Below are 126,094 nucleotides of genomic sequence, written 5' to 3'. Positions count from 1 at the left end.
GTTATTTAGAAAGCCAAACTAGATGGCACTATCTCATCAATAGAAAGAAAAAAAATGTGGTTCAAGTCAAACTAGATTATTACTGGTTTTGTAAGCCTTTTCCATGTCTGTGCCTTTCTTTTTATTTTATTATCTTTTTAATGTTTGTTTATTTATTTTTTTTTTTAATTTTTTTTTTCAACGTTTATTTATTTTCGGGACAGAGAGAGACAGAGCATGAACGGGGGAGGGGCAGAGAGAGAGGGAGACACAGAATCGGAAACAGGCTCCAGGCTCTGAGCCATCAGCCCAGAGCCTGACGCGGGGCTCGAACTCACGGACCGCGAGATCATGACCTGGCTGAAGTCGGACGCTTAACCGACTGCGCCACCCAGGCGCCCCATGTTTGTTTATTTTTGAGAAAGACAGAGACAGTGTGTGAATGGGGGAGGGGCAGAGAGAAAGGAAGACAGAATCTGGGACAGGCTCCAGGCTCTGAGCTGTTAGCATAGAGCCCGATGCGGGGCTCGAACCCACAAACCGTGAGATCATGACCTGAGCTGAAGTCGGATGCTTAACCCACTGAGCCACCCAGGCGCCCCTTTATTTAATTTAATTTAATTTAATTTAATTTAATTTAATTTAATTTAATTAAAAAAATTTTTTTAACGTTTTATTTAAAAAAAATTTTTTTTTTCAACGTTTATTTATTTTTGGGACAGAGAGAGACAGAGCATGAATGGGCGAGGGGCAGAGAGAGAGGGAGACACAGAATCGGAAACAGGCTCCAGGCTCCGAGCCATCAGCCCAGAGCCCGACGCGGGGCTCGAACTCACGGACCGCGAGATTGTGACCTGGCTGAAGTCGGACGCTTAACCGACTGCGCCACCCAGGCGCCTCTAACATTTTATTTTTGAGACAGAGAGCATGAATGGGGGGAGGGTCAGAGAGAGAGGGAGACACAGAATCAGAAGCAGGCTCCAGGTTCTGAGCTGTCAGCACAGAGCCTGTCGCGGGGCTCGAATTCACGGACCGCAAGATCACGACCTGAGCCGAAGTCAGACGGTTAACCGACGGAGCCACCCAGGCGCCCCATCCCTTTATTTTATTTTTTAATGTTTATTTATTTTGTTTTTAAAAAAAATTTTTTTTTAACGTTTATTTATTTTTGAGACAGAGAGAGACAGAGCATGAACGGGGGAGGGGCAGAGAGAGAGGGAGACACAGAATCAGAAGCAGGCTCCAGGCTCTGAGCCATCAGCCCAGAGCCCGATGCAGGGCTCGAACTCACGGACCGCGAGATCCTGACCTGAGCTGAAGTCGGACGCCCAACCGACTCAGCCACCCAGGTGCCCCTAATGTTTATTTATTTTGGACAGAGACAGAGTGTGAGGCGGGGAGGGGAAGAGAGAGAGAGAGGGAGACACAGAATCTGAAGCAGGCTCCAGGCTCTGATCTGTCAGCACAGAGCCTGATGTGGGGCTTGAACCCATAAGCTGTGAGACCATGGCCTGTGCTGAAGTCAGACACTTAACCAACTGAGCCACCCAGGTGCTTTGTATCTCTGTGCCTTTCAACTTATGTGTCCCAGTGCTCTGAGGGGCCTCTGCCTTCCAGGAGCCTTGGCTGTGCTTCATGGTCTAGCAATGCTCTCCCCCCCAGGAAGTCCTCTGAAATTCCACCACTGGGAAATACGCATTTATCCTCTTTACAAATCTAACTTTCCACCATCATAGCATAGGCCATATACTGTTTTTACAGTAGCCACAGGTGAGCCTCATCCCACAGCCCTTGCAGGTTGGCTATGAGCACCCAGCAGGTATTGACGTGTAATAATGCTGCTTAGGTTTTATAAACAGCAGTTTAGAATGAAACTGACCAATAGCTTGGGTCTCCAGAGTCATCTCTGTGTGTCTGGAGGTAGGGAGGGGGAGGAAGAGAGGAAGAGAGAGAGAGAACACTCATTTAAGACCTTGGCAAGTCTCAGAAAAATCTCTATGAAAATGCCCTCAAATTAAACATTTTTTGCCATACAGGCGCCTGGGTGGCTCAGTCGGTTAAGTGCCCAACTTTGGCTCAGGTCATGATCTCGAGGTTTGTGGGTTCGAGCCCTGTGTAGGGCTGTGGTGACAGCTCAGAGCCTGGAGCCTACTTTGGATTCTATGCCTCCCTCTCTCTGCCCCTCCCCTGCTCCTGCTTTGTCTCTCTCCGTCTCTCAAAAAATACGTTAAAAAAAAATTCTTTGCGGGGCGCCTGGGTGGCACAGTCGGTTAAGCGTCCGACTTCAGCCAGGTCACGATCTCACAGTCCGTGAGTTCGAGCCCCGCGTCAGGCTCTGGGCTGATGGCTCAGAGCCTGGAGCCTGTTTCCGATTCTGTGTCTCCCTCTCTCTCTGCCCCTCCCCCGTTCATGCTCTGTCTCTCTCTGTCCCAAAAAAAATAAACGTTGAAAAAAAAAAAATTAAAAAAAAAATTCTTTGCCATAAAAATAACAGATTTTCAGATGTTTTTCTATTGTAATCATTGAAAAAATTCTTTTAATATTACAGAATCAACAGATAGTTTTTGCTGTGTTTGTGAAAAGAGGCAAGCCCCAGGCTGTGTGCCTCTGATAGTGGATGGACAAAATGCATTCATGGCCTGCTGCTCCCACTCTGGCTGCCTGAAAACTTGGGGTTCCCCTCTAACACCCACTTTTGCCTGGCATGTACTTTCTGCATGGCCTCCAACCCCCTTTCTTCCTAAACCTTACCTATCTTTTTAAAGATTCAACCAGGAAGAAGACTGCCAAGATTCTGACCTTGAAGAAGTTACTTTTTGGAGACAGCAGTCCTCTAAGAAAACACATCAATAGTAGATCATTTCATGTAGTGATACGGGGTATGAAACAGTAAAACCAGGCAATAGGAGAGTAGAGGGCTCTACTTTAACAAGGCTGGTATGACAAGAGCTCTGTGCTTACAGGCCGTTTGAGCTGAGTCTTGAGAACTGAGGGGCGGGGGAAGAGTCCAGAGAGAGTGTACCATGAGAGCAAAGGCCCTGTGGCAGAAAAGAGCTTCGTGTCCTGGGGAAACATAAAGAAGGCCAGTGTGAATGGGCAGCACAAGACAAGCAGGGGATGGTGTCAAGTGAAAATAAAGGAGGCGGACCCATATCCTGCAGGTCAAAGTGAGGAGGGTGCGCGAGGTGGCAGCTAGTGGGGGATGGTGGCCTGGCCGACTTCTCCAGCCGTGGGTGGCTCCTGCCCCTGACGCCGGAGTCTGGGGTGGCGGGTTTGCCTCTGTGCAGTCATCGCCCGTTTGCGTGGCTGCTTCCACTGGGGTGCCCCGGGGTCGCAGGGGCAACAGGGTCACCGCGCCGCGCGGGTTAACTGGAGGCCGCGCCGTCCACTCGGCGCGGCCACGCGGGTTCCGGCCGCGGGAGGCGGGGGCTGGCGCGTGACGCAGGCTGCCCGCACTTGGCCCCGCAGCGTGCTTGTCGGGACAGGTGCGGGGCCGCCACCCACCCCGGCTTGGGCTCCCCGTCCCGCGCTCCTTTGCGCTGGCGGCCTCCAGGGTGGACTGGCGGCCGCGACACGGGACGCTGTCCCCGAAGACCAGCCCGCTGGCCTTGCCACTTGCGAGTTTTTCGTCGAGCTCGGAGGCCCAAATTGCCCGTGAGAGAAATGGGACACTGAAATAAACAGATGGGGGAGCACTCTGCCAAGCTGGACACAAGTTGGGCGTTTCCTTCTCTTTCTCCACGTCCCTCCTCCCCTTTGGAAGCCCAAAGGGCTGGAGCAGGCTGGCTGCCACCCCCGACACCCCAGCGACTCAGAGGCGCGGAGGCCCGACTTACTTTTGCTTCCCCCGAGGCCGGAAAGCGCCTGAAAAGCCCCCGCGGGGCGCGGTCGCTAGGGCGGGTCACGTGACCCCGACTCGACGCCCCGCGGGGTGGTTGTGCCCAGCGGCGAGCAAGCGAGTGCGCATGCGTACCTTTTATCTCCCTCCCCCCCCCCCCCCCCCCGGTTGGCTTGGACGCAACCACTGTCAGCTCCTCCCCCTCCTCCTCCATCCTTCCCGACATATACTCCCTTTCCCCCGCCCATTGGTTACGTCAGGCAGACAGACCGGAGAACCAATCACGGAGCTGTATTCAGAGACCGGCACGCGGAACCGGTCGGATCGGGCCAATGGGGGTCCTCGAAGCGGGCGCGCCCCAACCGGGCCGGAGAGCTGAAGCCGAGTGGGCGGTGCTTCCCCAGTCAGCATGTGGGCGGGGGAGGGCGGAGACCAGCAGCCGCAGAGGCGTCGACGGCGGCGGCGACGACGACGTTCCTCAGTCTTCGGGGTGGGCTCGGCGGCATAGGCCGGGCTGTGCGGCGGGCTAGGCGGTCAGCGGCGGCGGCCTTAGGAGGGCCGCGGCGCCATGGGCGGGCGGTAGACGGGTTCGGGCCGGCGACGCGAGGTGCGGCGGCAGTCTTCCGGGCCGCGGCGACCTTCCGCGAAGCCCGGGGGTGGGGAGGTCCGGGGCGGGGGTCGTCCCGGGCTGCGTGGGGCCTTGGGGCGGGGCTCGCAGGCCGTCGGGGTGCAGGAGGTCTGGGCCGCCGCGAGGAGCCGCCGCCGGTCGCTGGGCCCCGTCGCCGGGCCGCTCGACGACGACGCTCCCGCGGGGGCCCCGCCTGAGGAGGACGCGGCGGCGGCGGCGAGGCCGCGGGAGGCCGCGGAGGATGGAGGAGCGGAAGGAGGAGGGCGAGGCCGAGATCCAGGAGCACGGGCCCGAGCACTGGTTCTCCAAGTGGGAGCGGCAGTGCCTGGCCGAGGCCGAGCAGGACGAGCAGCTGCCCCCTGAGCTGCAGGAGGAGGCGGCGGCCGCCGCGCAGCCCGAGCACAAGCAGCAGAAGCTGTGGCACCTCTTCCAGAACTCGGCCACCGCCGTGGCCCAGCTCTACAAAGGTGAGGCCCGCCGCCGCCATCTTGCCGCCGCCGCCCCGCCGCCGGCGCCGCAGCCGCCTCGGGGCCGGCCGGTCGGCGGAAAGCCCCGAGGGCGGCCGCTCTGGCCCTGCCGCCGCGCCACCGCCCCGCCGCCCCCTCCTCACAAGATGGCGGCGCGGGGGGCGGGCCCGGCGGGCGGGCCGCGGCTGAGCAGGGGCCGGCGCTGGGGGCGCCCCCGTTTGGGGCCGCCGGGGGCCCGCCCGCGCCTCGGGCCCGGCTGCCGGCGCCCCTCGGGCCGGGAGGGCCGGGGAGGGGCTCCCACTCACAAAATGGCGAAGGCAGGCGGCGGGGCCGGCCATTGTGCCCGGAGCCGGCCTCGGGGCGGGGACTGAGAGGGGGCGCCTCCGGCGGGCGCGGCTCGGCCCCGGGGGGCTGCACCTCTGAGCCCCGCGGCTCGGCCTCGTCCCCGCCGCGACCCCCTGCCTGCCGTCCTCGCAGCGAGTGTGGGATCCCGAAACCCTGGAACAAAATGGCGAAACCTAATATGGCCGTTCGGAGTGATTGACGCCCAAATAACATCTCTTTCTCTGTGTCTCTCCCTCTCTCTCTGTGTCTTTTGTGTTTCTTTTTTCTCCCCTGCACCCCTCACCCACTTTTTCAGACCGTGTGTGTCAGCAGCCAGGACTTTCTCTCTGGGTCCCCTTCCAAAACGCAGCCACCGCCGTCACCAACCTCTACAAAGGTAAAGATAACCTTGCTGCATTGCCGCCTGAGGGGAAGGGCAGCCTGCGTCAGGGCTTGAGTCCTGCGTTGCTAGGGAGGTAGACACCCCGGCCCGGACTGCCCGAGCCTTTTCTGCTGCCGAACCCGGCCGCCGAGTGCCTGGAGTATTTGGTGGGTAGAGAGCTCCGGGGGTGGCCTGGCCAGAGCACGGATTCTCAGCTGGGCGTTTGACCCCCTCTTCGCCTGCCTCGGGTACATTTGACGCTGGGGGGCAGTTTTGAACGTCATCGCCGAGAGGGGGCTGCTGGATATCCTGCCCTGCAGGAGACCGTGCTCCCCCTCCCCGAGTGTCAGTAGTGCTGAGGTTGAGAAGCCGAGAGGGGTGCAGCTTCTCATCGCAGAAGTCGCCCAGGGAAGAAAAGGGTTTATGGTTTGGTGCCACAGACCGACGTGAGCAGCTCCTGGAAAGGATTCTTGAGAGTTAGGCAACTTAGACCAAGGTACTTTGGTAGCATTTAAGTGCGTTGAAAATCAGCTGATGGGAATAATCTGTGCGCACGTTAACGTACTGTTCTTCCCTAGCAACCTCGAATAATTGCTTTCAGAGCTGCCATCTACCTGATTATTGGCAGGAAACGTGTTACCAGAGTTTGTGTCGGTAGATTTGTGCTTTATGATAGTGTTTTTTTGGGGCTAATCTCCCGCCCCCCAGTGACCGGAAGATCTGTAAGTAAAGGTTCTTGCTCTTTGTGCGTTCTCAGTAACAATGGCATTAGATTTTGTGTCTTACGATTTTGAAGATTTGGAAATTTGGATTTGATGTCTTTTGGGGTTAAGGTTCCTGTGGAGAAAGGATTTGAATTTGTTAATCTTAGGAAAAATGTAATTAAATCAAACGTTTTCAAACTTGTAGAAGCTGCTGGTAACAGTAATGGACTTTGTGCACTTCAGAATTGTCAAAACGAGTTGAAGCACAGGCTGTGGAGTGCCTTTTCAGGTTCTCATTTTTGTGTAAGAATGTGCAAATGGTGGCAGCATTCTATAGGAAAAATGTCCCTTCTTGTGAGATTTCCTGGGTGGAATTTGCAGTTTTGGGGGACAGTAATTTGAGAACAAACTGGTGAATGGAATGTTAATTCTAGGGAAGGAGGAACTCAGTCTAGGCTTGCCAGAAAAAGGAAACGATTAAATGTTGTCTCAGTGGTCAACTTTGATTCTATGTAGGTGAGTTCCTTAAATTTTGACTTTTGAGATAACATTTATCAGTGCTTGAGGGTGTTAAGCATTGTCTGGAATGGCTCTTGTTTTCATCCAGAGAATTTTGAAATATTTAATACCTGTTTTAAAAACTCCTTTCTTGGAGTATAATTTGGATATTGTGTAGTCAGTCTTCTTAAATTTTTTTTTTTCAACGTTTATTTATTTTTGGTGTAGTCAGTCTTCTTAAGAATCGTAGCTCAAATTTGATAAACCTACATTAAGAGAAAGCATCTACCTCCAACCCAAGCCCGCGGCACCACTGATCTGATTGCCGTGTGTAGTATATAGTTTCTCACTTCCATTAGGTCATGAGTAGAGCTTTATGGTATGCGGTCTTTTGTGCCTGGCTTCATCCACTTCCCATGTTTCTGAGATTGATCCCTTGAGTTCATACTGAAGGTGTGAATTCTGCCCCTCCTTTTTTATTTTTTACTTATTTTTTGCTGAGTAGCGATTTGTTGTGTGAGAGGTACTACAGTTCATTTGTTTGTTGCAGTTGCTTTTTGTTTGAAGCTGGGGGATGGCACCATTTTTGGTGCTTCTGTATGCCAAGCTCTTTGCCTAGGTCGTGCAAAAATACGAATGTCCCCTAGATTTTCTGTTCAGTTTTTGGTGCTGTTGTGTGTTTTTATGATGTATCCGTTTAGAATTAAAGCTGGCAGTTTTGTATATTGCCTTAGGTAAGAAGATGCGTTCAAAAGCTGAACTCTGAAATTATCCCTAATTTGATTACTGGATTTGAAATTACTTTTTGTAATATATTGTTTCTGTTCAGAAGATTTAATGAGAGCGCTTCAGTTTTTTTAAAAAAAAAATCACGTGATGTTCTTGGGTTATTGTGAGTATTAGATTGTTAGAACTTGTTGTATTTTGTGTTGTGTTACTGTAAAGGTAAATCTATCTTTCTTTACCTGTTAGGAAAGGTAAGTTGTGGTTTGTGGTATTTGGTAGTGTGGCAACATAGTCTTAACTGATTGACAGAGAAAGGATCATGCTCTGCAGAGCCTCACGTTCCTCTTTTTCAGGGTGAAGTGCTTGGGGACCAGGAATGCAGCTGTAGGAATAATTAGGTGCCTTAAATAGAACTGGTACAATTAGCAAGGTAGTGTCACCAGTGCATGCAGCCTGGAGTAGTGGTAAATCTAAATCATCCTTCATAGCTCTGATTAAACGTTTACATGTAATTTACAAGGGGAAAGATTTGGAGGGTCTCTTTAAGTGGACACTGCTTCAGTATTTTATATGATGAAACACTAAAGCTAAAAATGGCTCCTTTTCCACGCTGGGGACAGAGAGGTTGGCACTTGTACCAGGTTCTTGATAACCCCTAAAGGGAGCACATTGGAAGCTCAGAATGGTTGGTAAAAGCTTAACTGAGGATCTTTTGATTGCTTGTGGGCTTTTTGAAAAATCAAGTGTTAGTGTGGTTTGGCTCTGTTCGAAGGATTTAGAGGAGAGTGAGTTGTCCCTCATCGTGGACAGGATTCAGCAAAATGGAGTGTGTGGTTCCTTCTACTCCACTGAGTAGGGCCAGACTTTGGTATCCTCTTTTGGAAAGGGGAAGAAAAAATCTTGATGGTCGGTTCTCATCTCTACCTTGTTTTGGTAAATATAAAGAGGACGATGTTTGTTTACTTTTCAGTCAGGTTCTGTTCTTGGCCTGGTACAGTTTCTGATGTCTGCAACTGAAGAGGGGAGTGAAAAGTTACTTAAGTTATTTCAATCTAGCCCAAGTTCATGCTTAACCTGGGAAATACTGGACCACACCTAGTGGTTTGCTTCTGAAAGTCCTCCCCTCACCCCCCTGCATTTTCCTGGGTGCCAGTCGCAATCTGTCTCCTGATTCCTCAGTAGGAAAGTACTGGTCTCCTTATGTAATGCTAACTTCTTCCTGTTTTGGGGAGGGGGGGAGGTCCTTGCCCAGAAGAGAGGTTGGACTGGTGGTTGTCCTGGGATAAGGCTAATCCCATGGGCCTCAGTGGTGAGTCTAAAGTGGCTGCAAGGTACCTTAGCTCTTCAGCAGAGCTCTTGAGCCAATGCTTGCTCTCACCCTCCAGGGCCACTTCTCAGCATTTCCCTAGCTGACTTTTCTTCTTTAACGTTTTTGAGAGAGAGTGAGTGGAGGAGGGGCAGAGAGAGAAAAAGAATCCGAAGCAGGCTCAATTCTGTCCCCACAAAGCTTAATGTGGGGCTTGAACCGATGAACTGCGAGATCATGACTTGAGCTGAAGTTAGAGCCTTAACCTATGGAATCACCCAGATGCCCCTCCCGTTTATCTTTAAAATGGTTTTGTTTTTTTTTTTTTTTAATTTTAAAATTTTTAGTGTTTATTTTTGAGAGTGTGAGCAGGAGAGGGCCAGAGAGGGAGACAGAATCTGAAGCAGGCTCCAGGTGCTGAGCTGTCAGCACAGAGCCCAATGTGGAGCTCGAATCCACTAACCGTGAGATCATGACCTGAACTGAAGTGGGATGCGTAACTGCCTGAGCCACCCAGGTGCCCCTTAAAATAGTTTTTAATTTTAATTTTTTAAAGTTAGCTCTACACCCAGTGTAGGGCTTGAACTCATGACCCTGAGGTCGAGAGTCACATGTTTCACCGACTAAACCAGCTAGGTGCCCTTGTGTTGACTTTTAAAAACTGCATCAGAAACTTGAGTTGCATAGTGAGTTCTATCATCTGTGTTGGGAGGTTTCTCTTGATGCTCTTCGGGGGTTAAAGATGTTTCTGGTTCTCCCCTTGAGCACTGTTTGCCCAGGGGGCATGTCTACTCTAGCAGTGCTTAAAGAAAGCCAGCACTGCAAGAATGGCAGCTGCTGCTATTGTCGGAGTTTGGATTTTGGGCTGTCAGTACTTAGCTGTATGGTTCTGAAGACAGGTAATGGAGGGAGATGCTTCACCATTTGTGCTCCTTCATTTTTTCCCCTGTAACTGGGGATACATTACCCATACCTTAGAGGACAAGATCTGAGTTTAGTGCTGGGGTATCTGGGGCAAGGTGAGTGTTGACCTTGTTGGTATTAAAGTTCTGTTTTTCAGCTTTTTCTGGCTCTGGGAAGTCCTTAAGATAAAGGGAAGAAATTCTAGGTTATTTTTTGCCTTTGCATTTTTTCTTTTTTTTTTTTTTTTAATTTTTAAAAATTTAAAAATTTTTTCGCCTTTGTTTTTGAGAGACCACATGAATGGGGGAGGGGTGGAGAGAGAGGAAGACAGAATCCGAAGCAGGGTCCAGGCTTTGAGCCAGCAGCACAGAGCCTGACGTGGGGCTTGAGCTCACGAACCGTGAGATCATGACCTGGACCTAAGTCAGACGCTTAACTGACTGAACCACCCAGTTGCCCCACGTCTTTGCATTTTTTTCTTGTGTTGAAAAAAGCTTAGTGGGAAGTACTTTCCTTTTTTATCTTTCCCTAAAAGGACTAAATGTAAATTGGATTGGCAGGTGAGAAAAATAGCACGATGCCCTTTAAGTCCTTATTTTTGAGATATCTTGATGCCAAATCCTTTTTATAATATGCTGTCTCACTTCCGTGTAGCCATCTTAGACCATATGTGGAGTGAGGGTGAGCAGGATGTACTGAGAATTTGGGCCCAGTGGTGAGCATTTGGTGTCTAAATCAGTGGTCAGAGAAAGCATGTTCTACTTGGAGATAAATAGAATTTCATCTCCTTAAAATTTGACTTAGTGGACTTGGTTTGTGACTCACCTGTAAAAAACCCATTATTGACCTTTGAAGCTTTGTTCAGAAACGCCTTAATATGGATTATTGTTCTCTAAGTCTTAAGTTTTATTTTTAATATAAGGAGTAGTGGCCTCAATCGCTAATATCCCTTGTGGATTCTGTCAGTTTTTGTAGAAGACAGTCTTTCTTTCCCTTGAGTTTATTTATTTTGAGAGAGCGCGAGCAGGGGAGGGTCACAGAAAGAGAATCCCAAGCAGGCTCCACACTGCCAGCCCAGAGCCAGATGCAGGTATTGGCCGTACAAACCGCAAGATCAGGACCTGAGCTGAAACCGAGTCGGACCCTTAACTGACTGAGCCACCCAGGCACCCCGACAATCTTTTTCTTATATACAACTTTTCTGTAAAAGGATGTTTTGGTTGCAAATAAAGCAGAAATTACAAGGCAGACAGGCTTCAGTGGTGTGGGCATGGTTTGGCCCCTCTCTGGCTGGAAGGCTGAGGATAGGATGGATTTAATTCAGTCTGCCCTGCTCTCAGCTCTCTACACTGTGTGTGTGCACGTGTATGTGCAAAGCACGAGCTTTGTTTTGGGGCTAGTTTCAGTTCGTTGGCAGCTTGCGTCTTCGGGTCACTCGCTGACGCTGACGAGCCCTGGCGCTTCTTTTCCGGGAGCTGCCAGCAGATGACTTCTTTCTACCGGCTCTTGGCCAGAGTTGGGTCACATGCTTAATCTGAACCAGTATCATAGGTACTGTTTGGGGCTGTGCAGATGAGATGAGCACTAAACCACGTGTTCCACCTCTTGAGTGAATGTGAAGAAAGCTCGCCCTAGAGCTCTCCAAACAGAAACTTTGGAATCCCTTTCGGAGAGGCAGGGTGAGGACTGGATGCCAGGCAGATGAGGCCACTGCATTTCTTCCCTGGCTCCTTTCCATTGTTGTGTGTGCCGGGTGAAAATTGAGTATCTAAGTAGCTACAAGGGAGTGCTTCTTTTTGGATACACTGCTTTGTTAGGGAATATAGGAGTCCTTTTCTCAAAACTGTTGGAAAGGCTTTTATTTTGCCTGTAGCTCAGATCTTTGTATGTAATGAAACCTTTTTTATACTTATTTGCCCTGTGGCAGACTGGTTGGTTAGTGCCGACGCGTTTCTAAGTTCAGATATTTAGTCATTAGTATTCCTTGCAAATGTTACTTTGGTCTAGCAGTATGTTCTCACAGTGTGTAGACCCTCTAAGGAGAGTGGGAGACAGTTTCTCTTTGGTTGGGGAAGAACTGTGTCCCTTCACCTGACTCCCAGGCACGGCCCTCTGAGCCTCAGCTCCAGTTCCTTGTCTCTGAAATGGGGAGGTCTGCTCTGGCTAACTCCCATAAGGTTTGTGAGTGTCAAAAAGCTATAAACAGTGAGATTGGGTTAATCTTGTCGGTGTCGCAAGTAACAAAATTGTGCATTTGGTCTTCATCTCGGTAATCAGATGATTCTGTGCCTCTTGTCCCCTGCCAGTGGGGACAGGATTAGACCTGTAAAAATCTGGAATTCCGTTTCAGCTGCTTATATAAAACCCTTTTTTTTTTTTTAAAGTATGAAACATGGGACATCTACCATGACTTGTCCGAGTCCATTTGTGTTTTGAATAAGGAAATGAATGTGTTGTGCTTAAAGGTTGGGTTGACATTTTGATGCCCTTGGGGTTTGCCTAACCTTCAAGCTTCTGGCCCTGCTGCACAGAGGCTTTTTGGCTTCAGTAAAATAGCTTTGCACATAAGACTGTCCCCACAGTTTCTGTGCTCTGCATTTCTAGAATTTGGATGTCTGTTTGTCAAGGTTCAGATGTAGTCACAGCAGTCTTGGGCTGAGAGCCTTCAGAAAGCCATCCTTGCGCATGTTTACGGTGCTGCTGTTCACTAAATCAACCTGTGATGACGTTAAAATCTAGCCTAGTCAGGCCTAAGATTCTCCAGTAAGTATTCATTTGTCTCCTGTTTAGTGCAAGGTATGATGGGAGGATTTTATTTTCAACCAAGCAACAGTTTAAAGTCCTAAACATAAGGACTGTATTTGAAATGCTTTAGGGTCAATCAATGTGACGTTTTCTGTTTAGGGAAGTAACTGAGATTGGGTTAATCTGGGTGGTGAGGTGATTGGATTCGCCTTTCAGGATATGCTGTTAATGGTACAAAACCAAATTGGGCCCGGCAGTGCAAAAGGGTGTACCTGAAGACCTTAAATGTCATTTTTTGCTTTTCTCTTCCTGTACCTTCTAACCTGTAAAAAAAAAGTCCATGTTTTAGAAAATGCCTCATATTTAGTGTGTTCTTGGTTGGTTCTGTTGTTTCAGACTCAATTTCTGAGGTGAAATAATTGGTCAATTAGGAAGACATTTTTTTTAGTTGTGTAAATTTTAAAAGAGCTTCACAACTTACATAACTGTCTTTCATCTAAACCAGTGAATAATTGGATTTTCCAACTTTGTTCAAATCTGTGATTGAAGCATCAGGCCCTCCTTTGGTGGGCCTGGCTGGCTCAGTTCGTAGAGCATACAGCTCTTGATCTCAAGGTTGTGAGTTCAGGCCCCATGTTGGGTGTGGAGCCTACTTCAAAAAAGAAAAAAAAAAATCAGTCCCTTGCAGATCTGATTTTTGGGATTTCCTTGTGTTCTCAATCAGAACAAACCAAAATTTAGCTTTCTTCCCTGAATTGTCTTTTTTTTTTAAATAACCGCTTCTGGTGGCCCCCTCCCTTTGGCCCTTGAGTTTTGTATCCAGTTTATGGAGAATTTTTTGGTGTCTCGTTTGCCAGGTGTACATTTACACGACTACTTCATCTTGGTTTGCGCTGTGCAGTCCTATTTGCACTTGTTTTTTGTACTCCTTTTGCACTTCCAACTTTTCCCCCCTCTGTACTTCCAATTCTGGGCCTGCTTCCATTTGGTTCTTGAAAAATAAAATTTCCTCACTCTGTTTGGAAACCCCCTTCTCCAGTTATGAGCTTGAGTATAATCATTCTTTTAGGTAGGGTGGGTTTGTAGAAACCTGGTTGCTTCTAGGTACACATGTATGTTTGGTGCTGTGGCATGGGATCAGTTTTTGCTCAAAGACGTGATTTCTCTGAAAATGCTTCCGGTGCTTTCAGAATCTCTTCTTTTTAGATCCGGCTTTCCCAAGGTCATTTTAGAGTTTACCTAGTCCTGATATTAGCTTCAGTGGAGTCTTTAAGAGATGGAAAGTGCTGGGGCGCCTGGGTGACGCAGTTGGTTGGGCGTCCGACTTCAGCCAGGTCACGATCTCGCGGTCCGTGAGTTCGAGCCCCGCGTCAGGCTCTGGGCTGATGGCTCAGAGCCTGGAGCCTGTTTCGGATTCTGTGTCTCCCTCTCTCTCTGCCCCTCCCCCGTTCATGCTCTGTCTCTCTCTGTCCCAAAAATAAATAAAAACGTTGAAAAAAAAATTTAAAGAGATGGAAAGTGCTATAGTATCCTTCTAAATGCTGTTTATCTTTAAAATGAATTTCATGCTTGCTTTGTTTCTGATGAAAGGAGAAATCAGAAGCTGTTCGTTCACATTGTAACTTGGTGTTCTAGTATGAGATACTAGAGAAATTACTTTGTTCCCAAGCTGCTTTCTCTATCTTTAAAATAAGAATAATCTTCTTCTCAAAGTTGTGATGGAGTTTACTTTTTTTAAAAAAATTTTTAAATGTTTTTATTTATTTTTGAGACAGAGACAGAGTCCAAGCAGGGGAGGGGCAGAGAGAGAGAGAGAGACACACACACAATACGAAGCAGGCTCCAGGCTCTGAGCTGTCACCACAGAGCCTGATGCGGGGCTCAAACTCAAGGACTGTGAGATCAGGACCTGAGCTGAAGTCAGACCCTTAACTGACTGAGCCACCAAGGCGCCCTTGGAGTTTACTATTTTTAAAGCGTGCTCCCATGGACAAATTCTTCCATTAAAAAAACTTTTTTTTTTTTTTTTTTATAACAACAGGGATTTGTCATCTAAAGAACAGGCCTTGTTATAAAGTTCTGCTTGTGCTGCCCTCTTGCCATCTTGTTTAATAATGCAAATTCATGGCAGTTTGGGATTCTCTGTGATGTCTGGATTATTGTGTTTCTTTCTGGAACACAGCTCTTTTTTCTTTTTCTTCCTTTCTTCCCTCCCTCCCCCTTCCTTCCTTCCTTCCTTCCTTCTCTTTTCTCTTTTTCTTTCTCTTCTCTTCTCTTCTCTTCTCTTCTCTTCTCTTCTCTTCTCTTCTCTTTCTTGAGAGAGAAGGAGAGAGCAGAGGAGGGGCAGAGAGAATCCCAAGCAGGCTCTTCCCACTCCATCAGCGTGGAGTCCGTTGCAGGGATCAAACTCCCAAACTGAGATCATGACCTGAGCTGAAATCAAGAGTTGGACACTTAACTGACTGATCCACCCAGGTGCCTTGGAACCATCTTATTTTCTTTAAACTTTTTATTTATGTATTTATTTTTGAGAGAGAGACAGAGCACAAGCAGGGGAGGGACAGAGAGATGGAGACAAAACCTGAAGCAGGCTCCAGACTCTGAGCTGTCAGCACAGAGCCTGACTCAGGGCTCGAACTCATGAGCTATGAGATCATGACCTGAGCTGAAGTTGGATGCTTAACCAACTGAGCCACGCAGGCACCCCGAAACCATTTTCTTTAATGTCAATAGAAGTATACTCATGATTTTCTGCTAGCAGAGCAGTCCAACTAAAAATAAATTGCAGTGGCTTAAATTTCCCAGTTCTTTTTCCAACTGTGTAAAATCATGGGAAGAGCAGAGATTGTTTTTTTGAAAACTTGGGCTTACTGTATACAGGGAGGGGTAGTACTTACAGGGAGACTGGGAGGCCAGTCGGAGATTTTAGATGCAAGGTCTTTTGGGAATGATTATGAATGATGGGAAACTTTTGGGGGACTGGAAGCAGAATCCAAGTGTATACTAGGGAAAGGAAGCCTTTTCTGTTTCCACTGTGGTGTTGGTGTTGACTGGTCAATCAGAATTAATTTTTCCTCACTTCTAAATTGTTTGCTGCTGCCTTCAGTGTGTTCCCAGTTCTTGGTGCTGACTGAACTGATCTGTAAGAGTGTATCCCCAAAATGACATGGTAAATGTAGGTGGCCTGAGTGCTTTGTAATATTTAGTTCTCTGTTGAATGATGTGATGCTCCTATTTAGAATTGTGAGAATTCACTCCTTCCTTTTATTCTTTTTTAAAGTTAATTTTGAGAGAGAGAGCACGACCAGGGGAGGGACAAAGGTAGAGAGATTCCCAGGCAGTCTCCACCCTGTCATTGCAGAGCTCAACATGGGGATCGATCTCACTGAGCCAAAACCAAGAGTCAGACGTTTAGCTGACTGAGCCACCCAGGCACCCCAGGAATTCACTCTTTTCTGAGTGTAGAGCTTAGTGGTTAAGAATCATGGACTCTGGAGCAAAATTCCAGCTCTCGTATGTATTCTTACACTTTGGTAGAGTTACTCGGTGTAATTCACTTCCTTGTTTCCTCATTTGCACCAGGGGGACCGTAGTACCATTTTCAAGGTCGTCTTGGTATTTTTTTTTCTAAAGTGAAGCTGAGTATAGTACTGATACACGTTTAATAACGTATCCATCAGAGCACCTGGGTGGCTCACTTAAGCGTCTGACTTCAGCTTAGGTCATGATCTCTGAGTTTGTGAGTTCCAGTGCCTTCCAGTGCCGTGTTGGGCTCTGTGCTGACAGCTCAGAGCCTGGAGCCTGCTTCGGAGTCTGTGTCTCTGTCTCTCTTTGCCACTTCCCCACCCATGCTCTGTCTCGAAAATAAACATTAAAATAATTTTTTTAAAGTAATGAATAAAACTATTATTTTTTTAAGGAACAAGGCAGAAGCTCTAGGACTGTGTGATGTTAGCTCTGAATTTAGACCGTGAAGATTTAATGCCACGTATAACACTTGAAACATGGATGAAATACCATTCAGTTGACTAAATTACTGATAGATCTCCAGAACCCCAATCTTCATGATGCTCATTTTGGTTAGCTCCTGAAATGGTTTTCTCTTAGGAGAGAATGCTGCATGGCTCTGCTGATCATGATGTATCTTTTTTCTTGTTCTTTTTTCCTAACAGAAAGCGTGGATACTCATCAGCGAAGTTTTGATATTGGAATTCAGATTGGCTATCAACGACGCAATAAGGATGTGTTGGCTTGGGTTAAAAAGCGCAGAAGAACTATTCGTAGAGAAGATTTGATCAGCTTCCTGTGTGGGAAAGTTCCTCCACCACGAAACTCTAGAGCTCCCCCAAGACTGACTGTAGTGTCCCCTAACCGAGCTACTTCAACGGAAACTAGCTCATCTGTAGAGACTGATTTGCAACCCTTCCGGGAAGCCATAGCTCTGCATGGTAAAGCCGTTTAAACATATTTCTTTGGAAAAGTGGTTAAGAGTGTGCCTGTGGACCCCTTTACACATTTAGGTTTAGGTCCAGATATATTGTCTTGTGTTTTGTCTCTTATTAGTAACTAAATGCTCCAGAAATGTTTACGCAGAATGTAAGCTAAGAACTTACCTGGGCCATTTTTGAATGTTAGCTAGCCTATCCTAAAAAATGTTTTTAGAAAGTTAGTTTGAGCTTATCAGTGTCACAGTAACAGAATCTTGCAACGTTGATTAGAATTTATTGCTTTATACTTCTTATTGTACATGTTTTCCTATTCTGAGTCAAACAGGAAGTTCTTGTGTCTTCAGAATTCTGTTATATTTCCAATTGCCTGGAGAACCTGGTTAGCAGCAGGCAAGTGAGGCAGGAAATTGTTGGGCTGTTCTCCTGGGGACTCCCTTTGGCCCTGTAAGTTACTGAGTGTGCTTGTCAAAGGTGAGAGTTGATGACCCAGGTGGGAATGGACAAATGTAAGAATGATTGATTTTCCTTATGTCTCTTGTCCCTTAGGTCCTTGATTTGATAGGACTGTCAGGACAGTCCATCTCTATCTCCCCAGGCCAGACCTGCCAGAAGGCGGCATTCTTGGCCAAGGGGTTTAAGTATTACTGGAGAAGCCTGGGATGTGCAGTCAACAAGTCTGTTGTTTGTTCCTCTCTAATACAGATTTCCAGATAGAACTGGGAGAGGTACTTACAGGACATTTAATACTGCTGTGAAAATAAAAGAACAACAAAGTAATGAGACTTAGTAGATACAGAAAAGAAAACTTGAATGGTGCAGGTGATTGAGCAGAGAGAAGCAATTAGTGAATTAGGTCAGGAGTCCTGTTAGAAGTCAACATTTCTGGGCCACAGTATAGGCCATCTAAAAAACCAAGTAACCTTGTAGTAAAAAGGGTGGGATATATATGCAGAGGACATCTATATCCTTGAAGCTTTAATGCTTATGTTCTTGTTCTCTTCGGCGGACCTTGATTCTTTACCTACAACCCTCATCAGAACCTGGGGTTGGAAACAGTGTTTTTCCCTTTTGATAGTTTGATAAGTTAAAAATACATCTGTTGCAAGAGAAAGTCCCTGATGTATGGATATAGTACTTAGGACTGCCACTGTCTCATGTAGTGGAATAGTCATGCATCAGAACCTCTGAAACTCAGGCAAAAAAGAGGTCCATCTGGTCTTTGTTACAGAGTTCACATCTTTTACCGTTAAGTTTGGAACAAATGATTGGAAGCGTGTGTAGTGTCAGGTGACTGTCCTGTCTGCGCATGGTAGGGCCGTATGCGGTTGTCTCTCTAAGCATTCTGATTTTCTTTATTGTCAAGTGCAATTTAAGATTCATTCCATACCTGTCTCATTAAGATTTCCTTTTTCTCTATTCTACTATACTTAAGAAGATAGTTTTAAGACACACAGATGCCACTCTTGTTACGAAATGTTAGTGCAATTGTATACCTTGTTAAAAGGGCCAGCTTCCCCCTAACCCCTCTTTAGACTGTTCAACTTGTGGTTTATTATTTTCCTGAACTTCTGTTGGAGTTTTAGTAACAATGTAGTTTTAAGAAGAGATTATTTATAATTTTGACTTAAGTTTAAATTGTGAGGTTTGAGAAAGTTCATAATTATAAAGCTATGTAGAAAAATAATCTTTCCCTTCAATAAAGTTACCCATTAGCACAAGTCCAGAATATAGTGGAGACTCAGTGCACTCTTTACTCTTACTCCTAAGGTTCATACCCTGAATTTGTGTCTTAAAACAGTCTAGTAATATGGCCTCTTGAAAGAGTGTACAGAAACATAAATTGCATCGTGTTTTGTCCTATAGTGGTTTGTAGAGGACATCGATGTGTTGAGAATGCTAGTCTGGTTTGAGTGTTTACAATGACTGGAATGATTTCTAGAAATAGGGCATTGTAAACTAAGTTGTAAGGCAGATTAATGACCAACTTTGTAACCAGCTGTGCTAGTGATCTGATTTATTGGATAGTCTATAAATTGAAGTGAAAGCTGTTTAGATGATGTTTTAAAACATATTTGGAGACATCTCAATTAGGGCACATACTTGTCAGAATTTAGTTTTGCATATAATTTGCTTAACCAGATCTGTGAAATGTAATTGAAGTCAAATTGAAGTTCTTAGGAATCTGCATTGGAAGGAGAGTCTAAATTTATGAAGTTTTAGGGTATGGGGTGGTGGGGGAGGGGTGCATAGGAGAAGCACTGTGTATTGAAGCAAACTTCTTAAGTTTATAAACCGCAAACATGAGTGTAGGGGGTTCACACCATTCTATCCCTTTTTATAAGACAGGACGGTTCCCCCCCCCCCCACACACCATAGTTTTTCTTTATCAGTTCCTAAACACCTGTCCCAAGCACCCTAAATCTATCTAAAATACACATTTTTATTTGAAGAAAAATGGCAAAGATGTAAGGTACTTACAGTACATTTATTTCTTACACTGTGTGTGATAGTAAGATCCTCTGATTAGTACCTCATCTGCCTCAGACCGAACCCAATTTCAGTCATACATCCATCAGATGGTTAGCAAGCAGTTTCAGTCAGATCTGCTGGTTACTGAAGCTTACAGAACATAATCAGTCCTGTGCTTTGTTCTGGCTCTTGTCTGCAGCATAGGTCGCTTTTTTTCTGAGTGCCATGGCATCTAGTCATCTGGATCTTAAACTCACCAAGAAGTCCGGGAAACACAGGCATGTGCTACACGTGCAGCTAGGACCTGCCGCCTCATTTTTAACGTAACAGAAGATTTCAGATGGACCTAAAATCCTGGACCATTTTGGTGGTTCTCAGTCTCCCTTTCTGATGATGTGGCTTAGGCATGCCTTCTCATCTGGAGTTTTCCTTTTCTTTGGTCTTTTTTTTGTCTGCTCCTTCAGCCTCTGACGTTTCCTCAGGTTCTTGACTGACTTAGATTTCACTCCCGCGGTTTCGAGCCCTCGCCACCTTCTGCAGGCCCCTTGCTTGCAGTTTTGCCCACTTCCGGCCTGCCGGGCGCGCGTGTTCTCTCCTGTCCACCACGCCACCCCTGCAGGCAGGGCTCTCACACAGGGCTTCACGCGGACTCCCCTTCCCGCCCCGTCAGCAAATACCTGGCTTTTCCTCATGGAGCCATCCAGATGCGTACATGGCAGATTCTCTGCTGTCTCTGGGAATATGTAAATGAAGAGTGCTTCCTTTTTTACTGAGGCCAACACATACTTGGAAAATTTAATGTCCTGAGCATGGTTTGTGTATGATGTTCTAAGGGCAGAAAGGGACATTTTACAGTGCAGACTGGCTGTACGTTAAGGGAAGGCTCTTTGGAGAAGATAAACCCTGGGCTCTTGGAATAATCTTCCTGCTCTTGCTTCCTGGCCCTGAGATGACCCAGTTGCCAGTCCATGTTTCCTGAGGCCACTGGAGCAGTCCTTTCCGTCTCGTCACTTGACTGAAAAATGACTTGTTGATGGAGAAATACGTTGAAGTCAGAACCCAGCACTGAAAGGCCCTTCTGATTGGATCTTCACCGTGGGTCAGATAACTTAGCTATACTGTCTCATGTGTGAAATAGCTCCGTGCTCTTTTCCAGTTCTTTCCCTCCGCCTGCTCATACTTTAAGACTGATCAAACGCTTCTTCCCTAACGAAGCTTTCGTTCTCCCTTCTGAAGCCTTCCTTGAGCTGTTAATCTGCTCTTTTTAGATTTGCTTCTTTGGCTGTCCTTTCCAACATGGGGCTACCTTAGGGCAGGGCCTGGTCTTAAAGTTTCTGCCTTTACTAGAACTTGGCAAAGAACCTGGTGTTAGATGTATTCTAAGTTGAACAGAGAGTTCAGAGGTCTGTTATGTGAAAATATATAGTACAGTGGGTGCAGAGAACCTTTAGAAAGAGTTGAGGATCACAGATCCCCAGATGACTATAATAAGGGTAGAAGTAATGGTGTACCTTAGGAGAGCTACAAAGTAAACTCCTTAAATTAGAACAACCAAAACTTGAATGGGTTTTGAGGATGATGTGCCATTACACCTATTTTAGTGTTTACTTAGTGCAAGCAACTCAGCTTAGGAGGTTCTCATTTAACCTTACACTTGCCCGTAGTTACTACCATTTTGTTGATGAAGAAAGGGCATATCTGGCTGTGATGGAACAGATGAGTAAGTGGTAGAATAGATATTCCGGATCTGCCTGTATACACACTCTTAACCACTGTGCCTCCATATTTGTGCATTTATGGTCCTTCCCCCATGGGGTTAGGGGTGGAGTGGGGTGGGAAAGATCCCTAGGCTTATTTTTCTTCTCTAAAGACATCAGAAAATACATGAATTTTGTATCTTGGGGTTTTCGCCATGGGTGAACCTTGAGAAGTAGGCTTGAAGGTGAATGGTTCGGGGCCTGTATTTCTGGTTTATTTAGTAGGAAGAATATTTATTTAGGCTTTTGTGTGTAGGCTACATTCCCGGTATGACCTTGGGCAAGATGGTTTACTTTTCCAAGGCAGTTGTCTTTGTAAGGTGTTAGATTAAATGAGAAGCAAGGTACTTACCCTTTCATAATACCTTTTTACCTTGGGAGAAGCGGGATTTTCGGTTAGTTCTGAGTCCTGTGCAAAGAGTGCTCTCTTTGCCTCTGGGTGGCATTTTATTGGCAAAAGTAGACCTGGAGATCAGGTAGCCTTTGAGGGTACTTTTTCCCTCCTCTTTTCAGTAAGGATGCCCTTTTAAATTGCATATATTACTCCAGAGGGGAAGGATAATTTAAAACTTACTGTTTATAACTTATGTTGCTTGCTAGGATCTTGCACTTTTTTTATCTTGATATAAATCTGTGGAGTTAGTGAGGTTCTCTTTCTACTGGATGGACAGATTTTGACTTGACTTGCCCAAGCTAGTGTTATATCTGGAAAGCCTTAGATGAAATCTGGTCTCCTCATTCTGAGTTCTGTTCATTATCACGCGGGTTAGGAAAGGGTCGAGAGTAAGATTGGGGCATACGTTCCTGGAAGGGGGGAGAGAGCTGATTGGGAGAAGGAGCTGGATACCAAGTCAGACTTCGCTCGCTCTTTTGATACCGACATTAAAGCCTCCTCACATCATCTTGTGGATGGTCTTTGTAGGTTCTGGCCCTGGTTCAGACTGTTCTGTAAAAAACAGAAACACTTGGTTTGTGTTCCAGAAGTCATTTTGATGGCATTCTTGACTGAAGTATTAGGAATCAACATCACTGGGCCTGGGTCGTCCTGTAGAATTCATCAGTTCAAACTCAGGCCCCTAGCATGCAGGGTGTCGTGTCATAATAGGCACTGCCGTTGCTGACATTGGCATTTGGCTTTAGGATCTCCCATTGTCCAGTTTTAAGTTCCTTTGGTGTTTAAGATAGGAAGTTTTAAAAAGGCAGTGGGATGCTACATTCACCAGTGTAAGTACTGAAAGAGGCTTAGGCAACCCAGCATTTACATGACCCTGGAGAATTTCAAACAAAGGAAAGTTTGTTTTTTCAAAGAAAGCATTTTGTGAGTTAAGCCAGCAGCTCTTTAAGTATTGAAGTCTGAAGTCTGAATCCTTTTTAGTTTGAAATCCTGCCTTTTTTTTTTTTTTTTTTTTTTTTTTTTTTTTTTGTGGCTGTGGTCTTATGAGTTCTGATTTCTGCAGTTCATGTCCTTCCGTGGAAGGGGTGGTCATTTAAAGATAAAGGATATATTGTCATTATGCAGCCTTTTCTATTGCCCAGCATTTTACTGAAAGTAAATACCATGCAGTCTATTAGAGACTAGTGGTAGGGGCCTGTGTGATACAAAGAGGAGTTAGGTAATGTCTTTGAGGAATTTCTAGCCTGATAGATTTCTATGAGAGCATTTGAAGTGTTCAAACCTAGGCAGTCAGATTGACGCACGGTACATTGCCTTCAGAGTTCATAGACTCCATTTATGGCTACTTGCTTTTTTTGCCTTTAGTCTTCTCTGGGCTACGTACATGGTGATTCTTGTTCTCTTAAATCATTAAGTTGCTTGACAGATTCTTGGACATGGAGAAAACTGGGTGTAGGGCTTTTCAGAAAATTGTGTAAGGTGAGGTAGGAATTTAACTTAGGAAAATTTAGGGCCTATTCCTAGTTTGTCATACTCAGGGTATAAAACTGATACCACCTTCTCCTAGGGTTTATGGAAAGCTGTGATTCCAGGCAGCTTGAACCAGTAGGGTTTTCGTACTCCTCTGAGCACAGGTTTTTGTAGCTTTGGTTAATTTGGTCAGCACATTGTTTGGCCTGTGTGCTCTAGAGTGGTACAGAAGAGAAGTTAGGAAATTCCAGTGAGAGCAAAGGTTCTTGATACAATTTCACCTGAGATACAGTACATTTAAGAAGAAATTAAGTAATTGTGCTTGGTTCTGTCTCTTCCTTAATGATTCTTGTCCCCTTCCATCCTAGAGCTAAATGTTTAGAAATACTCTGACCGCACCGGTGCTTAGGTTAAGCGATTTTACACTGGTGGAGTAGTGTAAAGGAGACTCTTGTAACACTGCAGAGGACTAACTGGAAATCCATGCACCTGTCAAGGTGCTCCCTTCTCTTGCCCACACTCCCTGTGCAGCGTGTGGGACAGTGCTAGAGACTTACTGTGTGCGTGTCTGCATCTTCCTGAAATAACAGAACTGTCAGTAGTTATTTTAACAGCAAAATATTTTTTTAAAAACTTATTTGGAAATAAAGATGTAAGAGATTTAATGCACCAAAACAATCGCCTCTCTTAAATGCTTAAAAAAATGATTATTTCAAAGAAGCTTCTTTAATTAAAATTCATCTCTGAAGGCTGGGATCTCTAAATTACGGCCTTTGTTCAAACCAGCTTTTGGGAATGAGGAAAACGAAGGCAATTAACAGCATTAAAATTTTTGATGAAAACTTGGCATTTCTTTATGTTAAGATTAGATATTAGCTGCTGAAGTTTCTGGGGTAGGACTTCACTAAAGCTACCATCAATGATACAAAATTGTTTGGAAGTTGCAGTAAAATTTTCTTGGACAGTTTTTCATTGATGTGAAAAAGGAGTCCATGCAGCCATGCCTCAAAGCCAGTTCGTGCACCTAGTACTTAATGTCCTCTGGTAGTTTACGAAGCACTTGAACATTTGAGTTTAAATTTTCCACTAGTCTTCTGATTTACAAATAACATTCTCTTGGAAAGTTTGAAAATTTCCGAAAAGTAAAAAATTCAGTATCTTGTTATCTGACTATACAGAGATAACCACAGTTAAATGTTTGGTGCATTTTCTTTCAGTCTTTTTTTTTCAATGTATAAATATTAAAATTATTTCATAGTTGAGATCATACTGCATATATGGTACTGTATCTTTTTTTCATTTTAACGTCGTGAGCATTTTTCCCATGGCATTAAAATTGTCTTTGAAAAACTGAAAGCATTGGGCTGTCGCCATAACTGAAAATGTTTTCTTGGTGTGACACATGTATCTTTGTAATTGGTTTGATTTAGTGTGCTTTACTTCAATAAAAATTCAGTATTACAATTTACATATTGGGGTGGGGAGTGGTATCTACTTCAAATTACTAAAATCTTAGTAGAATTCTTTTTTCAGTGATTTAAACTCCTTCCTTGGTGCATTTCAAACACGACATTTACACACAAGTGCTTGCTTGCTTCAAAACCTCAGAACACCACTTTGTGCACAGGGAGCTCTGTCCATTTGAATAGTGCAATTCATTTGAAATGCAAGAATGCCAGTTTCCTAGGGTTCCAGTCAGGAAGTTCTCACTTGGTTCAAATTGTGGGGATTTCAAATCCCCTCTCATGCTGCAGATGAAAAAAACTGGTGGAGCGTATCTGCCGAGCGTTCTGAGCCTGTGCTGAGTGGATCGACAATGACAGTCCTCCGCCTTTTCTCCTCTGGGGCTGGCCCTCTGCTCTCAGTCTTAGGGAGTTGGGGAGCAGGTAGAGAGTGTAGAGGCGGCCTCCAGGCCACCGGCTGCTGGACGGAGGAAGGGGGGGTGCATCGGTCTGCATTTGCTCTTTCTGTGCCTATATGTGATCTAACTATGTGCTGGTAAACTGGAATTACATGTAATTAATTCTGAAAACAGGATTATCTTATTATCTGAAGCATGAACTTGGTATGAAAATAATAGTTATGTGCTGCTCTTAACATTTGACCATGTAACCTAGATACCTATAACCTGGACTGTAACTGTTTTAGCTCCAGTGGGAGCTTTCTTTTTAAAGTATGATTAAATCATCCTAATCTTTTTTTTTTTCCCCTCCCTCCTGCACTAATCATTTAAAACGAATGCAGAAACTTTAAAACTGCTAAGTTTATCTTGTATTAAGCAATGGAGACTTTTCTGTCTAATCATACTACTTGTTCTGCTTTTTGTCAACTGATACTCCCATAGCCCTTTTGAAAAAGTGTGTTTTGGTAGAAATTAAGTTGTATGCCCTCGGGCTGTACAACTTAGTTTTTAGTTCTGAAGCATGTTCAGACTCTCTGTACTTGTATAGGCCTGATTGTTCATGTGGCTTAGCTAAGGTTTCCTGAAGCATCTTCCAGTAGCTGTCATTGGTTTGTAAAATAAAATTTGGGCTGTTTAAAATATATATTTTTTGGTTGTTAATCTTAATTTTTTTTTTTTTTTGACACGAAAGTGTTTTTGGGGAAGATTTTCAGCTAGTTAAATGTTGAAAAGAATTTTCACTGCTGAGAGTAGGTAGGAGGAAGCTCATGTTGCACATTGTGGTTGCACTTGAGCTGCCCAACTAAAGCCCCCAGTCATACACTCAACAGAAGAAAGATGGCAGTTGCCCAGCAGTTACTGGGGAATTTTCAAATTGACCAAATTGATATTTAATGTCTCTTCTTTTTCACGGAGAATAGCAGTGGAAACAATAGAAGTGTTTGCTTGATGTGCCTGTTCACTTCTGGTGGAGTATTCTGCGAGCCTTGGGTATTTGTCCTTAGGTGTTAATAAACATGTTGCTATGTTAACAAGAGGGGTTCAGGGTGGGGGGGGGTTGTTAGTTCTTTTGATGGTTTCAAATGATAAAGGGGATTAATTACTGAAGTTAGCCCAGTTTCGTGCCGAAGGCCTAAATTTTGCAGTCTAATTATCTTAGGACTTCCTGTGTTAGGAACCAGCTATGAAAAGGTTCTTGTTTTAATTTCACGGACACCTTTTAGTAGTTTGTTTCAGGCCGCTAGGTTGGAAAAAAGAAAGCACAGCACACAGAACTTGGGGGAAAAAAAACATGCCAGCAATTTGGGAATAACTTGAGTTTTTAAAAACTTGATGGCAGAGATTTAAGAGACAAGAGCCACCTGGGTTTATTTCCTGGCTTTGGAGAGGGGATGAATGCCAGCAGGTTTGGGTTTCAGTGCATTTCAAAATGGATAGACTTTGAAGCACTCCCCTGTTTGCAGAATTGAGCGAATGCTGTGTGCCAGGCACCATGTACGTTAGGTGGAGATGAAGCTACACGATTGTACCGCGTTGCATGAAATGAGCCCAAGATGTTTCTTTCCCTTTTATTTATTTTTTAATAAACCTGCATGGCCTGAGGAAGAAGCAGCGTGTAGCACCTTTTTGATGTTAAATGGGAGAGGTCCAGCAGGCAGTTAGAACTGTGGATGGGCCCATGTGCGCAGGAGAGATCCCCTGTGCTGTGGAAAACGATGCCCGTAGGTAAGCTAAGGGGTAGAGGACACCACCTTGCGTGGCACCCAACTTGTCCAGTGGAAGTGAACCCCGCAGAGGCCACTGAGGAAGGAGCTGGCGGGCTGTGGACAGGAAGGAGTGGAGAGTTTCAAGCAGGAGGGAAGCGGAGCCAGCCAGAGACTAAATAGGAGAGAGGTGGCAGAGTCAGGAAAGGAGCCTCAGGGCGGAATAGGTGCCGGAGGAGCTGGGGGCCAGGCGTCAGCAGGTGCACACGGTGGAAGAGAGGCGCTGGCCAACCTACCAGAGCTACTTGGCCATGCGCATCCGCTCTCCTGGTGGTGTGGGAGCACGAGGCCTGAGAGAGGCCAGGCTCAAGACCCTGTAGCCGCTTCATGCTAAAATGTTGACTTGAAGAGTGTAACAGTCAAGGGGAACATGAGATTGTGCTTACGTTTTGAGTCGCAGCTCTTGCTTACTAGCTGTGTGACCTTGGGTCGTTAATTAACCTTTTAACCTCCATTTCCCATCCGCAAACAGACTATACGGATGTCGTAGGATCACTGTGAGGATGAAAATTAAAAGTACTTAACGTAGCACCTGCCTCACACAGGAAGTACTCCCAAGATTAGTGCCTCTATTATATTTTTTTAAATAGGTACCAGCCTTGCAATGGCTTAGAGCTAAGGAGTGACGTGCCCACCCTTCCTCTCGCCACCAGTGGGAGGGAGGACGCATCTTCCACAGGCAGAGCAAGGAGGGGGCTGATGGCTACCAGGTAGGGAGTTTGAGAGCAGGAAGAGGTGTGGGCTGCAGAACACAGTCAGCATAAGGGAGGCTGTTGAGGCCTACAGCCTGAGAATGTTCACAGAGTATTTGTAGAGTCAGAATAATGTCAAAGTTGATGTGGTAGAAAGAATTTTTTCTCAGCATTCAAATTTAAATCACATTAACAGTATAAACTAGAATGGGCCCCTACCAGACCAACCTCTAAGCTCATTTTAAAATCTGAGAAGTTCTGTTCTTTGGGAACATGGAGTATCCTAGGTCATAGTCTGTGAATTTAGTCAAGCAATAACAAAAACCCTGTGTGAGGCTAGAATAACGTAAGGGGAAGTTCGTAAGGGAAATCCACCGTTCGTGATGTTAGGTTTTCAAAATCAACGCTGTGGTTAATGTTTCCTGGCGTCTCTTGGGCCTTTCACAGGTTCATCCTGAACATTTCAGAGTGGAACATATGTTTGCCTCCTTAACTGTTCAGGAATCTGAGGGATGAGTGTCCAGCGTTGGGTGCTGGGTCTATTCTGGATTTAATTCAACCTTGAAGGCAGCAGGATTTTTTTATACCGCCATAGGCACTACCTCCTTCTCAGAGGGATCATCCACGATGATAAGTGAGGTTGTCCCGAGGAGACCAATCAAGTCCAGACCTTGGGCGGTCGTATAGCTTGTTTCATCCAAGGGCAGACTCACTTTGTGCTTGAGGTCCCTGTGTACTTTTTCAGTAGTGACCCCCTTTTTGGGCTGCAGCGTGCACGGTTTTGGATGATCATTTGGGGGAAGTTGGAATGAGCCCACTCAGACCTAGAAATCATCGCTCCCCTTCGTGCACATACACACACTATAGGGGGATCTATGGGGGTCGTGACTCTGGATAACCAAAATGTCCTATTTAAAGCATGCGCTTGCTGTCCTCAGCCATAAATTATAAGCAGTATATACCCAGTAGAGTAGACGGGAGGGTTTTGTGATCTGTGTGTCCACCTTACACGGTGCTTGCGACAGAATATGCTTCCCATAGTTGGTAATTACCAATATTGTAAATAGTGGTAGTCTTCCCAATGAAACATCTACGCCAAAAGCCCGGCGATTCGTTTTTCCAGAAGAAAACATAACTGCCCCCTGGTGACTCCTTAAGAAAACAGGCAGACCTCCTTTGACACTATGAAACATTGAAAGTAAAGTGGGTTGCTTTCAAGAGGGTTAAATAATTGAGCAACTCTAAAACCTTTTTTCTTCTTCCTAGGTCTTAGTGGTGCAATGGCTAGTATAAGCGTGCGTTCGAGTACCCCAGGCTCTCCTACACATGTAAGCAGTGGATCGAATGCTAGTCGAAGGAGAAATGGACTCCATGATGTCGATTTGAACACTTTCATATCAGAAGAAATGGCACTCCACTTGGACAATGGTGGAACTAGAAAGCGTACCTCAGCCCAGTGTGGCGATGTCATTACAGACTCACCAACCCATAAACGCAACAGAATGATCTAAACTACAGACATTTTCACACCCACCATGCTGCTTGAAAGCCACTCGATCCTCCACATATACTCTTATTGCAAAGGAAACATGAGGCCATCTTCCCTTGTTCACTGTTTAAGACAAGTGAATTCTATAGTGGTTGCCATAAAAAGGAAGCTCTAGGTATTTACAGTAGATGCCTCTTGTAACCATGGCTTTCTTAAAACTATAATCCTAGCAGAGGACATCAGACATCGTGTAGTCATTAGCAAGATCATCATAGGCAAACATATTATCCGTTCCAAGGCTAAAAGTGACCTTAACTGTATTTATTCTCAAAGGGAAAGGAACTATCAGATGTTATTTGGTTATATAGAATGCTTCCCCCACCCCCTCCCACCCCAACCCCCCTTCTTCTTCTTTTTGGTCCATTTCCTGCTGCGTTGAGTATTTTGCTTCAACAGTATTGCCAGGTTCCTAAAATGATCTCAGACCCACGATTTGGCTTCCTCGTCAAATCTGCAGGCTTCCAGTTTTTGCAGCGGCCCTGTACCGTGCACCTGGTCTCTCTGTAGTCCACAGTGTGCCACTTCTAATGATGGGACTGTGCCCTGGTTTTAGTTTTCCAAGCAGTTTCTAATTCTGGTGATTGTGTGATGTAAAGAGGTGCTATGATGGTCATGCAATTAATACTTAATATTGAATCAATACACAGAACTTTATTGGATTCACTTTGTGTGTGTTAGCGCTCTAAAAGTAGCAATATGATTATTAAAGTGCCCCCCCAGATTGACCCCGTAGGCTTAAAATACTCCTGTTTTAAGACAAGTACTACTTCCCACGCAGGGTACTGTTCCTTATGGTAAATGTAAACTTGTAGACTGCATTCAAGGGGGACCTACAGTAGTGAGGTCATGAACTTGGAGGATGGGCTTCCTTTTTGGCTCTGCATTAGCGAGAGGGAGATGGATGGTGGGGGAGGGTAGGTATTCCAGTCTTTCGTGTCCTTTTCTATCTACATTTTTCATGAATGCCCTACTTTGTGCAGTTTTCCATTGGAGTTGGTGGAAGATAAAGGTCTTCGATCTGCCAATAATGTGATCGCAACTTAAGTAGCAACCCCCCCACTCTCCAGTCCCCCCTCCCCTAAAGAGTGCAGTTTGGAATCTCATTCTGGAAAAGATGGAATCGCATGGAGGCTTCTCTAGATGTTAGTTAGACCTAAATAAAGGTTCTGAGTAGATTCCTCTTTTGGTCCCTTATAAGACCTCTTGTAGCCACAATGTTTTAGAGCATGCTTCACCTTCATTTTTAATATCTTGAACTGAATGATAGTCTTTTTTAGATGAAGAACTGATGTCAGCCTGCCAGGTACTGTAATTTATTCTATCATATTATTATGTTATATATCAAGTAGGACAGTGAAAATGTTTCCTTGCAAACTTGTAGTCCAGTATCAGTTAACTTCCTGTTTTTATCCTTAAAAGACCACTGCAAATCAGTGGAAGGGTTTTTCCAGTAATTACTCACAGCACTTTGTTAAAGTTTGCAATTCCTTCAGCCATTTAATAATATCTTTCTGTGAAGAAACTTTGCTAAGTTAACCATAATATTCATGGACTGGGTGGGAGGTGAATGGAATGTTAGAAATGTTCTGTATTCGTATAGATATAGCCCTATTTAAAACAAAAAAAAAAACCCCAACAGAACAAAAGTCAATTCCATAGTAAAACTTAGGACTGAAAGTGAGGTATTTGAAAATTTTTGCAAAAAGTGGATCATTCTTTTTTGTTTGAATATAATAGCAGGAAGAATTATACCTGAAACAGACGAGCCTATGTATTAGGAATACTTTTAAGCTTCCCTTTGGAATATGCCCAGAAATGCATTTGGAGTTACCATTGTTTTTTTTTTTTTTTTTTTCCATCGTTGTAAATTTAGATTCTGGAATTGGCGTTTGGTGTGGTGTGAAGCGTAGCTCACAAGTGGCCAGACCCCCTGTTCCTGAAGGATTTTGAGATTGAGGAACGCCTGTATAACCCTCCCTTTATGCCTTGGTTCTCTAGTTCCTCCTTCCGAAGAATAACAGGTTTTTTAAAATTTTTTATTTTTGGTTGTTTTTTGTTTTAGTTGGTGCTCTGACGCTGAATCTCAGTACCCTTTACTCTCGATTGTCAAATTTTGATAAAACATGTGCCATTTTCTTTGGTTAGAGAAAGCAGGTCTTAATGTCTGCCAGAACACAATTTATATGCCTTATTGGCTCCATTAAACTTTTTAAAAACTTTAGCATTCGTTACTTTTTTCCACTGCATTGAATCTCAAATGCGATTTGTCAACCTCCTCGTAACTCCCCCCACCCCCGCTCTGTGTCCCCTGCTCTCTCCCGTGCCCCCTGAGCACAGAATAACTCTTCACATTTAGGAGTAGAAAGGGAAACGATTTCTCTCTCATAGGAAAACTTAGTTCTGACTGCTAGAATTTTGAAGCCTTTGATTGTGCCATTTTAGATGCAGACAAATCATGGAAGATTGCATATTGTGTGGTACTTTTTAAATGACATTGATTTTCTTTTTTTCAGTCTCTTGAGAACAGTGTAGGCTGAATTTTAAAACTGAACGGTTTACTCTGTGGGAACAGAACCTCCCTTCATCTTAAGCTAGATCCTCGGATTCTTTCAGACCTCATGGCTCATGAGACCTGTTGCTGTCGCCCTCACTTGGCATGAGTGGGTTGAGCTCATCCTTACTTACCCTGCAGTGTTCCGAGCATGGCTGAAGCATTCAAAACTTAATTACAATGTTTAGTATTTTATAGAGCAAAATTAATGGAAAGCATTTGGCTGAACTAAAGACCCACAGTCAAATTCTTCAATGTGGTTTACCCAACTGGAGTCATGGTACACACCTTAAATCATTCAATGAATAAATAATTTAAAAATCCAAAAAACTATGGGGCTTGTCTGCGGTTTTGTTTTGGTCACCACATCCGAGTTAACTTTTTTGATGGAGTCAAGTTCAGTCTTTTAGAAAAGAACCAGCCTTCCTGCCATTTCCCCCCCACCCTGAGGGCTTTTGAGACCGATTAAACTCACACAGCTGTGTCTTTGGGCCAGAAGGGCTCCCTGCAGCAGTGAGAGCTGGGCTGGCTGGCTCCCCCTGTAGGTCGGGTGTGGGGAGTTGGGTGGCCAGGGCCTGACGGGGGCGGGGGTGTGGGGGGGGGTTGAGCCAGCCTCAGTGCAGTGAGGACACAAGAGACCGAGGGATGATCTGGAAATGGAGAGAGTGGGGACCTAGTTGGGAACACGGGCCACATAGTTAATTTTAGAAAATTACCATGAATGAATCACTAAATTTTTGTCATGATTTTTTTTGAGGGGTATTGTGACTATGTCAGTATATTTATCTCATTGCATCAGATTTCGTATTGTTTGTTAGAGCTTGCCACTTCATTAGATGCATGACTCAGGTGTCCATTTGCAGGGTGGTGGGGAATCTTCACAGATGTATTCCGGACTCTAAGGGTCGCGGGGTGACTCGAAAGCTTCTGCCAGAAGAAGAAGTTTTACTTTACGGTTCAAAAGAAACTGAAGATTCATCCCTTTAATTGAGTTACAGGAGGTTGATGTGGTCAGATGCTCATGGTATCTGCTCCCCCTGCCGTGAAAGCTGTTACGTTTCTGGTCAGTTCAGGTGACCTAACCTCATGCTGGCCAGCTTGCAAACGCCATACTTCAGGGTTTCCGAGCTGTGTGATGGTCGAGAGGGGACCGTATTTTGAGAGAGGAGCAGGCCTTCATGCCCAGGCTGGCCGTCACATCACTCCATGTGTTGTACTGACGCATTGGACTTCTTCCTACAAGACGTGCACCATCTTCGCGGAGTTCAGCAGACGGCAGCCTTCGACACGCACAGGTTTGGAGGGTCCGACGCACATCCTGTGACCCTTGGTAAAGCCGGGAAGTCTCACTGATGCTGTTGCGAGTTTCCAGTGGCCTCTCATTTCAGTTGTATTGCATTAATGCTTTAAAAAAAGTTAAAACTCCCCCAAATCCAGCCACACAGCCACTGAACCGTGTATACACATCTTTCTGTGCCAGAGTACGTATGCTGATAGTTGAGCAAATAGTAGTAGCTTCTCAAAATTGGTGCTGTGCAGTAGTGAATATTCTAGTTTCGTTAAGTTTCTGTAGGATACGTTTCTGCAGGTAAAATGGTTCAAAGGAATTCATATTTAAAATATTAATGGGTCCTACCAAAGGACCTTCTGCAAAGTGCTGGTTAAGGCTCACGCCAACACGGTTCTCCCAGCACTTGAACCAGCATTGGGTATCTGGACTATTTGCAGCCAGGGGTGATCTTACCATTTTCATTTGCTTTTTTGCCCCCTTGCATGAAGGAAGAATCTTTGCTTGAAATCCTGTGGATTTGAATGCTGGCTCCACCACTTACTAGGTGTGGGAACCTGGGTAAGTTTGCCTCCCTGGGCTGGTTTCATCATCTGTGAAATGGGGTGTATTAGGGGAAAAAAAATGTGAAGCTCAGTGACTTGAATTTCTTGGGTACTTTACATCTACATCTATAATCTGCCTCTCATCAGTGGTACCTTGAGCACTCTGGAATGTGGCTGATAATATTTGCAATGGCATGTTAAGAAAAACGTAACACATGGTTTTTTTTTTGTTTGTTTTTGTTTTTGAAATGGCACACAAGTCGGGGAAGGGGAGGGAGGGGCTGGAGGATCCAAGGATCTGAAGCGGGCTCCTCACTGACATCACTGAGCCCTGTGTGGGGCTCAAACTCAACGAACCATGAGATCATGACTTGAGCTAAAGTCGGACGCTCAACCAAATGAGCCACCTGGGTGCTCCAACACGTGCATTTTTGTAAGGAAAATTAAAATGTCAGAGAGACCTTAGTAGAGAGGCCGTTTTAATCTCTCCTCCCCAAAGGTAAAAGCTGAATGGTTTTGGAGAGTAACCTTCCTAATATTTGTGTTTTATGTATGTAGCCATTAAAAATACGCACGCTGATCGATAGGTGTTTAGGAGTCAGTGTCGGGTAACCCACCTTGGGGACATCAGTCGTGGGAAATGAACTTGGGATTTCCAGTCTTGGAAGTGGACTGATTTCACCGTGTTCTGGTGCAGTTTGAAACCTGACAGCTTCAGGAGTCTTAGGTTTTATCCAGCTTCAGCAGTGAGGAGCCTCAGCAGCCTGAATACCATGAGAAAGGTGGCCCTGGGGGGACTCAGGGCAGTCTGCCACCACCAGCGTTCCCGGCCGCTTTCAGCACCTGAGCCGGCGGACAGATGCTCGATCCAGATGTCCTCTACACATCCACCAAGGTATGTGTCACTGTGACTTTGGGATTCGAGGAAGATTCTCAGACCATCGGTTCTCTTTAGGGGTGGGGTGGTGGTGCCAGGGCTCAGATACCTCGGGGGACGGGGAAACACCTACCAAACTGTCCTTGAGTGCCGTGGGCAGAGGTTGGTGGCTTCCCCCATCTCTTCTCTCAAGGCGAAGCTCCTAATCACAGTGGTGAGGTTGGTTTCAGGGTGTATCTAGAAATCAACTACCAGGAAGTCCTGATTTGGTGTTTGAGGCCTAGGTTGACATAAACCTATGGACTCGTATTTGCTTACACTTTTTATTTGGTATCTTAAGGCTTTTCTCTTGTCCATCTTCAGTGTTTCTCTGATGTTTTGGGCTGCGATCCACAGTATGAAATACCCGTGGCATCGAGACCTAGTGTGGAGACATACACCTAACACACAGTAACCAAAAGAAGTTAGAGTGCTCCTCTCTTTCCGTCCGGTGCACAGCACTTCACAGTTTCTCACTGGTTCACGAAACAGATTGCTGTGTGTGATCCTACTACATTGACTTCACAGCAGCTTGAAAACCCAGGCTCTCTGGACATCAGTGGCTGGCACAGAGTAGGTTCCTGGACGTTTCTTGAATGAGTGAGCAGATACAAGGTGCCTTGAGATTTTCTAGGTTTTCGCGAAGAGTCCCTATTTTTCCTTCTGGGCTTTCACAGCGTCTCTGGAACCAGGGTGTGGTGGTTAAGAGCTGAACTTTGGGGTCAGTGGGGGGGAGACAGGCCCTGCCATGGGTCTGGGGAGATTAAAGCGCCTGGGATGACCCCTGGCTCGTAGTAATAATCACACACACGTTAACCATTAAGTATGGTCACCATCATCCATCTGGTTGGATAAAATTCCCTTTTCAGAGTCTGAGAGGGATCTCTCCTGACTTCTGTGCTTCCCTGCAGCCTTGGTCCCCCCCCCCCCCAAAATTTCCTCTCTTCCTCAGATTTCATGGTTCTCAATCTGTGCGCACACCAGAACCAGCTGTGCTCAGGCTGTACCCGAGACAAACTAGATGGCACTCCTTGGGGTTGGCCACAGGTACCAGCATTTTCCAGGCCCCTCCAGTAGAGAAACACTGTCTGAGGGCCTCAATGTGTTCTGCAGAAGGGAGTGTTGCTCTGGCCCTTTTCCAGATTGTTTACTGGGCAGGTGTCCAGTGACATTGGACTCTGCCCGCCCTCCCTCAGCGGGCTGCCTGCCCGTCCACCTTCAGTCCCTCAGGCTTTGAGGAAGTCTGGACTTGACCAGTGCATTCCTCTGGGGCAGGGTGTTTTCCTGGGCTTGCTTGGCAGGAGGAAGTTTGCACCCACAAGGCTTCGGGGCGTGGCACATCCTGGCTCACCAGGAGTGACCCAGCAAGTATGCCGTCCCCAAGACAGGCTCTCCACCTGGTTGGGAATGTGTCCCCTTGGGAGAGGTTTCAGATAGATTCCTGGACTCCTCCCACACACACACACTGAACGCAAAGGGTCTGAGTTGGGGACAGGGTATCCCTAAAACGGATCCTAAGTCCTGCCACCTCTGTTGACATTTAAAAAATTACATTGCTAGTATGTGCACCGGGGGGGAGATTGTACAGAAAGGTCCTGGGTGAAGAGTTGTCCTCTCCGGAGCCGTCTCCCTGGCACTAACCTGTGCACGTGTGGCCTGGAGCTGAGTGGGGCCCGGGGCCGAGGTTGACAGGACAGGGAAGAGCCTGGGCCTCCAGTGTGTGGGCTATTGTGTCATCTAAACCTGTAACCCTGTCACAGACACGTATCATGAGGACCAATCCCAGGATATCAGGGCGGATCTGTCACCACCACCCCCCTCCCCCAAGTCTCCCTATCTCGTCTAGAGGTGCTGGGTGTACCTTATAAAACATTGCTGTGTATGTGCACACATACAGGCATACAGAAGGGGGTCAAAGCCACTCCAGTCTGCACTTGTGTTTTCCCGAAGTAGCCCTTCCCAGCCTACTGTGCCCTTCGGGAAGGGCTGGAGACACCTGGGTGCTCGCCCACACATCCACTCTTCTGTCCATTTACCAGGCGAGAAGCTGAGACTTCGGTGACTGGCTTTGTGGCCACCGCCCTTGTGCTGTTGGCCACTGCTGGGGGAGCCTACGGCCTCGTGGTCATGGTGTCACCTGTCTTGGCAAGTTCTTTAGCCACCCTGCTTCAGTTTCCCCATCTATAAGGGGGGTTGTGAAGATGAAATGAGGTAATGCCTAAACCTAGAGGGTCCCTGGCATGTGGTGAGCCCAGAGGTCTTAATCCTGACAATATGTCTTGGCTGTGAGACCGTATGTGCTCCGTTTCTCCACGGGGGAGCTGATGAGGTCCTGAGGCTGGTAAGTGGTGGGTTGGAAGTTGCCCTCAGTGAGAGGAGAGCGCTCTGGGGGGAGGACCGGAGTGCGTTGAGGTCAGTGGACTGTTTAGGTGCCGAGTGTCACCAGGAAGGGTTTAGGTGACACTCCCGGGTTCGGCATGGACCTGCCTCAAAAGGCAGGAACTGTTCCCAGCAGTGCCCTCAACCGGCCCACAACATGAGCAGGTGGGTTCCCTCGGAGCTGCCTGGGACCCAGCAGCCCAGAGATCAAGGTCAAGTTGACTCGGCTTCCTGGACCGGGCGGCTTCTGTCTACTGCGTGGGCTTCCCTCCAGCTGTGGAAGCCAGAGCGCCAACAGATGTCCCCAGCATGGGTAACTGGCCGGGGGGGTCGGTGGCCCCAGTACTTGTGTGCAGTCCTCCCGGCCCAGCCAGCGGGGAGGCCCCATGAAGGCAGGATGGGGGAGTGGGGGTCAGTTTGCAGTCCCCCAGCGTGGAACTTGCCCTGTCTGAGGCCGGGGGGACCAAGCTTGGGGCACAGGTGCTGTCACCCTTGCTGGCATTCTCAGTGGGCGCCATCAGTGAGGATTTTCCATTTTCCTTCCCTGGGTAGGATCTGGCAGTGTCCGGGGTCCACCCCACTGGAACCTTCTCCTGTAGAGGTGTCTCCCTCCTCCTAACGTTTGCTCCTGCTGCAAGGTTTATGAAGACTGGAAGTCTTTGGAATTTTCTCCGTGTGCCCCTGGGATGTCTTTCTTCTGCCCCCTTTATGAAAAGGCTGTCCCCTTATTTTCTGGTTCATCTTCCTTATCCTCTTGCAAGAGAGCCCGTCTGACCCTCTCTGGCTCTTGCATTGTTCTCTGCTCTCTCATTTATTCCTGGAAGGTTTATTTACTGGTCTGCTTTTGTTTGGGGTCTGCCTTTCCTGAAGGCTGAGTGTGTTCCTTCTAGCTCATCTCCGCTCCTGTCTCCAAGTAGACCACCAGTAAGTAGTGGCTGAAGGGATGAGGGCATCTCCACTGAGACGAAGGGAGTGGCCAAACCAGGTCAAACCACATCCCAACCCCGGGTCTGCCTGGCTTCCAACCTATCTAGAAGGCACTTGCACACATTTCTTGTTGAACTGGCACTCAGGTTCCAATTCACAAGGATTAGGGGCACCTGGGTGGCTCAGTCAGTCGAGCGCCTGACTTCAACATGAGATCATGGTCTCGAGGCTTGTGGGTTCGAGCCCTGCTTCGGGCCCTGTGCTGACAGCCTGGAGCCTACTTCGGATTCTGTGTCTCCCTGTCTCTCTGCCCCTTCCCAGCTCGCGCTCTATGTCTCTGTCTCTATCAAAGATAAACAAACATTAAAAAAAAAATTCAAATTCTCGAGGACTGGGGAGTGTGGGGTGGTGTAGGACTTGGGCAGGTGATCTTCACCCGAGCCTCAGTTTGCTCTTCTGGAAAGTAGGGATGACGCAGGTGACGACCTTACAGTGTGCGAGCCCATGTAAATGATTGAGCTCTGTCTTAGTATGTGTGCAACAACCCCTGCTGTGGGGGTCCGGCCAGCAACCAAAAAGAGATGCCTGAGTGATCTGCCTGACCCTGGTCAACTCCAATGAACTTGGGTGGAGTGTGAGATCTTGTGTCAGCTGCACCCCAGCCAGCCAAGCAGTATGAGCAGATGCTGAAATCTCGTCACACTTCCTGCTGAGCCAAGCACCCCAACGATGCCTGACCCCAACAGGGGGACCTCTGAGGTCGCCCTTGAGCGGCAGCTCCCTATGGCTGGGAGCCCTGCATTTTCCTGCGGTGACTCATTTCCTGTTTGGGCCTGGAATTCGGAAGACTGTGAAACAGCTCAGCGAGCTCCATGGAAACCGGTGGGCCCGCCCACCAGAGCCTTAAAGGGGCAGTCCTCCCAGGGCAGGACTGGGTGGAGGTGAGGGTGGGTGCGGGCCCTGGTGGTGAGCGGGGTGTCGATGAAGTTAGGATTTGAACCCACGGGGTCTGCGGCCAGATCCCACAGCCCTCCCCTTTCCCCCTAAGGAGCCCCCCCGCTCCCAACCCCCCTTCTCTGCTGCCCAGTCCAGTTGCTGATCCGGTTTGGAAGGACCCTCACTGCCAAGACCTCACTGAATAATTTGGTCAACCTGGCTGCCTGTCTTGCCCTGTATCCTCTCCTCTCAAGTTGAGTGACAGTATCCCAGGCTGCAGGTGAAAATCCCAGGAGATCCTGTTTGTTGGGGGTGGCACACACTCAGGACGTTGATGGGGACAGGTGAGTGAATCTGGCAGCCCTGAGACCCCAGTGAACTGCAGAGTGCACTTCCCACCAAGGACACTCAGTTCATGTGTTTAAAGACCGACCCTGCCTTTCCATCCGAGCCCCTGTGGATGAGGCTATCCTTGGGGCAGGACCCGAGGGAAGCAAACGGGTGGATGCTTTTCTAGGCTCCTTCAGAAACAGCTGCCCAGTTCTCTGGGCCTCCGCTTGTCCGCCTGTACATGGCCCCTCTCACCAGCCCTGGATTTGGGGTCCAGCGTGCTGAGCAATCTGAACTGTTACTTGCAGAAGCTTGTTCTCAGGCTTTAGACCCTGCTTCCGGTACCTCTAACTCCCTCGCGTTCCCAGGCTGTGCCACATGGAGTGCTGGTGGTGCCCTTGGCCTGGCCTTCAGGGCTCTGCCTCAAGAGTCCCTTCCTGGGACTCCGTGATGGCTGTAGTTCTTCCCTTAGCCTTTGGCAGAAGGCGAACCCCGGCTGTGGACAAAGCAGGCTCTGGCTTCTCAGTGTGGAACAAGCTGGGGACCAGACAGATAGAATCAAGTCTGCGAGTCCTGGAGGAATTGATGTGATGGCACATGAGAGGGGCCAGGCGTCCTGATAAGCGCATATCTCAACTTCCTCTTGGGTGCTTTATGTGCAAATCCCTTGGTGTGATGATGGCATGTGTGTGTGCCTGTCCTGCCAGTGGAGAAGCTGGGCTCAGAGAGGTTGTGTGACTTGTGTGGGAGAGGCCCAGTGGTGACTCCACTCTGGGATTGTGTTTCTCTGAAGTCTGGACTCTCCTCTCCTGTGTGACTTTCCCTTACCCGAAAAAGGCACAATCCTTACTTCCCTGGAACTTGTGATCCAGCAGGCAGCGTGACATTGGCATCATTTCACGCGTTTAACTTTGCTTTTTATTCGCGCCAGTTAAACGGTATTTAGTGGTCTCGGCGTAGAGAGAGAACATCGCCTCTTCTCCCATGCAATCATGCTCTTTATTACAAGAATGGGATTCTTTATTAAAGCGGCTGGTTTAGAATATTAAAGCCCATTATTTAAGGAAATGGAACACCATAGAAGGACTAAAAATAAGTAATGCCGATGTACGGTCTCTGGACGTAGGCTGTCTGGATTTGAATCCACTGGTGAGCTGTGTGACCTTGAGGAAACCTGCTTGACTTTTCTGTGCCTCCGTTTCCTCATCTGTAAGTGGTGGGGAATGATAGCTTTTATTTAAGTTGCTATGAGGCTTACATGAGTTTAATGACTTAATATTTATACACTCTTTAGAATGGCACTTGCCATCTAGTTAGTACAGACCTTGACCCAGAGCAGAGCTAATGGCCTCCTTTGTCCCCCCGAGTCCCAATCCTGGTTCTTTTGCAGAGGCAACCTCTGATACAATTTTGGTAGTTTTTTTTCTAGGCCAGGAGTCCGCAAACTACAGCCTGAGGGCCATGTCCAGCCCACTGCCTGGTTTTGCCAAGTTTTATTTACACCTGTTCACATTGTCGTCTTCTTAGGTGACAGATACCTTTATGGTTCACAGAGACAACAGTATTGACGATCTAGTCCTTTACAGAGAGTGTTTGCTGCCCTCTCTTCTGGAGCATTTCTTATGATTTAAAACATAGATGGACTGGGGCGCCTGGGTGGTTCAGTCGGTTGAGCATCCGACTCTTGACTTTGGCTCAGGTCATGATCTCATGATTCATGAGATGGAGCCCCATGTCGGGCTTTGTGCTGACAGCACAGGGCCTGCTTGGGATTCTCTCCCTTTCTCTCTGCCCCTCTCCTGTGCGCTCTCTCTCTCTCAAATAAACAGGGGGTACCTGGGCGGCTCAGTAGGTTAAGTGTCCAACTTCAGCTCAGGTCATGATCTCGCCGTTCCCAAGACAGCTGGAGGAGCCTGCTTCGAATTCTGTGTCTCCCTCTCTCCCTTCCCCTCCCCCACTCCTGCTCTGTCTCAAAAATAAACAAACATCAAAAAAAAAAAAAGCGCCTAACAAAAAATAGATGGACTCCTACCGTAAGCATTTGTTTAGCGTGTCTGCTTGTCTTAATGTTACATCGACAACCTCCTTCCTTCTCTGTACATGGTGCCCTGCCTGCCCGCTGCTGGTCTTTCAGATTTGGCCACACCATAGCTTATTACCCACGTCCATGATGTCATCTAGTTTATTTCTAGTCTGTTGCAAAAAGTGCTACAGTGAACACCTTTCGTGCCCATGTGTGAGACTTCTAGATCCCAAGAAGTGGACATTCTGGGTCAAAGCATACATCCATCTAAGAGTTTATGATTGAGGGGCGCCTGGCTGGCTCAGTCGGAGGAAGGTGTAACTCTTGGTCTTGGGGTCGTGAATTTGAGCCCCACTTGGGGTGTAGAGATTCCTTAAATAAGAACTTAAAAACAAAATAAAAGTTTATGATTGAGACTATACAGTTATCTTCCCCGAAGGCCGGTTTTTACTTAATCTCTGGCTCTGTCCTCAAGTACCCACTTCCCCGTCTTCGCCCTGGAGTGCTGATTCTTTTCAAATTAACTTACAGTTGGATTTATGGTTCTAATAAAAGTCCAAAGGGATTTTTGGAAACGGGTCAGCAGTATTTAAGTTCAGCTGAGTGAATTCACAGCTGAGAATAGCTAAGGCAATTTTGAGAAACAAAAGAAATTAAAACAAATAGTAATAATTAAAAGTTAGGTATCGGGGCACCTGGGTGGCTCAGCCAGTTAAGTGTCCGACTCTTGATTTTGGCTCAAGTCATGATCTCGCAATTCATGAGTTCAAGCCCCGTGCTGGGTTCTCTGGACAGCATGGAACCTGCTTGGGATTCTCTTTCTCTGCCCCTCCCCTGCTTATACGCACACCCTCTATCTCAAAAATACACAGTAAAAAAAAAAAAGGTTAGGTATTAGCAGCAGGATAAAGACAGGATGGAACACTCCAGGAAATAGTCTGGTTTATGTAAGAACTTGGTGGTCCGTGAGGAGACAGTGCAAAATGACAGGGGATGGACTGGTCACAACAGGTGGCATCAGAAAAATTGACTATATGGAGAAATATTTTTGTTAGAGCATCACTTCATGCTCCCTGACATATTGACAGAGTTAAATGTAAAACCTAAACCATGAAAAACTGGAGGAAAATATATGTGAGTATTTAACTTTATAAGCATCAAGTTATTGGGGACAATATTTTTTAAAATAAAAGCTTGACTGTAAGAATAAATTTAAACTTCGATATAAACAAAATGGAAAGGAAAATCAAACTAACTGTGGCAAGGATTACAGATTTAATCTCTATATCTATATATATATATATATATATCTATATTTATATACACCTCCATGCACATACTTGAATAAGAAGGTAGTATGCCAAAAAGGAAAAATAAAAAAAATATATGAATAGGGAGTTTTCAGAAACAGAAATAAGAATGACTGACCAACCCGTATATGAATAGAAATTTCAGCCTTTGTGAAACCCAGATTTGAGAAGGAGATACTGTGTTTTGAATACAGTTTTTTTTCTATTTATTAATTGAATTGAATTGAATTGAATACAGCGAGAGAGCAAAGAGTGCGCAAAGTGCAGAGAGAGGGAGAGAGAATCCCAAATGGGCTGTGTGCTCACAGCAGGACTCGAACTCACAATCCGGGAGACCACCTGAGCTGAAGTCGGACCCCTAACTGACTGAGCCACCCAGGTGCCCCTCCCCTCGAGTAGTTTTGGAAAGATGAGTGGCTGGTACTCAGCCCTGGGAAGTCTGAGATGATGTTCCCTGGCGGAGTTAAAGAATGAGAATATATATATAATATATATGTGTATATATTATATATATAGTCCCAGTTTCCTATCCTATATTTCCATTTCTAAGTATTAATCCCAACAGGGGAATAATCAGACTTGCGGGAGATGGTTGTTACACAACAATATGAAGTGTAGTATTTGGAGAACAAGGCAACACACACACCACATGACATGGGACTGATTAAACATACCAGTTTCACTAGCTGGGAAAACCTGAAGCCTGTATAAAGCATGTTCTTGAGGAGTATGGTAAGAGACGGGAGGGGCCCCTGGGTGGCTCAGTTACGCATCTGACTTGGGCTCAGGTCATGATCTCACGGTACGTGAGTTCGAGCCCTGCATTAGGCTCACTGTCCGCGCAGAGCCCCTTTCAGATCCTCTGTCTCCCTCTCTTTCTGCCCCTCCTCTGCTCGTGCCGTCTCTCTCTCTCTCCCCACTCTGTGTCTCAAAAATAAATAAAAAATTATTTAAAACATGGGAGAATGCCCATAACATGTACAGTGTGATATACGATCTTAGTTTGACTGGAACAGTGCCAGGCAGCAAGTTTTCAATAAATGTTAGCTACAATCATTATTGAGAACTTCACCCCCTCAAGTGATCTTTCGCTCGTGTGTTCATTCATTCCTCAGTTGACAGGCATCTGAGTATCCCACCAAGTATCTGAGCTGCCTTCTGCCTCCTTGCAGTTCGGCCTTTCTGGAAACAGGCTCTGTTTCTGGCGAGGCACTGCCACCTAGAGGCTCCTGGCCTACAGGGCGGCTGTCCCTTGCAGCCCCTCACTTTGACCCTAGGCCCAGCTGATGAAGGCCCTCACTCACTGCACATGCTCTCCCTGGGAGAGCTGCTTGTTCTCTGGAAGCCTCTGAGAGTGTCAACGCTAGAAGGGCCCTTCCAGCTCCCTTATGGCAAAATCTTTATATGGATCGAGGGAGCCTTTGGGGCAGTGTTTCTTAAAATGTGGTCCTTGAACCTGCATTAGTGTCGGCAGGTGGGGAACTTTTCTTTTTAATATATATATATTTTAATGTTTTTATTATTTTTTTAAAAAAAATTTTTTTTTTCAACGTTTATTTATTTTTGGGACAGAGAGAGACAGAGCATGAACGGGGGAGGGGCAGAGAGAGAGGGAGACACAGAATCGGAAACAGGCTCCAGGCTCTGAGCCATCAGCCCAGAGCCCGACACGGGGCTCGAACTCACGGACTGCGAGATCGTGACCTGGCTGAAGTCGGACGCTTAACCGACTGCGCCACCCAGGCGCCCCAGTGTTTTTATTTTTGAGAGAGAAAGAGTGTGCAAGCAGGGGAGGGGCAGAGAGAGAGGGAGACACAGAATCTGAAGGCAGCTCCAGGCTGTCAGCACAGAGCCCGATGCAGGACTTGAACCCATGAACTGTGAGATCATGACCTGAGCCGAAGTTGGACGCTGAACTGACTGAGCCACCCAGGCACCCCTGGGCAACTTTAATAGTAAAGATCTAGGACCCATACCAGTGCCCCTGAATCAGACCTCGCTGGAGGGAGGCAGGGGTCCTGAATATCTAGGCTTTTTTTTTTTTTTTTAAGTTTGTTTATTTTGAGAGAGCCTGAGAGCAGGGGCAGAGGGAGAGGGAGAGAGAGAATCCCAAGCAGGCTCCACACTGTCAATGAGAGCCTGACTCGGCTTGAACTCACACACCTAGAGATCATGAATTGAGCCAAAATCAAGAGTTGGACTCAACCTACTGATCCACCCAGGTGCCCCTGTATAGAATTTTGCCACACTCCCCAGGTTATTCTGATGCTGGCTGGAATTTTAGAGCCAGCCACCCAGACCAGTGGTATTTTATAATTTAAAAGGGGGCTGGAGCTGGGCACAGAGCCTTTGACTTTCTCCTTCAAAACATACACAGATACATTTCAAGAGGTTCCTTGACTCTTTTAAGATTAAGAAAAAATTAGTTTCAAACAGAGAGGGAGGCCAATCATAAAAGAGTCTTAAATACTGAGAACAAACTGAGGGCTGATGGGGGTAGGGGAGAGGGGAAAATAGGCGATGTGCATTGAGAGGGACACTTGTTGGGGTGAGCACTGGGTGTTGTGTGTAAGTGACGAATCATCAGAATCAAACCAAATCTTGACCAAAGTCAAGAGCACACTGTATACACTGTATGTTAGCTAACGACAATAAATTATATATATTTAAAAAAAAATTTTTTTAGAGCAGTTTTAGGTTTACAGCAAAGTTGAGAGAGGGGGTACACAGATTTCCCACATAATCTCCTTCCCCCCAACACCTGTACAGCCTTACCCACTATCAACATCCCTACCAGAGTGGGACATTTGTTACAACTGGTGTCAAAAAAGCTTATAGTTTATAGAGGAGTTCATCTGGTGGTGTAAGTTCCATGGATTTGGACACATATCTAATGACATGTATCCATCATATGGCATCATACAGACTAGTTTCACTGCCCTGAGAATCCCTTGTACTTCACCTATTCATGAGCCTCGGGCAACCACTGATCTTTTTACTGCCTCCATCCTGTTACCTTTTCCAGAATGTTCTACAGTTGGAGACATACAGTATGTAGCCTTTTCAGGCTGGTTTCTTTCACTTAGGAATGTGCATTTAACTTTCCTCCATTTCTTTTCATGGCTGGAAAGCTCATTTCTTCTTCGTGCCAAATAAGATTTCATTGTCTGGGTGTACCACAGGTTGGGAATAGAGATGCTGTAAACATCCTGTGCAGGATTTGGTGTAGACATAAGGGTTCACCTCCTTTGGTAAATACCAAGGAGTGTAATTCCTGGATCATATGGTGGGGGTATGTTTTGTGTTGTAAGTAACTGCCAGACTGTGTTCCACAGTGGCCCTGCCATTTTTGTCCTCTCATGAAGGAATAAGGGTTCCAGATGCTCCATATCCTTGCTAGTATTGGATGGTTTTGGTGTTCAGATTTTGGCTATTTTCACAGGTACTTGATGGTATCTTACTGTTGTTATCATTTGCATTTCCTGATGATATGTGATAAGGAGCATGTTTTCATATGTTCACTGGCAATCTGTATTTTCTTTGCTGAGGTGTCTATTAAGGTCTTTGGCCCATTTTTTATTCAGGTTGTTTCTTTCCTTATTGTTGAATTTTTTTAAGATTTATTTTTTTAGGTGCACCTGGGTGGCTCAGTTGGTTGAGCGTCTGACTTCGGCTCAGGTCAGAATCTCACAGTTTTTTTAAGCTTTTTTTTTAATGTTTATTTTTTAGAGAGAGACAGATAGAGACAGAGTGCAAGTAGGAGAGGGGAAGAGAGAGAGGGAGACACAGAATCTGAAACAGACTCCAGGCTCTGAGCTGTCAGCACAGAGCCTGATGCAGGGCTCGAACTCACAAACCGTGAGGTCATGATCTGAGCCAAAGTCAGACGCTTAACGCCTGAGCCACCCAGGTGCCCCTAAGATTTTTTTTTTTTTAATTTTTAATGTGTATTTATTTTTAAGAGAAAGAGTGTGAGTCGGGGAGGAACAGAGAGAGGGAGACACAGAATCCGAAGCAGGCTCCAGGTTCCAAGCTGTCGGCACAGAGCCCAACGGGGGGCTTGAACTCATGAACGGTGAGATCATGACCTGAGCCAAAGTCGGACGCTTAACTGACTGAGCCACCCATGTGCTCCTTCAAGATTTTATTTTTAAATAATCTCTACACTCAATGTGGGGCTCAAGCTCAACCCCGAGATCAAGAGTCAAATGCTGCACTGACTGAGCCAGCCAGGTGCCCCCTTATTGTTGAATTTTAAGAGTTCTTTGTATATTTTAGATAATGGTCTTTTATCAGATAGGTTCCTTGCAAGTATTTTCTCTTGGTCTGTGGCTTGTTTCCTAATTCTTTTGGTGGTGTTTGTTTATTATTTTGAAATGTTTCTTTATTATTTTGAGAGGGAGAGGCAGCCTCCCTGGCAACTACAGCTGTGTGGCCATGTGACCAAGCTCTGGCCTAGGGGGCGTAGGTAAAAGTAGAAGGAAAACTCCTAGGGAGTGTTGCCCTTCTTGTCTTTCCTCCTGCCCCTGAAAAGGATTATAGGTGTAATGGCTGGAGCTGGAGCAGCTCTCTGGAACACGAGGACCTTTTAGGAGTCGAGAATGGAAGGTGTGCATATTAGTTCTCCAAGATAGAAGAAAGTCACTTCCCTAACACCATGGAGCTGTCACACCAGCCTTGGACCCTTTTATCTCAGATTTTTATGTCACAGAGAAGTAAACATACCTTATTTAGGTCACTGTCATTTTGGGTCTCTGTTACTTGTAAACTGATCTTCGTCTTAATAAATGCATGACCTCACAGATTTCTTGGGGAGACTCAATGAGATATTGTGTGCAACGCACCTGTCATAATACCAGGCACATTGTAAACACTCTGGAAAACTAGTAGGTTCTGTAGCGCTCAGTTATAATAACTGTCCCTCATCTCCAGTGAGAGCTCCACAGAGGAGTTCTTCTGGAAAGAAAAATGGTCAAGATTGTGTTGTTACCTTCCTTTTGCTTCCAAACAGTTACAAAAAGGAAAACAGGATCATCGTAAACAACTAATTCAGCTAGAAATGACTTCACTTTGAGCTCCTCTGTTCTCCTGTTTACTCATTCTAGCTGACAAAGGCGGGCCTCACAAATTTGTATGGTATTTTCATTGGGAGCTAAGTCACACGTTCTTTTATTTATTTATTTATTTATTTATTTATTATTATTTTTTTTTTCCAACGTTTATTTATTTTTGGGACAGAGAGAGACAGAGCATGAACGGGGGAGGGGCAGAGAGAGAGGGAGACACAGAATCGGAAGCAGGCTCCAGGCTCTGAGCCATCAGCCCAGAGCCTGACGCGGGGCTCGAACTCACGGACCGCGAGATCGTGACCTGGCTGAAGTCGGACGCTTAACCGACTGCGCCACCCAGGCGCCCACACGTTCTTTTAAATAGCTGTATTTACAAACACGCAGCTCAGTTGTTCCACATTTGAAACCCAGCCTTTTAAAAACAATTTGGTTTCATTCTTCTTGGTTTTCTCTCTTTCAAAACACAAGTCGGAACATTTTCCGGGAGTCGGTGGCCCCCAGTTCAACTTTATGCTCTAAGATGGTCCCCTTTATCGACTGTTTAATGATTTCTCCTGTGTCTAATTAATGTCTGTTTTTTTATTTTTATTTTTTTAATGTTTATTTTTATTTATTTTTTTTAATTTTTTTTTTCAATGTTTATTTATTTTTGGGACAGAGAGAGACAGCATGAACAGGGGAGGGTCAGGGAGAGAGGGAGACACAGAATCGGAAACAGGCTCCAGGCTCTGAGCCATCAGCCCAGAGCCCGACGCGGGGCTCGAACTCCCGGACCGCGAGATCGTGACCTGGCTGAAGTCGGACGCTTAACCGACTGCGCCACCCAGGCGCCCCTTAATGTTTATTTTTGAGAGAGAGGGAGAGAGAGAGAATGAGAATGAGCAGGGGAGGGGCAGAGAGAGAGGGAGACACAGAATCCGAAGCAGGCTCCAGGCTCTGAGCTGTCAGCACAAAGCTCGATGCACGGCTTGAACTCACAGACTGCAAGATCATGACCTGAGCCGAAGTCAGATGCTCAACCGACTGAACCACCCAGGTGCCCTTAAGTTAATGCCTGTTGACTCCATCATTCTAAGGTCCTGTTTAACTGTCAGGTTCTCTGATTCGGCAAAATGTTGCCAGTCTTCAGGACACAAACCTTGATTCCTAAGGAATCCCGAGGGTAAAAAAGCAAGGACAGTCAAGCTGAAGAAAATCGTCACAAGGTTTATTATCAATGGTTGAAAGAAAAGACAAGAGGAAGATCAAGATGGTTACTCTTTTTTTTTTTTTTTTTAAGTTTTTTTTAATTTAAGTAATCTCGACATCCCACTGGGGGCTTGAACTTCTAGCCCCAATATCAAGAGTTGCACACTCTACTGACTGAGTCAGCCTGGTGCCCCGGGACGGTTACTGTTTAATGTTTAAAAAAATACAAAAATTGGGGCGCTTGGGTGGCTCAGTCATTTGAGCGTCCGACTTCGGCTCAGGTCACGATCTCGTGGTCTGTGGGTTCAAGCCCCGTGTCGGGCTCTGTGCACACAGCTCAGAGCCTGGAACCTGCTTCGGATTCTGTCTCCCTCTCTCTTTGCCCCTCCCCTGCTCATGCTCTGTCTCTCTCTCTGTCAAAAATAAATAAGTATTAAAAAATTTTTTTTTCAAATACAAAAATTTAACAATATTAAATATAACGTGTGGGAGGAAGATGATGACCATACTACTTTACATTGATATAATTTTTAAAAATGATATAATTTATAATAACTTCATTATATTGTTAATATTAAATAATATAAAATACTATAATATATTAGTAAATACAAAAATAACGTATACTATTTTATTATTGCATAAACAGCATTTTATATGTTAACTCCATTTTATTTTATTTTATTATTTTTTTAACTTTATTTTGCAAGAGAGACAGCATGAGTGGGGAAGGGGCAGAAAGAGTGAGGGAGAGAGATAATCCAAAGCAGGCTCTGTGCTGTCTGCACAGAGCCCGATGTGGAGCTCGAACTCACGAAACTGTGAGATCATGACCTGAGCCGAAATCAAGATTTGGATGCTTGACCGACTACATGTACCACTCCGTTTTACAGTACAGGGAAAACACTTCATGCAGGACTGTAGAACTTCATGGGCTGTGTTTGGGGTGCCTGGCTGGCTCAGTTGGTAGAGCATGTGACTCAATCTCAGGGTGCTGAGTTTAAGCCCCACGTCGGGCATAGAGCTGATTTAAAAAAAAAAAAAGAAAAAGAAAAAGGCTTGGGGCACCTGGGTGGCTCACTCGGTTGGACATCTGACTTCGGCTCAGGTCATGATCTCACCGTGAGTTCGAGCCCCATGTGGGGCTCTGTGCTGACAGCTCAGATCCTGGAGCTTGCCTCAGGTTCTGTGTCTCCCTGTCTCTCTGCCCCTCCCCTGCTCATACTCTGTCCCTCTCTGTCTCTCAAAAATAAATACACATAAGAGGCTCCTGGGTGTCTCAGTCAGTTAAGCATCCACTTCTTGATTTCAGCTCAGATCATGATCTCACAGTTGTGGGATCGAGCCCTGAATCGGGGTCCATGCTGACAGAACAGAGTCTCTCTCTCTCTTCCCATCTCTCTGCCCCTCCCCTGCTTGCACTTTCTCTCTCTCTCAAAGTAAATAACATTAAAAAAAAAAAAAAAAAGAACTGAAGTTCACATACAGGCAGGACCTCGTGTCAAAGACCAAGAGTGGAGCTGGCAGGCGGCATTGAAATGATTTTAGTGTGTATGCAGTGAGTGCTCTCGGTGACCTTGTCCTTCGTCCTGCACTCTCCACAGAACCCCACATTTCTTTGCGCTGTCTATATTGGTCTGCTAAGGCTCCCGCTGCTGCAAAGCACCATGAATACGTTGAAACAAACTTTTCTCTTCTCACAGTTCTGGAGGTTACATGGCCAGAAACAAGGTGCTGACCCGGCTGGTCCCTTCTGAGGGAAGTGAGAGAGAATCTGTCCCAGGCCGCCCTCCTCCAAGCACTCCCTGGCTCGTAGGTGATATCTTCTCTCTGTGCACGTCTTTGTGTGCAAATTTCCTCTTTCTATAAGGACATCACTCGTACTCAGGGCCCACCCTCACGCCCTTATCTGAACCCGGTTACCTGTGTGGGTCACATAGCTTCACACATGGTCACGTTCCAAAGTCTCAACAGCTTTTTTTTTGGAGCAGGGCCCAGTGCAACCCATAACATCCACCCCCTTCAAAGGGAGATCCCACAGGTGCGTGGCCGGCCAGGGCTGCCCCCTGCACTCTCTGGCTTTCCATATTTGCACATTGTGTCTCTCTAAACGTTTGAGCTCCGTATTTATCCATGCAGGGCCGTGGGGGGGTGGGGAGGGCAGTGTTATGCAATGTTTAGTGCAGGAATCAGTGAGGGATCTTTGACCCAGTCCAGATGGCCCCCATTCTGGGTGAAAAGGTGGAGGACAAGGAAACTGTCCAAGGTTCCCTGGACCCAGGGACCCAGGGACAGAACAAGATTCTCAGGAAAGTCTTTGGGAGGCTGCACAGCCACGTGGTGGAGAAGGAGGGCCTCGGGGACACCTGCAGCTCTGGGACTCGTAGCTAAGTGACCTTGAGCAAGTCACGTGACCTCTGTGTGTCTCCATTTCCTCACGTGTAAGATGATGGTACTTGTGAGGGTTAGGAGACGGGATACGTTCAGGGTGCCTGGTGTCTCAGTTGAGCATCCGACTTCAGCTCAAGTCATGATCTCTTGGTTTGTGGGTCGAACCCTGCATCTGGGTCTGTGCTGACAGCTCAGAGCCTGGAGCCTGCTTCCAATTTTGTGTCTCCCTCTCTCTGCCCCTCTCCTGCCCATGGTCTCTCTCTCTCTCTGTCTCTCAAAAATAAATAAAACATTAAACAATTTTGTAAAAAGAGGTCACATGTGGGGTGCCTTGTGCCACACCTGCACACACATCTGCACACACACAGTGCCCACTAAGGGTTAGCTCGGTGTTGTCACTTTCAGGGTCATTCATTCCTCCTGTGTTGAGCCTGTCCTGCAGTCCTGCCCAGCCTGATTGTGGGACCTCGGGTCGGGGTGGGGGGATTGGGCTTGCAGTCAGGTGTGCTGAGGCAGAATGCTGGCCTCTCCCCTTCTTGGATGTGCAACCTTCAGGTCCCTGAGGCTCAGTTTCCCCATCTTTAAATGGGGCCGATGGTATTACTAATCCTAGAGAGTCATTGTGAAGCGTAAAGACCATTCCTTCTTTCAACACATACTTCCTGTGGTCCTTTTCTATACACCCTAGGGTCTGTCTAGATATTGAATACATTCACAAGGGAATTATTTAGCAAGTTGGGAGGATATAAGTGCTATCGGGAAAAACAAAGCAGAGAATGGGGAAGAGAGAAAGTGGCAATTTTGTGAAGGGACCTTTGGACAAAGACCTGAAGGGGAAGAGGGAGTGAGTCATGAGGAAACAGGAAGTGTAAAGGCCCTGGGGCAGGAGTGTGCCTGGTGGGTTTGAAGGAAGGCATAGAAGCCGGTGTGGCTGGAACAGAACGGGAGTGGAAAGGAGGAGGTGAATGCAGAAAAGGACAGAGGCTGCTGGAAGGACCTTGGTCCTACAAAGAGGTCAAGTGCAGTCATTGGAAACACTGCACATGTTTTGGGAGCATTGCTTTGCCCCAGGGATTATGCTGGGTGTTGGGGCCTCGAAGAGTTCAGCCCTGCCCTTGGAACCACTGGGGGTTTGCAAAGCAGCTTTCTGGGGAGTCCTTGGGTCTCCATCTGGGTCTGCTTATTTTGCGACCAGAAATGGGTGTTCTGGAAGTGGAGCAAATACACCCTTTCAACATCTCGTGGCTTATTTATTAGAAATCACTTAATTGGGGCCCCTGGGTGGTTCAGGTGGTTAAGCGTCTGACTTCGGCTCAGGTCATGATCTCGCGGTTTGTGGGTTCGAGACCCGCGTTGGGCTCTGTGCTGACAGCTCAGAGCCTGGAGCCCGCTTCGGATTCTGTGTCTCCCTCTCTCTCTGCCCCTCCCCTGCTCATGCTCTGTCTCCCTCTGTCACAAAAATAAATATGACATTAAAAAGAAAAAAAAAAGAAATTACTTTATTTTTTTCCCTAGGGGTGGCTGAAGCCCCCTGCTTGCCTGGCTTTCTTTTTCTTCTGCCCCCGATGATGGCTGAGCTTGGTTCGTCTGCTTTTCCTGTAGCCCTCCAGGAAAACGCTGCCAGCCTTCGGGACCGACACGGATAATATATTCTTATGAAGTGCATTTTTATTATTCAAATCTTTAAGATGTCAGTCCATTGAATTTGGAACTGGAATCAGATGGGGCCACTGGACTCAGCTGTTCTCCGCCCCCTCCCCCTTCCCCCCCCAGCCCCTTCCTGGTTTTGTTCACTCCAGATGATGCCAGTTCCTGTGTCTTTATCTCTGTGTCCTTCCCTGTTTCTTCGCTGCCTCCTTATCTGTGTTGACTCCAGCAATATCAACACTGGGACTGGGTGCTGCTGTGTTAATGGCGTCCCTGGTCCCCACGCACTAGATGCCAGTAGCACCTCCTCCCCAGTTGTGACAATATGACACATCACCAGAGACAGTCACCTGTCCCCTGGGGGACACAGTTGCCTCGAGAACCGCTGGTCTGTCCCCTTTTCATCTGTGTGTGTCTCTGATTAACTTTCTCTCTCTCTGTCTCTGGCCAACACGAGCCGGTAGTTAGGGTGGAACTGTCCCCAGGCCTGGGAAGCCAGGCTGTGCCCTGTCTCTTGGCTGTGCTCTGCCTCGTCCTCAGTTTCCATGCGGTGGGGCCGTGAGCCGATGGAGGAGTAGGAGTGAGGCCAGAGGCCCGCGGGAACTTTGGGAGTCTCTCCTTGCATGAACCTGGGAATCTGGAGGATCCCAGGCTTCTCTCCAGCCTCTGGTGGTCCGTTCGAGACCCACCGTATTGGGCTTGGATAGACACATGATAGTGGCCTGTGGCCTGTGTCCAGGATTCCAAAAGATGCCCGAGCAGTCGAGTAACTACGGCACTGGAGCTGTCCTGTCTCCTGCTGGAACCCGAATCTGAACAAATCAAGTGCCCAGTGTCTCCTGAGTCCCCCATGGTGTGGGCGCTGGCCTGGCCCTGGTCAGCCGCTGGTAAATTCTGGGCTGTCACGTGAGCCATGCTGGCCCAGAAACCCAAGCGTGTGCCTGCTCCGTGCCCTGGGCGGGCACATGCTCCCTGCCAAGGGCATTCCCAGAGCACCGTCACCTCCTGCTCCCTTACTTGCCATATCTGGCCCTGACTTCCATCCCAGGAGAGCTGGGAAGTGGCTGGTCTGAGGGTCTTGGTTGTGAGCACCCTCGGGTCCCTGAACCACAGAGGGAGGGGCCAAGGCAGTGCTGAAGACTGCACAATGGCAGAGCAGACAGGGGACTCACAGACCCCGCTTGGAATCCAGATTCTGCAGCTCACCAGCTGTGTGACCTTAAGCAGATCACTTCACCTCTCTGAGCTTCTGTTTCCTCTTCTTTTTTTTTTTTTTTTTTAAGTTTATGTATTTTGAAGAGGCAGAGACTGCGTGAGTGGGGGAGGGGCAGAGAGAGAGAGAGTGGGGGGGAGAGAGAGAGAGGATCCCAAGCAGGCTCCGTGCTGTCAGTGCAGAGCCCTGTGTGGGACTCAAGCTCATAAAACCTTGAGATGGTGACCTGAACCGAAACCAAGAGTCGGGTGCTTAATCGACTGAACCACCCAGCTGCCCCTGTTTCCTCTTCCACAGTATAGCAATAATACCACCCAGTGGTGTATGTGGCTTATGTACACCCAGAGTGGATTGTTTAACACCTTTTACTTTCTTTTTTGGGGCAGCTTTATTCAGCTACAATTCACATGCCATATACTTCACCCACTAAACGTATAATTTGATGGTTTTGAGCATATTACATTATTGATTTAAATATTTGTGGTAAAATATGTATCACATAAAATTTACCACGCTGACCATTTAAAAAAAATTTTTTTTAATGTTTATTTTTGAGACAGAGCATGAATGGGGGAGGGTCAGAGGGCGAGAGGGAAACACAGAATCCGAAGCAGGCTCCAGGCTCCAAGCTGTCAGCACAGACCCAGATGCGGGGCTTGAACTCACGGACCGTGAGATCATGACCTGAGCCGAAGCTGGACGTTCAACCAACTGAGCCACTCAGGCACCCCTAAAAAGTTTTTTTAAATGTTTATTTATTTTTGAGGGAGGGAGAGAGAATGCAAGCAGGGGAAGGGGCAGAGAGAGAGGGAGACACAGAATCTGAAGCAGGCTCCAGCCTCTGAACCGTCAGCACAGAGCCCACCGTGGGACCTGAACCCACAAACTACGAGATCATGACCTGAACCGAAGTAGGCACTCAACCAACTAAGCCACCCAGGTGCCCTCCCACACTGACCATTTCAAAGTGTGCAAATCAGTGGCATTAGTTACATTAGGGACAAAATGATCTGTGATAGTAGCAATCACAGACACTTGATTTGCCCTTCATATCACGAAACACTTAAAAAATTAAATTTTTAATTGAAGTACAGTTGACATAATAGTATATTAGTTTCAGGTGGACAGCACAGAGATTTGACACTTACCTACATTACGAAATGCTTAGCATGAAAAGTGTAGTCACCACCTGTCACCATAGAATGTTAGTATAACATTATTGGCTGCATTCTGTCTCTTGTACTTTTCATCCCGGTGACTCATCTGTTTTATAACCAGAAGCTTGTACCTCTTCATCCCTGACCCCTATTTCACCCATCCCTGCCACTCCCCTGCTTCTTTTGAAACAAAGGATTAATAGGGCGCCTGGATGGCTCAGCGGGCTGAGCGTCTGACTTCAGCTCAGGTCATGATCCTGTGGTCTGTGAGTTCCAGCCCTGCGTCAGGCTCTGTGCTGATGGTGCAGAGGCTACTTGAGATTCTCTCTTTCCCTCTCTCTCTGCTTCTGTCCCACTCGTGCTCGCTCGCTCTCTTTAAAACAAAACAAAACAAAACACCAAAGGATTAACAGCTAAAAGAGAAGCGTCCAGTTCAGTTTTAAACATGTTACTCGAATTCACTAAATTGTTCTGTATGTGAATTGGAACTCGCACTTGCCGAGCAAAAAGAGCTCACCGCGCAGGTCCCACCATTTCGAGGTCCTAAGCTGTAAACACAGAGTGACAGAATGGGAGTAAGTCCAGCTCTGTCTCCCTGTCACTGTGCCCTCCTTGAGCGTGTTGACTCTGCTGCTCGCACCCAGGGACACTGAGCGCCACGCGGGTGTTGGAGATGTGCATTGCCCCCTGACGGAACGCCGAGGGCCCCCAGAGACCAGGAATTTTCTCTCCAAACAAACACAGAGCCGGGTCTGTTTGGCTGTGTAGCTGGGCGTTCTCCGAATTCACTTCTGGAGAATGCGATGTTTATTAAAAGGTGAGTAATAAATATGTGCTGATTTGAAGTTTAGGTATATATTATTAAAACTCAGCGGAGCCCCGAGTAATGTATAGAATGGGGAGTCACTATGTTGTTCGCCTGAAACTAATACAACACTGTATGTCAACTGTACTTTAGTAATACATTGAAATCCCCCTCTGTCTCCAACAGAAACTCAATGCTACCTGCAAAGACGAGGTAGCCCCCTTATTGTCTGCCCCGGGAGGCCACCCCACGTCCCACCAGGCTGTGGATTGAGGGTCAGCGTTCACTCGCAGGAAGGACCCAGCGCGCTCACTGTGTGTCGTGGGCATTTGATGGATGACGCCTCTGTCATGGTCAGTATGGGCTAATGGCCTTTCCATTGACAGGGTTTCCACGGCCTGTTTAGGAATTTCTGCATTTACTCATCTTCGGTGTGGTCCTCATGCAAGTGTAGGTCATTGTGTTCCCGTCTGAAACCCTTCTCCAACAGGACAGGTGTATGGAATGTTCAAGAATCGAACTTCATGCTGTTTTTCTGTGTAATTTGCTGGGGAAGAAAGAGTAACCTGCATTGCTCTGAGCCTTTCTACTTTGGGGATATCGGTTGGAGCTCACGGAAGATCCCCTTTTTATTAAAGTCCTCAAAGTAAATTCCGGGGACCAAGCGTCCACATGTCACAGACAGGAACAGAACAGCCAGGCATTTAAGGCTAGGCCGGGGCAGTGACGTGGGAAAAGGCTCTGTCCCAGAGTAACCCTGGATCAAATCCTGACCCTGCCCTCCCAGCCTACCCCTGCCCCCCTCCCCTCCCCTGTCCCAGAGCCTCCCCTCCGCACCTGACACGGCCCAGGCTCACACCCCACTTCAGGGATGAAGAGACGCTGATGTTAAGTGAACGGCGTCTGGATGCCCAGTGCAAATCTCCCAGCTCCCGAGTCCTGGGGCGCCCCACATTTGGACACCTGGATTCCCTGGAATTGTATGTCTGTGTGTGTGCCTGTGGGGCTCCCTGGTAGCTCTTGGTCCCAGGCAGGCCAGTTGCTCTGGGCCAGCTGCCTACCTACCCCGTGGCTCCTAGAAGTCTGAGGCTGGCTTTGTTGGAGATCCATTTGGGTGTCCTTTTTGCCCTGCATCCGTTTCCTGGGGTGTCCTGAACAAAAGACCAGGCATTGGGTGGCTTAAACCTCCGGAAGTTATTCTCTACCGGTCTGGGGGCCAGAGTGTCTCCACAGGGCGTCCTCCCTCCCAGGACTCTGGCTCCAACCCGCCAGCTCCTGGTTCGTGCCCCCAGCCCCTGGTGTCTTGGCTTGTAACTACCCCACCCCAGCTCTCCCCATGACTCTGTTCGACCCCCCGTCTTATACAGACACCCGTCATTGGATTTAGGCCTCTCTCCTCAATTTAGGTCTCATCTCAACTCTTGCACCTGTGAAGATGCTATTTCCAAATCAGGTCACATTCTAAGGTTCCAGGTGGACCTGAATTTTGGTGGGGGACCCTCTTCGACCCATACCAGTCCCCACCTCGTCCTGATCCCCATCCCGAATCTTCTCCGTGACCCATCAGGGCAAAGGTCTCTGATGAGGTGTCTTCTCTGAGGGGTCATTTGGACCCAGCAGCACAAGGATCCAGGCCTGGGAGCCGGATGACCGTGAAATGGTAGCTTGGTGGGGGGAGGGGATGAGAAGGGAGAGGCCGGGTGGGGTCGGGGTCCAGGTCCAAGTCCAGGGCTAGGATGGGAAGCCAGCAGGGCAGCTGGAGACACTTTTTCATGTGGCTCCTGCTTGTGATGAGAGAGTGACAGAGAGACAGGATCTGAAGCTGGAATATTCTCTGGGCGGGGATAGTTCTCTGCTGGGATCTGGAGCTGGGTCATGGAGGAGTGCTGTCTGTGCAGTGGTTCTCAGCCCCACACTCAGATCCTTGCAACCAGAATTGCCGGGGAGGGGAGTGGGGGTAGGGCAGGCCGTCCTGGTGGCTGCATCTTGCAGGGGAGGCTGAGCATGGCTAAGCTGGAGGTCCAGTCCCTGCAAGGCTTGCACAGCCTCCCCCAACCCCAACCCCCCCGGGGGGGGGCCAGGGTGGATTGCTCACATAGGTGACCTTGAAAAGCCCCTCATATGGAAACATACTCGCCTCTGCAGGGCCCAGAGTGGGGGCTGAGGGTCCCCGGGTGATAACTCATGCAGCATCGGGCGCTTGGGCAGGGGGGGCATGGCTGAAATACTGTTCTTGGGCTCTGCCCCTGACAGCCTGCTTCTTTCCAATTACCCTGGTGACTGCAGTGATAAATCCTGTCCGCCCAAGTCTGGATGCTGGGCACGCTGGGCCCTACCTCCTCCCTTCTGAGTGGACCCTGGGCCTTCTTCCTTGCAGACCCTCCTGCCCCTGACTCTGTAGGACAGAGGAGCCAGGTGCCCTAATGCTTTGTTCTGGGCTAAATTGTGCCCCCCTCCCCCACCCCATTCATAGGCAGAAGTCCTAGCTCCTAGCACCTCCCAGTGTGGCTGTCTGTGGAGGTGGGGTTTTCAGAGACGTGATTAAGTAACAAGAGATCACTAGGGTGGGCCCTCATTCAGTATGATTGTTGTCCTTGCGGGAAGAGGAAATGTGGGGACACCTGGGTGGCTCAGTCGGTTGAGCATTGCGCCTCAGGTCCTGATCTTGCGGGTTCATGAGTTCGAGACCCACGTCCGGGGGCTGTGCTGACAGCTCAGATCCTGGAGCTTGCTTCAGATTCTCTGTCTCCCTCTCTCTCTGCTTCTTGCCCGCTCATACTCTCTCTTTCTCTCTCTCTCTGTCTCAAAAATAAACAGAAACAAAAAAAAGAAGAGGAAATTTGGACATAGACACGTGTAGAAGGAGAATGTCATGGAAACACGCATTTGGCTGTCTGCCCACCACAGAGAGAGGCCACAGAAGAAACCAGCCTGCCTGACACCTTGCTCCTGGACTCCCAACCTCCAGGACTGTGACGGGACAGGAGAAATCCCTGTTGTTCAAGCTGCCAGGTCAGGGGCGGCCCGGGCCCGTTAAGTGGCACGTGCTCCCACCTGGCCCTGGGACCTTGGGGCCAGCCCACGATGACGTAGCACTTGTTTGCAAGCTTTATTTCCTTGACCGCACGGTTGATTTTTCCACATGAAACCCTATGTCGCTCCTCAAATGTATGACAGAAAAGCTGGAGTGTTCTGGCTGTGCTGTTCAGCATCCTTATTCTCAACGCCCCTGCAGCCCCGGGCGCTTTCCTTAGAGGACCCTGTAAACACCCCTGCACAGAAGAGTGCTACTCATTTTGCAGAAGAGTAACTTCTGCAGAAAAATGTGAAATGTGTTACTTCTTTTCCTCTCGGTGCTGCTACATGCCTCACGGCTCCAGAGAATCAGTGCAGTCCAGAGTCAGGAGATGCGGTGTAGAGTAGAACGCTAGGTTTGCAGGCCCATGCCAGGGCTCAAGTCCCTCCTCTCCACTCCCTGGCCAAGTGCCATTTGAACAGGTCACCTGAGCTCTATGAGCCACGTTTTCTCCTCTGTAAAGCGGCACAAGGTGCTGAGATTGTGCATGAGGGTCCAGAAGCCGCCTTGTAGAAGAAACGTGAGTTTCGGAGTCAGTTCTGCGTGTGAACCCGGCTCTGCCGCCTCGTAGCTGTGTGGCCTTGGGTAAGTCGAGTGACCTCTCTGAGCTTCTTTCATGTGTCACAAAATATTCTTTAGATTTTTTTTAATTACGTTTTTAATTTTGATTCCAGTATAGTTGACATACAGTGTTACATTAGTTTCAAGTGTACAATGTAGTGATTCAACAATTCTATATATTTCTCAGTGCTCATCATAATAGATAAGGGTACTCTTTGGATTTTTAAAACAATCGAGAAATGTAAAAACCATACTTACAGGTGGTTGCACAAAAACACAGCGGGCTAGATTTGGCCGGTGGGCTGTAGTTTGCTGACCCGCAGGTTAGACTGTGAAAGCCTCCAAAGCGTGAGCAATTTCCTTTATATTCTCAGCGGACTCCCTGTAGATTCAGCAAATGGCTGGTGAATGAGAACGTCTTGCTACGTCTTAGAGATAGTAATGTGGCTACTGGCTGGAGATATGAATGTGAACATGGCATGTTGCCGGTACAGAAGGTTGTTCTGGAAAGACAGGAGCCCCTTCCGGGGGGAATTTGCATCTTAGGAGAGAAGGCAGGGAGAGCTAACAACCTTGGAAGTTGCTGCAATTCTGGAGAAGCTGCCCTGGCTCCTCAGCCACTCCCCACTCAGCCAGCAGGGGGCGCTAGAGGACCGCTTTCCTTTGCGTGTCCGGGCAGCCGGGAAGCCTTGTCTGCGGCGCCCTGCCAGGAGGTGGGAGATGCTGGGGATGGCCCAGACGACCTCCGAGTGTCTTTTCTGCCCATTGAAGCTTGGCTTTTTTTTTTTTTTTTGCCGAGGAATCCACAGGGATGAACTTCCCGGAGCTGGCTGGCAGCTGTGAGTTCTGCAGGAGCAGCCCCCTGGCCCCAGAAATGCAATAAAATGAGAACATGCCTCATGTTGCAGGGGGCTGTCTGTCATCCTGGAGTTTCAATGTTTCAGAATCGCAGCGACCACAGCTTTTGGTGTGTATGTATGTGTTGATGGAGGGATTAGTGGGGCGGGGTGGGGGGAATGGGGGGAAGCCAGGACTTTCTTCAGATTACAGGCAGGCCCAGGAGACACATGGCAAACACCAGGCAGGAAGGAAACGGTCAGATTGGGCTGTTTTGGGTGCTGAGGACCCACGAATGACACTCTCTTAGTCTTGAAAACCTCAGAGAAAGCCGAGAGGTGAGACCATCTGAAAACCTCTAATGGCCGCCTGTGCTGGCTGGGCCCGTGCTGCGTATGGTCTGCTCTGTGATTCTTTGTGTCCCTATTTTACAACAGAGAGAAAAGATCACAGGTCCATGGCGTTCAGCATGGTTTTCTCAGCAAGGATCCCGACCAGTAGGAGCTGCTCAGAAGTGTATGTCCTGCCCACCCCACCCCTTCCAGGGCCCCCTGCATTAGACACTGCAGTTAGGGGCCAGCAGCTGACCCCTGACAAGCCCTCCAGGTGAGTGGGATGCATGCACCATGGGCGAGAATCACGGGTGACCTGTAGCTGTTTTCAGCCTTGGCTGCACTTTGCAACCTCTTGGCTTTCAAGCCACAAGGGGACCACGCCTCAGACCTATTGCATCAGGCCCTCTAGGCTTGGGACCGGCACCTGTGGTTGATTCGAAGCCAGCCAAGGTCAAGCCCGGTGGTGCACTGGAAGGTGGTTTTGGGGTCAGCCAGACTCAAGTTCAAATCCCAGCTTTCTCACTTGCTGGCTGTTTGACCCTGGGCAAGGCACACCCCTTTCCTGGCCCCCAGGAAGTTTCCTGTGCTGGACAATTGAAATCCTCGTTCCTGCCTGGCAGAATTTGTTTGAGGACTGAGCAAAGCGTCCTGCGTATGGAAGCACCTAGAACAAAACCTGGTGCCCCGCGGGAGTTCAGTACATGATGGCTCTTCTCTGCTCCCTTCTGTTGGACTCTGGGATTTTTCCAGAGCAGGGACCACATCCTAGTTTTCTTTGCATCCCCAGGGAATAATTCATCGCGTGTGCCCTGCACGGCTGGGAGAGAGCTGGGGAAGTGGCCATGTGAGAGGCTCAGCTACCGGTTTTCTTCCCTTACAGCCCGGCTGCCATGGGCTAGGATCACCTTTCTCTGCATCGTCTTAACTAAGGTCAGCCCTGGTGTCTGTTCAAACGACAAATGCTCGGTCCCCTTGACCTTCAGGAATCTATCCTGGTACACCGAAATGGCCAGAATGTTAGGATATGTGTGCAAAGATATTTATTGGTGTGTCGTCTGCCCTGGCAATAATTGGAAACATTACTTTGCCAATCGGTGAATAATAGAATCAATTCTGGCACATTCAGTATTATGGAACGTCATGGGTCATTACGAAGAATTAGGTAGATCTCCCTGTATTGATCTGGGAGGCACACTATCTCTTGTTCAGCAATAAAGCAACTTGCTGATTCATGCCTATGACATCATTCCTTTTTTTTTTTTCTTTTGAGGAAAAAGAGCCTCCATGTTATATGTGCATTTGTGTGTGTGGTGCAGGGTTCGGAGGAGGGGGCAATAAAGATAAGCAGAGCATGGAAGAGTATGGAGAATGTTACCTTGTAGGATTGCAGGCAGGGCTGAAACCCATTCACTCATTCGTTTCGTTCATGGTTTTGTTCAATTCATAGTTATTTATTTAAAAAAAAAATGTTTAATGTTTATTTATTTAGAGAGAGACAGAGCGCCAGCAGGGGAGGGGCAGAGAGAGAAGGAGACACAGAACCCAAAGCAGGCTCCAGGCTCTGAGCTGTCAGCACAGAGCCTGAGGTGGGGCTCTAACTCACCGACTGCGAGATCATGCCCTGAGCCGAAGTTGGATGCTTAACCCACCGAGCCACCCAGGCGCCCCTCACTTAATATTTTAGGGGCACTGCAGCTCTGGGGAAACGGCTGTGAACAAAACAGACCAAGTCCTTGCTTTCAGGCGGTTGGAGTGTCCCGGGACACTCCATTTGAGCCCCGCGAGGAGTGTCCTTAGGTCCTGGACACCCTAGGGTGGGGAGGGTCCCCCACGGAACTTGCACGTCAGCACAGGGAAGACGGGAGAACAGGTGTTAGGGGATGCAGATGTTTTGGTGGGAAACCAGCGGTTCTGGAACTCTCTTGATTTGCTTACAGTGAGAATGCCCCCCGCCCCCCACTGCGGCCGCCCCTAAGTTCCAACAGGCTGTCAGAGATTGAGGAGAGCGAGGGCTGAGCAATCCAAATGTCCCAAGAGTCAGCGGCCCAGTCTCGCTTTTGCTGAGTCGGCAGCAGGACCTAATTTGTTAATTAAGAGGCATTGAGAGCTGTCCTCGTGTTTTGATTAACCTGATGGCCTTCCCAGCACCACTTGGGTTCAGCTGTAGACGTCGCCGCAGCTTTTAATGAAATGATCTGGAGGGCCATTTGGAGGCACTTGCCATTATTAGGCAGCTCATCGAAACCGATAACTGAGCTGGCAGCCGAGCCGGCCGGAGCCGTGCCCAACGAGCACTCGGTTCCTGGTTTTCAGGCCCCACGCTGCATCTTTTAGTCATGCTTGAGGGATCGCTGCCGGCCTTTTCGGCTTTCACCCGATTTGCTCTGCACTGGAAGTGCAGCCCGGAGACGGCTCATGAGCTCAGAGGCTGTGGCAGACGTGTTGGTGTCCTGCCCACGTCCCCCTGGCCCCGGGGTCTGCCATCTGTGAGTACCTGTGACACCCTAGACTCTGTGCAGGGTTTCCCTCGCTGGCCTGGGCGCGGCTGGAAGTGTGGGGGGTCATGTGGAGTTGACTTGTGTCCCCCACAAAGATGTTGAAGTCCTAACCCCCAGGAAATAGACGCTTTGCAGATATCAAGCTAAGGTGAGGTCACTGGGGCAGGCCCTAACCCCGTATGACCGTGTCCTTATAAAAGGGGGAAGTCTGGGGTCGCCTGGGTGGCTCAGTTGGTCAAGCGCCCAACTTCGGCTCAGGTCATGATCTCACGGTTCAAGGGTTCGAGCCCCGCGTCGGGCTCTGTGCTGGCAGCTCAGAGCCTGGATCCTGCTTCCGATTCTGGGTCTCCCTCTCTCTGCCTCTCCCCCGCTTGTGCTCAAAAATAAATAAACATTAAAAAAAGGAGGGGGGGCAGTTATCTGGACACAGAGGCGGACAGGAAAAATGCTGTTTGAACCAGGAGGCAGAGATCAGGGTGATGCCCCCACCGGCCAAGGGACGCAAAAGATGCCAGCAAGCCCGCGAGGCTGGGACAGACACCCAGAGCAGATCCCCCTCCCGGCCTCAGAAGGACCCAGCCCTGTCCTCACCTTGAGCTCACACTTCCAGCATCCAGATTGGAAGACAGTAGATGTCTGTGGTTGAAGTCCCCGGTTTGTGGTGCTTCCTTGCCGTGGCCACAGGAGACCAGTAGGGGAGTTCCACACACTCCTGCCCCCACGGAACCTCCTTCCAGGAGGGGCGGACAGGAATTGGTGGACAAGTACCCTGGAGGGATGCTCTGCTTCCCCAAGAGCCCCCTGCTGTGGTGTGGGCTGAAGCCCACTTGCCCAGAGCAAGACCTGTTGACAGGCGTGTCCTGTATTGACCTCTGTCCTTCTTTCCCCGTCTCCTCCCTGTGTTTTCCTGGGATCATGTCCCAGATGAGCAACCTGCACCAGAATTTTCTTCTCAGGGTCTGCTTCTGAGACAGGCCTTGATAGTAGTACGCTCATGTGCACGCGTGTGTGTGCGTGTGCATGTGTGTTCACACTGTGTGGTGGAAAGACGCTGTTCACAACCTCCCGTGTGCGGGAAAGGTAGCTCTGTGTTCCGATCCCTGCACGGCTGTGATCAGTGTCTTCCTGGAGGAGACAGAGCGGCAGGGCACGGGGCTGCTGGGCAGCATGAGATCCCTCCACCCTATGCTCCCCTGTCCCCAGTCCTCTCTCTCTGGGATGCTTGCCAGGACTGACGTTCTTGGTGCAATTGTGGCTGAGAGACGCTGGGGCACAGGCTTATTTGAATTTTTAAACCTATGTTACTGTTATCCAAGTATATGAAAACAACAAAGTGGAAACATTTGGAGTCAAGATGCGCCTGGGTGGCCCAGTCGGTTGAGCGTCCGACTCTTGGTTCCAGCTCAGGTCATGATCTTGCAGTTTGTGGGTTTGAGCCCCACGTTGGGCTGCGTGCTGACAGAGCAGAGCCTGCTTAGGATTCTCTCTCTCTGCTGCCCCTCCCCGCTTATGTGCATGTGTGCGCACAGGCTCTCTCTCTCTCTCAAAATAAATAAATAAACTTAAAAAAAGGTGGAGGTGCCCTTCACCTTGTCTGTTGCTATTTCCTTTCTTGACTATTAACTGATTTGGATATAGATACCGTCACAGACAGATACAGGTACAGACAGATGCACCTGTAGATAAGATATACACATAGAGACATACGTTATGTGTGTGGATACAGGTTTGGATAAACACGTAGATATATCTGTAGGTATACATAGACATAGGTAGTGTATTTAAAAATACTTTTTTAATTTGAAAGCGATAGGGAGGGAGTGAGCACAAGCAGGGGAGGGGCAGAGAAAGGGGGACAGAGAGAGAACCTGAAGCAGGCTTGGTGCTGACAGCAGAGAGCCTGGTGCTTGGCTCAAGCTCACCAACTGCGAGATCACGACCTGAGCCAAAGTCAGATGCTCAGCCTACTGAGCCTAAGTGCCCTGGGAGAGAGAGTCTTAAGCAGGTTCCATGCTCAGCGCAGAGCCTGATGTGGGGCTTGGTCCCACGGCCCTGGGATCATCGTGATCTGAGCCAAAATCAGGAGTCTGACGCTCAACTGACTGAGCCACCCCGGCACCCCTAGGTAGTGTATTTTTAGATTTACATATCGTTGTGTTGTCTGCGTGGTCTGGCGACCTTGCGTTATCGTTAGACAGTTGTCTTGGACGGTTTCTGAAACGCGAACATCTGTCCCCGCCTTGTACTTTTCATCCAGTCCTCTGTTAATTGTCAGTTAAGTTGCTTCTATTTCTTCTGTGGCTCTTCCCTACAGTGCCGCAACCATACACATTTTAACAAACACGGAGATATTTTTGTATTTGTGCAAGGATTTCTGTAGAACAGATTCCTGGAAGTAGGATCCCCAAGTTCAAAGGGAAGCACACTTAAAATTTGGGGAGGCATTATCCAGTTGCCCTCCAAAAAGGTTGAACCAACTTTTGCTCCCAGAGTAATTTAATTTGAATATTAAAAAGGACTGTGACCTCATTTTTGTACTTTAAGCTGGTGAAGTGGGGCAGATCCGTGACACGTAAATAGGTTATTACGGATCCAGCAGGCCTGAACCAGCTCCCACTCGGCAGTGCCTTGCTGTTTATTTCCACTGCGTGCACTTGAAAGAGAAAATAACCCGCACTCCTTTAATATGTCTTATAATCTAAAATTCCTCTGAGAGATGGCAAGTCTTTCCGGCATGGCTGTGAAAAACACGCCCTGGGTAACTGCACGTGTGGAAGTCACGTGGAACAGAGTCACTTCGGGCCCTTGTAGTCCTGCGGCTGGAAGCAGATCTGCTCCAGCTGGTGCCGTGTGCCTCTAGGGATGCTTGTTCGGCAGCAGTAGCTGGCTGATACAGAGCTTTTTTCCTGTGCTCTCCTCCACCTTCTATGTTTTACCCCACGATCTCTGTTACTAAGAGACATTATAACGATCTGCTTACTTCTCTAAGATCATCACCAGACTGTTTCACCAGAAGGTTGGTGGTAGCCTGACTCTACATCACACGCCAACGTCATTCCCCTCATTTCATCTCGTCACGTACCCATCGTATCCTCTCACATCATCACAGGAAGAAGCGTGAGGGCGGATCAGTCGGGTATTTTGAGAGAGACCACATTCACATAACTTAGCACAGTATATTGCTATAACTGTTCTATTTCAGTATTAGGTATCTGTTGTTCATTTCTGTGCCTGATTTATGAATTTAACTTTATCGAAGGTATGTGTGTATAGGGAAAAAAACATAGTATGTATAGGGTTCAGTGCTGTCTGCGGTTTGGGGTGTTCACCGGGGGTCCTGCCACGTATGCCCCGAGGATGGGCGGGATGGAGAGATAAATGAACGACGGAAAGAATCAGTGAGCTTAAGGTGCTCCCATTCCTTGGCCGTCCTGGATCTTCCCAAATACATTTCTTTTTGAAGAATCGCTCTAATTTTGGCCAATTTTTATTATCTGCCAGAACTGAACATGCAGAAAACCCAAACCTTAGCTAACGCATACGTGCTCAGCGCTTGGTTTACGAAGCACTCCTTCCCCACTTTTGCTTTGCTTCGTGTTTGCAACGCTCTGGTGTGAGGTATTGTTCCTCCCCCTTCCCTGGGAGGGCCCTGAGGGTCAGACGGGCCGGGGCTTGCCCTCCGCTCCCTGGCTGGCAGGTGGCCTGGAGGAGGCTTGCACTTGGATCTGTTGCTGTCTCCAGGGTCTTCCCCCGGTGGGTCCCACCCGTCACCGAATTGACCCGGGGGTCCTTCTCCGAGAATGTGTGTGTGGTGTTTGAGTCTGCTCTTCTCTCCAAGAATGTGTCTCTTGTCCCCTGGGGTCCAGGAGAACAGAGGGTTACTTTTTTATGGCCAGGAAAATATTAATGAAAAATGAACCATCGGTGAAATTAATTTCAAAGATTTATGCATTCCCCGTGACTAACAAGCCTGCACCTGTTCATTTGACACCTTTTAACAGCTCCCCGCTCACCCCCCCTTCCCAGCCTCTTAAAATTCTCCTCTTTCCCTGAAGGCACCTGGTTGGTGTGTTGAGCAGTGAAATAAATGTACAGTGGGATAGAGACACGACTTGTTAATTAAAAAGGCTGCTCTGCTGGTTCACAGTCAGGAAGAGATGAGCCGGACCGACTAGCAGGGGATCCCGGTGGGGAGACGGCGGAGGGGTTGTTCTGGGCCGTGTAAACGGCCCCGGTGCGGTGGGACCAGAACAGACATTGACGAGCTTTCCCTCTGAGCCCCCTCCGCCTGCCCACACTGGGTCACCCTTCCTCTGCGTGGTCATGACGGACGCTTGTTGAATAAACGTGCAGCAGGGGGTCACCCGTCCCCATCGCCCCGCCCCCATCCATCGCGGGTGGGGGGGGGCAGCATTTTTCTCTCCCTGCCCCTGCGCCTAGATCCTGTCGTGTTTCCTTGTGCGCTTTGATGGATGGACGCCTCCATGGATGCCTCCGAGAGACTGACTCGATGGGTCCTTTCTGGCTGGCGGCTCTCAGAGGTTGGAAGCTTGCATTTTGGACTTTGTCAAAAGCTACTCTGAAATCTAAAATTTGGGGAGCCCCCGGGTGGCTCAGTGGGTTAAGCGTCTGACTCTTGATTTCAGCTCAGGTCGTGATCTCATGGTTCGTGAGTTCAAGCCCTGCGTCAGGCTCTGCACTGCCACTGTGGAGCCTGTTTGGGATTCTCTCTCTCTCTGTTTTTCTCTCTCTCTCCCTCTGTCTTCTCACCCTGCTCTCCTTCTCTCTTTCTCTTTCTCTCTCTCTCTTTCTTTCTCTCTCTCTCTCCCTCTGTCTTCTCCCCCACTCTCTCTCTCTCCCTCTGTCTTCTCCCCCCTCTCTCTCTTTCTCTCTCTCCCTGTCTTCCCCTCCCCCCACTCTCTCTCTCTCTCTTTCTCTTTCTCTCCCTCTGTCTTCTCCTCCCCCCGCTCTATCTCTCTCCCTCTGTCTTCTCCCCCCGCTCTCTCTCTTTCTCTCTTTTTCTCTCTCTCTTCTTCTCTCTTCTCCTCCCCCTGCTCTCTCTTTTTCTCACTCTCCCTCTGTCTTCTCCTCCCCCACTCTCTCTCTCTCTCTTTCTCTCTCTCCCTGTCTTCCCCTCCCCCCACTCTATCTCTCTCTCTTTCTCACTCTCCCTCTGTCTTCTCCTCCCCCTGCTCTCTCTCTCTCAAAATTAAAAAAAAGAAAAGAAAAGAAATCCAAATTTTCTATCTGTGACAACTGGGCTTTCTTTGGATGTGGCCCCATCTGTGACCAGTCGAATGTCTGCTTCATTCTCAGTCTCCTTCTCTCAGCAACATGAAAGTATTTCTAGAAATTTCTCATTTTCTAGCCTTTCAATGATCTTTTGCCTGAGGTTGATTACCCATCTCCTTCCTTAACAGAAGGGCGCCTGGGTGGCTCAGCCGGTTAAGCATCCAACTTCGGCTCAGGTCATGATCTCGTGGTTCCTGGGTTTGAGCCCCATGTTGGGCTCTGTGCTGACAGCTTGGAGCCTGGAACCGGCTTTGGGTTTTGTGTCTCCCGCCCTTGGTGCCCCTCCCCCACTTGTGCCCTGTCTCTTTCTCTCCCCAAAATAAATAGACATTAAACATTTTTTAAAAAGAGCTTAAGAGAGATCGAGGGATAACACATGTAGCGTGCATGCCTCGTAGTATGTGGCTCAAATGCATGCCTCCTAGTATGTAGCTGGGTGAATGTTTACAGATGTATACACCTGTGCAAGCACAGCCCAGATCAGGATGGCATATGGGATACTTCCACCTTCCTCAGAAAGTTCCCTCAAGTGCGTAATTGAACGTGATAGAAGTCAGAAGAGCGGTTCTTTCTGGGGAAGAAGGTACTAATGCAAGTTTCTGAGGCTTTTCGAGGTGCTAAATCAGTAAGTCCCAAAAACCTTAGTGAGAGGTCATTGTCAGGGGCTGGGATTTCTCCAATGCACATGGGTCATAGACCCTTCCCCTGGCAGGTACGATCTCCCGTATGACCCAGGAACAACCCAGATGAGACAAGAGACAGAGCTGGGTTGGAATGTTATCTCTGTGAATAGGAGCCAAGTGAACTTCAAGTTTGCCTAAAGGGGCACCTTTTGGCTTAGGTCTCTCTGTATCCCACAGTCTCCTCTCAAATTTAAAGACTCTGAAGACCATGTTCTCAGGAGTCAGATTCTTGATGACACTGTGGTCGGCATCTGGACTCCTGATGCTTCCTTCTCTCTCAGAGAGAAGGATTTCATGTTTGCAATCTTAATCTCTTCATGCCAGAGGGGATTCTAGGTCTTTATCTTGGTGAATAAAGGCTATATATCTAGAAGGGAAGAGGAGTTAGCCGCCATGTCCTAAGACCAATGGAACAGACCAAAGGGATGTCTGAATGGCCCATGTCTGGTCATTCAGTCGAGTCTGCTAAATCCCTAGCAGGGAATGGAGGGTAGTTGAGAATTTTAAATATTGTTGCTGACTGGTGGGATTAATTTAGAAAGTCTTAGACTATTAGGTTTCTATAGTTTTGTTTTTTTTTAATTTTTACTGTTTATTTTAGAGAGAGAGAGAGAGGACAGACAGAGTGTGAGTGGGGGAAGGCACAGAATCTGAAGCAGGCTCCAGGCTCTGAGCTGTCAGCACAGAGCCCAACATGGGGCTCGAACTCACGAACTGTGAGATCATGACCTGAGCAGAAGCTGGACGCTTAACTGACTGAGCCACCCAGGTGCTCTGGTTTCTGTAGGTTTAATACAGGTTGCAGCCCTTAGATGTGGGGCAGGGGATCTGAAAAGAAAACGTGGAGGTGAGCAGGCAGGAAGGTGGGAAAGACCCTGGGATGGTCCCTTTTCTCTCTTCCCTGTGCATTCTGGAAATGTGCTCACATGGCGTTCTGTAACCAGCGAAGGACTGAGGGTTTGCTGCTGGATGGCTTCCCTCTGCAAATACCCTCCTGCCTGGAGTCCCGTCGACCTCCTCCTCCCCAGTGCATGTTTGCTCATGGCTGTTGCTCTTGGGTGTGGAGGCAGAACCAAGGATGTTGGTGACCTCCAGAGACCCCCAGGAGTTGGGGGACATCGTCTCTGGTGTTGGGGGCCCTTCCTGGAGGAGCTACAGCCTGTTCCCACGGTGGGAAGGAGCACAGGCTTGCACAAGTTGGGATCCCAGCCCCGCCACGGACGAGCTGTGCCACCAGGAAGGTGCTCAGCCTCTCTGTGCCTTATGTCCTTCATCCACGACATGGGATGGTGATGACAGCTGGACCTGTCTCACGGTGTTGTTGCATGGCTGAAAGAAGTTAATGTGTTGTCTGAGACCCAGTGAAGACTACGTTTCTGCTACTGTTATTTAGTTTAGGAATAACACAGACTCAGTTTCGATCTCCCATCCAGTATTCCTCAGCTGTATGACCTTGGGCAAGTCCCAGAGAGCTTTGGTTTCTTCTGCTGAGAAGAGGGAGCTGTCCTATAATCTCATAGGACTGCGGGAACAGTAAAAACATGACCACCACCATTAAGGACTGCACAGTGGGTACTCAAGAAATACTACTCCTCACCAAACACGTGATTGGCTGAGGTCTAAAATTGTGTTCAGAGGCCGTGTTTTGAACTAGAAATGCTTTTCCAATAGACACCAGGCTCCAGGGGCTCTTGGGTGGCTCAGTCCATTGAGCATCCAACTTCGGGCTCAGGTCATGATCTCACAGTTTGTGAGTTTGAGCCCTGCATGAGGCTGTCTGCTGTCAGTGTGGAGCCTGATTGGGATTCTCTGTCTCCCTCTGTCTTTTCCCTTTCCCTGCTCATGCTCTCTCTCTGTCTCTCAGAAAGAAATAAAACATTAAAAAAAAAAAAAAAGAAATCACTCTCCAATGAACTGGTAGTGTCCCAAGATGGCCCGCTACATTCTGTTTCTAAGGTTGAGAACATTTGCGTTATGAAATATTTCAAATCTTCAGAAAAGTACAGGAAATAATATGACACGCGTGTACCCACCCTCTGGAGTGAACAGATGTCAACATTTTGTCATATTTGCTTCAGATCCCTCCTTTACAAGAAGAAGAAAAAAATATTCTAGTTCCAGCTGAGACGAGCTATTTAATCGAGAATGTAGCTGAATATTGGTTCTGATGTGTGGTCTTTTATGGGTACCGGGGTCGCCGGTATGAATACGTGAGTTCCCCGGCCTCTGTGAGCTCACACATCAGTGAACAGTGAAGGTAACTTGAGAACAGAGAATTGTCCCACCCTGGGGACGTGTGATGCAGTGATGGAAAGCCCAAGCACCATGGTGGTGATGGGAGCACAGGTGGTCAGAAAAAGTTTCTTGAACAAAGCTCCATCCAAGTTGTGCTTTGGACAATGAAGTCGAATTTTGTTGGGTGCGTTAAGGGAGAAGTAGGCTTTCCAGGTGGAGGGAACAGCACTTGCAAAGTCACGGAGGCCAGACGTCCTGACTCTTTACACTGTGAGATGTATTGGTTTCCTGTGGCTTCTATAACAGATCAGCACAAGGCTAGTAGCTTAACAAAACGGAAATGTGTTGTCTCACTGTTTTGGAGGCAGGAAGTCCTAAATCGGGGTCAGCCAGGCCGTCTTCTTTCTGAAGGCTCTGGGAGAGCCCGTGTTTGCGTCTGGTGGTTCCTGGGAATCCCTGGGGCTCCCTGAGTTGCTTTATCTGCCTCACTCTGGTCTCTGCTTCCCCCACCACATGGCCACCTCCTCCCTGCCAGTCTGGTTCTCTCCTCTGCTCGTCTTAGGGGACACCACTCCAGCCCCCTCCACTATGACCTCATCTTAATTCGACTAATGACATCTGCAACAACTCTGGGGCTCAAGGATTTTTACCCCAGGATGTCTCTCTCCATACGGCGAGCGTGCGTGCATGTTTGTATATACACATGTACACACGCATGTGTGTGGGGATGGAAACACGTATCTTGTAAGTTTTCCTTCTGCTCTGCTCTAAATGTCACTGCTGTAGTTTGTAGGCAGAAGGAGGCATTTGTGGCCTGGCTAAGGGTCAAAAGCATGCATTCTTGCATTGATTTTTTTTTAATGTTTGTTTATTTTTGAGAGACAGAGCGTGAGCACCTGGGTGGGGCAGGGGCAGAGAGAGAGAGAGAGAGACCCAGAATCCAAAGCAGGCTCCAGGCTCAGCGCAGAGCCCGACGCGGGGCTCGAACTCACGAACTGTGAGATCATGACCTGAGCCGAAGCTGGATGCTCAACCGACTGAGCCACCCAGGCGCCCCTGTATTGATTTTTGTTTCCTTTTGTTGGCAATGGTTTTTTTTTTTTTTTAAACAAAGAAAATTTTCCTCTGGATTTTGCCAAGCCAGGGAATCAAATGGATTATGGAACGTGTCTGGGGCTCGGTCCAGTTAATCCGATATTTCCAGGCATCTGGTAGGTGCCACATGATTAGGCTGTGGCTGGTTCCTTTGTGCCATTTTTAGGTGGCTGGTTGTTGAATATGGCAGGTGCCAGGAAGACCTAATTCATAAAAACGGGCTGGCGGTATGGTCTGAAAGTAAATGAATGCCAAGTGTGGGCAGATGGTTTCTGGAGCATTTATGGGTCTGAGACAGTGCACAGAAAAGGCAGTTGAATTTTGGGGTGTTGAACGGAGCGTCTGGAACTGTCAGAACCTGAGGACCGGCTGGGGACGGCAGAATGCTCCAGGACGAGGTGCCAGCATACCCCTCATCGGCGTGGCGCCCTGGGGTTGACCGAGACGTTGATTTTGCACCCGTGACCCCTGGGCCCTGCAGCGTCTCTGTGACGTAAGCAGTTGCAGATTTTATGGTTCACTCCAGGGCTGAGAAAACCGAGACCCGGAGAGGTGATGTTGTGTAACGTCAGGGCTTCTCTAGATGAGTACGTCGGGGGGCGCTTGCCCCCCACCCCCCTTTCCCACATCCTAATGGTGGCCTGGGCCTCTTTCTTCCAGTCTAGGAGGAGGTGTTGTTGTCTCAGGAAGGACTCACAGGGAGGACCCCTCTTGGTCACAGGTTGGGGCGTTCTGGGGCTCCCCAGGCATCACATCTCATGCCTCTTTCCTGCCAGTCATCACACCCTGCTCATGAGGCACTTCTTTATTCCCTCCACACCTCCTCACACCCCGTACCGCCTCCTTTCCTTAGTGGGGACCTGGAGGACTGTTCACTCCCACCCCCCACCTGCCAGGTGTGGTGCAGAGCACTTTACATCCCTTTTTACTTTTTTGTTTTATTTTTTTTAATGTTCATTTATTTATTTTGAGAGAGAGAGAGAGACAGAGAGAGACAGAGAGAGAGAGAGAGAGAACATGCATGTGCCCAAGAAGGGGAGGGGCAGAGAGAGGGGGGAGAGAGAATCCCAGGCAGGCTCCACACCGTCAGTACAGAGCCCAATGCGGGACTCAAACTCACGAACCTTGAGATCATGACCTGAGCTGAAATCAAGAGTTGGATGCTCAGCTGACTGAGCCACCCGGGCGCCCCAGTATCCATTTTAAACCACATCACCAGCAGGAGGGGACTGTTGCTTGTATTTGTAGATGGAGAGATTCGGGCAATGGGAGAAGTTGATTGTCCAAAGTCATTTAACTGGATTAGTGCGGCAGGGTAAGTAGGCTTAGTGTTGGCTGGAATAATTTCAGTGGCATAATTTCATTGGGCTCTGTAGAGTGATTCGGGCAAGGGGTGGTGGTCTGGAGGGAATGTGTGAGTCTGATGAGGGGGGTGGTTGGGGGATGGGCTCGGGACTGGCTGGTTTGCTCGCAGAATGTGTGTTCCAAGGTGAGTTGTTGGCTACCTTTAGGAATCAACTAACCCTGGGAAGGCCAGCCCCTTCTGAATCAGCAAGGCTCGAAGATGTCAAAACATCAAGAATATAGACTAAAAAAAAAGGCATGATTAATACCGAGCCCAATTCTTTTGAGCACAAAACCACTTCCTTTCTCCTGCACCCATCCATCCTTGTCAGAGACCAGGAGAGACTTCCTTGAGACTGAGAAGAAAGCAGCATCCTTTTTTTTTTTTTTCCTGCCTCTGAAGGATTATTTCCACGGTCCAGAGTTCGTGTGCTCTTTCTCTGCATCTTTCACCTCTTGAAACCACTTCCTGTATCACGTCCACCGTGGCGTGGGACTGTGGCTGGGCCCAGACTGGGTGGCTGTCAGGTCTCTGGGTAAAAAGCATTAACACACTGGCCAAAGGCACCATGACGATAATGGTGAACAGACACAGGATATTCAAACCTTGGACAGTTTGCCGCGTCTCTTTCCTAGGGCTGGAGCCCAGGCTGGGGATACTGCACTGTTAACTCCTACAGGTCGGCAGGGAGCAGGGCTCTGGGGATCAGAGACTTTTCTCCGCCCAGTGCTTGGAGGTGAACTCCAGGGGCTCTGTCTGCCCTGCTGTGGTTCCCCGGGAACTTGGCCACGGAAGTTTCGGCTGAGCTGCGGAGAAAGGGCAGAGAGGTCTGTATCTGAGATGAGAGCCTGTGTTGGGAGCCTGTGTTCACATAAATCCTTGGTCTCTGTCTGGGAGTCGCGTAGTAATAACGAGAATAGTAGCTCACACTTAGGGGGCTCTTGTGGAGCTAAGCACTCTCCATGCATCATCTCCTGAATTCTTACAGTGACTCTGTGTGGTGGGCATGAGTATTGTCTCCGCCGTACAGAGGAGGAGACCATGGAAGTAGCAATTAATTGGTGGAGGCATGGTTCAGAATCAAGCAGGCCACGTGGGGGACCCACGCTCCGAATGCCATTTAACAGATGAAGAGTCAAGACTAAAAGGTTAAGTGACTTATTATCTGTCCCGCCAAAGCAGACACAGTGAGTGACTTATTAGTTCCTGAAGGTTCTCGACCTTCAGAATCACCAGGGGTGATTTTGCGCTCGTTCTTCCCGGCCCCCGGGACATTTGGCAATGTCAGGAGAAACTTTGGGGGGCAGGCAGGATGAGCGATACTAGCGGGTGGAGGCCAGGGGTCCTGAAAAGCATCTTCCAGCACATAGGACGCTCCCACCACAAAGAATGACCCAGCCACAAACAGCAATACTCTGCCTTCAGGTCACGTGCTTAGAGCCAAGCCAGGACCTGAGTTCTGGACTCCAGAGCCTTGGCACAGTGCCTGTCACGTGATTCCAAGCAAAGGTGGTCAGTTGGTACCCTGTGCTTGTGCCAGTACTGGTTATTGGCTCTCCACTCAAGGGAGAGCCTGCAACTCTCCCAGGGAGGCTCTCCTTCACCCCCTGCGCTCAGTTCCTCACTGGGGGTCTCTGTCCCAGTGCTCGTCTGTTCGCTGTTTATTCTAGGAGCTTCTCCACTGGACAGTGGACCTTTGAAGGGGAGGCTGGCATGAAGATGGTGATGGTGGTGATGTTGTGATGATTCTTCCTGGAAGGCGAGAGGGGAGCCTCTGGGCTGAGGATTCAGAGTGCAGGGGGCTCTATCAAGAGGAAGCATAGCCCTCTTGGCTGTGGCTCGGGAGCTTTCCCCGTGTGTGACCTCCCTGTTGTCTTCCTTGCCCATCCTCAGACAGGTCAGACCTCGCCTTTTCCCCTAACTCAGGCCTTGGTAGTCTGTCTGAAGCCAGTGGCACCTGGTGGTGAAAGAGTGCTTGGCACAGCCCGGGGCTCATAGCCTGGAAAGCAACGTGCGTGAGCCTGGCTTAATTTTCCACCACGTTAATATTAACAGGAGACAGTTGGCTGGGGGTGCGGTTGTTGCAGGGGGGGTGGGGGTGGGGAGCACCCACGGAACACAGCGCTCGCGGTTCAGAAAGGTGGGAGGGCAAGGCTCTTGGCCAGGCCTCTGCTTCCTCACTGTAGCCTCCAGTTTAACGCTCTGTAACATGGGGGCACCGGCTTGGAATATACCTCCCTCTCCCTTGTCCGTTCTACTCTGACATTTTATACCGGTCTTGCCCTCCACCGTCTAATGTGTGGGTGTCCGGGGATGAGTCGGTGGCAGGACGTAGGTCGGCCCCCTCTCGTGCCAGGGAACTCACCACCTTCTCGAGCAGCCCCTTCTTTGTGGGTGATGGTAATAATAAGAGCACCATTTTTGGGCTGCTGGGTCCTCCGTGGCATGATTCCTCTCGGCTTCACGGCGATGCCCTGAGGGAGGTGTGACGAGGCGGACAAACGTCAAGAAGTTTGCCCACGACTGCACGACGAAGAAATGGCAGCACCGGGACTTTAACTCCAGCTTGTTTGACTTTATTTAAAAAAAAAATTTTTTTTTAAACGTTTATTTATTTTTGAGACAGAGAGACACAGAGCATGAGCAGGGGAGGGGCAGAGAGAGAGGGAGACACAGAATCTGAAGCAGGCTCCAGGCTCCGAGCTGTCAGCACAGACCCCGATGCGGGTCTCGAACTCACAGACTGTGAGATCATGACCTGAGCTGAAGTCGGACGCTTAACCGACTGAGCCACCCAGGCGCCCCCAGCTTGTTTGACTTTAAAGCCCTCGGTGTTTATTTAAGGGAATTAGCTGCGGGACACAGGTGCCCAGACGGGTACCAGATGGAGGGGAGGTGAGTCCCGGCCTCCTTGGAGAATGACGTTGTCCCTGGCGGGTGGGTGACAGCAGAAGGGTGGAGAAGGCAGACCCTTGGTGTGACAGTACTGAGTAACCCTGATTGAGCACCTGCCATGTGCCGGGTACTGTGCTAAGCACTCTGTGGCCGCTATGCCGTTTAATTTCTCCCACACCACCAGGAGGCAGGTACCGTTATTTCTGCCTTTGGTCTTAGCTTTCTGTGGCGACAGAAATCACACGCTCGGCGGCCTGGACAACACAGTTATTATGATACGGTTCTGGAGGTCAGAAGTCCGAAATGTGTCCCTGGACTAAAACCAGGGTGTCAGCAGTGCTGTGCTCCTTCCGGGGGACCCCCCGGGAGAGTCTGTTTCTTCCCCTTTCCCAGCTTCTCCACCCGCACTCCTTGGCTTGTGGCCACTTCCTCCATCTTCAAAGCCAGCAGCATTGTACCCTCACAGTTCTTTCTTCTCTGACTCTGACCCTCCTGCCTCCTCTCAAGGACCCTTGCGATTTCCCTGGCCATCGGGTAATCTGAGGTCATCTCCGCATCCTAGAACCCTTCACTTAAACACATCAACACGTTCTCTTTTGCCACCAAGGTAACATATTCGTAGATTCTGGGGATTAGGATATGGACCCCTTGGGGGCTGTTAGTTTGTCTCCCACATCCATTTTATAGGCCCAGAGAGGTTATGTGACTTGCTTAGAGCTGCACAGCCTGTAGGCGGGGACTGTGGGAGCCGGGGTTCTGATGCAGACGGTCTCATAACCACCCGTTGTGTCCCCTACCTGGCATGTCGCCACCGCTCCTGGGAAAGCCACGTTCACAGAGCGACACGTGGACGTAACCTGCCTGTTGGGTGGGAACAAGTGGCTATGTCTGCAGGGATGCTCTCATACTTGGGCGTAATGGTGGGACCTCAGGACTAGTCATTTGGTGCATTGCGGAAATATTTGCCGAGACTCCTGCTACATAGTAAACAGAGATCCCTATTGCCGTGGAGTTTATAGTCTGGAGAGAGGACACTAGACCGTAGATCGGGAGCCAAATAAATAAGCCAGTCATCTAGGAGGCAGAGGTGATGGCTTGTGAGTACCTGGGCAATGGGTCGAGCCCTTCTGACCAGTGGGCTCTGTTAGGGGCTGGGCTGGGCTGTGCCTTCAGGAGCACCCCCCGCTGTCTCGCACGGAACTGGGGGGCCATTGCCACGTTTTGACTCTCGCAAGCCAGGAGACTGATGCTCCCGTGTGTTTTGCAAAGAGCTGGAAACTGCTGTGGTTTATAACTGTCAGCGACTGCCACTGCACAGAGCAGCGTTGCTGAGCCCGCTTTTTCTGGGAAAAGGAGAAAGATGATGACATTTCCCATAGCCGCCTCCCCCTCTTCACGGAGGCCGGTGTTCTATACCCAGAAGCTGCCTTGAAGAGCTGGCATGTAGTTATGTTTGAGTTTGCAGATGATGAGAAAGAGAGGTTCAAAGTGGGTCTGACCTCGTGCCAAAACGTCTTCCATTTCTAACAGGACGCTTTGGGAAAGGTTTGGGCTTTGGGGTCACAGACACCTGAGCTTGGATCCTGGCTCTGCCGTGGGCACTGAACGACTTCCTTGCCTTTCTGAGGCTCAGTTTTCGCATCGATGGTATGGGGGGAGACTGCTTACCTCACGTGGTGTGGGGAACGTTCAGTGAATCTGTGTGTGAGGTGGGCAGTGTTGTTGTAGTGGGGGAGTCCGGGGGGAGACAGAGTCCCATAGCAAGTAGCTTTTGGTCTAATGCAGGAAACAGACAAAAACAATCAATAAGCACAGAAAAACAATGTCTTAATAAGTGCTCTTTGGGGTAACATGCCCTGTGTTAGAGTCAAGGGGGGTGGGAAACTGCTCTTGCAGGAGTGATCGGAAGAAGTCTCTTTTATGAAGGGAGACTTATGTGAAGCCTAGAGGGTGAGATGTAGTCAGTCATGGGAGTGTTGGGGAAAGGGAGACGGCATGTGCAAAGGCCCTGGGGCTGGGCACACAAGAGCTTATTCTAGCAATGGATAAAAAGTAGCGAGTGAGGAAGACAGGACATCGTAAGATGAAGCAGAACAAGGAGGCAGGGAACAGTCATACAGTGGCTTGTGGGAGTTTAGATTTTATTCTAAGTAGGATGGACGAGTACATTGAAGGATTTTAAGCAGGTGGAGTGGCTTGACCAGAATTATGCTTTTATTTTTTAATTTTTGTGTTTTAAAAGATTATTTTTTTGATAGACGGAGAGAAACAGCACCAGCTGGGGAGGGACAGAGACAGGAAGAGGGAAAGAATCCCAAGCAGGCTCTGCACTGTCAGCACAGAACGCACTGTGGGGCTCCATCCCATGAACCGTGGGATCATGACCTGAGATGAGATCAAGAGTGGACGCTTAACCGACTGAGCCACCCAGGTGCCCCCAGAATCATGGAGGCAGCAGGTGTCCTACAGGTGTGGGGTGATGGTGGCCGGCGGTGGTAGAGCGGGAGAGCCAATGTCTAACTTCAAGATGCAGGTGTGTTTTATTTATTTATTGAAAAAAATTATTTTTACTGTTTGTTTATTTTTGAGAGAGAGAGAGAGAGCATGAGTGAGGGAGGGGCAGAGAGAGAGGGAGACACAGAATCCGAGGCAGGCTCCAGGCTCTGAGCCATCAGCACAGAGCCTGACTCGGGGCTCGAACTCACGGACCGCGAGATCGTGACCTGAGCTGAAGTCGGACGCCTAACCGACTGAGCCCCCCGGGCGCCCCAAGGTGCAGGTGTGTTTTAGAGCAGAATCAGTAGGAGTCGATGTCTGGTTGTGTACAGATTCTTTTCAATAACAGGCTGGTATTTTTTAAAAGACAGTCTTAAAAATGTATGCGTCACCACTAACAAAAATGCCAGTCTTCAGACCATGTCTTACCAGCACTTTCTTTTTGACACACATTGTGGTTTCTCAGTCTTGTGCCCTCGTCGCTTGGGGCTGGGTCACTCTCTGTTGCGGGGGGTGGGGGGGGGGGTCCTGCGCACTTGTAGGCGGGTTAGCGGCATCCCTGGCCTCTACTCACTGTTTGCCTCTTTCCGTAGTGGTGACAACCAAATGACCAAATTGCCAACAGTCCCTGGGGCGCAATACTGCCCCCCGCTGAGAACCAATGACCCACACACATTGTTGAAATCAAAGACCATGTCCTTGCTCTTGGCCCTGGGATCACGTGAACAGCTTTGTGTTGGGGTCGGAATGACAATGACGGTGATGGTGTTGTGACCATTAGAGTCAGTGCTGATTCTGGATACTGTATCAGACACTGTTCGAAGCCCTGAACAGGATTACCTGCTTTAATCTTGTCAGTAGCCTTCAATGTCGGTTTCATCGTTACCCCCATTTTACAGACCAGGAAGTGGAGGCAACAGAGAGGTGAAGAAGGTCGCCCAGGTCCATGCAGGGGTTAAGTTGTGGGGTGGAGATCCGAAGGGTTTGTGATTGTCCTAAAGGCACTGGGTGGCCCCTGGAGGGTGTTAAGGATGCGACAGGCCGGATTTGCACATAAGAAACATGACCCCGGAGGCCGCAGGGGTGGAGGATGGATCCCCAGTGGGCGAGCAAGGCTGCGGGCAGGGAGGCCAGCCTGGAAACCGATGCCAAAGCCCAGGCGTGGAGGAAGAAGCTACCACAGTCCCCGACGGAGAAGCAACTTACCTGGGAGAGTGAGGCCACCCATTCATTCGTTCATCCGTTCATCCGCTCACTCGTTCATTTCATCGCTCTCGACGGAGGATTTCTGTGCGCCTGGTGCTGTCCTAAGGCACCAGGATATGCTCTTTATAATCTAGTGGGACGAGATAGACACAAAATAAATATAGCAAAGCAGCAAACCAACCACCCCAGCAATGCCGAGGTGTGCTGGCATTTTCTGTGAGGGAAATGAGACACCGAGGCAGATGGGCGTGAAGGGGACCCTCCTCCAGGTGGGGTGGCCGTGGAGGGGTGCTCTCTGAGGTGGTGGCTTTTAAGCCAAGCCTGTAGAAGGAGAAGGGGATGTTCAGGTGAAGCCTGGGGAGGGGGGACTTGACAGTGACAGATCTCTCTGGCAAGAATGACTTGGGCTGTTCTAGAAGGAGCGGGGAGGCCGGAGCTGGGGAGTGGAGGTGGGTGGGGAGTTGTGTGCGAAGGCCGGGAGGCTGGCCTTTAGTCTAAGAGCAAGGAGGAGCCGTTTGGAGAGTTTGAAGCAGAGGGGTGCTGTTGCCCGGTTTAGGACGACGAGGTCTCTCTGTGGCAGTGCTGGGGGAGAACGGACCATCCCCAGCAGCTCCTACGGCCGATGCCTGCGGGGACCTGGGGAGATGCGATCTGAGCCCGGAGGGAGGGCAGGAGCCACGAGGAACGAGGGCATCGCCCTCAGACCCCAGAGCTGCCCCGGGGGGAGGGCAAACCCTCCCACCTCCAGGAGGTCGAAAGCTGGGACTCAGACCCGGTGGGAGCACCTGGAGACACGAAGTCACGCGGCCTCATCTGCCGCCAGCACATCTGCCTGCTGGAACCTTCCTCACCGAGTCTATTTCTGCTCCCCTTGGCAGCTCTGTGGAAATTAAAAGGCTATTTGCAGTGACTAATGTTGCTAATTCTGATCAAACAATTTAAAATTCATCCTTCGCCATATCGGAGACCCGCTAGGGAACAGAATTAACACATCATTCGTGGCAATTTTCAATGACGGTTGGTGGAAAACAAAAAAAGGCATAAACACTGGCCTAATTCAAACCACTGCTCATTAAACAGCCTCTTCTATAATATTCCATCTTGATCCATATGATTGCTCCCTGTCTGCTCCCAGCTTTGTAACAGAGAGCGGGGACCCTGACAAGCGGACTGCTGGCTCCAAGGCGCTAGAAACTTCCCCGGAGCCTGGCAGGGATGCAGCTCCACCTGGTCCTGCCCACCCCCGCCCCCTCTTTCCACCCAAAGCCAGCTGCTTTTTTTTTTTTTTTTTTTACTTTTTAAAAATTTTTTACTTTTGAGAGAGAGGCAGAGACCAAGCAGGAGAGGAAGAGAGAGAGGGACACACAGAATCCGAAGCAGGCTCCAGGCTCTGGGCTTTCGGCACAGAGCTCGATGCGGGGCTTGAACTCACGAACCCTGGGATCGTGACCTGAGCCAAAGTTTAACGCCTAACAGACTGAGCCACCCAGGCTCCCCCTAAGCCAGCTGCCTTTGAGTCATCCTGTCCTGAGACAGGACGTGGCCCCTGTCGCCAGAAGTTAAAATTCAACAAGCCAAGTGTTAGAGAAAGAATCAAGCTTCCCCGTGTTCCTCAAACTTGAGTCCTTCTTGCATCACTGTGCTGTTGTGACCATGTCCATGTTCTATTATTTCCTTAATTAAAGCCAACCCATTTAAAATGTGATGAATACAAAAAATAAAAAAATAAAAAAAATGTGATGAACATATGCATTTGATGTATACAAGAATTTTTGTAACAGATCATATATATTAGTTAATATATTCATTGCATTTTAAACAGATAGCTTGAGAGCATTATTATAAATGGAAAGCCAACATCACAAACGATAGATAAACAGTAGGTGCAAAATAGATACAATGTTTTTGTTTTTTTTTAATTTTTTTTTTCAACGTTTTTATTTATTTTTGGGACAGACAGAGACAGAGCATGAACGGGGGAGGGGCAGAGAGAGAGGGAGACACAGAATCGGAAACAGGCTCCAGGCTCCGAGCCATCAGCCCAGAGCCTGACGCGGGGCTCGAACTCACGGACCGCGAGATCGTGACCTGGCTGAAGTCGGACGCTTAACCGACTGCGCCACCCAGGCGCCCCAATAGATACAATGTTTTAAAAACATTTGACAGTTGACTTTATACCCCTTGGGTTTTGTTTCCTGTAGGTTTCTGTCCTGTCGGTGCATGTGTGTTTGTGTGTGTGTGTGTGTGTGTGTGTGTGTGTGTGTGTGTGTGGTAAAATACACGTAAAAAATGGGCAGTTCAAATGCAATTAAGTACAGATTTGCAAGCCTTTGGACCATTAGATAAATAAGAAAAAAGTAAAAAAATGAATTGACAGTTGCAAACTAAAAGCTTATGTGTGAACAACAAGAACAAAAATAAACAAGGTCTTAGACTCCAGCTGGATATATCTGCCACTGAAATCTACTCCGGGAAGCCAGGAGGCAGAACACAGACTCCTCTGGAGCATCACGGAAGACCTCCCGGAGGAAGTGACCTACGGTCCCAATGGCTGTGTTTCTTGGGGGTTCTGTGAGAGGCTTTTTAGTCAGTAGAATCTTAAAAGATTTAATTGATTTTTTTTTTTATCCTAAATACTGAGTGCTGGCAATTGTCTCTGGCAGGTGTGTGTGTAAACCAACCTAGATATTCTAAGCTCCAATATTATGATAATGTCTAGTCTTCTTCGTAATTCTGCCCTTCCCATCACCATGGCAACCCACAAAACAAAAAAGGCAGGAGGACTGGCGTTTGATCTTATCTTGCCTGGGCCTTTGTCACATCCTTTGATATTCCCTGAGACCCAGCACCTTTGGGAGTGCAGCATTGTGTGTTGAATACCCTGGGTTACCTGGAATGGTACCACGATTCCTATCAAAGAGATGTGGGGAAGTAACTAGAAATTGTGAAGCAATTAACTGGAAATCACAGGAAAGCCATTATGCAAACTGTGGCAGGTTTTATTTTCCAAAGATGGCATCCCCTGGCCCATGGACTCTGCTAGAACCTTGCCAGCCCCATGACCCTGGATGGGCATGGGTGGCTGTCTTGACCAACGGAGGATGGCGGAAATGGTGGTATATGACTTGAGGTCATAAAAATGCTTGGCACATCCACCTGTTTTCGTTCTTGGAAATGAGCCACCAGGCTGGAAGGATGCCCGGGCGTCGTATGGAGAGGCCCAGGTGAGGCGGAACGGACGTCCCCAGCCCCCAGCCCTGGCTGGCGTCCCAGCAGGGAGATAGCCCACACTCGTCTGTCATGAAAGCCCTTGGTCTGCCTGCCCCAGTGGGTGCTGCATGTAATGGAGCAGAGTCGTCCACACTGAACCCCCCCAAATTATATATTTGTGAGGAAAATAAATAAATCTCGTCTGAAGCCACTGAGTTTTGGAATGGTTTGTGACTTGGAAATGGAAACTCCAAACAGGGACACGTCTCGCCAGTGTTGTTGGCTTTGTGGATGGAGAAGAGGGTTTTGTACCTGTTGCCTGCACTTCGGTTCTGTTTTATTTTGTTTTCTTTTATTTTTTTTAATGTTTATTTATTTTTGAGAGAGAGAGACAGAGCGCAAGCAGGGGAGGGGCAGAGAGAGAGGGAGACACAGAATCCGAAGCAGGCTCCAGGCTCTGAGCTGTCAGCACAGAGCCTGACGTGGGGCTCGAAATCACAGACCGCAAGATCATGACCTGAGCCGAAGTCGGATGCTTAACCGACTGAGCCACCCAGGCACCCCTTCCAGTTCTGTTTTAAAATTTTTTTTTTTTTTTTTTTCAACGTTTATTTATTTTTGGGACAGAGAGAGACAGAGCATGAATGGGGGAGGGGCAGAGAGAGAGGGAGACACAGAATCGGAAACAGGCTCCAGGCTCCGAGCCATCAGCCCAGAGCCTGACGCGGGGCTCGAACTCACGCACCGCGAGATCGTGACCTGGCTGAAGTCGGACGCTCAACCGACTGCGCCACCCAGGCGCCCCCCAGTTCTGTTTTAAAATCAGACCTCCCTGGGGCGCCTGGGTGGCTCAGTTGGTTAAGCGTCCGACTTCAGCCAGGTCACGATCTCGCGGTCTGTGAGTTCGAGCCCCGCGTCAGGCTCTGGGCTGATGGCTCAGAGCCTGGAGCCTGTTTCCGACTCTGTGTCTCCCTCTCTCTCTGACCCGCCCCCGTTCATGCTCTGTCTCTCTCTGTCTCAAAAATAAATAAACGTTAAAAAAAAAAAATCAGACCACCTTGGGGCGCCTGGGTGGCTCAGTCAGTTGAGCGTGTGACTTCGGCTCATGACTTTGGCTCAGGTCATGACCTCCCCGTCCGTGAGTTCGAGCCACGTGTCGGGCTCTGTGCTGACAGCTGGGAGCCTGGAACCAGCTTTGGATTCTGTGTCTCCCTCTCTCTCTGTTTCTCTCCTGCTCACCCTCTGTCTCTCTCTCAAAAATAAATAAACATTAAAAAAATAAAATAAAGTCAGACCTCCTTATGATGCTCCACCACAGTTGTCCACAATGATACCCAAGCAGTGGTTTGAAAAATGAGCTCAGATAAAGCCTGGGGAGTGGCATTGCGGGTGACAGGCACTGCTGGGAGGGAGGCACCAGGCACCAGCAATGAAGAAGGCACAGTGTTTCCGCAGTGTGACGGAGGGAGTAGAGGAAGGGGGAGGAGGATGGATGGGTCAGTAGGGCCACAGCCTGGACAGCCTGCTGGGGATGCTGACAACCAGAGAAACCGGTGACCTGCCCCCAGTCCTACAGTAAAGTTGTGTGGGTCTGGATCCCAATTCTGGGTCCCCTGGCCCCCAGCACAGAGCAGTGTCATAACCAGGACCTTGAACTTCAAGTTCAAACGCCAGCCTCCTGCCCCGTGTCAGCATTCTCCTTTCAAAATAAGACGGGTGGGGCAGTGATCATGGCGGGTACCCCACGGGACTGTTTTACAGATTCAGTGAATGAGTTAACATAAAACATTTAGCACACAGTAGGTGCTCAATAAATGCAGCTCTTACAACTTTGAGGGTAGGAGACGGTGGGTAGGGTGAGCACACTCAAGCTGATAAATTCAAACCTGTGCGTTTTCTGATCTCGCCAAGATGTCTCTTCAGATTTTCCAGGCGTTTCGGAGTTGAGAGGAGGTGAGCAGTGGACTTTGAAGTAGGAAATGCAACCTCACGCTCACAAGAATCCGCCTGCCCTGCAGGAAGGAGGCTGTGCTTGATTATTTAATTGAGGTCAGGCAGGCTACACCGGGCTGAGACTCCCCTCCAGACTCCTGGGGAAATCTGTGCTTTTAAGCCCCTCTCTCAAAGGCTCCTTAACGGACTTGCATTGTCTCCGGACTGGAATGAGGATTTTTCCTGCATAAAATGGAGATGTGACTTGGAGGGCATACCCTGTGCCCAAGGGGAATGCTCCTTCAGTGACAGGAATCCCCTCGGGAATGGCAGGAGGGGTGAGGCGGTGCAGGGATGATTGAGTGACAAGATGAGGACTCGAATGGGTCAGTTAGTGAGTGAGTCAGCAATGCTGGTGAACTCCTGCTTTGCTGGACTTTTGCTCCAAACCCAGTTCCCCCACCATGACCTGACTAGCTTTGAACATCCCCAAAAGTGGAACCTGACTTGCAGGGGCTTGGGCACAGAGCAGGACGAGGTCTTGTTGCTGGTGAGGTGCTGTGCGCCCCGGGCTCGCCTTGCTGGGATTCTGGAGGAACCACAGAACACAGAGTGACACCTCCCTGTACACCCGAGGAAGGATGTGGGATGTGGCTGGCGCCCCTCACCGCCTGGGCCCCTCAGGTGGGCCCGGAGAGCGCGGTGTAAGGCTGTCTGAGCCCCTGTGTTAGCATTTGTGCTCTTTCCCTCTTATCTCTGTTCCGGGTCACTGGGCTCCCTCTCAACTCAGCAGCTTGATTGTGGGATCATTCGGTCGTGGAAATTCCCACCCCGCTCCCTGGCTTGAAACAGTTCAACGGACTCCCTTTTCTCTGGGGATAAAGACAAAATGTCTTCAAAGGACTTCATGGCCCTTTGTGATCTGGCCCCTGCCTACCTCTCAGCCTCAGACTATGCCCAGCTTCCTCTTTGCTCCCTCAGCTCCAACTGTACTGGCCTTTTTCCAAATTCTTGCCCTCGCCAATACACACATCCTGCCTCAGGACCTTTGCACACGTGTCTCCCTTTGTGCCAAATGCTCTTTGGGTCAGTTAACTCCACTGTACCCTAGAGGTCTCAGTTCAAGCGTCGTTTCCTCGAGGAAACCCCAAACGGGGTCTCTTTGCCTTGGTACCTGCTCTGATGGTTCCCGTACTTCTCCGTTCTGAGCCTGGTGATGGTTGGTATTTTACATTCATTCGTGTCCTCCTTTGATCAACCGGTGTCGCCCACTGAGCCATGAGCTCCACAAAGGCAGGGAGGGCGTTTATTTCTGCTTATTCCTGTCTCTCCAGTACATGTCCTGTGCCTGGCATACAGTAGGCAGTCAATATCTGTTGATATATGCACTGTACTTCTTAGTCCTCCAGCTTTTGGCCTGTTCGCCTGCAGGGCTCAGATTTGGCTGTGCTGGTCTTCCTTAGGAGCAGCCTTTTTTTTTTTAATTAATTTTTTTTTTTATGGAGAGAGCATGTGTGTGCATGGTGGGTGGGGAGGGGCACAGGCTGGGGAGAGAGAGAATCCCAGGCAGGCTCCATGCTCTGTGCAGAGCCCGACGTGGGGCTCGATCCCAGAACCCTGGGATCAAGAGTCAGACGCTCAAGTGACCGAGCCACCCAGGCGCCCCGACAACACGTGCTATTCTTAAGCTCTCCTAAGAGTCTGCGTGCTGGGGCTTGCCATCACTCGGTGGCTGTGTGACATTGGGCAGGGGACCAGCCCCTTCCCACGTGGGTTCCCTCATCTGTAAGACAGGTGGGACTCCACTCTAAGGCTGTTTATATCGGAGCAGCTGGAACATCGCCTGCACCTCCTCTCTGCTGCCACTTCCTGCCCCTTGCTTCGTCTGGTTCCCAGGACCTCAGCCGGAGAGAGGAGCGCAGGGGGTTGGGAGAGCTGGGGGAGCATGCTGGAGGATCTCGGGGGGCTGCCTTTTCACCCCTTCTCCTTGGCTGTCGATTGCTGTAACAGCTGCACTTTTGGCTTCTTAAAAAAATAAAAGTCAGTACTCCATGAGGTAACACCTTTCGTAGGCTGCCTGACGCAGGCCACAGGGGATGGGGGTGGGGGACGGATCCCTGGGGCTGCAGGGCCAGGACCTAGCCCCCCCCGCTCCTACAGCAGCAGCCGTCTCTGGGGCATGAGTTGCTGATGGCTGCCTGGGACACCTCATTCCAGCTGCCCTTGGCCAGGAGCTCTTGCCAGCAATAAAGTAGCTTGGAAGGAATTCATCCATTCAACAAACAGTGATTGAGTTCCTGCTCTGAAGGGAGCGGATTGGGTGTGAAACAGGTGCAGGCTTGGCTCCCGGATCGTCTCTGCTGTCCTGAGCGCCTGTGGTGCTCCTGGTGTGTGCCTGGAATACATCCGGCACCCGATGAGTGGGTGTTGAATGATGGACTGCGTTTGGCTTTGATCGGTGAAGCCTGTTACTTCTCTGAACCTCAGTCCTTCGTCTCTGAAATGGGCGTAGGAATAGCCTGTCCCCAGGGCTGTTGTGCAGAGCTGGGACCCCACGGGTCCTCTCTAGGTGGTGGCTTTGATGCGGATTTGAAATCCCTAGCAGAAAAGTACTTTTGTCTGGAATCGCACTATACCTTCACCTCCTCACTTCTGCGGCCAGGAATCCACATGGTTTCTTCTCTTCCCTAATTAAATCTATTTGCTGCTCTCTTTCTTTTGTTACGTAATCTGAGATATTAGACTCTGGCTGTGACGGTTGAATTCTCTTCTAGTTATAAAAAAAGGGCTCGCTCTTTTTTCCATTAGCTCTGACGGAAATCAGCTGCCTACCTCTCCTAGCTCCGGGGGTAACGCCTAGGCATCTAGTGCCAATTGGAAGGGAGTGGGCAAATGTCCCCCAGCTGGTGGAGACCAAGAATTGGGTCGTCCTGAGACTGAATCTGGTAATGAGCTGTGTGGTCCGGGGCAGGCCACCTCACCATTCTGGTGTCAGTGCCCTCATCTGTAAAATGGGCCTCAGGATCCCCACTCTGTGGCGTTAGGGTGTGGTTCTGGGCTGTGCTAAGATTATGGACGTTGAGGATGGATGCTGTCGATAGGACACCTTCTTCCCTCCCGCCTGTCACCGGCTGCGTCCCGTAACGTCACACACCTGGGGGAAACACGGCCCCCTCTCCGGGCCTTTCCGATGTGCCCCATGGGGTCTGCGGTCAGAATTGCCGGAAGACCAAAGGAGCACACGACACTGTTTTCTTAGATTCCCTTTCCCTGTGGTGTTTGCATGGATAGATCTGGGTGGTGGTTTCTGGATCTGACTTAGACCCGCAGGCTTTATTCCTTTCCCTTTGCCACGACGTCTCCCCAGCGGGATGGGAGTGATGGGTTAGTCCAGCCTTAGTGATGGTCCCAGAAGAGGAGCCAGACACATCTGGCTTCGAGGGCACATCTGAGAGATGGCTACACAACAGGGCTCCCACCAGGACAGAAGGGAGACAGGGTGTGGCTGTGAGGCTGAGTGGTGGGAGAGAGAGGTCTGACAATCCCGCCCCCCGCATGTTAACCGCGAGGCCACAGGGATGTGGCTCCCTTTCTCCCCTCATCACGTCTTCATCCACACTGCTATGGGGGATTCCGTGGCCCCACGCTCCAGATCTTGAAAGAGAGGCAGGGCCGGAAGGGGATCTCAGGAGACACCAGGTGGAGCCCAGGGGAGTTTTGACGTCTCAGCTCCGCGGCCCCTCACCTCCAACGCCATGTCCTGTGGTCTGTGCAGAAGGAAGCTGACGGCTGGCTGTTGTGAGATCCCTGCATGGCCTCCTGAGTGAGTGCAGCCTACAAGCCCCCTCCGTCGGCCCAGTCCCCAGAGTAGCCGGAGGGCAGAGGTGGGCAGGAATGGGCAGTGGGGACTGGGCAGAGGAGGAAACCTATCTTTCCAAAGTCTTTCCTCTGCCACTTGACAGGGCTGCGTGTTGGGGAGAGGCCGATGTCTTTAGAGAGGCTGTTGGTAGCCTCCCCTGGGCTCGAGCCCGAAGGAGCCTGCTTGCTCGAGGTCTCCGCTCTGTCTGCGGCTTACCTGGTGGGGGCTGGTGCCTTCTCTCGGGTTCAGAAGATGGGGTGTGCGCGTGTGCATGCATGTGAGTGTGCACCCACGTGTGAGTGTGCGTGTGTGTGTGTGTGTGTGTGTGTGCACATGTAAAGGAGGGAGAGAATGGTCCACAGAGAGGGAGTACACAGCATTAAGAGGGAAGGAAAGGAGGAGGAGAAAGACAGCAGAGAAGGGAGTTGAAGGAAAGGGAGAGCGCAAACGGAGAAAGAACATCCCTATCTTGGCTCCGTTCTTTCCCTGCATCTTGCAGGGGGAGGGGGACCACACAGCGGGGTGGGGGCGGCTGGCTCTGGACCGTCCGTGGGCCACATGTCTGCTCTTTCACCTCCTGCTGGAGGGGGTGCTGATGGGGGACCTGGTCACTGCTATTCTGTTCAGGAAGCAGGACGCTGCTGGCTCACATGGAAAGAAACTTCCAGCCCACTGGGCCCAAACCCCCGGCTGGGCAGCCCACCAGCCCTGGTGATGACGCTGACCAAGGAAGGGGAGCAGCCCCCTGCGTTGGTTCTCGGGGTGCAGAGCCAGGGGGAAGGGAGGCAGGGCTGAGTGGTAGGTTCGATTCTCATTAGCTGCTCTGTCCCTGCCCAGCCAGCCTTTCCTGCGTCCACTCGGGAGAGGAAATGAGAATCTAATGATGTCGGAGTCTTGGTGGGGGAGGTGAACTTCCCGCAGCCTGTGCACGGGCTTGCAGGAGGCTGTGCAGCCGCAGGCGTGGCCGTTAACCAGCCCGGCAGCACCCAGGCCAGCTGCCGCAGAAGTAATGCAGCTACATTTGTTTCTAGCAGGGGTCGAGGGGCAGGAGGCAGCCCGGGGCTGCGGGAAGAGCTGCGGTCAGGCCGAGCTGGAGTCGCATCCCAGCCGTACCGCTTTGCAGCTTTGCGCGCCCCACGACTGCCCTGAGTCCCGGCTGCCTCATTTGTAACGTGGAGCTGATCATACTCAAAGTGCATTTGCTGACGTTTATGGGGTACTTACTATTTCAGATGCGTTAGGGCATTAATTCTAATTTATCTTCCTAACAAGACTGTCTGGGTTTCTATTTCTGCAGAGCTTCGTGGCAGGATCATTGTCTCTCCCACTTCTGGGGGCCGGCTGGGCTCAGCCGGGCGCTTCTGCCCTGGGGTCTGCCGTGCAGGTGTGGGTCAGGTGCAGCTGCCGGAATCAGTTCTGTCCCCCGTGGGGCGGGCTCAGCTGGGCTGGATGTCCCCGGTGAGTCTTCGCACACAGGCACCCTAGTGCTCCTGGTCTCTCTCTCCATGGGCTCCCAGCCTCCAGGACCTTTTCCTGTGACCCTGTCACAGCTCGGGAATGTGTAGTTGCTCCTATGACAAATTACCACACATTTGGCATCTTGGATAAGACCCATTTATAAGGCTGCAGGGGTGCCTGAGTGGCTCAGTCGGTTAGGTGTCTGACTTTGGTTCAAGTTGGAGCCCTGCATGGGGCTCTGTGCTGACAGCTCAGAGCCTGGAGCCTGCTTTGGATTCTGTCTCCCTCTCTTTCTCTCTGCCCTTCCCCGGCTCATGCTCTGTCTCTCTCTCCTTAAAAATAAATAGACATTAAAAAAAATGATAAGGGAGCAGCTTTGGAGGCCAGCAGTCCAGATAAGGGTGGCTGCATGGGTCCTTTTTGTTTGGAGTCTCACAAGGCCAAAATCAAGGTGTAGACGGGTCGTTCCTTTTAGAGCCTTTGAGAGTGAATCCACTTCAAGCGCATTCAGGTTGTTGGCTGAATTCAGTAACGTGTCCTTGTAGGACGGGGTTCTCGTTTCCGGCCGGGGGCTGGTCTTGGCTCCCATAGGCTGCCCGTGTTCCTCTCCATGCGGTCCCTCCAGCAAAGGCGGGCCAAGTGCCTTATGTGCTCCAAATCTCCCTGACTTCTGCGTGTCTCTGCTTCTAGCCAGAGGAAGTTTCCTGCTTTCAGGGCTCATACGATAGACTGGGCCAGCCCGGGTGATCAGGACAGTCTCCTGAACTTGAGGTCCATAACCTTAACACACCTGTGTTCACAGGTTCTGGGGATTCTTCTCTGGACAACTTTGGGGACCGTTCTGTCCCCCAGAAAGAGGGGGATAGGTGTGTGACCCAAAGCGAGGCGGATATAGCTGTTCCTTCAGAGAGGGACAGTCTGAGGGATAAGACAGCCCACTGAGGGGCACCTGGGTGGCTCGGTCGGTTGAGCGTCCGACTTTGTCTCAGGTCATGATCTCACGGTTTATGGCTTTGAGCCCTGCGTCGGGCTGTGTGCTGACAGCTCAGAGCTGTCTGGACTGTAAGCTTTTCTGGACTGTAAGCTTCAGGAGCATGGCCTGTGTCCTCTTTGGTCCCCTCTGTATCCTCAGGATATGCTGAGCCTGGATCAGAGCCGTCTCCCTCCTCTGGCCCTTGTGAGCCCCCTTCAGGGAAGCAGTCTCCCCAAGACTGAGGGGGTGCCCACAGTACTGGCATTGCTTTGGATTCAAGTCCACCATCTGGGCGTTCACGGCAGCCCCACTGGAGGAGGCATCCTGATTGGGTCCAAGCTGGTGACCTGTCCCTCCCTCTGGTCCTGGGAGACTGGCATAGTTGTTGGAGGCTCAGGAGATTCCTTGATGCTCCTGAGACTGACGTACCAGGGACTGTGTCTGCTTAGTGGCTGACCACAATGACACCAGCTGGAACCAAATGCATATTACCCCATTGATAGATTGCATTTGCAAGATCCGCTTCTCCTGCGGTCTGTTTGGTAGCGTGGCACTTCGGGGGCTTAAGGCACTGTTAGCTAAGTTTTGCAGACTGGCCTTGGCCAAATCACAACAAAACAGAGTTACTTTGGAAGCGGAGAATCGGGTTCAAATGTTGGCTCTTTCGTTTCCCAGCTCTGTGGCCTTGGACGGGTGACTTCACGGCTCTGAGCCTCACCTTGCTCATCTGTAAAATGGGACCAATAACAGGAGGAGGAACGGGGAGTGAGGTCAAGATAGTTATTCTCTGTGTTTCCCCCTTGCAGGGTCAATCAGGGTCCATCGCATCTCTGGACTGAGGGTCACAGCCCCCGTCCAGACAGCCCTCTGCTTTCTTCTCTTTCCCTATCCCTCTCTCTAGATTCTGGTAAAGGCTTCCTCCTCCTCGCCCCAGGATTATCTTCCAACAGACCAATTTCTTCTTTCTCATCTTTCTCATCCTTGTACCCTCCGTGCTGCTTAAGCTCCGGTTCCCTCCTACCTCCCTGACCCTCCTGGGGCTTCTCAGCATCTTTCTCTGCAGGGCCTGTGTTCTTGCCACTATGAGATAACCCTTCCTCTCAACCTACTTACTGAGGAATCAACTGATAACAGATTCAAGCAGGGGTTCTCTCTCTGGGGTCCAAGCATCATGTAGGATTTGCATCTGTCCACATTTTTCTAACAAGAGGGTCCCTAGCCTCCTCCACCTCACCCCCCCATCCTCAAATCATAAAAAGGTGAGGAAGCACTGGATATTAGGTATCTGTCACTTCTCCCAAGGTCCTTTGATTTTACAGATGGCTTTTGAATAGCCAAAAGAATGAATCTCTAATGGTGGAATTATGCATTCTTTAGTGGTTGGGAGCACACAGATAGCAAGGCGTGGGGTGGCCGGTAGCCTCCTCAGGTGGTCCTACCCAGACCAGGCTTGCCCAACAGTCGCACTAATGCAGTTTAATGTACAGCTGCCAACTTTATTATCCCAAAGTGGGAAAGCAAAGTCTGAGAGATTCCTGTGGGATTCTAAAGAGACCAGGTTTGCTGTTCTCTAAAACTTTTCCAGGGGCGCCTGGGTGGCTCAGTCGGTTAGGTGTCTGACTTTGGTTCAAGTTGGAGCCCTGCATGGGGCTCTGTGCTGACAGCTCAGAGCCTGGAGCCTGCTTTGGAGTCCGTGTCTCCCTCGCTCTCTGCCCCTCCCCCGCTCATGCTCTGTCTCTCTCTGTCTCAAAAATAAATAAACATTAAAAAAATTGTCTTTTAATAAAAAAATTTAAAAAACTTTAAAAATAAAACTGCTCCAGAGCGAAGGAGAGAGACAATACTCATAAAAACCAACACGCTAAATAAATTAAATGGACCAGACAACAGAGAACAAAATAAATCTCGCAACCAGGGAGTTTGGCTGGCTGATATGGGCTGGTGAATATTTAAGTGGGGGAGAAAGGGAGAGAAGAAAGGAAAAGGGAAGTTGCTCCCTCTTTTGCTGGGGCGATTGGATGGCTATCCTTAAGGATTGGGAAGCAGAGTTCACACACCCTGGTTTCTTAGCGACATGAGGCGGCATCAGGTGGTCTGGCATGAGTAAGAGGGTAGGTCTTTTGGGGATGGAATCCTTCCTTCTTTTCCTCCCCCCCCCTTTTTTTGTTCCCCTCCTCCCGCACTCTCTGCCTGTTTCTGTTTTTGTCTGTTGCAGCAAGCCCTGACAAAATGCTAGGTGTGGAAGGAGGCACTTTTACCAACATTGTCTCAGATTTGCACCTTGCCAGCTACCCGACCTTGGGCAGGTGACATAACCTCCTTGAGATTTAGTTTCTTTTGTTGGTGGAGGGGCTGTGGGGCTTGCATAAAATGATACATCTTTAAAAAAAATTTTTTTTTAACATTTATTATTGAGAGACAGAGAGAGACAGACCACTAGCAGGGGAGGGGCAAAGAAAGAGGGAGACACAGAATCTGAGGCAGGCTCCAGGCTCTGAGCTATCAGCACAGAGCCCGACACAGGGCTCGAACCCACAAACCGAGAGATCATGACCTGAGCCAAAGTCGGATGGACTTGGCTTAATAGACTGAGCCACCCAGGCGCCCCATAAAATGATACATCTAAAGCCATGAGATACTGTCTTTTCACCACAGTCCATTAATAAATGTTAGCTCTCCTCCTTTCTCCTCCTAACAAAATTAGCCAGCCCCTAATGCATCTAATTAATAAATGTGCGTTTGAAAGATAGTGACACAATGAGCAATGAACTGTATGTGTCTCTTGTTAAAAGGAGGGTACCTGGACACAAAGGGGTTGAAGTTGCCTGTTTATAAACGTTGTGTGGGGAGGTGGTGATTCTGGTTTTAAGGTGTGGAGTAGAGGGCAGTTTTTGAAATGCAAATGTGCCTTGTGTTGCCATGACAAAGATGCTGGAGGAAACAGAAAATCACAGAACTCCAGAGGCAGAACAGGTTTTCAAACAAAATACCTCTATTTTCTTAGCCCAGATTGGGACAGAGGGTCAGAAGGGTGCAGGTGTTTTCATGGGGACAGCAGGACAGAACCATATTGTCTAGAGTTTGAGATGCTTTCCGCTAAGCCTTTTAAGAGGTCTGAACCCAAAATGCCTTTTGTGTGTCTTTAATGTTGATTTTAAGTCCAGAAAAGCTGTTATATACCTACTGTGCATCTTACAGGCAATGGTATCTTAAAAATCAAGCAAATATGAGTTTGAAATCAAAGCTGCCTGAATCAAAGATTGGTGCAGAGTTCTCTTTTGTGCTAGAAAGAAGTAGACCAGTTGTGTGCTAAGAGTCCTCCTGGCACTGGATGGCTGCTTTTGTGCTAGAAAGAGGTAGACCAGTTGCCTGCTAAGAGTCCTCCTGGCGCTGGATGGCCGAAGGTGTTGGCGCTCTCCTAGCCCTTAGCACCTATTTCTACCTGCTCCCCTCTTCCTGGTTGGTATCCTGAGGGCCCTCTGGGCTAACAGCTTGATCTGCCTGTGCCTGGGGAAGGCTGCCAGTGTTCACACTCCTGGCTGCTTCCTTCTGCCCATGAGGGCCGGGAGAGGGGGAGAAATACTGCAGGTGCCTTGCTCCTTTGATGGGAAACTGAGGTACGTTCTGCACTCTCTTGCTCTGGGCTCTATTTTGCATACAGGGCATCTTTCTGGGTAATGCGTGCTTGGTTGTCTGCCTCTCTTTCCCTGTCTCGCGTTCCTGTTGATGTGCCTGCAATCCCTCCCAAAGAAACTGCTTTCACTAGTGTGAGAAATAAGTCCACCGACCCAATCAAAGGAGGGATGTGGAGACTCAGAGCACAGTGAAGTGAGGCTTTAATCAAGTTCTTGCAAGAGCAGGTGTCTGATGGCCACTCACACTTGGGGCAGTTACAGCAGACAATTTATCTCCTAGCTTTCAGGTCCCTCCCCTGGTTCCTCATTGGCTGAGCACTACAGAGGTAAGTCCCTCCCCTGGTTCGTCATTGGCTGAGCACTACAGAGGTGAGTCCCTCCCCTGGTTCGTCATTGGCTGAGCACTACAGAGGTGAGTCCCTCCCCCGGTTCGTCATTGGCTGAGCACTACAGAGGTAAGTCCCTCCCCTGGTTCGTCATTGGCTGAGCACTACAGAGGTGAGTCCCTCCCCTGGTTCCTCATTGGCTGAGCACTACAGAAGTCACAGCCTTACCCAGAAGTCCCCTGTGCCCATGTAAGGCAAAACGTAGTCTCATTGGCATAAACGTACATTCCTTGAAGTGATAGAGACTACAGTTCTTTGCCTCATGCTCATTGCAAAGCCCGCGAAAATAAGCTCTCGACAAGGAAAGGGGAGGAACCAGGAAATGGAGTGTCTAAGGGTTTGGGATTCCATTTTGGGGATGGAGAGGTTTGTACATTTTCCAATAGGTTGTAAATCTATCGTTAACTAGACAGCACAGCTTGTATTTGATATTTCTGAAAATATCCCTTCTCACAACTAGATCACGTGTTAGTTAGTTGGTTAGTTGTATGTGAAAGGACCTTGTACATTGAAGAAGTCCCTGCAGCATGAGTCTCGTAATTGAGAGGCACCGTGACTTGGGGGAAGGACACAGACTTTAGGGTCAAACACAGCTTTATTCTGTCTCTCATTGGCTGTATCTCATCTGCATTCCCTTGGTCAAGTAACTTAACCACTTTGAGATCCATTTCCTCATCTGCTGCATAGACATGCTCATCAGGGTACTAAGGATGTATTAGTTAGCATATGAAGCTGTAACAAAGAAGCCCCCAAATGCAGCAATTTTAAGTAGATAGAAGTCTGTTTTCTCTCTCACACAAGGGTCAAGGTGCATGCTTCAAGGCTGACATCTCCATGAAGTCTTTCAGGGATCCAGGTTCCTTTTACTTTGTTGTTCTGCTAATAGTGGCATGGCCACGTGGAAGGGGGACTAGCAACTCCTTTTAAGGAGGTGACGTGGAAACTCATCACCTCTGTTTATTTCCCACTGGCGAGAGTTAGTCACATGGTCTCACCCAGTTGCCAGGGAGGTTGGGAGATCTCATTTCTATCTGAGCTCCAAAGCTATGTGTCTTGCCAAAATTTGGAGAAGAAGGAGGGATCACAGGAAGCAGGTAGCAGTTTCTGCAGTAGGGGTGATTTCTACCTCATTGGGTTGTTGTGAGCTTCAGCGAGATCTTGTCTCCAAGAGCTGTCACGTGATAGAGCCTTGATGATTTAGTTATTATTTATCTTTATTGTTACAGTGGCAGACAGGAGGTTCTGGATCCTGAGGATGAGCCGAGAAGGGGGCATCTGTGCTAAAGCTGGGATCCTTTCAGGGACCCCTTGGTGAAGCCAGATGTTTTCACTTCCCTGTGCTGCTCCTGTGAGTTCTGTGAGCATCCCAGCCCTGGTCCCCGGGAGCCCACCTTCGTGAGTGAATCTATCCACAATTGGGCAGGGTGGTGGAGTAAGCTGGCGGAATTCAGCGTTGGCTGGGATGACCATGCCAAAGACATTAAATCCCGGCTCACCTGTCTAGCCCACCACGTCAGTGAGATCCCACTGAGGGGTGTTCGTCCATGGGCTGGCTAAGTGAGGGAGAGAAGATGGGGATATGGTGAATAAACAAGGAGACTGGGTATGAACTCTGACTCCTACTGTCTTTGATTTGAACCTGCTGGGTGGCGTTAAGCAAACCTTTGTGTCTCTCTCGCCCTCACTTTCCACGTCTGACTCTGGTCTTTTAGGAGTCTAAGGCAGACCAACCATTGAGTGGTTATTCACTTCCCCTGGCCTGGCTTTCTCCAGGTTTATTTGGGAGGAAAAAATTCATATTTGGGGTCGGTTTAGCTTGGGACTTAGGAACGAGGTCTGCGTAGTCATCCATTCTAGTGGTGTTTATTTAGCACCTACTGTGTACCAGACTGTGCCCTTGGAGGCTCACAGTTTGAGGGATGTGGAGAAACAGACAGGCTTCCCATAGAGGCCCACTGATGTGGTTTTGGGGTGATGGGGTCCGGAGCGAGGGCCAAGAGACGTCTTTGGTGCCAAAAGGTGATTTTATTAAAGCAAGGGGATCCCCGGGCAGAAGAGCTTCCATATCCTATGGAGTTGGGGGAGGTAAAGGCAAATGAGAGGCCTCCAGAAGGGCTTGGATTTGCTAAAGAGGACTCCTAAGACACCCGAGGCCTTGCTGTTGTCAAGCTTAGGTTGTTTTCCCTCTAGTAAGGCCTGAACATGGGACGGTAGGGGTTTCTGGAGAAATGTTATACTCTGTATTGCCTCAAGTATTTGTCAATGGGCTGCAGGTTATAAAGAAATTTAATTTTACCTGCCATTTCCTTCTTGACTTTGTTCCCCACATCACTATGCAGGGGAAGGAGATATTGGGGGCTCCAGGAAACTGAGTCTATAGGTTTCTGGAGATTAGGCTATTAGTAAGATTGCTTTTTTCTTGTAATTTACTAAGACATTTGTAAACTGATGGTGACTCCTGTCCTGCGTGGCTGTGATTGTTATCAGTTAACTGTTTGTTTTCTTATCTTTCCTTTGTTCCTGGGCAGCCTGGAGTGCCTGAGGAATGTCACACAGATCCCACCTAGTCCGGAGAGAGGGAGGGGTGGGTGTTGCCTTCAGCTCCCTTATCACCCTGAGTGTGGGAGGGTGGACTGCGGGTGTCAGGGCTGACCATGCCCAAAGACTTCAGGAGAAGCAGCAGTGGTTTGCATTAGTGACAGGAGTGGCTGATGTTTGCTGAGCCTTTACCAGGTGCCTCTGTGTGTAGGGAATTATAGGCAGTAACTCACAGGTCTTTCCGTGAGCCCTGAGAGGAAGGTTGTATTATTCACACCAGTGTGCAGACGAGAAGGCCACGGATCAGAGAAGTTAAGTAACTTGCATCAAATCACACAGCTAGTAAGAGGCACAATTGCGGGTGGCAGGGTGGCACCTGGGTGACAGTTCAGAGCCTGGAGCCTGTTTCGGGTTCTGTGTCCCCCTCTCTCTCTGCTGCTCCCTGCTTGTACTCTCTCACTCTCAAAAATAAACATTAAAGGGGCGCCTGGGTGGCGCAGTCGGTTAAGCATCTGACTTCAGCCAGGTCACGATCTCGCGGTCCGTGAGTTCGAGCCCCGCGTCAGGCTCTGGGCTGATGGCTCAGAGTCTGGAGCCTGTTTCTGATTCTGTGTCTCCCTCTCTCTCTGCCCCTCCCCTGTTCATGCTCTGTCTCTCTCTGTCCCCCCCCCCCCCAAAAAAATAAATAAATAAACGTTGAAAAAAAAACATTAAAAAGAAATTTTAATAATAAGAAAAGGAGTCACAAATTGGGATTTGAAGCCAGGCCTCTGGTCAGCAAACTGCAGTCCCATAAGGCAAATCCTGGCCCATGGTTTGTTTTTGTAAATAAAGTTTTATTGAAACATAAATCTACATTCATTCATTTACATATTTTCACTTGTTCATTTACATGTTTTACATTCATTTACATATTTTCTGTGGCAGAGTTGGTCCTGCACAGAGAGGTTTGCTGAGCCCTGCCTTATTACATTGTCATTGAATTTCTGGTTATTCAGAAACAGTCTGGTTATTGCCCCTTCTTACACCAGGTAGGGAAACCAAGGCACAGAGAGGCAACGTTGCTTATCCAGGGTCACACAGCAGAGCTCTGGCCACAGTCTGGTCTGGAAGTTTTGCTGTAACAGTCCTCCCAGCAAGGGCTGCTCCTTCTGTTTAATTTTCACGTTTCACATAGCATGGGGAAGAGAAAAGGTACTTGTTACAGCTGCCTATGAGCAGATGTCAAAATATTTTCGGTAGCACCAGAAATGTGCATCGGGAAGGAAAACCTCAAGGACCGGAACTTTCAATATTTTTCCTTGTGGTGGCCACATATCGGGAGCTTTGGCAGCTTGCCCAAAGTGGTCCGTCCGCGGGAGGCTGTGGGGACGGGCTGGAAAAAGCTGGGAATGACAGCGCCGGGCTCATGGGTGGCTGTAAGGGTTAACCAAGGAGATACATGCAAAGGGCCCAGACTGTGTCTGACAGCTAGTGGGGGTCCTCAAGGAATATTCTTAGTTCACAGCAGTATCCGATTCCTGTGGGCTGCTCTCCCTGGCTGAGTTCTGTCACATGCAAGCTGGCTGTCCCTGCTTGTGTAGCCTCAGATCAGTAGTCAGGGTCTCCACCAGGTAAGGCTGCAGGTGGCCCCTCTGTCACACCTCGAGGTCCCCATTCATTATAATTGTTCCTCAACTTGCCTGCCTCGTGCCCTCAGGGCTGTAAGCTGCCCCCCCCCCCTCAACCAGTGCTCAGGCTGTGGGTCACTTAGCCCCAGGCAGCACAAGGTGATGTTAAGAGCCATTCAGAGCCTGAGGAGGATATGGGATGGAGGGGCCCACATGCCTTTCTTGTTGCTGTTAATATTTTGTTACAATTACTTCTTTTTTTTTTTTTAATTAATTTCACTTCATTTTATTTTTATTAAAAAAATTTTTCAAGTTTATTTATTTATTTTGAGAGAGAGAAAGAGAGGAAGCAGGGGAGGGGCAGAGAGAATCCCAAGCAGGCTCCGCATTGTCAGCGCAGAGGCTCGAATCTACGTGAGACCGTGACCTGAGCCGAAGTCAAGAATTGGACGCTTGATCAGCTGAGCTACCCAGGCGCCCCTACTGTTACTTGTACTTGGTGCAAAGTGTGGTTGAAAATGCGGCAAGCTTGGAAAAGATTTTTTTACGCCCCGCACCACCACCACCCCCCCCCCCCCCCAGGGTCAAGCACCACACCTTACATCATTATAGGAACTTTAAAGAAACAAACCGAGGTTCAATTCTGAAACTTGGTCCCCCGCAGAATGAAAGCCTTAGAGGAGATAAAAGGGTCGGCTCTTTTGAAGCAGGGTTATTGCCTCACATCCTTGAAAGCGATCAAATTGTGGATCCTCACAGGAGAACGGGTGGTGGGGGAGGGAGGGCGCTCACTCCCAGCCCCTTCCAGATGGTGCCACTTACCAATTCACGTGTCCTTGTTCTGCAGGCACTGAGGGCCCCCGGGGGGATGGCGGTCACACTTTCAAGTGCTGAGGGGGAGCAAATTGTGAAAGCCCTATAACTGAGCTAGTGAGTGGACATCACTTCACACAATGCCTGGCACGCGGCAAACACTTCTGGACCGTTCGCCGTTATCCCTCCCGTGGAATGAAAGCAGTTCCTGCCTGGGGTAAGTGCGTTAGGGGCCTGCAGTGCGTTGAACATCAGCCCTCCCCCTCCCCCTGCCCCCCCCCAAAAAAAAAGGTTTGTCCACCCAGAACAAGTGAATGTGACCTTATTTGGAGAAAGGATCTTTGCGGGTGTAATGAAATCAAGATTTTGAGGTGAGATCATTCTGGATTACCCAGGTGTCCCCAAATCCAACGACCAGTGGATTTGAGAGGGGAGAAGATCCAGATGGAGGGGAAGGGATACCGAAGAGAACACCATGCAGTGATGGGCAGAGATTGGAGTGGGGACATCTACTCTCAGGCCAAGGAAGGTCAAAGATCGCGGCCGCCTCCAGGCGCTAAGAGAGGAACATGAGTCAGGTTCTCCCTCCTAGCCTCAGAAGGAACCAGTCCTGGCCACGCCTAGATTCAGACATGGTCACCTCCAGAACCGTGAGACGATAAATTGCTGTTGTTCACAGCTGCCCGGTTGCCTGTAACTTGTCGCAGCAGCCGCAGGAAGCCAATATGGTACCCGACTTGGATGGTGCACTTTTCTTTTCAAATCAACCTGCTTCACAGTGTCACTCATGATCACACAGGGGGTCACTTTATAAAAAAACAAAAACAAAACAACCAAGAACCATGCCCATTAATTACCCTGCCTTTATGGATGAGGCGCCTGAAGCACAGAGAGGTTGAGTAAGATGTTTGAGGTTACACAGCAGGCAAGGGGCAGAGCCAGGTTTTAACCCAGTCGTCTGGCTTCAACTTCAGGCTGTTAAACACTTGAGACTGCTACCTCTCACCCCTTGGAGCTCTCAGCAGGTGGGAGGGTTCACAAGGACATCTTGAATTCCTCCTTGCTCATGCTTTTCTTTCTTTTTTTTTTTTTAATATGAAATTTATTGTCAAACTGGTTTCCATGAACACCCAGTGCTCATCCCAACAGGTGCCTTCCTCAATACCCATCACCCACCCTCCCCTCCCTCCCACCCCCCATCAATCCTCAGTTTGTTCTCAGTTTTTAAGAGTCTCTTAGGCTTTGCCTCTCTCCCTCTCTAACCCCCCCCTTTTTTTCTCTTCCCCTCCCCTATAGACTTCTGTCAAGTTTCTCAGGATCCACATAAGAGTGAAAACATATCTGTCTTTCTCTGTATGGCTTATTTCACTTAGCATCACACTCTCCAGTTCCATCCACGTTGCTACAAAAGGCCAGATCTCATTCTTTCTCATTGCCACGTAGTATTCCATTGTGTATATAAACCACAATTTCTTTATCCTTTCGTCAGTTGATGGACATTTAGGCTTTTTCCACAATTTGGCTATTGTTGAGAGTGTTGCTATAAACATTGGGGTACAAAGTGCCCCTATGCATCAGTACTCCTGTATCCCTTGGGTAAATTCCTAGCAGTGCTACTGCTGGGTCATAGGGTAGGTGTATTTTTAATTTTTTGACGAACCTCCACACTGTTTTCCAGAGTGGCTGCACCAGTTTGCATTTCCACCAACAGTGCAAGAGGGTTCCGGTTTCTCCACATCCTCTCCAGCATCTATAGTCTCCTGATTTGTTCATTTTAGCCACTCTGGTGTGAGGTGATATCTGAGTGTGGTTTTGATTTGTATTTCCCTGATGAGGAGCGACGTTGAGCATCTTTTCATGTGCCTGTTGGCCATCTGGATGTCTTCTTTAGAGAAGTGTCTATTCATGTTTTCTGCCCATTTCTTCACTGGATTACTTGTTTTTCGGGTGTGGAGTTTGGTGAGCTCTTTATAGATTTTGGATACTAGCCCTTTGTCCGATATGTCATTTGCAAATATCTTTTCCCATTCCGTTGGCTGCCTTTTAGTTTTGTTGATTGTTTCCTTTGCGGTGCAGAAGCTTTTTGTCTTCATGAGGTCCCAATAGTTCATTTTTGCTTTTAATTCCCTTGCCCTTGGGGATGTGTCAAGTAAGAAATTGCTGCGGCTGAGGTCCGAGAGGTTTTTTTCCTGCTTTCTCCTCTAGGGTTTTGACGGTTTCCTGTCTCACATTCAGGTCCTTTATCCATTTTGAGTTTATTTTTGTGAGTGGTGTGAGAAAGTGGTCTAGTTTCAACCTTCTGCATGTTGCTGTCCAGTTCTCCCAGCAGCATTTGTTAAAGAGACTGTCTTTTTTCCATTGGATATTCTTTCCTGCTTTGTCAAAGATGAGTTGGCCATACGTTTGTGGGTCTAGTTCTGGGGTTTCTATTCTATTCCATTGGTCTATGTGTGTCTGTTTTTGTGCCAATACCATGCTGTCTTGATGATGACAGCTTTGTAGTAGAGGCTAAAGTCTGAGATTGTGATGCCTCCCGCTTTGGTCTTCTTCTTCAAAATTACTTTGGCTATTCGGGGCCTTTTGTGGTTCCATATGAATTTTAGGATTGCTTGTTCTAGCTTCGAGAAGAATGCTGGTGCAATTTTGATTGGGATTGCATCGAATGTGTAGATAGCTTTCTTGTGGAGGATCAAGGGCTCCACCCAAGCCCAGCTCTCTTTGCTCACTCCCACCCCTCCCTGGTCTCTGTCCCATTTTCTGATGCCCTCCTTCCCTGGGTGGGGGCCTTCGTCTCACACAGGAAGGTGGAGAGAAGCCTGATCACACCTCACATGTAAACCACTTCATCAGCACCTTGACCTTCACTTGCTACACCCTCTCCTCTCTTTCTCCGAATGTAGAGAAAGATCGTAGTGCATGAACTTGGGTGCTGGCCATTGGGATGGAGGGCAAGGGCTGAGGGCAGGGCAAATCTAGGATGTGCAAGGCAGACCCTGGTTCGACTGGATTGGAAGGGGCTGGGAACATCAAGAATGACTTCTCAATGCTCGGTGTGGGTGACAGGGAAGATGATGGGAGAATCTCTCAGTCTGTGGGAGCTGTCGTAACAAAATACCACAGACTGGGGCAGGGGTGGTGGATGCTCAAACAACAGACATTTATCTCTCTCAGTTCTGGAGGCTGGGAGTCCAAGATCAAGGGACAGGCAGACCTGGGGTCCGGTGAGAGTCTTTTCCTATAGCTTGCAGATGGCCACCCTATTGCCGTGTGTTCGTATGACTTTTCCTCTGCCCCTGTTCGACTGTCCCCAAACGGGGACACGAGTCCCATCGTGAGGGCACACCCTCATGACTCAGTCCAACTCTGAGTGCCTCCCACATACCTCACTTCTGAATACCAAATACCATCGTGGCGGTTAGGGCTTTAACACAGGAGCTCTGGGGACAGGGTTGGGGGTATGCAGACATTCAGTCTGCAATAGACAGGAACGCAGTTTGGGAAGGGAGGGGTGGGTGGGATGTAGATTCAGTTCCTTCAACTAAAAATAGGTGTTCGGGGGTTGGATGAACCAGACCCGAGGTTGGCAAACTTTCTGTGTAAATAGATAGTAAGTTTTTCAGGCTTTGTGGCCCATGTGGTCTCTGGAACAGCCACTCAATCAGCTGCTGTGTGCGGGGGTAGGGGGGACAATCCGTCCACAAATCGATGAGGCTGTGTTCTTTTTCTTTTTTAATTTTTAAATTTTTAAATCTTTAGTTTTGAGAGAGCACGAGTTGGGGAGGGGCAGAGAGAGAGGGAGACACAGAATCCGAAGCAGGCTCCGGGCTCTGAGCTGTCAGCACAGAGCCTGACATGGGACTTGAACTCACGAGTGGTAAGATCATGACCCGAGCTAAAGTCGGACGCTTAACCTACTGAGCCACCCAGGGGCCCCTGCTGTGCTCTGATTTAATGCCGTTTACAAAAACAGGCAACAGGGAAAACATCTCAAATGTCCAGCAGACAGACAGACACACAGATGAGCAAAATGTGGTTTACCCACATGATGGGACAGTATTGAGCCATGAAAAAGAATGGGGTCCTGATGCCGGCTCTGATGTGGATGGACCCTGCGGTCTTCGTGCTAAGGGGAAACAGCCAGATGCAAAAGGGCGCACAGTGCAGGGTTTCATATCAGTGGAACAGGCAATTCCATAGATAAGAAAGCAGGTCACTGGTTGCCATGGGTGGGAAGGCAGAGTGGGGAGTGATAGCTTCACGGGCACACGTCTCCTTTTGGGCTGACGGAGATGTTTTGTAACTAGATAGAGGTGGCTGCACAAGCCACATGGGAATGTGGGGCGCCTGGGTGGCTCAGTTGCTTGAGCGTCCGACTTCGGCTCAGATCACAATCTCACGGTTCGTGGGTTTGAGCCCCGCGTTGGGCTCTGTGCTAACAGCTTTGGATTCTGTGTCTCCCTCTCACTCTGCCCCTCCCCTGGCTCATCCTCTGTCTCTCTCTCTCTGAAAAATAAACATTAAAAAATTATTAAAAAAAAAAGAAAAGATGAACACTACTAAATCGTAACTGTACGATGAGTAACTTTGTATTATATGAACATCACCTCAATAAACAAAACCAGAAACAACACACAGGCAGTGGACTGGCTGGGGCTCTGGGCTGCGGTCTGCTGGCTCCTAAACTAGGTTAATCTTTAAAGTGTCCTGCTGCAGGGCGCCTGGGTGGCTCAGTCGGTTGAGCGTCCGACTTCAGCTCAGGTCACGATCTCATGGTCCGTGAGTTCGAGCCCCGCGTCGGGCTCTGTGCTGACAGCTCAGAGCCTGGAGCCTGTTTCGGATTCTGTGTCTCCCTCTCTCTCTGCCCCTCCCCTGTTCATGCTCTGTCTCTCTCTGTCTCAAAAATAAATAAACGTTAAAAAAAAAATTAAAAAAAAATAAAGTGTCCTGCTGCTCATCTAAGATTCTTTTTTTTATACAATTTTTTAAATGTTTCTTTCTTTATTATTAAAAAAAATTTTTTTTTAACATATGAAATTTATTGTCAAATTGGTTTCCATACAACACCCAGTGCTCATCCCAAAAGGTGCCCTCCTCACTACCCATCACCCACCCTCTCCTCCCTCCCACCCCCCATCAACCCTCAGTTTGTTCTCAGTTTTTAACAGTCTCTTATGCTTTGGCTCTTTCCCACTCTAACCTCTTTTTTTTTTTCCTTCCCCTCCCCCATGGGTTCCTGTTAAGTTTCTCAGGATCCACATAAGAGTGAAACCATATGGTATCTGTCTTTCTCTGTATGGCTTATTTCACTTAGCATCACACTCTCCAGTTCCATCCACGTTGCTACAAAAGGCCAGATTTCATTCTTTCTCATTGCCACGTAGTACTCCATTGTGTATATAAACCACAATTTCTTTATCCATTCATCAGTTGATGGACATTTAGGCTTTTTCCACAATTTGGCTATTGTTGAGAGTGCTGCTATAAACATTGGGGTACAAAGTGCCCCTATGCATCAGTACTCCTGTATCCCTTGGGTAAATTCCTAGCAGTGCTATTGCTGGGTCATAGGGTAGGTCTATTTTTAATTTTCTGAGGAACCTCCCCACTGCTTTCCAGAGCGGCTGCACCAATTTGCATTCCCACCAACAGTGCAAGAGGGTTCCCGTTTCTCCACATCCTCTCCAGCATCTATAGTCTCCTGATTTGTTCATTTTGGCCACTCTGACTGGCGTGAGGTGATATCTGAGTGTGGTTTTGATTTGTATTTCCCTGATAAGGAGCGACATTGAACATCTTTTCATGTGCCTGTTGGCCATCCGGATGTCTTCTTTAGAGAAGTGTCTATTCATGTTTTCTGCCCATTTCTTCACTGGGTTATTTGTTTTTCGGGTGTGGAGTTTGGTGAGCTCTTTATAGATTTTGGATACTAGCCCTTTGTCCGATATGTCATTTGCAAATATCTTTTCCCATTCCGTTGGTTGCCTTTTAGTTTTGTTGGTTGTTTCCTTTGCTGTGCAGAAGCTTTTTATCTTCATAAGGTCCCAGTAATTCACTTTTGCTTTTAATTCCCTTGCCTTTGGGGATGTGTCGAGTAAGAGATTGCTACGGCTGAGGTCCGAGAGGTCTTTTCCTGCTTTCTCCTCTAAGGTTTTGATGGTTTCCTGTCTCACATTCAGATCCTTTATCCATTTTGAGTTTATTTTTGTGAATGGTGTGAGAAAGTGGTCTAGTTTCAACCTTCTGCATGTTGCTGTCCAGTTCTCCCAGCACCATTTGTTAAAGAGACTGTCTTTTTTCCATTGGATGTTCTGTCCTGCTTTGTCAAAGATGAGTTGGCCATACGTTTGTGGGTCTAGTTCTGGGGTTTCTATTCTATTCCATTGGTCTATGTGTCTGTTTTTGTGCCAATACCATGCTGTCTTGATGATGACAGCTTTGTAGTAGAGGCTAAAGTCTGAGATTGTGATGCCTCCCGCTTTGGTCTTCTTCTTCAAAATTACTTTGGCTATTCGGGGCCTTTTGTGGTTCCATATGAATTTTAGGATTGCTTGTTCTAGCTTCGAGAAGAATGCTGGTGCAATTTTGATTGGGATTGCATCGAATGTGTAGATAGCTTTGGGTAGTATTGACATTTTGACAATATTTATTCTTCCAATCCATGAGCAGGGAATGTCTTTCCATTTCTTTAAATCTTCTTCAATTACCTTCATAAGTTTTCTATAGTTTTCAGCATACAGATCTTTTACATCTTTGGTTAGATTTATTCCTAGGTATTTTATGCTTCTTGGTGCAATTGTGAATGGGATCAATCCCATTTTTTTTTGAGAGAGACAGAGACAGCATGAGTGGGGGAGGGGCAGAGAGAGAGAGAGAGAGAATCCCAAGCAGGCTCCGTGCCATCAGTGCAGAGCCCGATGTGGGACTTGAACTCATGAAATTGTGAGATCATGATCTGAGCTTAAACAGAGAGTCAGACACTCAACCGACTAAGCCACCCAGGTGCTCCTGAGGTTCTTTGATTGAAGGATGGAGTGGGGACCAGGAAGGGGACATTTGAAGACATCTCCTCATTCTTTCCTCCTTTTTCCATTCCTGTGGACTCCACCTTGGGGACTGTGCTACCATGAGATTACAACACCAACCACAGACCCAACTGGCAATTTAAAATATTCTAGTGGCTACATTAAAAAGGTGAAAAAAAACCCCCGGGTGAGATCAATTTTTTTCTGTTACCGGTATTTATTCATTTTGTTTTTTTTTTAGCCCCCAAATAAGGCATATGAACATATTTTGTTAACTTTACATTTTTTATTCCAGCCAAAATCTGATGGCCTTGATTTTTCTTTTCTTTAAAAAAACTTTTTTTAATGTGTATTTATTTTTGAGAGAGAGAGAGACAGATTGTGAGCAGGGGAGGGGCCGAGAGAGACAGAGACACAGAATCTGAGGCAGGCTCCAGGCTCTGAGCTGTCAGCACAGAGCCTGATGTGCAGCTCGAACCCACGAACCACGAGATCATGACCTGAGCCGAAGTCGTACGCTCAACCGACTGAGCCACCTGGATGCCCCTCTTTTTTTCCAATTATTATTTTTTATTATTTGATTTTTATTTAATTTATTTTTTAAATTTACATCCAAGTTAGTTAGAATATAGTGAAACAATGATTTCAGGGGTAGATTCCTTAATGCCCCTTACCCATTTAGCCCATCCCCCCACAACCCCTCCAGTAACCCTCTGTTTATCCTCCATATTTAAGAGTCTCTTCTGTTTTGTCCCCCTCCCTGTTTTTATATTATTTTTGCTTCACTTCCCTTGTGTTCATCTGTTTTGTATCTTAAAGTCCTCATATGAGTGAAGTCTTATGGTATTTGTCTTTCTCTGACAAATTTCACTTAGCATAATACCCTCTAGTTCCAGCCACGTTGTTGCAAATGGCAAAATTTCAATCTTTTTGATTGCCGAGTAATACTCCATCGTATATATATACCACATCTTCTTTATCCATTCATCCATCAATGGACATTCGGGCTCTTCCCCTATTTTGGGTATTGTTGAAAGTGCTGCTATAAACATTGGGGTGCATGTGCCCCTTCGAAACAGCACACCTGTATCCCTTGAATAAATGCCTAGTAGTGCCATTGCTGGGTCGTAGGGTAGTTCCATTTTTAATTTTTTGAGGAACCTCCATACTGTTTTCCAGAGTAGCTACACCAGTTTGCATCCCATCAGCAGTGCGGAAGAGAGCCTCTTTCTCTGCATCCTTGCCAACAACTGTTGTGGCCTGAGTTGTTAATGTGAGCCATTCTGACAGGTGTAAGGTGATCTCATTGTGGTTTTTGATTTGTATTTCCCTGATGATGAATGACGTTGAGCATTTTTTCATGGGTTGGTTGGCCATCTGGATGTCTTCTTTGGAGAAGTGTCTATTCATGTCTTTTGCCCATTTCTTCACTGGATTATTTGTTTTTTGGGTGTTAGATTTGAGAAGTTCTTTATTGGATGCTAACCCTTTATGTGATATGTCATTTGCAAATATCTTCTCCCATTCCATTGGTTGCCTTTTAGTTTTCAGGTGCCCCTCTTTTTATTTGAATAACTCCCCAAAATTTTCACTGAGGTCGTCCTTATATAGAAAATAAAACACATAGAAAAACAAAAATTGAGGAGTGTGTCAGTGTTTCAGTACTTTGAGTACATTGTATGTAACCCCACGCTCACTCTTACGTTGAGGAAACAGTTAAATCTTACTCTTCTTTGTATACGTGAGGCTTTGCTAAGGTGAGATAAATTAAAAACAAATTTTTTTAATGTTTTATTTATTTTTGAGACAGAGAGAGAGCATAAGCCGGGGAGGGGCAGAGAGAGAGCGAGGCACAGAATCCAAAGCAGGCTCCAGGCTCTGAGCTGTCATCACAGAGCCCGACATGGGGCTCGAGCTCACAAACCGCAAGATCCTGACCTGAGCCAAAGTCGGACACTTAATCGACTGAGCCACCCAGTCTAGCCACCCAGTTAAATATATTTAAATATATTTAAATTTTTAAATATATTTTGCTTAATACAATATATGAAAATTGTCATTTTTTACAGGAAACCAGTGTAAAAGTTATTAATTTTGCATCCTTTTTGGGTATGAAATCTTTGATGTCTGTTGCATATTTTACCTCCACAATTCAAACAAGCCCCGTTTCAAGTGCGTGAAAGCCTCACAGGCCTTGGGGCTACCGTAATGGACCACAGACAGGCTTAATGTTCTAGAGCCTTCTCTAATATGATCACTCATGCAGATCACACCCACTGCATGATCGGGGAGTCTTTGCTTGAATGTATCCAGTGACACTTTCTGCCGTAAAAGGCAGTGGACCCGACGGTTGGAAAAAGTTGATTAAGAACATGCTCCCTTATGTAGAGTGGACCTTGTTTCTCTCTGTGGTCCTCGTCCTATCTCCCGGGCTGAACAAGTGTGCATCGTTTTCTTCTTGGAAGTCTCTCGGGCGCTTCAGTGTGGGGATTTGCAGTCATTCCTCCCTGCCAGCATCAGTGGCTCAGCTCGGCAAACATTTATCCAGCTCCTGCCGTGCTGGGCTCACTGCCTGGAAGGTTACAACAGACAGAGATGTGCGGCGGCAACTTTCTCCTCTAAGACCCTAAGGAGCATCCCTGTGTCTTAAGAGTTTCGGAGAATCATCGTTCAGAGCTGAGCCCGTGACATGCCTGAGGAGGTGGAATCTCAGCAGTTCCAGGGGATCGTCTTTGTGGCTCTCGTTGGTTTCCTCCTCTTTGGGGGACAAATCTGGGGTCAAAGCTCCCTTGAATTGGGGAGATTGCTCAGAGGATAAAGATACTGATGTAATTAGTTTCAGGGACAAGAAGGACGTAGGTCTTTTCAACTATGACCACACTAACGTCAGGGACAACAAGACGTTCATCATGCCCTCATGTTCTCTTCAGAGTCTCCCAACGTCCTTTGGGATAGGTGTTCGTTTCTACTCTGTAAGGACCACAGAATTGCAGCTGAGAGAGGGGAGGTGGCTTGCCCAAGGTCACACCTGCACAGGGTGGGGGCCGGGAGCTGAATACTCACCTGTCTGAATCCTAAACCCATATTTGCCTCCCACAGGTCTCCAAGTCACCCACAGTAGAGATTGAATTCTGCATTTCTGCCTGGCCTGGGCCCCCCCGCCACCTCCTACCACTGAGGAATTTTCTCATCTGTAAAAGGGACGTGAAAAGAAAGGAAGGAAGAAAGAAAGAGACTTGCATGGAAGTTCACTTCCGGGACAAAGCGAGGTGGTGGTGTGAAGGATGCTGGGTAAGCGGCCAACCCCACCGGGGATGATGTGGGTGTCACTGATGATTGTTGCTGGGCTACGTTCCATGAGACCACTAACGTTAGATCATATGCCATCTCCAAACATGGTAATTTTGATATGCTTCAGCCTTAGTTCTTGCTGAGGTTTTTCCCAGCTCGCCATCCATCTGGCACAATATGTTAATCAAGTTTTCCAAACAGACGCTAGAATACGTTGTCGAACGTAAGGATTGATCTTTGCGTAGTGTGTTAAGAAAAACAAGACAAAAGAAACCACCCCAAACAGGAAGACTGGTGTTTGTCAAAGTGTAGAGTGTGTGGGCACCCATTCTGTGGGCGCCACAGATCATTCCAGGGGGTCATCGGACCCGACGTTAAATAACTGCGCATCTTGTGGTGGAAAACTAATCTGTCTCCAGTTCTCTCCCGTTCCCCTGCGGGCTCCCAGGCGAGAGTCTCATCGTGGTGTCCTCGGTCTTTAACTCTTGCCGATCTCCCGTTTAAACCAGAAGGAGCAGGCCTCAGGCTTATCTCATTTTTATGGTTGATTATGGAAAGTCATGCCAGCTCTCTGTTGGTGGGGATAGAAGATCTTATTGGAAAAGTTATTTATCTCGGTAAGCAAAGCAGTGTGGTTTAAATGAAAGTGTTAAGTCAGTAATTATAGGTATTGCCCCGAATGGCGAGGGTGATATGAACCTTGTGATGTTGGGAGACACGGTCCCAACTGAAGGTGTGCGTGTGAGCTGTGTGTTGGAATCACGCAGCCCGTAAGTTTGCTTTTCTAACCATAGAGGGAGTCCCTGTGATGCAGCTGTTTATGAACCAAGGTAAATCATTTTGAACAGCAAACAGTGGTGCACAATTAAAATCCCTCAGCAATTAAAGGGCAACTCTGTCACCTGTTATGAAACACCCACAGGAATTAATAAAGCAGCAAGGAGGTTATTTTAGAAAGGCGTCAGAACTGTACCAACAGCCCCAAACCTAAGTGAATTTTCTCTCCTCTTTGGGGAGGCGGTGGCCAGCCAGATGACCTTCACTTGATTTTATCAAGTTTTGTTTATTTTTGAGAGAGAGAGCGTGAGCGGGGGAGGGGCAGAGAGAGAGGGAGACACAGAATCCGAAGCAGGCTCCAGGCTCTGAGCTGTCAGCACAGAGCCCGATGTGAGGCTCAAACTCACTTGCTGTGAGATCATGACCTGAGCAGAAGTTGTACACTTCACCGACTGAGCCTCCCAGACGCCCCAACCTTCACTTGATTTTATACTAAGCTAGTGAGGCTAGCCTTGTCTTTGGCAGCCACATCTAATGAAGACAGTGTGCGGAGAAGAGATAGGTGTCTCAAATCCATTCTTAACTGGAGAATCGGAATTAAATTGGCCGTGCATAGGATGCTTGCTGAAATCTCATGATTGCAGGCAGAAGGGTGGGAAAGGCACTGAGAAATTGATACCGTAAAGCCTTCTTCAAGAGCTGTGCCCCTTTCAAAAAGAGGGGGTCCTTCCATAAGACACAAGGCAGCTAGCCTAGACTTTGACGTAGCATCGAGGAATGGAGGTGAAGACAAGGCAGCCGGATCGTTCTTGGGTGCAGAGACTAATAAGACGTGACAACTAAGTAAAGTATTTGAGCCTTGATTGGATTCTGGATTAGTTAAGTAATTAATAGAGAAGAACATTACTGGGTGTATTGGGGAGATTTTCATATGGGCTGCATCTCAGGTACTAAAATCGTATGACTTAAATCTCACGGGCGTGCCAACGATGTTACCGCACGGTGGTTGCATTGGAGAATGTATTTGTTCTTAGGAAATATATGCGGAAGTATGTGAGGATGAAATGTCATGGTGCCACCAATTATTTTCAAATAGTTCAGCCAAAAAAAAAAAGAGATAAGCAATGTGGCAAAGTGTTAATGACTGGTAAATCTAGATGAATCTATGTGTTTATGAGCCTCTTATTAAAACTTTTCTGTAGGGTGGCAGATTAAAGAGGTGGGGAAGGTTTTCTGACCGCACTAATGGGCTGTGGGGAGATGGGGTCAGACGCGTCACTCCGTGGTTTTCCTCGCGTCTGTGGAAATGAGAATCTGGCAGGTTGAGTGTATCAGTGGAACTCCTTAAAGGTTCTGGTTGCAGTGAATGGTTTCGGGTTAGCACACCTTCTGTGTGAAAAAGGCTCGTAGCTAAAGAGATTCTCTTCTGGGCTTCAGCGGCATTAAGAGAGCACAGAAGCTCCCTTGGCGTCGGGATTTTCTTCTCTAGAAAGAAGATCATCTTGACCTTCTGGAACAAGATGATTCTGCTCTCCCTGCCTCAGGTGTCTCAGGCTTATGACATCTTCTTGTACAAGGGCAGTGATTCTGAGTGTGTAAGCAGGGCTGGTGAATAAACAGCACACCTTGCTTTTGTTCCTACTCCTGAATCCATGCAAGACATCACTAGTCAATTTCAACACAGTGCTCCAGCCAGCCACTACTAATCGATCATGGAGAACTAGTCCCTTGACATTCTGGACAATTTTGTTCCCCCGGAAAGTTTTCAAAGCAAAGTAAGTATAAATTCAAGTTGCTCTAAACCTGTTACCAATGGTGTCCTGGTCCTTGTGGCCACTCACCCCTCTTCACAGCCTTCTCTTGCCAACATAATAAAACAGGACATCATCTTGCCTAAAATCACATTTTAACATTTTGTGGGATGCCAAGAAGCCGGCTTCCACGCCTGGGGACTCCACTGAGCTAACGCGTGACTCTTTTTCCGACACTGGAACTTCTCCTGGTTGATCCACTGGGCCCCTTGGTGCCAACACTTAAAAAAAGTTCATTGAAGCATATTTTACATATTGTATAATTCGTGCATTTCAAGGGTATAATTCAGTGATTTTTTAAAAAAAATTTTTAACGTTTATTCATCTTTGAGAGACAGAGAGAGACAGAGCGTGAGCGGGGAAGGGGCAGAGAGAGGGAGACGCAGAATCGGAAGCAGGCTCCAGGCTCTGAGCTGTCAGCCCAGAGCCTGACGCGGGGCTTGAACTCCCGGACCGCGAGATCGTGACCTGGCTGAAGTCGGACGCTCAACCGACTGAGCCACCCAGGCTCACCCTATAATTCAGTGATTTTTTAAAGTGAATTTACCAAGTTGTGGAGGCCCATCAACCGAGGTCTTCAGACTCAGACCGGGACTCACATCATTGGCTCCTGTGGTTCGTGGTCTTTGGGTTTGGTCTGGAACCATGCCACTGGCTTTCTGGGCCTCCAGCTGGCAGGCGGCAGATCCTGGGACCTGTGGGCTCCAAAATCCCTCATAATAAACGTCTCTCTCTATTTACATATATCCATTGGTTCTGTTCCTCGGGGCACCCTGGCTAATACAGAGGTCACACGGGGGGACTAGTCATTTCCCTTCCATCCCTGTGGGTGCACAGATGTGCTCTGGGGCTCCTTGGTGACCGTCACATGGCTGGAGTCTGCAGAAGGGCCTGGGGCTGGCCTGTGCGGCTGCTGGTGTCCATAAAAGGCTTCTTTTGGCTTGTTTTTCTGTGGCTAATCCTGGCTGCAGAATGTGCTGGAGACGCCCCAGCAGATGGAGCGGAAGGAGATGGCAGTGGAGACAAATATCTGGAGAAATGCTCCGTGGAAGGGAATTGGGGTCCTTTTATCCAGAGCACACACCACAGAATTACAGTATCTTGGAGCTGGAGGAAATGAGGGGTACACGGGGGAAGTCCCACAGATCCATCTGGAATGTTCATTCAGCCCCTCTTGTTTGCTGCGCCATATTGTTTTCTTGCTCTGGAGAGCAGTAACTCCTAGGGCCCAATTTTGGTATCTGAGGCTGAATCACCCCTATAGCATGCCTGAAGGATGACCTTCCTTCCTTAACTTGATCACCTCCAAGGACAGGGTGCTCACTGCCTCACGTGGGTCAGGGGAGCCGAGACAAATGTGCTCCTCCGTAACTATTGCCAGTGTGGACATGATGCCTGCATTTTGATAGAACCACGAGGAAAAAAGGATGTGTCTTTTTTGCTCACCTTTTCTAAATGCCAGGTTCCTGTTACAGGTGAGCATACAGATGGCGGGATTTGGATCCATTTCCTCTGGCTGTGTTATTTTTTATTTCATTGGTAGTTTCCGGAAGAATTTTTTAATTTTGCTGCTGGTCTTGATAGTTTTCACTCCCCTCCTTCCTAGAACACTTTCTTTTCTTGGCTTCGGTGTCCATTCTCTCTCTTGGTTTTCTTCCTAGTCACTGACAGCTAATCTATAATTTCCTTTTTCTTCCTCTCCTCTGCCCCAGATGTGGAATCAGACATTTCTCCACTGATCCCTGGTTTCTCCTGGGAGCAGTCCTCGGAGTCCACAGCTAGGACGCTGGGTTTTTTTCTTAAATTTTTAAAAATTATTTATTTTTGATAAATAATAATACATTTTAGTAATTTATTTTTGAGAGAGAAAGACAGAACATGAGCAGGGGAGGGGCAGAGAAAGAGGGAGTCACAGAATCTGAAGCAGGCTCCAGGCTGTGAGCTGTCAGCACAGAGCCCGACGCGAGGCTCGAACTCAAAAACCGTGAGATCATAACGTTAGCTGAAATCAGTCGCTTACCTGACCCAGCCACCCAGGCGCTGCTAGGGGACTGTTTTTGAAGATAAGATACATTTTGAGATTATATGGAAACTTTGAATGTCATTTCGGGACTAGCGGGTTTTCACTTAACCCCTGCAATCTTACATCAGTGCCTTATTTCTTTCATACCCAAATTCCTGATTCCTGGGGAAACCAGCTTAATTACTCATTCGCTTTATATTATCACACACACAGAATGGTCTCAGGAAAACCGTAACAACACTACCGTGGATGATCTGATGCATGCAAACAGAATTTTTTTTTTCTCTCCCTCTCTCTCTCTCTTTTTTTTTTTTTGTCCTTCAGGTATATCTTACTAGGGATGTTTGAAAATGAATATTCTTTAAAGTCACTTGAGGGGCGCCTGGGTGGCTCGGTTGGTTGAACATCCATCTCCCGATTTCGGGTCACGTCATGTTCCCAGGGTTGTGGGATATGGAGCCCCATTTCAGGCTCTACACTGAGTGCTGAGTGTGGAGTCTGCTTAAGATTCTCTCTCTCTCTCTCTCTCTCTCTCTGTCTCTCTCTGCCCCTCTCCCCTGCTCATGCTCTCTCTCTCAAATAAAATAACAATGAAAAAATAGAGTCATTCGAATAGCTTTGTTCCCATGTGGCTACATCGCCGAGTCGACACACGGTTCGGCCCCTTTGTTTCCTTTGCCTTTTCATTTTGAGGAATTAAAACAATTAATTGTAACATTGAAATTAATTCTCTGCATTTAAAAATGTGTTATTTAAAATAGTACAGTATTTGAAAGTCAAATTGAATTGATTTGTTCAGCGAAATCTAGTTTCTGTCTCTTCTCTCTTCAACTCTTTTCTCCCCCCTTGGTAGGTAGAGTCAATCTTGCTTTTGTTTTTTCTTCCCATTAAAAAACATGTGTTCACTTTCCAGCTCTTTCTTAGGTAAGTGGCAGCGTAATAGACGCATTTTTCTCCACCTTGCTTTTTCTTTTAATAATACATCATGGCAATCAGTCCGTAGCGGAATGTTGAGACTCTCCGCCTTGCTTTTTTTTTTTTTTTTTAAAGTTTATTTATTTTGAGAGAGAGAGGGAATCCCAATCAGACTCTACACTGTCAGCGCAGAGCCTGATGTGGGGCTCAAACTCACAAACCGTGAGATCATGACCTGAGCTGAAATCAAGAGTCGGACACTTAACCAACAAGCCACCCAGGCGCCCCTCTCCGCCTTGCTTTGACGGCCGTGTAGTGGATGGGGTTGGGTGAATGTGCAATATTAATGTAACCAAGCTCCTTCTGATGCCCCCAAATAGGTGATTCCCAGTCTTGTGCTCTCATCAGTGATGCTGCAGTGAACAGCCTTGGGCACACTTCTTTTTGTCTTTCTGCCAGTGTAATTTTGGGGGTAGATTTTTAGGAGTGGGATTTTGAGTCAACGGATAAATGCATATGGACTTTTGCTAGATATCACCAAATTCCCCTCCACAGGAGATGTGTCCTTTTGCACGTAACACCCGAGAGGGCTGTTCCCCCACAACCTACAACAGTAGGTTGTAAAACTTTGGGGATGTCCGCCAGCTGGTTAGGAGCCGAACCCCTGAGCTGGTCTTTGCTCCCACCCGACAATATGCTCTGTCTGCGGCAGCCAGGGAGCTCTCTTTGACAAAACATTTTTTTAACGTTTATTTATTTTGAGAGACAGAGACAGAGCATGCACGGGGGAGGGGGGGGCAGAGAGAGAGGGAGACTCAGAATCCAAAGGATGCTCCAGGCTCTGAGCTGTCAGCACAGAGCCCGAAGTGGGGCTTGAACCCAAGAACTGTGAGATCAATGACCTGAGCCGAAGTCGGACACTTAACGGACTGAGTCACCCAGGAGCCCCCAGGGAGCTCTCTTTATAAGGTTCCTGATACCATGTTACTCCCTTGCCTTGACCCCTGATGGCTTCCAGTTTCCGTATCCAACCCTCTCATCCAGGCAGTAGAGTCCTACGTGGTCTAGTGTCTTTCTCCTCCTCTGACCTCGTCTTGTTACCCTCTCTCACTGGCATGCTTCCTCCTGGCCATACTGGCCTTCTCTCTCTTCCAGCGAGCACCAAGGTCACTCCTTTCTTAGTGCCTTGGCATGCAGTTTGCTCCCCTTGGGGACGACCTCCCGCTTTTACACACCGTAGCTGCTCCCTGTTCATATACAAGTTCCCGTCCTCAAAGAAGCCTTGCCTGACCCACTGTCCTAGGTATCCGTGCGGTCATTCTAAACCACCTCATCCTGGTTTTTTTTTTTTTAACTTTTTATTTTTTTTATTTTTTTTATTTTTTATTTTTTATTTTTTTTAACTTTTTTTTTTTTAACGTTTATTTATTTTTGAGAGAGAGACAGAGCATGAACGGGGGAGGGTCAGAGAGAGGGAGACACAGAATCTGAAACAGGCTCCAGGCTCTGAGCCGTCAGCACAGAGCCCGACGCGGGGCTCGAACTCAGGGACCGCGAGATCATGACCTGAGCTGAAGTCCGCAGCTTAACCGACTGAGCCACCCAGGCGCCCCATCCTGGTTTTTTGTTTTGTTTTGTTTTTGTATCGATCGGTTGACTGATTGACTGATTATAAGCTCCTCGAGAGAAGACTCCCACCCTGACTTTTCATCTCGGGATCCCTGGTGCTTCGCACGTAGTAGGTGTTCCATACACGTTAGTTGGATGGATGAATGAATGAGCAGCAAGTTACCTTTGCCTGGGAAATGATCCTCATGCTTATTCCCAATGTCCCCCAGTAGAGGGCGCTGCTTGAAGTCAGGCTGACCCGTTCTGCGTCTCTGCTGCGTAGTACCTCATCGCCTGGGTAAATCCAGGTTTTGTGCAGCCTCAGGCTTCTGCCGTCCAAGGGATGATGTCTTTGAGTGAAAGGACAGAATCCCAAATATCAAATTAGGTAGAAGCCTTTGGAAGAGACCCATCTGACAGCCCCTGAAGCTTGAGTCGGGTAACTTTCGGGGAAACCCGTCGGCAGGGCTCATTAAATGTCTGTTGAGTGAGTAAATGAGTCGAGGGTAGATTTTCAATGCCTGATTTTTGCCAGTTTCATTTTTCAGCGGGTAGACGTGCAGAGAGAGCCGTAGCAGGAGGACAGGGTGGCCTGCTTTACTTGATTCTTGCACATAATTAGGATATTTTTTATCTTTCCAATTTAAGGCTGCTTCAGCCTCAGGTTTGTACCCAACGGGGAAGAAAATAATCAGGTATTGTGGCCTTTCGCTGAGGCCACCGTGTGAGGCAGCTGTTATTTCGGCCTTTCTGCCTGCCGTTCTCCTCTCTTTTGTTAACGGTACCTCCATATCCTTTTGGAGAACCTTCTTTGGCCTCTTCCCCAGTGTGGTGTAGGTGGGGAAGAGCCAGGTTCCAAGGGGGGATGCACTCCAGGCATGTCAAGGTAGCGTATTTCAACCCGTAGCTCCAGGATTTTAATTAACACTCACTTCCGTATCCTGTGGGCTGGGTATGTGGCACTACTCTAAGCATTTTATAAACGCATGGCATCTCATTACTTGTTAATCACTACAAGCCTTTGAGGGAAGTACAGTTATTACCCCGATTTTACAGATGGAAAAATAGAGGCACAGAGGGGCTAAGGCTGTTGTCCAAGGTACCCAAGCGGGTCAGGGATGGAGCAAGGATTTGAATGTAGGCAGTGTGGCTCTGGACCACTATGTGGCCTACATGTCGGTTCGTTCAGGCAAGAGGGAAGAGGGCTGAGCCAATCCCAAGGGTCTCGATGCCAAGCCTTCAAAGTATACAGGAGGATTTCTCTTTCCCCGGGAGCTTCTGGTTTCACGTGGAAGCTGGAAGCTTCTGGGGCCATCATGTAGAGCCTGAGAAAGCTGTGTCACCCAGAGGAGGGACAGGCATCCTCTGGCGGAGACCCTGATGCTGCCACAGGTGCCCGTTCTCCGTGCGCGTGAAGCTCTACCGCTGGGCCTCCCACGCACTTGGACCAAGACGCTCTCTTTATTGCTGAAGAGACTTTGAGATGGGTTTTCCATCTTGTGCCACTTAAAAAAAGTGCATCTTAGTTTCTGACCTCAATGACGTCCCGTAGAAGGACTTAGGAGGCTTTCCCCTTGGGATTCTGGAAAGGAATGATGCCCCCGACTTTCAAGTACCGTCTTCCTGCAGGCAGCATGGTATTTGGAGAGTAGGGATGGTCGCGGCAGATGGCACAGGGTTTGATTCCCAGCTGTGCAACCCTGGGCAAGTCACTTAAGCTCTCTGAATCCTGGAACAATGGCACAGTCTGCCTCTATGGGTGGCTAGTGGGGCTTTCCCAAGATAACAGTGCAAGGGCTCGGGGAACAGGATGGGGCTCCATTCCTGGGAGTCCTCTTGTCCTCTCCAGCCTCTTGGGCTCTGTCTGTCCTTACCTGCTCCGTTGATCTTCCAGAGAAACAGAACCAGTGTATTTGACATCATTTTCTTTTTTTTTAATTTTAAGGAATTGGCTCACACAATGTTGGAGGTTGACAAATCCCAAATCGGAAGGGCAGGCCAGCAGGCTGGAGTCTCAGGTGGAGTTTCTATGTTGCAGGCTTGAGGCAGAATTTCTTCTCTAGGATACCTCAGCTTTGGCTCTGAGGAGCTTCAACTGATTATATGAGGCCCACCAATACCATGGAGGGTAATCTTTACCTAACATCAACGTTAATCACACCTACACCGTATCTTCACAGATGCACCTAGACTAGTGTTTGACCAAAACATCCAGGCACCGGAGTGCCTGGGTGGCTCTGTCACTTAAGCGTGTGACTTGATTTTGGCCCAGGTCATGATCCCAGGGTCATGGGATCGAGCCCCAAGTTGGGCTCTGTGCAGATGGTGTGGAGCCTGCTTGGGATTCTCTCTCCTCTCTGTCTGCCCCTCCCCTGCTCGAGGCTGCTCATGTGCACACTCTCTCCCTGTTTATCTCTCTCTCAAAGTAAATAAATAGACATTAAAAAAACATCCAGGTACCATAACTTAGTCAAGCTGATGCACAAAATTAACCATCATAGTTGCTAGTACAGTTTCCACGGACCTCAGTTTCCCCATGTGTTAACTGGAGAACAGACCCTCCTTGATCTTCATGCTTGTCCTCTGTAAGATGGGAATAATGGACCAGGGGAGCCCTGAGGGGTGGGTGAGGGAGAGAGCCCAGGAGCAGGATGAACATGATTTCTGGACAGTGTCCTCGTTGCTATGGGATGGGAGATCCTGAAAGTTGAAGGCTTTTGTTCCCTGAATTCCTGAGTTATTTCAGGGGAGCACGTAACATCAGAGCGTGAAGGTGGCTGTTGGCATGTACCAGAGCTATTTATATGACTTTCCAGATCTTCTACGAAGACAGTTTCAGCTCCAGAAGGTAGAAGCCCCGCCCTCCCGTATAGCAGCAGCTCTGAGCGCGTAGACATGCATAGTTGATCTGTCATAATCCTATGGAGAGACCTCCTTCCTTGCTTGGATGCCCACGCTGGAGGGAGAGGGGAGGGAGCAGAGCAAGAGGAGGAGGAGGAGGAGGAGGAGGAGGAGGAGGAGGAGGAGGAGGAGGAAGAGGAGGGTAACAGATGATAACCTATTTTGTGGGAGAGGACACACACACACACACACACACACACACACACAGTCACATCCATTTGTGAAATGGAGAACAGGGTTTGCATCCTGGTTCTGACATCGCCTCGCGGTTCACGCTTGGGCAGGCAAGTCAAGGGGAGCTCCCTGACCCTCAGTCTCTTTATCTGTGAAAGGGGAGTCATGGTGAAAAATATCTAGCTTGCAGAGATGTGGTGAGGATGACTCCAGATAAAACATGTGTGGGGCCGTCTCATTTCCTGCTGCCTCTACATGGCCTGGTGGATAATCAACAGATTGGCCTCCGGCTGGATTTGGTCATGCCTACCCTACTGTTGGCTCCCAGGTCCCACCCAGTGCTGCTGCTGGTCAAGTTCAGCTCTCAGCCACCCGGGCTCCTGGTGTTTGTGTTTATTTTTAGCAGGGAATGTTATGGTGAAGGAGGGGAAGAGCTATTAATGAACATATTATTCAATAATAGGAGATAATAAGTAGGTACCCTAATTGTATTATGAACCTGTCACTTGAAGTTCGTACCATGATTCAAGCTCAATGTCTGAAGTATTTTTAAGTGGAGACCAGGTTTTCAAGTACAGGAAAAAAAAAAAAAAAAGAACAATTACCTAAGAGTGGTAAAATTAGAGTCCCTTCATTCCTGGCCTTCGGAAGAGCTTTCTGATTATATACCTTCATGGTTCATCTGGGCCGTCGAGGCCGGGGGAATGAGAGTTTGGGAATGGCCTGGTGATGGGAAGCTTCCACAGGATAATTCTCGATGCCTGGAAAAGGCCAGGTGGTGAGCACAAAGGTGCATTTACCTGTATCCCATCTGGTCCTTTCAGGGTCACCCAAACCCTGAGAGGCAGGTGTTCTTGTGCCCACTTTTCTGAGCGTGTTCACTGAGGCTCGGAGAGGTGACGTGACTTGTCTGAGGGGCGAGGGCCTGTGCAGGGAGTGGTCCCAAGCATACCTCCAGCCTGCCTGCGGGAGGACCAAATCAGGTGAGAACAGAGGCATCTGATCTACCTGTTGGGTGAAGGGCCAAGCCGTGGAAACTTACTGCCTCCTGCTGGTTCTACCTTAATGGCCCGAGGGCACGGCGTGATGTGTTTATATCTGGGCTGGAGTCCAGGCGCACATCAGTTCCTAGCCCCGATTCTACCTCATCTTGTCCTTCCTGGTCTCCCAGCCTGTTTCCACTGGTCCGGAATGACTGGATTTCCAAAGGGTGTCAGCATCGCCCTCAGCCTTGGTTCGTAGCTATGCATTCGTGCTTACAGTTACCTGCTATTTATGGCTAAAAGTCTGGCTCTCCAGTTAGGGTAGCGATGCACAATTTCATTTTACGGTAAATGCATTTAAGCCTTTTAAGAGTGTGTAGATATAAGAGATATTTAAATAGATAGCAGACCTGGCGGCAGATACGCTAACAGCAATATGCAAAGGTTTATTGAGCGCTTACCGTGGGCCAGGCGTGATTCTAGGTGCTAGGTGGTTATGCGTGTGGGGTATGACCGAGCGATGTTTGGGGCACACTGACGGGGGTTGTGCCTGGGGTGGCCGACTTGACCGGGGTGCCTGAGACTTCCTCCGTGTTAAACCCGAAGGTCTCTGTGTCTCTCTCATCCGTTTCACTTACGTCTTTAAGTCTGCTCCAGACTCTTCCGGGATTGCATCACGGGATCCGCTGGTGCTGTGAGCCAAGCATATGTAACCAACCCAAACATGCCAGGTCTGTATGGATCGCGAGGAGTAAACATGCATATCTCCGAACCACATACATAACATCCAGAAACCCTTGCCTAAAAATAACAGAGTAAAGCGCCTGATTGCTGTGTATGTTACCAACAGTGACACTTGCCTTATTGGTATAAATAACAGAGTGAAAACATCCTATATCTCTATCTATAGCAGAGTAAAAAGTGCCATATCTGGATGTACAGAAATACTAAACCCTGGCACCCTGGCATATATCATGCAGAATAAATAGACCTCACTGGCACTTGGGAAATGACAGCCATGTTAATAATTATAATTCTAGTGATAGCTGTCCAGTTATCAGCATCCACTCTGTTCAGCCAAGAGCTCAGAGTTTTGTGTGCATTATTATTTCTTTTAATGTTTATTTAATTTTGAGAGAGAGAGAGAGAGAGCAAGAGAGAGAGCAGGGGAGGGACAGAGAGAGGGAGACAGAGGATCTGAAGCAGGCTCTGTGCTGACACCAGAGAGCCCGATGTGGGGCTCGAGTCCGCGAACCGTGAGATCATGACCTGACCTCAAGTCAGACTTAACTGACTGAACCACCCAGGCACCCCTCTTTAAAAAAAATTTTTTTAAGGTTTATTTATTTATTTTGAAAGTGAGAGACAGCATGAGCAGGGGAGGGGCAGAGACAGGGAGAAAGAGAGAGAGAGAGAGAGAGAGATTGAGCATCCCAAGCAGGCTCCACGCCGTCAGCACAGAGCCCGATTCGGGGCCGGAACCCATAACTGTGAGATCATGACCTGAGCCGAAACCACGAGACGGACACTTAGCCGGCTGAGCCACCCAGGCACCCCTGTGTGCATTATCTTAATTAACCACACAGTTATGATTATTATTATTATTACTACCTCCATTGTATAGATGAGGAAACAGAGGCACGGCAAGGTTTTGAAAATCTCCACGCTGCCACAGGTAGGTGAAGCAGACTCCCTCAGGCAGCCTTTCTCCAGGGCTGGTGCTCAAACCTCGGGAGAAGACATGGCCCACTGTGTAGATTCTGCAGGTGAAAATGTGCTCCGTGGCCCTGCCTCCTTCTGTTTCACGACTGTGCAACGTACCCGAGTGTGGCTATGCCGTCGCTCATACATCTAGTCTCCCACCGACGGACCCGCGGGTTGTTCCCACGTTTTCCTGTTACAAACAGTCCCGCGGGGTGCACACACGTCCCTGTGCCCATTGCACACCGAGTGTTTGTCTAGGATGGTGTGGCCGGCGGAATCATGGAGGTGCTCCCAGATTCCCGTCGTCTTGGCTCTTTGGACACGCATCCAGGTGTTGCTGGGAAGGGACAGCACAGATATCATCGGAGTCCCAAGTCAGTTAAGTTCAGATACGAAGATTATGCGGGTGCCTAACCTGAGCGCATGCGCCCTTTAAAAGCAGCGGGTGTTCCCCAGCGGGGAGCAAAAGAGGAAGCCAGAAAATGGGAAGCGCGGAAGGAAGGGTCCGCCGTGCTGGTATGAAGACGTAGGGTCTACGTGGGGAGGAAAGTGAGGCTTCTGGAAGCTGAGAGGCCCCACAGAGGACGGCCAGCAAGGATTTGGGGACCGCATTCTGCCAATACCAGGAGTAGGTATAGAAGAGGACGCTGCGCTCGGGATGGGGACGCAGTGGTGGGCAGTCGCCTTGACTTCAGTCTGAGCGGGGACTCCAGCCGCAGCAGGCTGGAGTTCTCACCTGTGTAAGCGCGAGCTGATACCCGGTGTGGTCTTAAGTTGGTAATCTGTTAGGCAGCGATGCAAAACGAGTACAGGTCGTTTCTTAAAAGCGAAGTCACAGGTTGCCTCCATCTGAACTCTTGACTCCTGGGACACCTGGGCGGCTCACTCAGTTTAGCCTCTGACTCTGGTTTCGGCTCATGAACCGAAGGTTTGTGAGTTCAGGCCTCACGTCCGGCTCTGTGCGGACGGTGCAGAGCCTGCTTAGGATTCTCTCTCTCCTCTCTCTGCCTCTCCCTCTCGCGAAACCAAATAAATAAGCTTAAAAAAAATCATCTTGATTCTTTCAACAAATACGTGTTGCCCATCTGGGGCGGGCTCCCTGCAGGCTTTGGGGACGCAGCAGGGAACAGGTAAGTCAGGAAGTCCCTGCCTTCTTGGTGCTGACATTCTGTGCAGGTGTGTGTTGGGGGAAGCAGACAAAAACAAAGGAATACATAAAACATGTGTATATCTGGTGATCTGTGGATGCTGTGGAAAAAGGAGCAGGGAGGAGGGACTGGGTGGGGGGAGTGTGTGTATAAGTGTGTGGGAATTGAAATATGGCTCAGGATATGTGTGACCTGTGACTAAAGACTTAAAGGACATGAGCCATGTAGGAAACTGGGAAAGACCATTCTAGGCAGAGGCAATAGCAAGTGCAAAGGCCCTGAGGCAGGGGCGTTCCTGGTGATGTTGAGGAGATTTTAGGGCACAGTGGGAGAGCAGTCGGAATTGAGGTCAGGAAGGTAATTGACATCCAGATCTGCCGTGTCCCCCAAATGGTCGTATCAGTCACACTGCCCTCTGCCACGTTTGAGGGAACTTCACTTTCCACCCTTCCACTCTTGCCAGTTCCTGGTAAGAGCAAATGCAACATGTTTTATCAACTGGATGGATGATAATGGTGCCTCCTCCTCCTCCTTTGCATCTGTGGGTCCGTAGTGAGGTTGGGAATCTTTCCTGACCTCTATTAGTCATGAGTACCCCCTTTCCTCCCTGGGGTCTACCCCCAGTATGTGCATCTGTGTCTGTTACAAAGAAGGAAGCATGATGTTTCTGTGCATATCTCATAGGGCACGGGGCACAGAGAGGCTGTCCCCGGGCTGTCCAGTCCAGCACTTGTGGACCGCCCCCCTCCCAGCATCCATGCTCTGGCTGTAAATTCCCTTCTTCCCTCTCGCACTGAAGAAACGTGATCAGAATGCAGTGAGCGAGGCTGATGTTTCACAGGAATAACCTTGAATCTCTACTTGCACATATATTTGCAAGATTCGGCGCTTTATTATTAGCAACAGATTACTTGGTAATACACCTCCCGGCTGGTTGCAACATACCATCCCTTGGTTGAAAATTGCTGGCAGAGCATGGGCAGTGTGTGTGTGTGTGTGTGTGTGTGTGTGTGTGTGTGTGTGTGAATGAGTTAGAGCAGACTGGCATTGACTTCTCCCCCAGAGCCACGAGGTCACTCTTCCAATTTCCAGCTATTTCAACCTGCCTCATTAGCCTGTATCAGGATGCTGGGTGGTGTTGGAAGTCAA

General features: G+C 48.5%; 1 protein-coding gene and 1 long non-coding RNA gene across 9 annotated transcripts; both read left to right on the top strand.

Annotated features, from left to right (window-relative positions):
* Positions 1-4,511: 4,511 nt before the first annotated feature.
* HAPSTR1 (HUWE1 associated protein modifying stress responses) lies at positions 4,512-31,826 on the top strand. The gene is made up of 4 exons (XM_047087772.1): positions 4,512-4,912; positions 5,553-5,633; positions 16,673-16,948; positions 28,663-31,826. The coding sequence occupies exons 1-4, from the start codon at positions 4,687-4,689 to the stop codon at positions 28,905-28,907; spliced, it is 828 nt and encodes a 275-aa protein (XP_046943728.1). The 5' UTR covers positions 4,512-4,686; the 3' UTR covers positions 28,908-31,826.
* A 290-nt stretch (positions 31,827-32,116) lies between these two features.
* On the top strand, positions 32,117-111,581 carry LOC124517683 (uncharacterized). 8 transcript variants are annotated; one of them, XR_006963542.1, is made up of 8 exons: positions 55,148-55,632; positions 55,807-55,973; positions 58,438-59,281; positions 60,067-60,224; positions 60,532-61,359; positions 100,623-100,805; positions 100,984-101,316; positions 110,710-111,581. It is a non-coding gene; the product is annotated as an uncharacterized LOC124517683 (long non-coding RNA). The 8 variants fall into 8 exon arrangements; XR_006963537.1 differs by lacking the exons at positions 100,623-100,805; positions 100,984-101,316; positions 110,710-111,581 and adding exons at positions 32,117-33,345; positions 34,027-34,224 and having other exon boundaries at positions 55,460-55,632; positions 60,532-61,531; XR_006963536.1 differs by lacking the exons at positions 100,623-100,805; positions 100,984-101,316; positions 110,710-111,581 and adding an exon at positions 33,711-34,224 and having other exon boundaries at positions 55,460-55,632; positions 60,532-61,531.
* The last annotated feature ends 14,513 nt before the right edge of the window (positions 111,582-126,094 follow it).

This window comes from Lynx rufus, unplaced genomic scaffold, assembly GCF_022079265.1.
Source record: "Lynx rufus isolate CCGP_SWC_20201006 ecotype Redwood Valley unplaced genomic scaffold, mLynRuf1.p SCAF_23, whole genome shotgun sequence".
Lineage (NCBI taxonomy): Eukaryota > Metazoa > Chordata > Mammalia > Carnivora > Felidae > Lynx > Lynx rufus.
This window is presented reverse-complemented; position numbering and strand designations above follow the sequence as displayed.

Excerpts from the sequence above, each read along its gene's own strand:
- HAPSTR1 (XM_047087772.1), top strand. The coding sequence starts at position 4,687 with ATGGAGGAGCGGAAGGAGGAGGGCGAGGCCGAGATCCAGGAGCACGGG. Across the intron at positions 4,913-5,552 it reads CGTGGCCCAGCTCTACAAAG|ACCGTGTGTGTCAGCAGCCA; the intron begins GTGAGGCCCGCC and ends CCACTTTTTCAG. Across the intron at positions 16,949-28,662 it reads GGAAGCCATAGCTCTGCATG|GTCTTAGTGGTGCAATGGCT; the intron begins GTAAAGCCGTTT and ends TCTTCTTCCTAG.